General features: G+C 44.8%; 1 protein-coding gene across 1 annotated transcript; it reads right to left on the bottom strand.

The window, feature by feature from the left end:
• Positions 1-27,761: 27,761 nt before the first annotated feature.
• TBX15 (T-box transcription factor 15) lies at positions 27,762-133,250 on the bottom strand (the record flags this gene model as incomplete). The annotated part of the gene is made up of 8 exons (XM_082004838.1): positions 132,383-133,250; positions 71,605-71,818; positions 60,553-60,654; positions 58,609-58,780; positions 58,086-58,253; positions 54,836-54,900; positions 44,245-44,342; positions 27,762-28,546 (listed from the first exon to the last, which is right to left on the bottom strand). The coding sequence occupies exons 1-8, from the start codon at positions 132,582-132,584 to the stop codon at positions 27,762-27,764; spliced, it is 1,806 nt and encodes a 601-aa protein (XP_081860964.1). The 5' UTR covers positions 132,585-133,250.
• Positions 133,251-144,179: the final 10,929 nt, after the last annotated feature.

Below are 144,179 nucleotides of genomic sequence, written 5' to 3'. Positions count from 1 at the left end.
AGGAGGACTGTGCCTACTGAACCCAGCTGCTTGGAAATCAGGAGGAAAACATCTAGGCTATTAATAAAAAATGTATTATTCTATTTCATGTGGCAAATGCCTTTCCTGTTTCAGTACTGTCCCCAAACTGTATGCAGCATCCTGAAGTCTTTAGGGAGCATTTGCTATCTGATTAGGCAGTTGCATATTAGGATGACAACTGGAATATAAACCAAAGTAGTCATAAAGGAAGCAGAACAGTCCCTCGGGGAGAGGTTTCTATTGCCTTTCATATACCTCTCACACATGACTACTAGTGCCCCATCATGGCAAATGGAGAAAAAAAAGACTCTACATAAATGTAGTTGGAATCTGTAGCACCCATTCAGAAGAAGACTCTGATATTTTGAAATATTTTTCACTCTGATGGATAGATAATAAAACTATTATGGTTTTCCACAGCAACAGAAGTACTGAGACGTCCTGATTGACCTCTGCCTGACATTTCTTACTGAGATGAAGTTTTTCAACAAACTAAAACTATAGCTGGTTTATGAAAAAAATGAACTGGAATGTTTCCATAGCAAGGGCCAGTTCAGCTGTTTTTCCAAGTCCCCAGAAGGTATGATGGACCTCCTGGGACCTTCTGTGTCCCCTGTATCCTTTGTGGGCAAGGATCTAAGTTGAGCTTCCTCTTGCTGTTGCTGTACTGTGATTCTCCCATGCTTTTTCATTTTGGTGAAAAAATACTTGATTGATTTGAATAGCTTCTCTTACTTTTGGGAATATTTGCATTTTCCTCCCTGCCTGGGCAAAGAGAAACTTGCCAAACATCTCAAGCAAATTTTGTGGGAAAGCTGATGTAAAATCCCTTTAATCAGTTGTGTAGAAAGGAGTGCATGTATCCTGTAAAAACATGTGGTCAGATAACTTTCAGTGAGAAATATGAGCCGGACTCCTTTGATTCATGCTTGATAAAAAAAGATTGATATATTTTTGTCTTTTTTTTTCTTTAATTTTTACTCACTTCATTAGAAATTTACAGTAGAAAATTACATCTTTACACCTTTTGCCTGGAAAACCCAATGGACCACTGGATAACTAGTAAGTTTGTGCTTTTACAAACATGCAAAGAATCCAAGTAAGTGGGAATGGAAGGAACTTCTAATCAGACTGCTAAAAATGCCATGTGGCAGAATGTAAGGAAGAAAGAGGGAAGAAAATGCATGAGTCCCAAGGGTAAGAGGATGCAGGCAAGAATGGTGGTGCATCCAGGCAGGAAATACATGTATTTTTCTAGAAGAGTGTCAGGTGCCATGCTGAGAATTCCCACCACTCAGGCCCTCTTGATCCCACAGAGCACACACAACTCGGCCACAGGGTATCCAGTGATCTTGAATGTTTTGTTGTCATCTCCCCAAAAAGCGATCCCTGAAGTTTCCAGCCTCTGTCCCAGGCTTGTGCAGCCACATTTATAGCAGAGTTTGTGAGGAGTACTGGAGCAGACCCTCATCCCTTTGCATGGGGATGTACCCATGGCTTCTTGGACCCATTTTAACACCGTTTATTAATGTTGTGATCACAACTGCGTTAGTCTGAGGCCAATGTTTCTCACCATTGCAGGGAGGCTGCTTCAGAACCAGTCCCTTTTTCTTGTCTCAGATAATCGAATGGTCACCTTCAGCTTTCTCTGTTCACTTCCACAGAGAATATCCCATACCCTGGGATTTTCCAGATGCTATGAAGTCTGAACAGAACTGGACTTCCCAGCAGGAGACAGTTAACACCTCTGGCTGGTAATGGAGATGAACCTGTAAAGTAAGTAAAGGGTGAGAAAGTGATGTTTGGAAGAAACAACCTTGTCTTTCCCCTATTTTAAGCTGTGGTGGCAGCTTAAAGAGTCATCAGAATGGCCCTTCTTGTTCTATAACACCTTCTCTTAGGATGTGAATTAAATGCCAGTGTCGGTGGGAGTTGGGCACTCGGCTTGCAGAGCTGTTTGTGCTACTGTGTCTTAGCAGGCCTGCATAAAAAATGTTTCAGCGGTCAGAAAACCCAGTCGGGGAACAGGAGCTACCTGTGCCCTAAATGACTGTCTGCAAGTGCCGCATGGGTCCCCTGCTGGGTGCTAAGTGGCCACAGAAATGCACCCCATGGTCACACCAGACGGGAGCTGGGAAGCTGAGGAGTGCTGTGCTGACATGGCCCTTACCCTGTGTGGCTGGAGGCATTCGGCACCTACACTTAAAGCTTTTGTTCCGAGCAGATCACCTTTCTGGGAGGTTGCTTTGTCACTGCCAAATATGAGGGGACATGGTACCAAGGGGTAGGCCCCTGTTATCTTTTAATTTACTGCAACGTGCATAAGTCCGTCAGATTATGGACCATGGGTGTTAGTAGGAGAGTTCGTGTTCAGATGGCAGTGGAAGATCCGTCTGTTTTCAGGTGAAGTGCTCTTGGTGAGAGATCTTGGAGCTTGCCCTTCTCAGTGTTCCCTACCATCTCATGACCTACGGCTTTCCTTTTCCACCCGATAAGTTTAATTTGAACGTTAGTGTTTGCACCTTAACCTCCCAGACCACAGTGAGTGGGGAGAGGACATGCATCTGAGTAAAACGCCAGCAGTGGCTGATGCCATAAATCAGAGGGATTTTAGAATCTGATGACAAACCAAATTCCTGTCAGAAAAGAGCAGAACTGACCCCTCCCAAACTGTCATCGAAGCCGGGCCATAAAAATCACAGCTGTCACCAAAGCATGCTGGGCCTCTGGGGGACATGCCATCCTGGGGACTCATCTGCTGCCTCCACTGCCAAATTCCAAGCCCTCAGGCACATTCCACTTGACATTTTGTCACATCTCTTGCTGGTGCATCTGTTCAGGGGCATTAACTCTTCCTAAATCACTTTATCCTTTTTTTGCTCAGAAAAAACAAGACTATGGGAGATGCAGAGGTCTGAGCAGCGGTCTGTGGCACAAAACAGAGTCCAAATGTTTAAAAATGGGCAGTCTTCAAGGTAACTAATGCGGTAGGCCATGTTGTTACAGTAATACTATCAGAAATAAAAGCTGTGTTCACATAAACTTAAAAAAAAATTAACTCATATTCGTACATCCAAAATGATAGGAAATCTTCCCAGTTGTGTCTCCTTGAATTTTTGGCCACAGAGATCTGTTTCCAAAGGAGGTGGGTGAGTGTGAAGTCAGACCATGATGGCTATGGCTGACCTGAGATGACTGTGCACTCAGTAGTGGCATGTAAAAGTAAAGACATCGAGGCACCTTTCTCAAACCAGTTGACAGGGTCCAAGTTCTAAGACGCCTCTGTGTGCATGAATGAAAGGAATGTTTCTCTGTTCCACCCGTGCAGGAGATAATAACCAAACTGGGTGTCATCAATCCTAGAGCTAAAAAGCTATCAGTCCTCACAGCTAAACTGGGGTAGTTTTATGACACAGACATTAAAATTCACAGTTACAACTTTTCCAGCAGGGGTAGTAGCAGAGAGACTGTGTCTCCAGACGTCAGAGAGGCTGTAATGTACTGAAGAGTCACGGTTGTTTCAGAACTACAGAATTTGAATGCATGTGGGCTAAAGGTCTAACTGCTTTCACTGAGGATTGGGAACGACAGACATCTGGCTGAAAAGAACCTGGGCAGTATTTGCTGGACTTCTGATGTTGTTACTAGTGACAAAGAGTTTCTAAAAATAATGCGTGGTAATTTCTTTACACACAGTAACCTGCACCCTGTTTGAGGTAGCTCAGTACCAACTGTTGTGCTGGTCAAGCAGTTCATAACTAACCTCAGGGTCACTGGTAGCCTGAACACCAGTGATGGCAAAAGTGTGTTTGTCATGTGCAAACAGAATTGCACGAAACAGTAATTAATTTTTTAATTTAAATTCCAAAGGCCATTTTCCAATGCTTGTAAGTATTTCTGACTAGAAAACCTGGAAAAGCTCAGCTAAGCCTGGGAGTCCTTTGAGGATCCCCTACCAGATGAATGCTCACAAGCCATCACCGTGTGCATGAGTAAAACTCTATTTGTTGGGTATGGGTGGAAATATAGCTGAATGGAAATCATCTTCATTAAAAGGCTATCTGAAAACAGGGATCCAATAACAAGCTGCCAGATAAAAAAACAGAAAAAGAGAAAGTGGAAGATAATTTATACACTAAAAATACATGTGCGGTAAGTCAGGAAAAAGCAGTTTTTAAAATAAAAATGACCAGTGTGGCTTTAAAGAGAACATTTAAAAATATATTAGGAATAACAACAAAAAAAAAAAGCCTTGCTCAGATACAGGTAGCTTTAACAACAAAATTGTAAAGTCAGAGATGCTCAGTCTACGTTGTATTTCAGTTCTACAGGCAAAATAAAGCAAGGAGGGGGGTTATTACGTGTGATACTATGGATGAAGTGAAAAGATTGTGGTCTGTAGCAAACAAAGGTGCAAGAGAGAAGCTACATAAATTAAACAAAGAAGATTTTGAAGCAGTGAAGTGAGATTCCCGAATCTTTCCATAAATCTTGGGAATCACAGAAAATTTGGAAGTTTTTGAGGATTTTTACTTTTGCTCTGGGCGTTAATAAAGAATAGAGCCATGGGAAAATCTTGAGACTCAAAAATGCCCATTCAGCTTCCAAAATGAGAGCTGATGGTTTGGAAAGCAATGACTCAGACAAAGTCACATGCATCAAAATTCTCAGTAAAAAAATTATCTGCCTTTGCCCTCAGTATGCTGAAAACCCCTTTGGTTTGGTATAAGTCTCTAAATGAGTAACAACTGAAAGCAAATATGATTCATCAGGATTTAGGATTTCGTCTAGCTCCCTGCAGGTATCAGAAGGGAAGTTTTCTTCAGTGTTCAACTGACCAGACATGTTTTGGTGTGCTTTCTGGCTTTTGGAGAAAGAATTAACATTTATTTTCTTGCTTTGTTTTTGGGTTTTTTTTTTTCTGAGGGCTGAGAAACGACCTGAAGTCAAAGACAACTTTTTGAGTGGGAACTGAGCTGTGTTCCAAAGCACAGGGGCTGATATCCTGTGCTTTTTTGCTTAAGGTCACCGTCCCCGATTTACTTGAGGCACAGATGGGGCTTCCTCAAGGTCACACTGGCATAGACTTGGAGAGGGTTTCACCTTCTTCTGCAGTACAGAGTGCACTTTGTTTGCAGGGCTGTCAGTTGTGTTCATGGATTGCTTCTGCTCCTGCAGGGATATGGGCACAGGGCTTCACTGAGGCTTCTGCTGTGCCTTGCCCTTGGCTTTGGTCAGGCTTTGGTCTTGCAACTTAATGTAAAAGCAGCTGGGCAATGTGTATCAGAAGTCAGTGATATACAGGAGGTGTCAGCAGACAGCCTGGTGGGCTCTTCCTTCCCTGTGAATCTCTGAAAACACTTTCAAGAGTAACTTGAGAAGGTTCTGAATAATTACTGAAATTAAACATTTCTAAGGTCCACAGACCAGGTATATTTTACTGGAAAGTTTAAAAGATACTTGCTGAAGAGCATTCTGAGCTATTCCTGTTGATATTTCACATGTCCTGGAACACTAAGACAGTTCCAAATGACTGGAAAAAAAGGTAGTTGTTGTTCCTGTATACAAGAGAATAAATGAGATTGCTCAAGCAAACACAGGCACATTAGCCTGGCATCAATCCCAGGGAAAACTATAGAAAGTTTATAGTTCTCATAAGAGAAACGACTGGTAAAATATTAAAGGATACTGATGCAAAGACCACTGGTGCAATAAAATGGAGGGCAGATCCTGTTGGAAAAAATTAAGATCTCTTTTAGAGAGTGATTACAACATGACTGATAAGAGTATGTTTGCTGGCCAAAACACTTTATTTTGTGTGAAGACTTTCTGATGTAAGCTTCAGCTTGTACAAATGTCTAGGCTGTGCTTGTTGGTGAAGAATCTTCCACTGAACCATCCTTCCTTCCTTCCTTCCTTCCTTCCTTCCTTCCTTCCTTCCTTCCTTCCTTCCTTCCTTCCTTCCTTCCTCCCTCCCTCCCTCCCTCCCTCCCTCCCTTCCTTCCTTCCTTTTTCTTTTTTTTTTTTAATGAGAGCTTGTTTTATATAGGAATTTTCCCCTTTGGAGAATTGAAACCATATGTTTTAGTTTTGGTGTATATTGAAATATTTTGGTTTGCTGAACAGAAGCAAAGTTGTACTTGCCGATGATATTGCGAAGTCTAATCACAAATGTAGGTGTAATATGCTTATGTATTTGCTATTCCATCCTAGGGGTAGGCTTTTTCGTGGGGTTACATCTCCATGAACAGTTCTTGTGTCCATGCTGGACTGACCATAGCTCTGTCTGAAATCCCATTCTTTATGGGGAAACCATGAGGACTCTTAGCACTTAACTGGACAATTTCAAGGTTACTGATCTACAACCGAATCACACAGACCGTGGATTCACTCAGCAGGCTTCTGGAGTTAGAACAGCAAATCTAAAGAGGTAATCAATAGCTTTGAAAGCTCCAGACCTCTGAAGCTTGAGCCTGAACCTAACTCTACCAAATGGAAAGAAGAAAGACAGGGCTTACTAGGAATTTTCCCCAGTAGCACCTTATCTGCTAAGTCTTCTGCTGCAAAAGTCTCCTTTGAAAGCAGCTGGTTCAGGCGACCAAGGCAAAAATGAGACTAGTTGCACCACCGCTATGAGTTATGACAGCAGCGCGCAATACTTCTGGGGATTTTATAACTAGCACCACAGCTTTGTACTGGCTCAGGCAGCCTCTACCCTGCATGGCTCTGGAGACCTCACCTCTGGCAGCACACGCCGTATGGTGGATGGTTCAGAATGCTACAGTCCTACACAGTACAGTGGAAGGAGATCAGTGCAGGCACCCTTCCACATCAGCTTGAAGTTTTGTCTTTAATTCCCGTATGTTTTGTTGCTTTCAAAGGGAAAAAGAGAGCATAAGGGTCTTCTTCCTCCCCGTTCCTCTCCCTGTCACCTCTGTGGCTTTCTCAGTCTTCTCCCTGTGCTCAGCAACCCGCAGCAGTTCTTCCTTTCCTGTTCCCTAAGCTTCCTCCTTCCCAGACTGTCCTTCCCCTTTTTCTCTCTTCCTTTGGTGCTGTTCATTTTCTTTCCTAGCCACTACTTGTCTCCAGCCTTTCTACCTCACAAACTCCCAGCTGGCAGCTTTCCACATTCCTGGCTTGCTCCTGCTAGCCACTGAGTTTTAACCTCTTGGAAACAGTCTCTTCTCTCCCATATCCTTTAACCCGTTGCATCTGGAAGCTGGTGCTGACACAGCAGCAGTGGCAGAAGGGACCACTAGTGAACAGCCCACTCCCATGGCTACCACTGCACTCTCACAGCTGTTACTCTGCTTCCCAGCTTCCAAGTTAAAGAGTATTTTTTTCCTTTTTTACGGGTAGGATGGAGGTACTTTGAATTTTGCATCAATTGCCATTCATTGGTTATTCCTGAACTGCTCCAATCCAAAAAGAAAGGAAATCAAATGCAACTGTGTTGATCCTGGGTTTGCCACTTTTATCCTTCAAAAGAAATATAAGAAGTCGCGCGCATATGGTACTGAAGAACCATCACAGAAAGGGATAGCGTATTACATAGTAAATATTGACAGATATGCAGCAGATATCTGTCCCACTCCTTGCCTTTGCTCTCTCTCTTCCTCTCTTCATTCTTCTATCTCAACAGCCAGCCCTGTTTCTGCTTTCTTCCATCTGGCAGCTCTCAGAATAATCTCACCCACCTGTTAAATGAGAGAACGTCAAGTTAAATTTACAGCAGGGCCTGGAAACAGGATGCTACAGAAAAGTATTTTAATTAAAATCCTCTAATTGAATGCATGCTTCCTTGTGAAAAGGGAGCTGCCAAGAAGGGCCTGATGTCACCACCTCTACCCCCATTTGCCACGAAAGGAGGGCAATTGAAACCAGCTCTCAAGGTGGAAAGAGAAAAGGACATTTCCATGGAGTTTTCCAGGGTCACCCTTGCAATGCTGTTAGATGGCTCATGGGAGGTTTGCGCCTTTGCCAGAATCAGAGCAGAAGATGGTACAACAGCTTTGCTACTTCTGGGCAGGCGCTTTGCAGAGTATCAAGATGCCACGTGTGTGTAAGGAGGGGGCAATATCTATGTGAAACCTGAACTCTGGAGAGAAATCCAACAAATATAAAGCCTGCCTCTGACGTGGAGATCACCATTGCACCAATTCTCCTGGGAACACTTCACGCTCTGCTTTGCTAGGCAATCAAGTGGGATTTTAATACCTGGTTTACTGCAGTTGCTGGAATAGATGCATGAATGGAGAGCAACATTTTGAGTCAGAAAGCAAGATGGAAACAGACATCAAGAGAAGAATGCATGGGGTTCCCATTTGGAGAGTCTGGAGGACTGTGCTTGTGGACGGGACAGTGGACCCCCCCATCTGGATGCACTGTCAGCCTGAAATCTGCTGCAGAATATTAAATGCAGCATTAATATGTTAAACTGCAATTGTCCGGTAACTGCAGAGCGCTTGGAGAGAGGAATGACAGACTGGATACGTTCAAACAAACAGGAGCGGGAGCCAGGAGGAAGTATTTGGGGAGAAGAGGGAATTAGCAAGTGCTGTAGAACTGCGTCACTGCAATGTAACTCTAACTCTTCTAAATACTATGCAAATCCATCGACACTATATACTTCCTGTAACCGTGAAACCACTGACTTTTTTTTCCTTGTTAGACAGTAGTTAACTGTTATGAAAAGAGAATTACAGAGAATCAAATGCACAGTACATGCGTCTATCTAAAGACATAGTAATACTACTAACAATTCACGACATTCTGCAATATATACAGGTTTTTCCATTAACATGCCCCACAACATGCAGGGCGGATGTTTGGCACCACCACATTCCTGCACCTCCAGGTTGGTAAAGGTCACTTCCCAAGAGCCTCAGGTCACAGAGGAGAAAAGTTCCCGGCGCCCTCAGGTGTTTGCCAGCCCTCCTTCCTTGACAACAGAGAATCCTTTCATAAAACACATTCATTTTATGTTTCAATATTTTTATGCTTCATTGGCCTATTTAGAAATTGGAAAATCTTACATCCCCTCTTGAGAAATCTGGCAGGCATGTTTGGCTCATGCTGGGAAAGCAAATACACTGGCAAACCCTCCAGCCTTTGCTAAAATCTAAAATGGACAGTCCAAGTGCTAAAGGCATTTTGAACACCCTTTGGGAATGCTGGGGAATCAAGCATAAAAGAGTTAAGACCTAGGGAAGGTTAATTTTTTTTTTTTCCACAGCAAACTCTGAGGTGCAAGAGTGACTTCCAGACCAACGGTACAGTTCCCCAAAATAGTAGGTAGGTCAGGTTTTTAGGGTAATGCAGAATAGAGAAGCCAAAAAATTTGCCCTTTCAGATTTTTGAGTCCCACCTACATACTTGTCAAATGGAGAGTAAATGTAGCAGCAGCTCTGAAAAATTGTTGTTGAGTGCAGTAAGTGAATGCCACGAGCAGTATTTACCTATTCTTCAGCAATCCACGTCACCAAATGTGCTCTGGAAAATGTTCAATTCCTTTGGTGATGAGGAGCAGAGCTGCTGGAGCAGGAGCACATGGCCAGTGCTGTAGATGTGGGAAGGGTGAGAACAGGGATAGGGTTTGCAAAGAAGCTCTTAGGATGGCTTGGAAAAGAACTGCTGACAGTAGAGATTCCCCTGCCAGCCAGGGCTCAAAATGGATATTTGTATACACATAACATCTTATACAACCCAAGATAATGGAAATGTCCCATGAAATGTTTATCACATTTTTTAGAGAAACACCTGGTGAAGAAGCTCCACTGTATGAAGAACAATTCTAGTGTTGAACTAGTGGACAAAAATGGAGAAATGCCCTTGAAAGACTGAAAGTTTCCATAACCGCGTTGCTTTATAGCTGCATTAACCGTAGTGCACTACAAAAAGTATTAAATGAGTGTGGAAGAAGGGTTCGGATCTTGAGCTGATTAAACATTTCTGTAGTTTGTAAAATTTGCATTTTGCTTCCTGCTAAAAAATCTCAGGAGTTTGCAGGCATAAAATGAAATATTAAGATTCTGCCTAAAATCCTTTAAGCACCACGAGTGTTCATCCATAGACTTAATTTGGACCATATGAACCTCATGAGTCATTTTCAAGTGATCAGAAGGTAAATTGCAAGAGCAAGAGATAGCAAAATATAGCTAGTGCTGTACTACAAGCCTTGCACAGTATATGCAACAGAGTGCCAGGAATATCCAGTCCTGCCCAGTTGTTATCAGGCTGTTAAGCTGATATATAAAAGAGAGTGAGAAGTGTTGTCACTTGCAGCAGGGATCAACAGGGCTGACTGAGCTCCATAGCAGCGACCATAAGTAGGACAGTCAGTGTCATTTTAAAGGAAGTTTTAAAAACAGAATAGAAGATAGGAAAGAAGGAAAAAAGCAGAAAAGAACTTCCCTGCAAGCATTTAGTCCTTCCCCAAAGCTCATGGTGGGGAAAAGCTAAATGTGACCAGTCACAGAGGCCCTATAAGAACAGGCTGGTCTTTCGATGAAGCAAACACTCACCTGGTTCAAGGAGTGCCCACCTGAGGCAAACTGTTTGCAAGGGGAGGGGGATTAGGCCAATGGATGGTTGTTTTGGGTCTCCCGTTAAAGCTCAACCCCTGTGCTGCAGTTGACCTCGAAAAGCAGGGAGATGGCAATGAAAGAGCTTCCAGTCAGTAGATGCTTGTAAGAGACAAGCCTTGCCAGCATGCAGTGATGCTAACTGGCTGCCTTCTTGTGGCTTTTGGCAGCCCCAGTAATTGCAGACAGCATCTGAGAAAGTCATAGTGACTGAGCTTGCCACTCTTCTTGAAGCTGTCACTCCAAGTTGGGTGTGAGGCCAAGCTGTGTGGCCAGAGCCCTGTGTGGGTGTGAGAAGCTGGTCCTGTCTTTTGTCAGCCTAAATGTGCTCTCTGGGGATGCAGCTCCAATTTTTATTGCTTCCAGCCTGGTATTTCTCACTGCTCCAATGACTATTTTTAAGGAAAATGTTAATCACATGTATTAGTTACAAAGAAAAGACTGTAAAGTCCAAACCACTCAGGTTAGTAGCATTGTCACTGGCACACTCCAGAGCTTAAGGCACATCTGAGTCATTACCATCAGCTAAATGAGTCTAATATTCTTAATGAGGGAGTGTTGCATTTTGCAAATGTTAAGGCTTTTAATGGAAGAACCCATCTAGTGTGAGTGCATCTCTGGGGGTACCACAGCACCACACTTTCACATATGAACTGCAAATCAGAGATTTGGGTGCTGCAGGAGATCCTGGTGAGGCCCTGGCAGTGACCCACATTGTGAACAATCTGTATGACACCACTGAAGGGCTTGTTTGAAGACAAAAGTCTCCAGGCTACATACAGCTGCAACTGGATCTGTGCCCATTGCTAGAAGGTATCAAAGTGCCTGAACACTCTGGGGTGCCTGAGGTCTGGAGAGTGCACAAGCACTTTCCATTGCTTAGAAGTGGGTGGGAGCTCCTGAGGAGTGAACTGGACCCATCGTTCCTACCCTGTAGCTGTAGCCACCCTTCCTTCTGCCTGTCCAGGACCATGTCCCAGAGGGACTAGTTTTGGAAACCTGACAATGTAAGGGACCCCAGGTGTTGTTCAGAGGAAACGTTTGAATCTTTCCCTAGTAAAAGAGGCACAGAGCTGTCATGAAAGCCTGCCTATGCCGGAAATTCTATCACATATCTTCCCAGGTTACTTTGGTGACCAGCTGTCTGGACTGAGCTGTGTTCACTGGGTCCTGGGAACAGCTTCAGTTTTCTTTGTGACTTTGATAGATGATGAAGAGCTGGGTGCTCCCAATCCCATCAATGCCCTCAGCGATCCTTTTTCCCAGTTGTCTGTGTGCTCTGAATCCGGACTTGCTCCTAGACAATTGCGGGCAAGAGCAGGGAAGCAGCATGAGCCAGGGTGGGCTAAGCCTGCCACTGAGACAAAATGAATAATCCCAGCTCCTAGACCCACGCTGTTCTCAACCAGTTCATTCCACCTCTCTGTTTCTTTCTTAGCTGGGCCTTACACCAACAGCCCCAAAGAAAGTCAAGAATGGTGATTCATGGTTTCAGAAGTGCTGTATAACTCCAAGGAGCTACACTGCATCCTCCACCACCAGTGCTCCCATTGTTGCCATTTGTCACAATCAGCTGGTAAGTGTGCAAAACCTCATGCTGAGCAGTCAAGCAGGAAGGGGTAGCAAAAAAGTTCTCCCCACTTTTAGTAGACTGTTACTCCGTCAAGGTTTGGTGTGCTCCAGAAAATGGATTCAAACTGGGATTTCTGGGAACAGATCCTCTCCCTTCCTGGAAGTCCAGTATGCACAGTTTGTCCCAAAACTCTGCTAAAACTTATTTACCTTGAGCCATGCACTGAGTTATTTGAGACTATTTGCATCACTCCCAACCTCTCCAAGGTTCTCTTGCTTTTTTCACAGTTTTCCTTACTGCTGTGCTCCTCTCCTCTGCTCTGCAGCCCTTCGCTGTTCACATCTTCACTCCGGACCGCTCTGCCCTCTCTTCTTCCTGTGCCTCACATATCTCTGCTCCCTCAAGGTCACCCATACTGTCCATGTATGCTTTTGGGCTCCCCTTCCCCCTGCACCCTGGACTCGCTTGTGTATCCCCAAGATAACTACACCTCCCCATGCCACTCTACCTGTCCCTACTCCCCAGGCTCTCCCTAATTCCCTGCCTGGCTTTCTAAGAAGATGTCCCCTCCCTCTCCCTTTCTAGGCTCATTCTCCTCTAGCTATAAGCAGCCTGCCAGCTTCTTAGAGGCTTTCATTTCCAGAAACATCCAGCCAGTGGAAGACTATTGCCATCTTGGCTGAGGACTGGCTCAGTCCAAAGTTACTGGGAGTGACTGCTCTGTTGGTCAAGAGTCAAGAGTCTGATAGAGAATGTTAGAAGATGGAGCCATTTTGGATAGTGTTGATTTGTGTCAGCAGATCCTGAGGGAAAAATATCACTACAGGATAATTCAAGCCTCATTAGACATGGTTGTACATTGTGTGTCCTCTCTTGTTCTTTTCTTGGGCTACCTGCTTTTTCCTGAAGCTTGTTCAGCCTTTCCTCTGTCTTTGATGATCTTTGCTTTTCTTTTTTCTTATCACTTCTTTCTCCCTGGTGTTCAGGTTATAATGAGGGGTAAATTAATTAAATTGAAAACAAATGAAAAATAATGAGTCTCAAAACACATCCTCAAGACAATGTCCAATCACAAGTATAGAAAAAGCTGATCTTGAAGTGACTGTACAAATCAGAGAAAGAATCAAAAACAAACTGCATGTGAAACTGCAAACAAGGCAGAGGGGGGAGCAAAAGGAAAATGCATGACAAATCCACATGAAGTGTCCCAGACAGCTTTTGTCTGCACAGAAATGGTTTTATGGGATTCTCTGCAGAAAAAGGAACAAAAAAATTAAGGAGTTGAGTTCAAAAGATCAAGTTGCATTTTCATTGATCTTAGACTTGTAAGAGCTGCCCCATCAATCACAGTTGCTTAAAAATTCCTGTTAATGGCCTCAAGTGCTGAGTCTGCCCATATGGTTCATCTTTGTAACATTTGGGCATCTCCCTGGGAGCAGTGTAAGATCTGTCAGTGTCAGAGCCAGATACTCTGTGTTCATCTCTAGATTCCTGCAAGTGGTGTAAGGAAAATACTACCACTACAAGACTGAGTGGCTCCATTTGATCCAGGACAAAAGTAGCAGCAGAAGACAAGAAAAGAATAAAAACCAAACGATTTGGCTTTCAGAGATACCAGGGACAACTGCAAATCTGGGTAAAAATCACAGCATGTAGTCCAGGAGGTGTATGGGACAGCTTCAAGCCAAGGTGCTGTATGGCATTGCACAGAAATAAACATCTGTTTGTCCTTAAGGAGTTGAGAAGAACGTGGTTGGTGGAGACTTTCAGACTGGAAAGGAAAATTAAGAGGACAATCCCCTAAGATTGTACTGAATTATGTGATTAACACCATGGATGGAAGTCTTGTCAGGTACAGCCCGAGCTTGTCCTGTCCTGAGCAACAAAGTCAGCATGGTGGTAAATCACTGAATGGTGAATTTTAGACAGAGCTTTGCAGGTGTACAGACAGGAGCTGTGATTCTCACTGATAGCTGACTCATGCCCATGGGCGGCAGATGTGCTTTTAACTGAGCTGAAGACTTTGGCTGCAGACTTTGGCATATGGACATCCGTATTAGTACGGACAGAATATTAGGAATGTGCTTGATGCTGAGCACATGTTTAAGACTTTCCCCTATTTCAGAGGACTATCCCATCTAGCCAAACTGACTCCACACCCTTAATGCCATCAGTTCTACTTGGAGACAATTCAGATCCAGAGCCAAAATTCAACAAAAAAATCTGTCTCTCTAACAGGCACCATTTTTTCTTTGCAGTAAGTTCTCCTTCTTTCTTGCGTCAGAGAAATTGTCATGAAGACACAGTTTTGAACTGGACCTTCAACTCAAGTCCACATTGTACTCAAGTAGCAACAAAATAACTCAGAAATGTACACTGAAAATAATTGTGCTTCAGCCTGACTTTGGTAAGAGTTAGAGCATTCACTTTGCCACTGTTATCCCAGAAGTTGTGACAGGGCAAGTAGGAGGCATCGAAACAGCCAGGAGGTCTTTTGCATTTGCACTGTCTTTCTGCAGAGAAACCTGCAAGGAGAGAAGAACACTAACAATCCCTACTCCCCTCATGCTATCAATTTGCCCCTAAATGGGTCACAATTTATTAAAAAAGGGGAAATACCTGTAGCTAAACAAGGCCAATGCAGTGTCAGAGGGTGATCGCTTTCCCTCCAGGTGGGCTGAGAACTACATGGGGCGCAAAGCGTGGGTGCTGCTCACACTGGGCCAGGGCTGAACAAAGGTCCACCTCCCGAGGCCTGAGCAGAGGCGGTACGAGTAATGCTGTGAGAAAAGTCATTCGCCGCAGAAGCAGGAGCAGAGCTGAGATGTCAACGGTGTCAGCCCTCGCTCTTCAGAGAGCCAGCCTGCCGGAGCAAAGCGCTTGCAAGCAGGATGAAAGTTGAATTTGTTGAACTGAGGTCTGCCACATGCTGCACGTGCAGGGACCCTCTCCTGCTCCTCAGCCGTCCTACACACACGTGCACGCATGCATGCACAACTCCTTTACAAGCTCTTTACAAGCAACAATGCTGAATTTCAGTGCACATTCACTATTTCACACATTTTCATCTGGTCTCCTTTTCCTCAAGTGCTTATGCATGAAATTTTTGAGGGGACAAGAAAGGTTGCCTGCATTTTCCGGCTGTCTTTTTCTTGATGGTTCTACAAAGTTTCTCTCTTTGTAGCTTCGAGAAACCACTCTGATTATTTTCCCTTGGCCAGCTTGATCCTGCTTTGTGCTCGCAGGAGCAAGAACTGGTGGCTGCCTCAGAATCCCGGCAAGATGCCATAGTCTGGGAGATGAGAAATGGTGACCTCATGAATAGAGGGAAGGAAAAGAGGGGGCGAGACTGAATTTTTGGTTTTCTACATTTAAATCCCATCAGGCTTTGTGTTTTCGTTTCAAATTCTTTCCAAAATACTGTATCTATTTTCCTTCAAGATACTATGACTGAAATTACTTTACGCTTTACCTCCACAGATTATTTTTCTAAATAGAAAGAAATTACTTGTCTTCAAAAGGATTTAAAACTCACCCAACAAAAAGCACCCAGAAATAAAACAAAAATGGGAAGATGTGAGTGCTGTAGGAACAGGCAAGTCACAAAACAGTTAAAGAGTTAAAGTTCTTTAAACATGGCCAAGCTAAATAAGACCTGGAGAGACACATGGTTCTCCCCCCAGCACCCTCTGAACTCTGGGGTGTGGGCTTGTGAAATGCCTGGGAGGCGAAGCTGGCCCCTATTGTGTCTTGTTTAATTTGGCTGCTTGAAATACTCACTTTTTTTTGTAATTTGGCTCTTCCTACAGCTCTCACACCTTCCTTTAACGTAAATGTCCTTTACATTTTCAACATGCCTTTCCCCCAGCCCTCCATACCATACTGTTTGGACAACTGTCTCTTTTTCTCTGTGCACCTACACAAGGCTGCTGGCACAGGGCTGTGTTTGTCCGCACACAGGGGGGAGAGTAAAACCAAACTGAGGAGCACCGTGGGCACAAGTATTGTGTTTCCAGGGGTGCACTTTTCAGCTCTGCGTGCTGGTAAGGAGCCGTCAGTTGTGCCCTGGAGGTTTCTGCTGGCCAGCAGCAGGACTGCTCTGGAGCAGCTTGCAATAGTCAAGTGTTGCTGCCTGTGCAACCCACAGCCTTTGCAGCCTCAGCTAGAAACTCTTCCACTGCTGCCTTGCCATGGGTCGGTGATAAAATACTAAGCTTGGTCCCACTAAGCCTGAATGTCTGGGTGATTTGCAACAGCGACATTAGAAATACAGCTCAGACTACCTATGCTTGGTGGTGTCAGTCATCACACAGCACGCTTTTCCTCCCATCTGACTTAAATGCTGAAAGTATAAATGGAGCAACGCTGCCTTTAATGCAGAACCAAATTGGCAAAGATGGAGACTTTTGTCATCGCTTCTACCAGTGATTACAGTTTTGCAAAAAATGGAGCAGAGACTGGTGTAGGGTATGCATAGTCAAGCACAAGTCTTTTGTTCAGTTTACTGGTATGTAAAATTGGGCTATACTGCCTTGACCAGCAAGGGAGGTGTGGGGATTACTTCATTAAAATCTCTAGAGTGCCTTGGCCATGGAAAGCAGACAATAAATTTTCAAATACTATCGCAAAAAGGAGGTTGTAGGTATTTTTCTGGCTATATAAAGCAGTAAAAATTATCTTAAAAATTAATCAACATAAAATAGGAAAACCTAAAATTACATCTTATTGCTATATGAAAGTCTTTATTTAGACATAAATGCCCAACAACTTTCCTGAAAAGCAGTCAACTCCTTCTCACGCTGAAGGAGATTCAGTCTGTACTTGCAGCATTAGAAATGTGTTCACCCTAAAGTATATACCTGTCTGAAAGGGCAAGGCCCAAACTGGGTGAGAAAAATGCAGGAACAGAAGAAATGCCAGCTCTTGAGACGAGACCAGAAGGTTGTGGCAGCACATCCGTCCATGTCACTGCAGACTCTCTTTCAGGGGCTGCTGGGTCATGGGACACCATGTCCGTAGACAGCATCAAGCACAGAACTTAAATTCTTTCCTCTGTACACCACCAAAATAGTCCTAGAAAAGAGGCTCCTGTTGCAACGCCTCTTCAGGGATTGAACACCAGCATCCAACAATGTTTTTCTTTCTGTTATTGCAAAAAATAAAGAAAAAAAGATCCAGAAGGAAATCTGAAAAAGTGCAGTGAGAAGCCAGTGGTGTCAGGAAATGGAAATAGATGGTTGGACACTTTGGGATTGTTACAGGCAGCTCTGGTTCAGTGAGATTTGTTGGGCTGCCGCTTTACTGGCCTGGGAGATACATTAGAAAATGATATTTAGAAATCATAAATAATCTCATTATATTGCAGCTGTTAGCATTCTGGGAAACATGGATAAAAGTAGTGGAGAACTGAATTAAAGAACCCCCCAGTGGCACAATTGTGGCAACAGCTGAAGGGAGAAAAAAACATAGATATGGATGGATGAACCTAGAGAATTTTTTAGGTTTGGATTCAAGCTCAATTGAAATTGTGAATTCCCTGCTTGCCTTGTAGGGGCAACTCATAGATGCTGTATGTTGTTCCTTCTGTTGTAGAACTGTTGGACTTAGAAATGGAAAATAGCATTAGCACTGGGCATGTAGTCCACAGCCCACCCAGGACTGCTCCTGCAGGACTTTCCGAGCTTTAGTGCTGTGACTCTGTGCCACGGCTAAATTCAGCTTGTCAAGCTACTTTACTTGACATTCCCCTTGAATTTCCCTTTTCCTGATGTATCTTCTCTTCACAACATGTTGTATATGATGAAAAGTAAATCCTTGCTGAAACTCGGTGTCAAGGAGTGTCAAAGTGAACATAGATCACATTGATTTTTATATAGCTATGGCCCCGTTTCACAGAAACTGTTCATTGATGCCAATACAATGAACACTGAATAGTCCACCAGCTTAGACCTGAAAGAGATGGACATTGGCAGATCACTTCACATTAGGTATCACGGCACGCTCATATGCTCACAATGTGAATATGACCTGGATATTAGAAAGGAGGAGGCAAAGAACTAATGCTATATGACAGCTAAGCCTTGCTCCCCCTCTCTCCCCCTCTTGCTTTTTACTATTTATAAGCCTTAGCTGACAGCTTGAACTATGGTCACATTAGACAGATGTTTCCAGCCTTACATTTCTCCTGTGCCATTGCAGAACCTCCCCACCCTGTCCTGTGTGGTGGAAAACACAGACCCCAGAATTATTTAGTTCCCCAATTTGGATTTCTGCATGACCTAATACAGGAGCCGGGGCCTTCATTTTTCAACAGAAAGCACGTATGATAAATCACATACTACTATTAAACAGGTTTTTAACTCTAGAAGTTCTTTGAATGAGACTGTTTCCTTCCCCAGATCATGGCAATGATGGAAAATGCTTCCCAAGTCCCCTGTTATAGGGACAGACAGCTGAGATAATAACTCCTAACACTTCATGGTGTTTGAGTCACCCTGGAAATAAAGAACAATTAGGCGTAGTATAAAACCACTTATATTTGTATACAGACAACGTAACCAATTTTATGTGCTTTTAATTTCAAATGTTTACTGATTAGTTGCCTGATATGTTTAATATCTAGAAACAGTGTATACAATAGTGTATACAGTGTAAACAACAAATTTAATACAGCACATTTTATGTTTAAGAAGTGAATAAGTTTCCTTTCAAAGGCTGATTTTTTAGGTTGATCTGATTTTCATCTTTGTGGTCAGAGGCTAGAGCATCGCAAGCTCCTGTGGACAGGTTCAAGTTCTCCACCCAAGAAGGAGGGCAGTTTACTACTTATTATCCAAAAGTAACTGAGTTATTCACAAAACATCTTTACAGACTCTATGTTGTCCCTTGTTCATGGCCAGTTCTTTCTTATTTTGGATGTATGCACTTTATTTTTCATTTTTATGCAGTTTTTTTCAGGCTAACTTAACCTCCTTTTTTATTCTTTTTACTTTTTTCCCCCAGTTAACCAAGTTTTTTGTTGGTTTCCTCTGCTCTTCTGCAAAACTTGAGACTGCTCACCACTTTGTAATGTTCACAGAGTTAGGAGTTGGAGTATTTTATGGGTAATACTACAGCTGTAGGAACTGATGTAACAAAACTGAGTGCAATACCGTATAGAAGTGGAAGTGATTTTTATTTAGTTTTCTAAAAAACATGAGACTGCCAATGTACACATGGGACTTACAAGCTCCAAATATATGTCTCCAAGTATTCTGGAGAATACGCAATGGGAGATCACCATAAAACCTTCACTTCATCTTCTGGCTTTCTTTTCACTGATGGTAATGAATTGGTTTTTAGATGGGTCTTTTATGCATTTCAGGAGTCGCAGGTACTGAGATTTCACCTTGGGATCTTGGTTAATTGCCCATCGTAAACCTTGGGTGACATTACTGCACACCATCTTCTCCATCCTCGTTTCGTGTAGCTTGCTGTTAAATCTTGGCTTCTTGTTGGGATTGCAGGAAGAGAAACAGCACACACAGTGTGCTGTAGCCTTGTTGCCGTCCTCCCGTAACTGGATTGCAGGTTTTCTGCTGTTGAGTCATCTGTGCTGTGATTTTGGTGAAAGCAACACATTCCTCAGTGTTTACCAGTTTTGCTGCTGTTGACCATGCCCCTGGCTATCATGTTGACCATGCCCCTGGTACAGGCCATTCTTTGAATCTTTGCTCTTCTGTTCCTCTGGTGCTTTTACACACACACACATCTGCATTCATACTTCTAACTAATCTTAATATTTCTGTATACAGACCTCTGCACAGCAACATAATATAAACCATGGAGTACAATGCTGGCCCTGGTTTGGAAGGTTGGCAGTCTGTACTTAAGTTTATGCTGGGTTAATTGCACTGCAACTGGTTCCAGCTTTACTGGGAGAGGCAGATGCAGGTAATTACATCAAGTCCCCAATCACTAGACCACATTATTTATATAACGTATCAAACTGACTGCAGTTTTCCTTTGTGCCTGTTCCTGTGCCAGTTACACCAGCTTAAAATGCAACTGTATTAATGTGCGATTACCTGACTGCACAGTGAGGGAAATGTTATAAACCAGCCGAGGTAGGAGAGGAACTTGAGGCCATGTCACCCCTCCCAGCCCCCCAGGGCACCCCTGATTCTTACAAAGGAGACGCTGGGAAGGCGGTGAGCACTGCAGCATGTCCCAGGGCTGTCATCTGTGTAGTTTGGAGGGAAAAGCCCTTCCCAGGCACAGGCACCTTCACTGAGGATGACTACAGGCAGTCTGTCTTTGTGGCTGAGCCAGCACCACCCTCCCCGTCACCCTCAGAGAAGGTCTGATGCTCTCCGCTCGCAGCCCCGTGCAGGCCAGCCCCGCGTCTCTGCAGCGCTGCCGCATCCAGTCACCTGGAAAATAGTGCCCCGAGGTGTGTACGGTGCTGGGTGCTCGAGGGGAGACGTGGCCTAGCAGAGCCTAGGGATGCTTGTGAAAGCATCCAAGAAGAGCCTGCAAAAGTCCCCTTATCTCAGCAGAGAAGGGCATTATCCCGCTGAATGTCAGAGGTTCCAAAATGCTCAGTAAATTTAGAACATTACTGGGATAAGAACACCATCTGTAGGGACTTCAACCAGTGTAAAATTACACAGGCGCCTAATCCTTCTCCCCCATAGCATGCAATGACTTCCACATTGAGTCGGAAAAATAGACGAGCTCAGTGCTCCGGAGATAGATTATTGCACAGTTAACCCTACTGCGGAGGTCTATGGGTCCTCCCTCAACCAGCCGATGCCGATCACTGTCCAGAACAGAAGCCATACTCACCCCTGGGCAGTCGCAACACGACAGCGTGCAGCCATGTGAACTGCTCTTTTCCAGTCTAGTCCTCCATTCAGGCAGGCTAGAATTACTGGAGATTTTTATTGTAGAAAGCAGATAATATTTATAGAGATGTGCTCCGTACACTGCTCCTGCCATTTGTGGTCATGTTACTCTTCTGGGGTGATAAGCAACAGTTACTGACATGGAAAAACAACCCTTGAAAAGAGTTCCAGGGATTTTAGCTGTATTCTATACAGTTTCCTAGACAGCAATTACAGACAAATTAGAAGGAGCAGTCAGAAAACTGAGTGAGCCTCTTTTCCAGCATTTTTGTGGGTCAGCAGCAGGTTACACAAACCCCTCCCAGCAGACCAACAGACAAGCTCTCAGAAATGGTCCCACCAGCGGACTCAAAATGCTGGATTACAGACCTGGCCAAAATGCCTGGTTCTGCAGGCTGGTTCTCTAAGGAAGAAACGGTGCTGGAGGAGTCAGATGTTCCTTGGACGGGAACTGGCTTATTTATAGCAAATTACCCCTTGGCCACACCAGCACCCTCCTCACAAAGTTCTGTCACCGCTTTTATAGCTGCATTTCGAGTGTATCTGTAGCATGTAATTGGCATGCTCAGGCATTCCTCTGCCCAGTCCTTGGGTGCACTTTCATGTTGTTGATGTTTTGTGCAATGCCCAACAAGCAACATCCAGCAAAAGTCATCTGCTAGTGCTCGTCTAACATGGGATGTGCACTCTGCGTCAATGCGCGTAGCGGGGGGGGAGGGCCGAATTCTGAACGTTTCTTTTTTTTTTTTAATGGCAAATGACTATCTGTCAGCCCTCACTAGCATCATTAAAGCTTCACCCAGTATGCAGTCAATCAGCCACACTAGCAGATCACCTACTGTAACTTTTGCTGTAGTATATTTAACATAATGTCACAGCCTGTGAACCTAATTTGTACCTATGTTTGTGCCCCCAGCATTTTGCTTTAGCACATAGTACTTACATTCCCTCCAAGAACACGATGTTGCCCTGGAGTACTGAGCTGCAGTGACTGTGGTCACGGTAATATTTATGTCCTGTGCCTGTCAGTGCGTTAAGGAATGGAGCTAAATAAGCTTTGCAAAGCTGACAAACCTGCTCTGATTATTTTTGCCCCATCCTTTCCATTTGTGTAACAAGCTGCCAGGTTTGCGTTTGGAACAGCCTGTGCTGCAAGATGAGGGATCTCCTATCATCAAGACTTCCGCTATCCTTCCTGGCATTTGGATTGGGCTTTTTAAAAAGGGTGCTTCTTCAAAGAGGTACATGATGTTTCACCTTTTAAATTTGCAGCATCTAACTGGGAGATACAGAGACTTCTCTTCTCCTGGACGGGAAGCCAGAAGCCTGCATGGGCTAAGTCTGCTCTTGGGGTCAGCCCAGGAATGGTGGAGTGAAGACCCCCTGGTTTCTGCAGCTCTTGGTAGATCCTCTGGTGTCTAATAACCTGCATACGCCAGATGAAACTTGGGGGGGGGGGGAGGCATGCATGCAGCATACTTGTTCCTTCTGTGGCTTCTTTGAATGAGGGGATGTCACACAGTGGCCTTCCCTGCATTGGGAAAATGAGTAAGGGCCTTGTCCTCTTCCCCTGTCTCTTCTAAAGAAACACATGGACACTTAGATCTTTGTGACTGTGACCACACTATCAAAGTTGCTTAAAGTTGGCCAAAGGATTCAAATGTTCCTGGTTAAGCAGGGAAGGAAGGAAGGAGAGAGGAACCACACAGCTGCCTCCTCTCCCCCTCACACACATGTTCTTTGCAAATGATCAGTCAAAGGATCCACTGGATGAGAGCGTGACCATGCCAGGAGGGCTCCCAGGCCCTGTGGTTAGGGCAGACACCCAAGGAAAGAGAGTCTTCCAGGGGTGGCTGCTGTGTGTAGGCCCGGGCCGCCCACCAGGCGAGCTGGTCCCAACAGATCTCCCAGACTGGCACCGGTGCATCTCTCCCGGTGTCCATTGCCATTGCCTGTTCTCTGGGAAGCCTCAGTAAAAAGCAGCAAATGGCTCAGAGCCTTGTGTCCCTGCAGGGGTGGCAGGGGGAGAAGAGCCACTGCTGCACACAAGATAAGATACCTATGTCGTGTCTGGGTTCGCTTCAAATTCAATGCCCACATCATGTTTTTGCAGGGTGTCAAGGCCTTAAGCAGATTGTCTGCTCAGGGGAGTGTTATCCTTGGAGGATTTCGGCTGTGCACCTAACTGAACACTAAATAAATAATCTTAAACTGCTTTAGCCTGTTGTTTTTGATACCGCCCTCCAAACACTGCTCTGCTTTTGCTTTGCACAACGACAACCAAGTAAAAAGTTGGAGGTTTTTCCCATTTCACGGTTAGCTTTTTTTTAATGGTCATAGACTGTTAGTGTAACTTTCACACCAAATCATATTTGTGGACTTAGAACTTTACATCTTAGGACAGGGAAGCCTCTGCCAGTTTTTTTACTGTTCTTTTTCAGTCTTGACCCTGAATATTCTGATCCTGAATCAACAAAACAAACATATGCTAAGATGAAGGGATAACATTCTAGCTAACTAAGCTCTCTCATTTTATATATGTGCCACATAAGAGCTAAATAAATAATACTGTCAATTAATATGGTCAATAAATGCTCACCCTAAGGTCAGTAAGTTTCATATTGAAGGCAACTGGATGGAGTAACATCATCGCAATATGCTGAAGAGCTTGTTGGATCAGGGACGGGGTGCTCAATACCTTGAAGGGTCATATTGCTGAAGAGTCTGGTGGTGACAATTTCAAAGCTCTTCCCCACGGAATGGAGTGCATGGAAACTGGGATTCCAGTTCTTCACACTAATATTGAAGGTTGGGCCCTACATCTGTCTTTCTTCAGTGACTGTTTCCAATGATTATTTTTGATGAAATTAATTTTTCATTTTAATCAAGATTAGAAACATATGTTTTGATACTGAGAATTATTTTGATCTTATTGAATCACATTCTCAGCTGAAATACAGATTCACTCACAAAGAATTAAATGGAATAAGTAAGAAAGAGCAGTCTAATGTAAATAGCCAGCAGAAGGAAATATTGGATCACACAACATACTATTAACCTGTAGAAATTGTTGCTGTAGGATAGAGTCAAACCCAAAAGCTCAGCAAACCTCAAAGCACAGATTGAAGAGTATGTTGAAAGATTCTGAAAGGACTTTAGAAAGGCTATAAAACTTCATGCTTCAAGATTAAACCAATAATTAATTATTAGGGGTAAACAGAAGACAACAAATGGAGGAAGAGATTCCTTCCATCTGTGTCCCTCCAACCCTTTTTGTCAGCATCCACAGCTAAATACAATAAAAGAGTCAGACAGACTAGGCACAGAACTGGGTATGGTACCGGTATATTTATCTTCCCCTGTAAAAAAAAAGTAAGAAATGCTTGCAGAGTTTATCTTTCAAGGTCTTCCTACCTTCTTGGTGCTTTTTTAATTCAGAAAAAAAAAAAGTTTATTGGCACAAGGAAAGCTGTAAACTCTGCAGCCATAACTCACAGCCAGCTTTGTGGAGGTTTCAGCTTCCCGACTGCTTTCAGTGTTAATGTTTAAATCTTATATTAGAAATATAGTGCAAATGAAAAACTGACACCTACCCCAAAACAATATTTAAAAATGAGAAACAAATTATACTCTTATTTCAAAGTATTATTTTCTATATTGACTGTGAAATATTATTCTGAAAAGCTTTTTATAAGACTTTAACAATCAAAATAACAACTTTAGGTGTCCATAAGACACACTTCCTGTGAAGGCAGGCACCTTACAGATCCCAAGCACCGAATTTTTAAAATTTCTTGAGAAGATGGAATTTTTATTTTTATTGTAATATTGCCTGGACTTCACAATTTAACACTGTGTCTTCATTTCCTCTGTTGTGCAAACATGTGTGGCAGTATTTTGAAAATCACAGAATCACAGAATCACTAGGTTGGAAAGGACCTTCAAGATCATCAAGTCCAACCTTAATCCAGCACCACCATGTCCCCTAAACCATGTCTTGAAGTACCACATCCACACGTTTTCTGAACACTTCCAGAGATGGCGACTCCACCACCTCCCTGGGCAGCCTGTTCCAATGCCTGACCACCCTCTCGGTGAAGAAATTTTTCCTAATATCCAATCTAAACCTCCCCTGGAGCAACTTGAGGCCATTTCCTCTTGTCCTATCGCTAGTTACTTGGGAGAAGAGACCAACACCCTCGTCGCCACAACCCCCTTTCAGGTAGTTGTAGAGAGCGGTAAGGTCTCCTCTCAGCCTCCTCTTCTCCAGACTAAACAACCCCAGTTCCCTCAGCCGCTCCTCATAAGACTTGTGCTCCAGACCCCTCACCAGCTTCGTTGCCCTTCTCTGGACATGCTCCAGCACCTCAGCATCCTTCTTGTAGTGAAAGCCCAAAACTGAACACAGGATTCAAGGTGCGGCCTCACCAGTGCCGAGTACAGGGGCACGATCACTTCCCTACTCCTGCTGGCCACACTATTTCTGATACAGGCCAGGACGCTGTTGGCCTTCTTGGCCACCTGGACACACTGCCGGCTCATGTTCAGCCGGCTGTCAACCAGCACCCCCAGGTCATTTTCTGCCAGGCAGCTCTCCAGCCACTCATCCCCAAGCCTGTAGCGTTGCATGGGGTTGCTGTGGCCAAAGTGCAGGACCCTGCACTTGGCCTTATTAAACCTCAAACAGCTGACCTCTGCCCATCGATCCAGCCTGTCCAGATCCCTCTGCAGAGCCCTCCTACCCTCCAGCAGATCAACATTCCCACCCAACTTGGTGTCATCTGCAAACTTACTGACACTCAATCCCCTCATCCAGATCATCTATAAAGATATTGAACAAGACCGGCCCCAGAACCGAGCCCTGGGGAACACCGCTTGTGACCGGCCGCCAGCCGGATTTAACATCGTTCACCACAACTCTCTGGGCTCGGCCATCCAGCCAGTTCCTCACCTAGCGAAGAGTAAACCTAAGCCACGAGCCGCCAGTTTCTCCAGGAGAATGCTGTGGGAGACGCTGTCAAAGGCTTTACTAAAGTCCAGGTAGACAACGTCCACAGTCTTTCCCTCATCCACTAGGCGGGTCACCTGGTCATAGAAGGAGATCAGGTTGGTCAAGCAGGACCTGCCTTTCATGAACCCATGCTGGCTGGCTGGATGAATCCCTTGGTTGTCCTGCAGATGCCCTGTGAGCACTCTCAAGACCAACTGCTCCATAATCTTCCCCAGTACAGAGGTCAGGCTGACAAAAATGTCTGTCTCTAGAATACCACTGAGGAAGCCTCATAGACAAACACAAAGGGAACAATTGCAAAGATTTATTTAGCGCATTCTGTGCTTGGCACTTAGAAACAGAGTTCCGTGCATAGGGCAAATCTTTATACACCTTTTTCTTCATACATATTTTACATACCATTTTTATTGCCCTCTTTTATATTCATAATATTGAATCCCCCACTAGGCATATAAATACATTTATCTACAACACCTCACAACAAATCTCAATAATATCTGTATTCTGTTACTTGGTATTTGCATTTTCACACAACTTAAATGCATAGCTTGCACCAAGCTACAATTGTTGTCCTATTTTTAAAGGATTTGAAGAAAAAAAGAGAAAAAAAAAACAGAAAAGAAAGATGTCAAAAGGCAATGATCTATTTGATTAAACAGAGATCATGTGGCAGGCGGGAGGTTGGCGAATACTCGACCTCACTGTTACTGAAATGTTAATGGTTTTCTATGGCAACTCTTGCATGCAAGATGAGGGAGGCCATCTGCACTTCTGTAGAGTGGAGCTCTCTTTTCTCATTGCTCTTCCCCGTGAGCTCAGTCTGGACAGTTTCCTCCCATTGGGTTGAGTGCTACAGGACACGTGTTCCCCACAAAGGCTGCCATGCTTTCAGTTTGGGTGCATCACTTTGGGTCATATCAACAGGAGCTGAGCCCCCTCTCCCCCATGCATCTTTCTGAAGATCAGTCCCTGCTTATGTCTGAGGCTCACTTGTAGGTTAAAACTTTTCTCTCTCTTCTCTCTCTCTCTCCCATCTCCATCTGCAGGCTGCGTACTGGTAAGCTCGACCCTCGCAAAGAAACCGCTCATTGTGTGGAGCCGTGGTGAAAATGCAGAAACATCTTTGGGAGCAGAAGCTCCAGCCCAGCAGCACCATCCCTGTGCTACAGTGGGAGAAGGAGCCACGGGCTGCTGTTGGCTTCAGAAATGGGCTGAGCCACTCCAGCAGTAAGGAATGATCTGGGAAGGAAGAGGTCTTTAAAGCTATGGGCAGTGAAGGACGAAGCCTTGGGATACTGCCTTTCTTCAACACCCAGAGGGGACAGCACCGGGGCACAGCTCCCTCCACGCCGAGAGCTCACACAAGTTGAGAGTTAATGCATAAACGGTATACTCAGCTGCTTCTCACCAGCTTCTCATTAAAGTCATGCCCTTCTCTCTGCAAAGTCCAGAAAGAGTAGATGCTCCATGCCAGGTCTGGAGGCCCTGGGCTCCAACAAGTTGTGGTGGCTGTCAGTTGAAGCTTTCCACAAGGTTTTGTGGCGCATACCTAGATGGCTTGTGTTCTTATTTATCATTACAATACTAGTTCCACTATAAGTTTGAAGGCAAAAAGGTACTGGGATGGGTTTACCCTTGGAAATGATGAAGGTCCAGCTGCCTTCGATGCCAAGGAGAGGCATGGCTTGTTAGACCATGTGCACAGACATCTGTGAGGAGGAGCCCTGAACCGCCGTATACTGTCTGTTGTCACAGGCGTTGGCCGTCTGCTGGTTGCTGGAGGGAGGGCTGATCATGTGCATCCCGTGATCCATACCTGTGGAAAGGTATTGCCTCTCTCCGAAGGCCCCGCTGGACGGGGAAGAGCAGAGTAAAGTGCTTTGGGAGGTGGTGAGCTTCTCCGGGCTTGCCGCCAGCCTGGGGGAAGCAGGAAAATTGTATCCATAGAGGTTGTAGGGATTGTGCAGGGAGAAGGCATTGTAGGAGCTCTGCTGCATGTGGCCACCACCAAACATGTGTGAAGAGGAGGAGGTGGAGGCAGGGTTGCCTGCTTGCATGACATACTGAAACTGGGAGCTGGGGAAGGACCCCAGCTGGCCGCTGTACGCCTCCATCTTGCTGTTGCTGGGCAGGGAGGAAGGAGTCGGCATTCCTGAGATCAAGGATGGAGTCCTCTGAGGCATGAAGGTTTCGGAGGGCTGCGAGGCGGAAGCGGTGCCACTTTGCAGCCGGTTGTAGCCACCATCGCTCAGCCCTGGGTAGCTCTGCAAGGCGGCCATGTTGCTTCTGGCGCACGGGGGATAATCAGACAGGTTTAAGTTGCAAAGCTGACTCTCCCGGCAGCCAACGTTGAAAGTATTGGGGGCCAGATGAAAGGCTGGAGGGGAGCAGGATGGAGAGAGAAGGTGAGAGGAAGCGGAGGGCGACGGGGTCCCCGTGCTGGAGGTGGTCGGGGAGGTGCCTGTGCTGCCTCCTGCAAAACAAAATAGATGGGAGGATGTTCAGAGCCTGGGACCACATCTGCAAAACGAGATGATCTCATTAAAAACAGCTTAGTTTAATAAAGAAACAAGGGTGGTAAAATGGCCGCTGGAAAACTCAGTCTTTCTTGGCAAGAGCCCTCCCTTTATTAATAGCATCCCTTGGTCTTCCCTGCTGCTTTTTTGTTATGATTTTGTTTTTCAATGGAGATTTTCTTCCCTTTTAAAATAGGAGAGGGAAGCAAGCATGCCACAGAGCAATCATCTCCATCAGCCAAGAGATGTGACATCTCCAGGCATGTTTATCTAGTCCTTAAAAAAAAAAAGAAAGAAAAAAAAAAGGTCAAGAAGTCTTGTCTCCCTCTCCTGGTCTGCAGGAAGACCACCAGTCAGCGGGCCGCACGGTCCCACTACCAACATGCTTTGTCATCCACTCAGGGGGCTTGCAGCAGGAAGTGGCTAGAATCATGTTGGACTTCTGCACTGTTCAACAGTTTTTTCTGATGGCTCGTGGTGCAGTGGTACTGATTTAAGCCAGAAGTAACACTAAAATGAAGGGACACAGTTTCAAGCTATAGCCTGTTCCACCAAGCAGAGAAAGGGGATGTGTCAGGATTTTCAATCATGTGCTTTAACTTTAAAAGGGATTCCATATGTTGTATCATTGGTGTTAACAAAACATCAGTATACATGCATGTTGGTAGTATCAATGTACTATGCATTATTTAAGCTATGAATGATAGAATTTATTATTTTGCATGGCAGGGGTGCTCAAATGTTCTGACCTGGGAAAACAATACTGCGTAATACTACCAAGAACAGTAACAAACTGCAAGTGGTGTGGTAGGAAGAAGCTGATGGCACAATTTTGAGCTTAAGAAAAGATTATTTATAGGCAAGATTCTGAGTTAGAGGAAGCTTTCTTGATCAACTAGGAAAATCACTTCTGTGCTTAAGGGAATGCAGTTTTCTGGTGTGAAACATTTATTTTTCCATTGGAATGATTCCCTTTGCATGCGAATCCCATTTCTGCATTTGGGCAACTAACACTGCAGATTCTTGTAAAAGGGACAAAGAGATACTGGTGAAGAGATTTGACAAGGGTATAAGTAGAACCAGAGGAAATAGGAAGACAACTGGTGAGGCAGGCTGATTAGACAGGCTAGAAGATGACAAGTGAGAGGCAAAAGGACTGGAAAAAAGGGTGTTAGAGTGGGCAGCTGAAACTTAACCAAGGGAGAGATTGCACATTGAGGATCAAAAGTAAGAGACTTTCTTGAGTGTCACTTGTGGAAAAAAAAATCAGGATTTTGAGACCAGTCTAGGTCTGCTGCAAAATGGGGGACAAACTAAATGCAGTGATGCTTGACAAAAAGAGAATAGGTGATGCTAATGGTTAAGAGATGCACTAGAAAGACAAGTTCTGTGCCAGTACATGATGGTGAGAATGTAAATAAGTGAGATTATATCTCAGTACAGGAAAGACACAGATCTGTTGGAGCGGGTCTACAGGAGGGCCACAAAAGTGATCGGAGGGGTGGAACACCTCTCCTATGAAGAAAGGCTGAGAGTGTTGGGGTTGTTCAGCCGGGAGAAGAGAAGGCTCCAGGAAGACATTCTTGCAGACATTTTTCACAATGAAGGTGGTAAAACACTGGCACAGGTTGCCCAGAGAGGTGGTAGATGCCCCATCCCTGGAAACATTCAAGGTCAGGTTGGACGGGGCTCTGAGCAACCTGGTCTAGTTGAAGATGTCCCTGGTGATTGCAGGGGTGGGTTGGACGAGATGACCTTTAAAGGTCCCTTCCAACCCAAACTATTCCATGATTCTATGATTCTATGATATCTGACTCTCTAACACATATAGGATGAAACAGAATGGGGCATTAGAGTGAAAATATAACTCTGAGACATTAATAATATTTGGGATTTTTTAATTTTAAAAGATTTTGAAACAAGAGGCAGAAAAAAGAAGAAAAAAAACCTTGGGTAAGCACAGCCTGGAGTGCACACAGCTGACCCAGGCAGCATCCAGAAAATTAATGTTTCTGTGTTGCTAAGTCAAAGCAGTCATTCTCATTACCAACCATGGGGATGAATTCTTATTGCTAAGCCACTAACTCCTTTTAACATTCATTCAGAAGCATAAAAGAGAAGCTTTGAGCCAAATCTCCATTAGAATTAATGAGAAAATTTGAAGTTTCAAATGGCATCATGGGCTCTCTATATTCCCTTCTTGACAACACTAAAATGCTCAAACATGCTAGTGCATTTTTGCTCCAGAGTTCAAAGACTTTCTGTGTGGATTTCTAATTTAGTATTTATTTTAAAAGGTACACTTCCCTGGTTCATTTAACGTCTCTGACAGACAATCTCTGTCTAATTTTCTTGTGGTAAATTAAGGTGGTACCTCCTGCAGCCTTTCTCCCTGTCTGTCTGCTACAGGTTGTCAATACTGCATCAGGATCGGCAGAAGGGAACATCTGTCTCTACACAAGTAGTTTCATTGCAAAGTTCATTTTAGTTGAAATTGCTGATAAAGGTGAGTTTGAACCAAGGTACACAACTAGAGACACACATTTTCCTGTTAGCCCTGCACTAAAGAACATAACCTCAGACAGAGAGGGTAGGCAGGCAGCTGAGTTCATATATCATCACTTAGCTATCAAAGCTCAAAACACAGAGGTCACATAATCACAAAACAAATACAGCACAAAGTGAGATGTATTTAACCCACAGTAATTCCACACTTGATTCTTTACACCACATATTTCATGAACAAACTTCAGATGGTGACTTACTTGCTGACAGCGTCTGGAGAATAAGTAAAAATACATATGTATAGATATATGAGCATTTAATGAACTGTTTGAAATAAAATATGTAGAATAAATTATTAACTACAATGTCTTCATTTCAGTCTTCCTTTACCCCATAGTTAACCTTTAAAAACTATGCAGGAGAAGAGCACACACACCAGTTACCTCAAAGCATTAGGCTTTAAATATCTGCTAAGGAGTTACAATCAAGCTGTACCCATAGCTGAGGCTTTGTCTCCACAGAGAGTAAGTAGAGATCTCTGATTAGCAATTACAAGGTATTCTTAGTGATTCCAAAACTGAAACACTGAATTGCACATTTCAGTCCCAAAAGAGGGACTGAAGTGATGCTGCTCTGAATTATCCCTATTTGCAAGCCAACAGAAAAACCTTGAAGGGAAAACACAGTAAATTAAGAAACAAAGTAAAAAAGACTTTTTTCTTTTTCTCCATAACTTTAAAATTATGAGGAGGTGAGAAATCTATCAATGGCAACAAATGCCAGTCCTGACGGGTGTCTTTCAAGAATGTTTTGCTGCAAATGCCAACCATAAGCACAGGACATATCACAGTTCTGCTGCAACAGAGCACAACACAGAAGCCTGAAGTTCCTGATCACTTTCAGAATAATCTTTACACCTTTAAGGCCCATCTCAGTTCATCCTCTTCAGAACGCAAACAGCTCTACTCTGCTCTGAATGGTATTTCTGATCCATCTTTGCTGGCAGCACTACGTATGGGCCAAATACAACCTGGACTTTTGTGAAGTTATAACTTGGACTGTAGCTGTTACGAAGTCAGCCAAATACACCTAGAGATGGCAGCAAGCCCAGCAAGTATATCCATACCATACTACAGTCTCAGATACACAGATGTGTATGTCATTTTAATGGAAGGCATGGATACAAACCAATCTAGTTAAACCGATACACAAGGCTATGTTTAGGGCTGGTTTAAGTCAAGTGAAACCACATTTAAGGAAGAACAAAATGAATCCCTCAATAACTTTCCTCTGTTCCTTTTCTCTACTCACTATTGCCCCAGAAATAATTGCCAACACCAACAGCATTTACCGTGAATGTCACAGTATCTCTCACCTCCACACTTACCATGATTCCAGAGTGATTAATTATTATTGTTTCTGGTCTTCTGAAGATCATTCTGCATACATCAGCCCCAGGTATGTGCAGTTAGCAAGTCACATTTGTACAAAATGCAAGGTTCGTAACTTCAAAACTTCTCCCCATCTGAACCCTGCCCCGCATAGCAGATGAAAGTGTCCGTCCTCACAGTGTCCTGCCATTACATCCAGGGCTTAGCCAAGCCCTGGTACCATCCTGAAAAGAGGCTGCTCTCTGTCTGGGCATACAAGAGATAACCAAGTTGACTTTATCAGAGAGACAGGAGCATTTCTGAAGAAGGGAAGTAGAGAATGATCTAGTACATGAAAGGTCAAAAACTACAAATTGGGCCAAGAAGTAAGAAACCATTGGTAAAGAGGGGAGATGGGAAAAAGAAAAATGAAATTGTGGTGGAAGACAGGGAAACTCTGTGGAGAGGGTGGGATGTAAAGGCAAACCTTCTTCTTCACGCCAGCATTCCCTCTTGTGAACACTATATAGAAATGTTGGCTGCGCACCAGTGTCAAATACCTGCCCACAAGGATTAGGGAAGAAACTACAGCTTCTCATCTGGCTACAAATAAGAACTACTGTTAAAATTTCATCTGAGGTAGCTTTCCTTCCAGTCACCTGTGTCTTTCTAAGCCTTTGTAACGGTCCTGTCTCTCTACATGTTCCAGATACACCCTTACTTTTGCTTTTACCTAGACTGAGCTTGTGTTAAGGACAATTTCAGGGCAAACTGCAAGCCCAAGCATACCCAGTCCATGGGTATGATGCATCTTAAAATGAGAGACTGTAGTATTCTTGAAGCATTCAGCATGACAAGGTGTCTGAAAGGCAAAGGGGATCTCTTCCACACACGGCAGGTCACGTAGAGAATTTCTAACACTGCAGTGTAGATGGAAAACACATCTGCCAGCAGCTAGCGTTAGCCAAGGGAGCTTTCTGGCAACAGGGCGATAGGGGGAAGAGCATCAGTGCCAAGGGAGCCTGAAGCAATTGTGCATGGAAAAATTTCTGGGATCTCTCTTACGAATGACACCACACTAGTCAGTTGACCCACAACTTAACCCAACTTCCTTTATCTGAAAGGTGCACATAAATCACACTTTGGACTCAACTGCAGCATACTTGCCTTGCTAATGTTTCCAGGCATTGGTTGCTACCACCACCTGCAGTGCCTCCATACAAACCTCTCAGTCCTTGAAGTCCTTGCTTAATGCAGAGGAGGAGAGCAATCACAAGCTGAAGCTGCAGTCAACACAAGATACCTGAACATGAGGGTTATGCCATGTGCAACAGTAGAGTCTCACCAGTCAGCTACAGGCAAGAGCTTTAAAGTAGTCTGGGCAACTTGATGGCTGCCATTACCTGACCACATCAGCAGCCTCCAGCTCTTGGCATGGTTGGGCTCAGACAGTAATAACCTGGTATTCACCATCTCGTTAGAACAGATGTGGCTGAGGGTCCTCAGAGCTTGTGCCTTGACTTTCTAACAAGGATGGGAACCACAAGGTGATTTGCCTTTTTACATTTTGATGTGTCAGCACAACGTTAGTATTCTTTGAGTGTAAACGCATCTTAAACAGCTCAGCCCAGTTCCACCTACAAGCTAATTTAGCTTATCATGGCCACAGATATGGGCTGCAGGTTCAGCATGGCCAGCCCATGGCTCAGAGGCTGTACTCAGCCCAGCAGAACAGCACCTGGCCCACAGCCTCAGCCCAGCCATCTTCTCCCACCTTCAGATGTGAACAGGACCTAGCGTGAAGGTCAGATGCTTGGGAGTGATCAGTGCACAGCCTTGCTGACTGGTCTCATAGGGGAGACACAACCCCTCTTCTGACACGCCCAACATGTCAGCATCTCCACCGTGTTGACAGACATGTGTTCAAGCACCTGTGGGTGCGGGAAAGATGGGCTGTGGCAACTAGTCATTCACATTCACCTGGCTCATGGCTCTCCTCCTGGCTCTTTGCATGAGCTAATAAGCCCTCCTGAGAAGCAGTTTGTATTCACTTGGGCTCAGAGCCATGATAATGCAGCTCTCCAGCTTTCCAAATGGAGCTGGCCGGGAGCTGGCATGTGTCTGGCCAGCATGGAGCACAGACAGAGGAGCCTGTCCATGCAGACATACTCTAAGTCACTCCTGAAAGGTCTGGTGAAGGCTCCACAGACATGTACACATATGTAGAGGGATTTTCTAAAGCATGGGAGAGACTAACCCTTCCCAGCTTTTTGCAATGTCCTACCCTTGGACAAAACAGTAAATAAAACTGATGGCATGCATGCAGGAAACAGATTTGAACAAAAAGGTCCCCTCCCTGTTCTGTGCACTCACACATGCATGCACCCTAAGTACAGCTTATGAAACTTACTCCCTGTCTTCCAAGTTACTGTGCCTTTGGTTGCAGAACAAAAATTAAGTACTTGCCCAAAGGTGGAAATCTGAGATGGTTATGAGGCAGGGTTTGTGCAGATTGCCAGGTGATATGATTGATTATGAGGCCAGAGGGTGCCACTGTAATTATCTGATCTCATGTCCTTTAAGAGCTAGGTCTAGCACAAATCTGCATTCATTCCTGCTTCAAGCAGCTCATGCCCCAGTCCTGCCTGATGCTTGCTTGCATCTCCAGGCATCTAAATGACACAAAATCAGGTGTCACTCCTGCTTTCACATATCATGACAACTTCTGTCTTGCAAGTATAACTGACAGCCCAAGGTCTCTCGTCTGATGCCTAGTTTTCAAAAACTCAAACCTACAACCTTCAGAAGGACTGAGAGATTCATCATCATATCCTTCTTGCACCACCACTACCCCTCTGAGTTCCTCCTTCACCACTCTGGAAAGTGAAACAGCTTTGATGCCTCTCCCTCATCCTCTCACCAAGCAAGGGCAGGGACACGTGGTCTGTGATGTGCTGGACTCTTTCTTCATTCTTTCCCCATTTCTAGGAACGAAAACTTCCCTCTTTCATGGGAACGAGAGCCGTTTCTGTCTTCACAGAGTGTAGCTGCCTATTTTCTCTCTAGAGCCCTTGGCCAATTATCAAATTATGAGTCTGCTGGTAAAATCTTTAAAAGGCCCAAATGAGACCCAAAATCTACCACATGCCAAGTTTCTGGGTTGGTAGGGGAAACATTAAGAGTGCTTTGTAGTTCTTTGATATACATCTCACAGAGCACAAAGAAGATGGTTACAGCTATAGATTTAAGGAGGAAAGTATGTACTGTAGGGTACAAAAGTGAGGAATGAAAGGAAATTTAAGGTTAGTAAGGGTCTTTTTTATAAGATTCTCAAATTACAAGAATCACTGGAATTAATGGTAAATCTAGAACAACCCAGAATAACACTTTACTTTCCTTTAGCTCTTACAGATTTCTGCAACACAAACTGAGCAGTCAGAAAGTTAGAGATAAAACTTACCTCAACCATAGAATCATTTAGGTTGGAAAAGACCTTTAAGATCATCAAGTCCAACCCTTAACCTAGCACTGCCAAATCCACCATTAAACCATGTCCCTAAGTGCCACGTCTACATGTCTTTCAAATACCTACAGTGACAGTGACTCATCCACTTTCCTGGGCAGCCTGGTCCAATGCTTGACAACCCTTTTAGTGAAGAAATTTTTCCTAATGTCCAATCTAAACCTCCCCTGGTACAACTTGAGGTCGTTTCTTCTTGCCCTATCGCTTGTTACTTGGGAGAAGAGACTGACACCCATCTCACTCCAATCTCATTTCAGGTAGTTGTAGAGAGCACTAAGGTCTCCTCTGAGCTTCCTTTTCTTCAGGCTAAACAACCCCAGTTCCCTCAGCCACTCCTCATAAGATCTATGCCCTAGCACAAACCAGCTTCGTTGCTTTCTAGCACAAACACGCTCCAGCACCTCAATGTCTTTCTTATAGTGAGGGGCCCAAAACTCAGCACAGTATTCCAGGCACGGCCTCACTAGTGCTGAGTACAGGAAGACAATCACTTCCCTAGTCCTGCTGGCCACACTATTTCTGATACAAGCCAGGATGCTATTTGCCTTATTGGCCAGCTGGGCACACAGCAGTGTATGCTCATATTCAGCCGGCTGTTGACCAGCACCCCCCAGTCCTTTTCCACTGGGCAGCTCTCCAGCCACTCCTCCCCAAGCCTGTAGTGTTGCATGGGGTTGTTGTGACCCAATTACAGGACCTGACAGTCATTCTCCAAGATAAAATATTTTCAAGATCTAATGGTAAAAACCAACTCTTTTTTCTAATGTGGACAAGAAGTACAATTCAGAACATCTGATTTCCATTCCCATCTTTATCCAGAGAGCTTTCTCAAAAGTCAGAGACAACTTTTTCTTCCCAGTCCCCCCAGACTGTCTTTTGTACAAGGGTTTCTGTTCCTCATATAAACATACAGTATTCTTAGACCAACTCCATGCTCTCTCAGGAGAAGGCCCGTTGGACATGACTTTCTGTCTTGTGTGCAGACAGTTGTAACACAGCATACACAACACTTTCCTGAGCTGTACATCAGATCCTACAGAAATGTCTCACGTTTCCCTTCTTCACGTACAGACAGATCAAATCTCCTCCTAACGGGAGGATGATGAGCACCCCACTTTAGCAGAGAAAATTGCTCATTAATGATAATTATGCACTGTCCTTCACATTTACAACCGTCAGACATTGACAAGAGGGTCATGTAATGAAAGATACCCCTGAATGAAAACAGGATGCGGCACAAATCCTTCAGAAAGTCACAACAGAAACTGCTGCAACTTTGCAGCTGAGATTAACTGAAATCATGGCAATTTCTTTGGTGGTGACAGAAGTAAACTGAATTGCAAACCTCTCCTGCCATTCTTGATGAAGTCTGTTTTGGGCCAATACAGGTCCTGGAAGCTCCAGCATATTAAATTATTAAAAAATACAATAAACAACTATAAAACCTGAGAGGCACTGTGGTTCAGAATTTCTGAACTGAGGGAAAATGTCTCAGTATTGTGGCAAGCTCAAAGCACATGCCACTTTCTACTCCTGACAAAATAATGGGCCGCTCTGAGGAAATTGTGCAAATCTTCAAAGTATAATTGCCACCCTCCATTCATTCATGTGAAATCTGATCACCACCCAGAGATTTAGCCTTCAGTAAGTAGGCTTCAGGGTAAACAACTCCCTGGAGTAAGAGTGCTTCAGGCTCCTTTCAGGTCATCAGGGAGTGGCACAGACTTTGACTCTCAGCACCTTGTGTCACATCTGGAAGGGTATTTCAGCTTTTCACTGTGAAAGATAAGACCTTGAAGCACCAGAAACACCCCTTTCCTAAAGAAAAGCTGTCTGCAGCTCAACCAAGAAGAAGCTGGAACAGTTTGTTCCCTGTTGCTTCGTTTAGATGAGGCAATCTACTAGCCATTTGAAGTATGCAGCAGAAACCAGCTCTTGATCCCAATAACTCTGGCAACAACTGCTCTGTTTCCAATCTCCTCTTCAAGGTCAAAAGAATCAAGAAGATAATTGAGACCAAATCCAGATATCTGACCTCTGCCAATAGCCTAGACCGTCCACAATTGATTTCAAAAGGGAAGCAGCATCCAGATTATCCTGGTGGCATGGCCGAGAGAACCGATGGCTGCCGTCGGGCGGCAAGTGGCCAAGCAGATGTATTCATAGGTTGTTCAGCCTTCTTTGACATCAGCAGCTCCGCTCTTTTGGGAGACGTTATTTGGGGGATCTGGGATCTCAGATAAAGCCAAAAGGATATTAATAGTTATCTTTCTGCCTCAAGGCACCTCTGATGCCTTCAGATGAAGTTCTGGAGGGCTCAGTCTTCCCTCTGCTTACAAATGTGACACCGATACACATTTGTGCATTCATGATACTGTTTTCAGACGGGTGCAATCAGGGCAGCTGAGCACCACACCTGGCATGTAGAAGAGTATATCAAAGAAGAAATGAGTAACAAGAAGTACAGGCAAACTTTGGCAAGACAGAGGTGATACCTGCCCAAAAAGAGCGATGTTTACAGACAGAGAAGCTGGAAAAGCAGCAACACCTCAGCTCAGGGTATCTGTCTCCCATCTGCTGATATGTCATGCAGCCTTAGGGTCTGTCTGGGCTTATTGCTACTACAACAAAACATTGTTCCTCTCCAGCAGTAAATGAGCAGATTGAACCTCTTCCACACAGAGAAGAGGGAGCCTTTTGTCCATATCCTTGCAGACACAAGACTGCAGCGTTATGATGCTCCCTCTCAGAGGAAGACAGTAGAAGCCGTTCTCAATTGCTCTTTGCACACGCGTGCTGCTCTAGAGATAGCAGCATACCCGCTGCTACCAGAGATAGCAACAGCTGTCTTATCGGTGAGGAGCATGCCCTTCTTTTCCTCCAGTACTGATTTAGACTAACTTCAAGATTTTGATGCTAATCTCAACAACCATTAATGAAGATTTTACAGACTCCCTAATAGGTGGCCTCTCTACCTCAGGTCTCCAGTGCAAGATCAATGGAGATGCTCAAGTTGATGAAGAACAGGTGGAATCTACTGAAAGCAATTGGTACAGTCCTCAGCAAAGGCACCTATTAAAGTGAAGAAACCCGATTTGAAAGGAAAGCTACCATGAGAACTCACCAAGATGTTTGACTCTTGCAGACTTGGTGTGCATGTATCAAAACAGTAATGTAATGGTGAAGTAAAAGTTTGTGTGCTGCAAACTTGCCAATATACCACATCGTGTGACTGTCATATTCGTCCTGAAATTCTGCTTAGGAGGCAATTCTTTTTACGAGCTGCCATGGTACCTGCAGTTTTACTTCTTGCATAATTGTCAGCTTTTATAAGAAGGGTCAGACACTATTCTAGCACTGTCACAGTGCCTTTCCAGTCTCTATGTCCTGGCAAAACTTACAGTCACTGATAGCAATCTGCTCATCTCAATATACTGTGGGAAACTGTATATCACATAGGAGCCAGCAGTGGCTCTTTTTACTCTTGGAAAGTGACACAATCCAGAGTTACTGGAACTCTTATTTTCTTTTTCCCTCCTCTTTTTTTTTTTTTTTATGTTCCCTGTTAAAATCAAGAAACTGAGCCACATATTTTTAATAATGAGAATCTGGATGAGGTTCAATCTAAATTTTGAAAATATATTCCAATTAAAGACTTTAATAGATTCTTGGCTTTCCCCACATCTCATTGCCATGTGCATTCAATAATCCCAAGCCCCCTTTTTCCCTAGTAATAAGTAGACTGCAGAGCGGATGACATCATTCTCCAGAAGGTCAGCCTCTTCTGGACTGCCATTTTCTGAACATTTTTTGCAAAGTTTTTTTTTTAAGGGACTTTTCTTTTTTCAAACTGGCTGAAGATCTGCTGTGATTGTGTCAAACATGGTGCTTGCCCTTGTAAAGTGGCAATGATTTTCAGATTGCGTGCTCCAAAAGAGAGGTTTTGTATTTGGGTCAGAGGGTTTCACTGGCAGAAAGGGTATGTTCTTCTCCTTGGTAGGAGAATACGGTGACCACGCAGGTCACAGACCTGCAGAGACTTGATGATGTGCTTTACTTCAATGGCAACACGTGCAAATAAAGCTAATGGACCACTAGGGTCAGCCGCACCAGGCATCTGTCTGACTGGTCGTGATATCAGGCTCTCCAGTTTGTGTGGCAGCTGAAACCTATCATTGTGTAGATTAGAAAGTTATTTAATCCCCATATGAAACAGCTGCATCCAGCACACTGAGTATCGATTCGGTGTGTAACTGTGGCCGTTGCTCAACATACAGCTTGGGCCAAACAAATGAGCAAAGCACTAGGATGCATGTTGAATGGGAGAAAGGATAATGTGGAAAAAATTATAATACCTTTAGATAATTGTATCATGTGGATGCATCTGGAATACTCTGTGCAGACTTGTTTTTAAAGAAATGATTAAGGACCTGGAAAACTTCCCACTTGAAGAGAAATGACTGGCGCTATTCACTGTGAGAAGCACAGAAGAGGGACATAAAAACCTGTAAAAAAATTAATTGTATGAAGAAGGTGTATGAGGGGGAACTTCTGTTCTCCTTATCTCATAACATCCCATCTCATAACAAAAAGGGATGGACATTCAGTTATAGTAGAAGAATCAGAGCCACTGTAATGAAGGACGTTCCTCACAGCTGTGTCATAAAAACATGGAAATCACAGTCACAAGAGTCTATCAAGGATGGGTGACACAAAGCTACCATGTATTCTTCTCTCTGCAAGATAGTATAGGCCATAAAGATTAGTACTTGATCTCCTTTTTTATTAACTATGCAAACTGAGCTTTCATTCTCAGGCATCTCCTCCAGCCAGCAAATCATTCTACTTTTTTTTTTTCCCCTGAATCCTCTTCAATCTTTTTCCACCCTTTAAAAATACATACAGTAGGAGACTATACTGTAATGCCAGTTTGCAGCTAGGAAACTGTCTCCGCACTGCTTACCACTGTTTTTTTTTCTACGCCAGAGACGGCACGTCCCTTTTTACCACAGTACTACATACACTGCCCCTTGCATGTGCAGTGGCTTATCCACAGAGACCTCCAAGTTCTTCTCAGTGCCAGCACTTTCCAGCACACTTGGTGGGTATGTATGTTCTACGTTTTGTTCCTAGACACATGATATTGTAGCTGGCTGAACCAAAAGCCATGCCTTGTTTGAATGCATGCAGGCTACCAAGAAATCTCTGTTGCTCTTCATACCTTTGTCCCCGTCATTACTGACCACTTTGCAGTCTTTATGAGATTTGTACCTTTTAGCAACTGCACTGTTTCATTTAGTTCTGGACAAATTAGTACTGGAACCAATCTCTGCAGAGCAACACTGGGCCTGTCATTATGGGATGGTGTTTTCATGTTTATCACATCAGCTTTGAGATCAGTCAGATACTCCTTTCTTAATACACGCTAATGCTAATTTTTCCAAGCTGGCATATGTGGCAATAAATTAAAAATTTTGCTTTCCAAAACTGCATCACATCTATGCGGTTATTTCTATCAGTCAAATCTCTAACTTAACCAAATAATTCAGTTGGATTTGTTTGACAAAATTCTTTTGAAAAGTCAGATAACAATTTTATTTCATGAAAAAATTACCAAGTGGCAAAATAAAAGCTAAGAATCCATAGCAATCTGTAGCACAGAAAAATCTGGCTGGAAAGCAGTAAAGGCACCATATTTATACAACTGAAGTCCCAAGATCCTGCCCCAGAAAGCACCATTTTTTCTACCACCGTAAGGGAGACTCATCTCTAGAAAACCAAGGCCAAATTCCACAGTTCCTACAGGGGACCTGTTCAAGCAGATCACTAGACTTCATATAACTAGAGCCTATCGCTCTTTTCCCATCCACCACAGACAGCATCTCATTTCAGTACCATTATGTACTCTCTCCCTCCTCACCAGGCTGAACAACCATAACTCACTCCTCATCGGTGATGTTTACTCCTAGGCATGCGGTCACTTTTGCTGTTCTCATCTTGTCACTCTGCATTAAGTATGCACTCCTCTTAAGCTGCAGGGGACACATCTAGTCCCGAAAGCCTCCTGTAGCCCCAGTGCAGTTTCCCAACTAACAATTCAAGGGATAAAATGGAGGCTTGCAATTCCTCAAGTGTTTTTTTAGAAATGACACAAATTCAATGAGCTTTGGAGACAACAGCATGATCTAGAATTGAAGTGTCTGTTTATTAAAATAATAGCCTGAAAACTTCTAATTCATATATATGCAGGGGTATGAGATAACAGCATGCAGCCCAGAGCACTGAAGCTTCAGGTGGGAGAGAGGAGAAGAGCCCCAGGCAAGTCGCTTACATGAAAAGACTGGCCAAGGCTCAGAGGATCTGAGGTGCAATAGCTTATGCTAAAGTCAGCTGTTAAACACCAGTGATTTACTCACCTGTCATGCAGTTTATGTGCTTGAAAGCAAGGAGATGAAGAGGTATGGGCACGGTACATCCTAGTCATCTTAGGTTTGGAGGGAAGAATCACATGTGGCTTAAAGCCACCCCAGCATTTCTTGCTCTTTCTGCCAGCAACTCCAAGGCCTCCAGACCAGCATATTTGTGCTGGACCTTAGGGGCTGTCCTGGCAGCCAGAAATTAAAATAGAAAGTGTTTGTACCTGGGCTTTGCACCTATCACTGAGACCAAGGGTCAGCTTGTTACAGCAGCCGCTGGAGAGGTAAGCACTATGATGGAGAGAATATTTCTGATTTGTTATTTTGATGTTGTTTTGCATAGATAAATGAAGAGCTCAAGAGCACTGTTGTGCAGGAAGTTTTAAGTTTTGAGACCGACCTGTGGACACAAGGGCTGCCCTAAACCCAGTGGTCTGTGGTGCAGTGGTGGTGGTCCTGCACAGAGCCGGTTGGTCACAGGGTACTGGCTTGCTTCCTAGCTTTTCAGCTGCCAAACTATATCAAAACAAGCTAAAAATACATTAAATATTTTCCTTTCCTAATATTACCTTACCACGTAAGCAATAGCTGGACTTGCCACTAGGATGTTATCCGATAACCGATGGGAGGGGAGGTGTGCAAGCCCGAATAGGGGGTGAGACAGAGGAGGGAGGCTGCTCCAGCGACCGTGACCAGGAGGAGAGGCTGTTATGTTTCTATTTAGGTGGGTGATGAAAACGTTTCTGAATCCCTGTTTTAACCCACCTCTGACCACACGCCTCACTGCAAGTGCTCCTCGACACATGTCCCTGAGCTTGTGCAAAACCTCTCCTTGCCCTGTAATGGGCAGCCACTGCTGTGGCCCTCCCTCTGCAGGAGACCATGGCACCCCCAGATGGTTTTGAGATCTAGAGGAAAGTTTTGGGGTGATGTCAAGCTCAAATATGAGAGAGGCTGGAGAACGTGCTACACAGGGCATGCATTTGGTTTCAATTGCTTGACCTCACAGGTGTCACGTTTGAACACAGCTTTGGATTGTTTCTTTTCTTACATTTATATTGGAATAAAAAAGTACCAGGCTGCCCTGATACCTCTCTTCCCAGTGATCACTGTGTTTTTAACTAGAAATAGCTGCAATGAAGCGAATGGGGAAGTCCTATCAGTGGGGGGGGAAAAAAAAAAAAGTAACACAGCCTGAAACTGGAGATGAAAGCCCTACTTAACAAATGAGAGATGTAAAGGGCAGAAGCTATGAAAAGACACAGCATGAACAAGCGGAAAACACTTGGCCTACGCAATAATTCTTCCCAGCCTTGTACTAACAGAAAATCTCTCCAGCAAGGCCACCAGGTTTTGAAAGCGAGGCAGCATGATCCTGGGGGGAGGCACATTTCTGGTGTCCTAAAGCTTCCAGAGGACACAGGCCTCTTCCCCGTATGTTACCACACAAATGGCAAACTCTAACTGTAAATGGAGAGCAATGTGTCTGACATGCTGGAACTTTTCCTCAGTCTCCCTATGCTCTCTTCACATGTAACTCATGCCATGTACTTGATCCAGTTCTCCTAACTCTGAACTCCTTCCTGCTCCTCCTTCTAGTTCTTATGTGCACTGGGGACACCAGGGCGATGAAGCAGCTGTGCTGCACCTCATAAGGCACAGCCTCTCCACCATTTCCATCTATCCTCTCTGCTTGGTGTCCTTCCACAGCAGTCAAGAGCTCAACGAGGTGCATGAACTCGCCCTCTCAGCTGCCGGACTCAGAGCAGAATGCATCGCTGCTCTTACGCCCTCTCCTCCTGCTCTTTGTATAGCTCTTTGCATGCCCTTTGTACGCTCACCTTGCTGCTTCTGCATGGTAGTGAAGTCTTCAAAGGTGAGAGTGCGCACTGGGGGCCTCCAGAAGGCATAGGTCTCCATAATGGCCTCCAGCCCTGTCCTGTGCAATGAAAATAAAACAAGGAGAGAAGAAGAATGTCAGTCAGTTGGCAAAGGTATCGGTGCTGGGGGAAGAGGGTTCTGACCTCGTTTGACAGGCTGCCAGTGGCCACCGAAAGGTCACCTTGGCATTTGTGAATTCCTTATGCGAGCAAGCTTTCCTGCACAGGTGCTAGCCACTAAAGTAAAAGGAAATTGCTCCAGCCCAGGATTTTAAAAGCTCCTAACAGTCTTCCAGTGTTTTTTTGTTTTTTTAGCAAGGATACCAAACTTTTTGTCTGCTTTGCAGGGAGCACATGACCGTCAGCTCCTCAAGGTATGCTTTATCATAGAGTGGGTTTCCACACTTTGTGGATGCAAGCTGTGATGCAAACAAGGGACATCTGGGATTCAGCCTTCAGAATCAGAGAAATTTTGTGAATTGCCTCTCCCTGCCACCTCCTAGTTCTGGACATTGCTTTGAAGTGCTATGGGAAGCTGTTCAAAAGGGAATCTCCTTGGTTTCAGACTTCAACTAGAAATGCATAAGACGTTTTTTTATAAAAGATCAGTGGCATCCGTGCTTTGGGTCCCTTACTCACTGCAGAGACAATACCAAAGAGAAAAAGCCAAAAATCACGTGAGAACTTGTCCTCTTGAAGGGCTGGGGTCTCAGATTTGTTCTTGTTTTCACCACAGAATGCTAGCTCTACTGAAAGTCTCTAACTCCACAGGCTCAATGAGGGCATAGGTGTATTATCAGGGAAAGACCCCCATGTTCTTTACAAGACAACCCCCTGGAGTTTCTTCCCAGGAAAGGTTCTCCTGTGTGGAGGCTACACATTGCTCTGTTCCCCATTCCTTGCTTTCCCCTGCCTCTCTTCCAGCAGTAGGTTATAGCCCTCGCACTGCCTGAACACGACAAGATGCTTCGTCAAATGTGAGAACGTATCCCCTTTCAATGCAAAAGGCTCTAACATCCCCAGAGCCTCTCGTGAGTGTTGAGCTGATACTGGAGCTGCCTTTTGCTTCTGAAAATGTCTTTCTGCACGTGCCTCCACTCACTCGGTTAACTTTCCAAAGTCTCCCCGGAAGCTCAGATGCTTTAAATACATTGGAGTTGGCAAACCAAACTCTGTATTTTAAGAGGAGGTTTAGAAGAGAGGTTGTTGCATGGTGTTTATTAGCTGCTAAGCTGTTAGAAGTAGAAACAGAAGACATCTCTGCATAGCAGTCTCACACAAGCGCTGAGCACATTACAACAAAACTATTTGGTTAATACAGTGGCCTCTGCCAGCTCGTGGAGCTCGGAGACAACAAGGCAGCACAGAACGTGAACCTGTCTGCTAAGCTGGGCTCTGTGTGCAAAAGCAGCTCTTCGACTGCCGGTACCACCCCCAGGATTTCCTCTGCTCCCTGTGTGAGAAAGCCACACATGTTCAGACTCCATCTGCTTCTTGACACACGCAGACAGGAAGAGAATGGTACCTTTTTACAGCCTCATAAGCGATCCCCAGCCCAAAGACAGAGGGAGGACCTTCCGCTACCATGTATCCAGGGGGCATAGAAAGCCCTGCGCAAGTCACAGAATCACAGAATCACTAAGGTTGGAAAGGACCTTCAAGATCATCAAGTCCAACCGTTAATCCAGCGCCACCATGATCCCTAAACCATGTCCTGAAGCTCCACATCCACGCGTTTTTTGAACACTTCCACAGATGGTGACTCCACCACCTCCCTGGGCAGCCTGTTCCAATGCTTGACCACCCTCTCGGTGAAGAAATTTTTCCTAATATCCAATCTAAACCTCCTCTGGAGCAACTTGAGGCCATTTCGTTTTGTCCTATCGCTGGTTACTTGGGAGAAGAGACCAACACCCTCGTCGCCACAATCCCCTTTCAGGTAGCTGTAGAGAGCGATACGGTCTCCCCTTAACCTCCTCTTCTCCAGACTGAACAACCCCAGTTCCCTCAGCCGCTCTTCATAAGACTTGTGCTCCAGACCCCTCACCAGCTTTGTTGCCCTTCTTTGGACACGCTCCAGCACCTCAATGACCTTCTCGTAGTGACGGGCCCAAAACTGAACACAGGATTCAAGGTGCGGCCTCACCAGTGCCGAGTACAGGGGCACGATCACTTCCCTACTCCTGCTGGCCACACTATTTCTGATACAGGCCAGGACGCTGTTGGCCTTCTTGGCCACCTGGACACACTACCGGCTCATGTTCAGCCGGCTGTCAACCAGCACCCCCAGGTCATTTTCTGCCAGGCAGCTCTCCAGCCACTCATCCCCAAGCCTGTAGCGTTGCACGGGGTTGCTGTGGCCAAAGTGCAGGACCCTGCACTTGGCCTTATTAAACCTCATACAGCTGACCTCTGCCCATCGATCCAGCCTGTCCAGATCCCTCTGCAGAGCCCTCCTACCCTCCAGCAGATCAACACTCCCACCCAACTTGGTGTCATCTGCAAACTTACTGAGAGAGCACTCGATTCCCCCATCCAGATCATCTACAAAGATATTGAACAAGACCGGCCCCAGAACCGAGCCCTGGGGAACACCGCTTGTGACCAGCTGCCAGCCGGATTTAACACCGTTCACCACAACTCTCTGGGATCAGCCATCCAGCCAGATCCTCATCCAGCAAAGTGTAAACCCGTCCAAGCCACGAGCCGCCAGTTTCTCCAGGAGAATGCTGTGGGAGATGCTGTCAAAGGCTTTACTAAAGTCCAGGTAGACAATGTCCACAGTCTTTCCCTCATCCACTAGGCGGGTCACCTGGTCATAGAAGGAGATCAGGTTGGTCAAGCAGGACCTGCCTTTCATGAGCCCGTGCTGGCTGGGCCTGATCCCTTGGTTGTCCTGCACATGCCCTGTGAGCACTCTCAAGACGAACTGCTCCATGACCTTCCCCAGTATGGAGGTCAGGCTGACAGGTCTGTAGTTCCTAGGATCCTCCTTCTGGCCTTTCTTGTAGATGGGCATCACATTGGCAAGCCTCCAGTCATCTGGGATGTCCCCTGTTAACCAGGACTGCTGATAAATGATGGAGAGTGCCTTGGCAAGCTCCTCTGCCAGCTCTCTCAGTACTCTTGGGTGGATCTCATCAGGCCCCATAGACTTGTGAGTGTCCAGGTGGTTTAACATGTCCTTAACTGCTTCTTCCTGGATTATGGGCGGGTTATTGTGCTCTCCATCCCCATCTTCCAGCTCAGGGGCCTGAATACCCTGCGGATACCTGGACTGGCTATTAAAGACTGAGGCAAAGAAGGCATTAAGTACCTCAACCTTGTCCTCGTCCTTGGAGACAATGTTTCCCGCCATATCCAGTAAGGGATGGAGATTCTCCTTGCCTCTCTTTTTGTTGTTAATATATTTGTAGAAGTATTTTTTATTATCCTTTGCAACTGTGGCCAGACTGAGCTCTAGCTGGGCTTTTGCCTTTCTAATTTTGTCCCTGCTTGACCTAAACAAGATCCTTGTACTCCTCATGAGTTGCCTGCCCCTTCTTCCAGAGGTGATAAATTCTCCTCTTTTCCCTGAGTCCCAGCAAAATCTCCCTGTTCAGCCAGGCCAGTCGCCTTCCCCGCCAGCTCTTCTTACGGCACATGGGGACCGTTTGCTCCTGCGCCTTTAAGATTTCCTTCTTGAAGACTGTCCAGCCTTCCTGGACTCCTTTGTCCTTCAGGACTGTCTCCCAAGGGACTCTCTCAACCACTGACCTGAACAGGCCAAAGTCTGCCCTCCGGAAGTCCATGGTAGCAGTTCAGCTGACCCCTCTCCTTACTTCGCTCACAATTAATTGAGAATTCTATCATGTCGTGGTCACTAAGCCCAAGACGGCCTCCGACCACCACATCTCCCACCAGTCCTTCTCTGTTTGTAAACAGCAGGTCCAGCAAGGCACCTCCCCTGGTGGGCTCACTCACCAGCTGTGTCAGGAAGTTATCCTCCACACACTCCAGGAACCTCCCAGACTGTTTCCTCTCTGCCGTGTTGTACTTCCAGCAGATGTCCGGTAGATTGAAGTCCCCCACAAGAACAAGGGCCAGCGAATGCGAGACTTCTGCCGCTTATAGAATGTCTCATCTGCCTCTTAGTCCAGGTTGGGTGGTCTGTAACAGACTCCCAGCAAGATATCTGCCTCATTGGCCTTCCCCTTCATCCTTACCCATGAGTACTCGACTTGGTCTTCACAATCATTGATTTCTATACAATCAAAACACTCCCTAACATACAGAGCCACCCCACCACCTCTCCTTTCTTGCCTATCCCTTCGGAAGAGCTTATAGCCATCCACTGCAGCACTCCAGTCATGAGAAGCATCCCACCATGTTTCTGTGATGGCAACTACATCAGAGCTGTCCCGCTGCACAATGGCTTCCAGCTCCTCCTGTTTGGTGCCCATGCTGCGTGCATTGGTATAGATGCACTTGAGCTGGGCTATCGATTTCAACTCTGGCACGCCACCCCTAGGCTCATCTCTAGTGAGCCTGGTTTTATCCCTTCCCCCTTCAAATCTAGTTTAAAGCCCTCTCGATGAGGCCTGCCAGCTCATAAGCTAGAATCCTTTTGCCCCATGGAGTCAGTTGCACTCCATCTGCTGCGAGGAGGCCCGGTGCCATGTAAACTGTCCCGTGGTCAAAAAACCCAAAATTCTGACGACGGCACCAGCCCCTGAGCCATGTGTTAATCGGCTGTGCTTTCCTGTTCCTTTCAGCATTCTTCCCTGTCACTGAAGGGATTGATGAAAACACTACCTGTGCTAGTATCACGATGCAACAAGACCTACTGTTGAAAGGACCTGCCTTGATGGTTAAAACCAACTAATACATCCATAAATGCAGACTGAAAGTTCCAGCTGTGCTAATCCAGCTGCTCTCTGTCTGCCACAAGGACCGTGCAGAGGAGTAGGAAGGCCAGCTCACTAAAAGCAGTGTTCACACAGTCTGGCTCAGTCATTAGATCCCCGTGCACATAACCCCACTGCACCGCCATCTGACTTCTAGCTCTGCTCTCGTGACTCCCTTCCAGTAAAATCCAGCTCCTAACAGGAGGTGGCTCAGGGAAACAGGAAAGGCAGGTTGAAGCTATTACCCCTGCCTCTGCCTGGAGCCTGCATCGTTCTCAGCTCAGCTTGACTCACAGTTCAAAGTTTCCACCTCTCTGTCTACTGCTTTCTCCTGTATCAATACATTTCTTGCGAGTACCATATAATTTGTACTTCTAAAACAAAAGGGAAAAAGAGAATAGTCAGGAGATAATAAAAAGAAGGAATAAAAGAGTAAATCAGGAATAATGCATTGCTTTCGGTGGTTGGACTCCACTGTGCCTGTGAGGACACAGAGGGTAAATGGCAGCACTGACTGTACCAGAAGCAGCTTCCAAAGCTGCTCTGTTCCTGCCCTGTATGCCAGGGAAAGGAGCAATGCCACCAGGGAGCCAGTCTAGAACAGCCCCTTGGCTGTGGACACGGCCTCTGTCACCCTCCCCTTCCCACACTGCAACTGCTGGCAGCAGCACCGGCTTCGCAGATTGCCATGTAATGCTCCGGGCAACACTGCAGCCACAGCTACCCGAAGAACGGATGCCAAACTCCACAGTTGGCTTAAAGCCACCTCTTTCCTCGTCCTGCCCCAAATGAGCATCCTTTACTCCCCCAGAGGTGTGCACATGTTGAACAGGTATTGTAAAGCACCCTGCCTAAGTTATGTGGGTGGCAGAGTTCAAAGTTTTATCCAGTTCTCCTATAGAGAAATTTAGGTTCCTGTATACTAGATCATCCTTTTTTTCCTGGTTTGGTTTTTGTTTTATCTCTGCGCAGAACAAACGCTGTGGGTGTTTCTGAATTTGTATGTAAGCAGAACACATCCTTACTGAACTTTCAGATTCTTCCATGCATCAGACAAGATCCATAAGACAGCAGCCTCTTGTGCTAACCTGCCAGGCACCTACCAGCCCACCTATGCACTATTGCAGAAAAACAATGTGCAGCCATGCAAAAACAGCTTGGCTCAGAGGGCACAGGATGCTCTGTGTGGCTGATTTTACACCTCTATCCCTAACCTTTCTACATACTTCTTTTTTTCTTCCTGTGGTGTATTCTCATTTTTGTAAAAATAAATAAATAAATAAATAAATAAATAAATGGTGGGATGAGAGGGTGGGAATCAAGAAACTCCACTGCTGTCAACTCTAACAACCCTCTCTCCCATAGCAGTTTATTACATTAGTGTGGTACCAAGAGATCCAGACCACATCACAGACCTCTGCCACAGGACAGAAAGGCAATGCTTTCCTAGCCAGCAGAAATACTAGACACACTGTGTGTGTTCCAACCCCTAACAGGGCAAACAAACTCCACCTGGCCAATGCAGAGACATTTTGGGACAGCAATAAATGCTGACAAAAAAAGAATTGTTTTCAGCATTTCTGAAATCTCAGCAACTTCTTTGGGGCTTTGGTGAGGGCTGCTGGTACCAAGTGTGCTGAACATTATCCATGCAGCATCCACTTTTGCTTCCCAAGAACTGCACTGAAAAATGGACTTCTAGCTGTCTATCAGGCCATAAACCCTCCCCTCTCACACCATCTTTATGAAGGAAGTAAAAAAAAGTATCAGAAGAGGACTCACTGCCAAGCTTTATTTTAATAAGGTCAGTCCTTTAAAAGGTATCCAAAATTCGCTCTCTCTTTTTCATTCATTTTTTTATTTTTAGTGCTATAAAGTTTTAATAATAGGCAATAAATGAAACAGTTCCATTGTCTGAAAAATGAAAAAAGATGTACGAGATATCTGCGCACCTCCATAATCCATCCCATATGGCCGACCTTGCCATTCCCGCTGCACGCAGGATTCAGGTCATCGTTTCATTGTTCACTGGGGAAGCCAAACTACTGGCTCCGAGCGCCCTCCTGGCTCTCTTACCCTCGACAAAAGCTCAAAGAGGATTTCCAGCACAACCAACTTTTATCCATCTCAGCTGCCCACATCTGAAAGGAAAATGCTATTGCTTGCCTTCAGCTTAGGTTTTTTTTCTTCCCTCACCCTGCTGGGTTTCCTGACTGTTGCCCCTTCTGGCTTCCTCCTGGATAAGGAGCTCCCGCAAGCATCCCACTGTCAAATGAACTTTACTCAGTCTCCAAAAATAGGCTCTGTGGCATTAAACCTGCACCCTCACTTCTCAAACATTTGGCTAGCTGAGCTCCACACGCCAAAAACTCTGGTTCTCAATCTCTTGAGGTTCAGGAAAGCAACCAGCTAATACCTGCCTCGTACGTACATTACGTAGGTATCCTTTCATCACCAGGACCGCTTCTCTTGTTTCACTTTTACAGAGGCTTTACATGCTTTTGCAGATGAAACAAAGAGGGACCAAAAAAAACATGCAGAGGGAATCTCTAATAAGTGGGAACTAAGCCTCGGCCATCTAACACAGGCTAACCTATCTCCCTAGTTCATCAAGACTAAGGGCCAGACTGCTGAACACCGTTAGTTAACACGGTTTGAGAGCTCAAAGACTGCAAAACAACGTCCAGCTGCCCAGCTGTTTGCATCCTTCCCTCTGAAATACCTCGCTGCTCCTTCTCCCAGCGCGAGGACCGAGGCAGTCAGCCGTGAAGGGAGGCAGCCATGCAAACAACTGAAGGAGATCCAAGGAGGGATCTGTGAAAAGATCCCCCCCCGCCAGATGGATACAGGATCATGATGGGGTGCCCCAGAGCGGCAGGTTTTTAGCAGTCTCTTGTACTAATGAAGGGATACCACAGTCATAAGGAACCATACGGGAAGGGTGTGAGCTGACAGAAGTGAAAGATTTAGAAGGGAAACTAGTTTTACAAACCACAGTCAATCCCGAAATTTCTGCAGCAGGCAGCAACAGTGAAACACTACCAGAATAAAAAATAAGTGAAGGAAAAACATCCCTCTCCATTTCATGGAAAAGCCTCAACAAAAAGCAGAAAGGAAATATCCTAGGAAAGAAGTGGTCTAAGAGTTCCTCTTCTCCCACCATACTGTTTTTGCTAGTGCTTTCTTTTTTTTTCTCTGTCATTTGCTGGCAAACTCTAACCGTGGCTCTGATTCAGTATCCCGATGTCACTGGGATATGATGCCCTGGAGCAGCCTCAGATATTGTGTGGACCCTGCTGCTGTCGCACTTTTTTTTTTTTTTTTTTTATTTTAAGACCTTATACAGAAAACCTCTTGGACATATTGCCTGCTTCACAAATGTCTCCTTTTTCAAATTACCCTGTTTCTTTTGCAGAGGAGGCCTACATTTTCAGTGGGACATTCTCCAGCTACAGCCTGATGCACCAGGGCTGACCGAAGCTGTTGTGAGGATGTGGGAAGCTACAGAGCATCATGATCATCGCCCAGGTAGCCCACTGACGAGATTAGGAAGTCACAAGGGGAAGAGGAGACAGCCAGCACAGTTAAGAAAAGTCCCATTTGGAGAGTCCTTTCCACAAACAGCTTGGACCTTAATGCTTTTCTATCTCCTGTGTGTACATCTATGCACGTGTCCACTTTAAAGGGAGCAGCTGAGCCTTAGAGTGTCCTCTGCTAGCTGACAACAGCGGTGCAACCCTAGCCAGACCACTGCTTGTGAGGCAGGCGCCTGACTGCTATATATGCTTGCAAATACCTTTGCCTGTTTTTTCTTCCTAAAGCCTCAGGCTGCTCTCTTTGATGTGTAATACCTTAAAGATTTTAATTCCTCTTTACATCAGCAGAGAGCCTTACCGAGCCCTCCCCACAGCTGCAGCCATGTAGCAATTTCCTGCCCTTTCTTAAATCAATGAGCTACAAAGATCAGTAATTCCCAACCTTTTCAGGAAACTGTTCAAATTCGCTGGGCTAGGACCTTATTAATGCCTTCCACGTTAATCTAGCCCACCATGTACCTGGAACTGCACCAGTGCCTCCAGTGCAGTATCTCGCACACAGGGCAGACCTTGTACCCAGGGCACTACGTCCCCCACACAGGAGAGGAGAGCAGGGTAAAAGTCACATATGCCTCAGGTATCAGAACTAACGCTCATGGCGGGAATTAAATAAGGGCGGCAACATCCTTTTGCAGAGCTACAGTAAGATGAGAAGAGAGGAGCTAAGCTAGGAAGTCGCTGGGTCAGCGAGATGTCGTCTTTGTGCTTAAAGACTTTGTCACACCGATTTAAAGGATACCCTCGTCATTTAGATCTGAAATATTTAGATCTGCTGCACATTCTGTTGGGTTCCTGAACGGCAGAAAACGTTGAAACTTTTTGTTTGGACTTTCTTACTCTTTTTTGATAACTCTCTAATGTCTTTTACTAATACTTTTTTTTTTTTAATTGAAGTTCCTGTTTTACTATTGTGTTGTTAAAATATAACGTATTCTAAATCATGTTTAAGGTGTTTCACTTAATCTTTTCATAAAAATCCTGACAAAATTAAGCGACAGGGTCAAAGTGAAACAATTTGACATCACTGGAGAAGAACTGAAATTGTTTGAAACTAGAACGTTTTTGCACTTTTATCCTGCAAACCTGTCAGAAACTCAATTTTTCTTCTAATGTAAAGCAAGCATTTGTGCTCCAAGATTTGGAATTTCCTGTGAAAATTAAAATTTAAAAATGCCTTTTGGCCAGCTCTACATATAACAAAGAACAAACAAAAGTGTCTAGGTCCCCCCTCATACAATTTTCATTATTTTGCAGAGTGTTAGCCTATCACCTATTTGTCTGATTTACAATCTGCAATCCTCCATTTTTCTATCTCTGTTCTTCATTTTAGTAAGAAAAAATATATTTTTTTAAGAAACTCTACAGTCTCTGTACAAGTTCATTTATTTTCCCTAATTCTTTGGTTATCATGGCACCATATCAGTAATACATGAGCAGTTTACTAATAACTGATCAGAGATACTAAAGAACGTTTTAATTGTGCTTCTCAACAACAAATGGGAAAGCTCAGAGGAACATGAAAATAATAGAAATGAGCATAAATAAATTAATTATCCAGCAGGAAAAAAAATAACATGAAAACATATATACAGAAGAAAACAACCTTGAAAGTAGTTGTAACAGAAGGGGTATTGAGGTAGCAGTGAACAGGAAATTAAACACAGGACAGCAACAAAATTAAAAAATGCTCTCAAGCAGGAAAGTGATAAGCTGCCCTTACAGATATGTTGTCTAAGAATTTCTAAACCCCTCTGTCAGTGTTTGGGACTGCAGGATCCAGGCAGAGGTAGGAGCAGCACTGGAGGAGACTTCTGTAAAGAAACAGGGTCAGTCTAGCTGGCTAGCCTGGAAAATATCTTTCTAAGGAAGCCATCATTATACATTGGATCTGTTTAGGCAAAGTAAAACAGTCCTTCTAATTCCTCTGAGAACTAGTCTACAGCAAACTTCTCCTGTAAAAATTAATGAGGATCACAAAACACCTTCCTTGGCCTTAGACACATGCCCTGTGCACTCTTCAGGGGAAGGAGAGGGGAGATCAGTGAGGAAACACAAACAAGCTCTTCTTACCTGTTTCTTCCAGAATCTCTGAAACCTTTAGCAAAGGGGTTTCTGTCAATTTTTAATCTGGTGATCTATAAAGGGCAAAAAAGACAATTAATTGAGCTCTCCAATTTTTTTTCTTTCAACAAATGAAGATGACTGATGATTATCACTCTCACCCAAAGCACCTGCACGATGATCTTTCAGACTTATTTCCCCAGACGCATTAAAGTTGCCTCTCCGTTACCCACGAACAGATTATCTGCTTAGCAAATGAACGGTGCCAGAGGCAGAAACCTGGCAGCGCTGGGAAACATGGCACAGCGCTGGGGCTGAGAAGCTGCTCCCCAAGGAGAAGCACACCTTGGAGCCGGCCCCAAAACCCCAGGAGCTGTCACCCGTCAACAGGCCGGCGGTTCGGGAAGCAGGCATACTGCTCAGGTGTGGCTGGTGTCGGGGTTACCCCAGCCTCGACCCTCTTAGCTACCCAGCAGCTGGATGCACTCATGGATCATCAAAGAACGCTAAGGAGAAAAGGCCAAGCAGAGCACAGGCTACAGCCTCCAAAGGCGGCAGCTGGCCACCCCGTCACGTGCACAAGGCGCTGCTCTTCTGGGCAGCATCTGGGTGGCCCTTCAAGGGTTTTCTTGTCTGGAAAACTTTTTTTTTTTTCTTTTTTCCCCGCCTCTAAAAAATGACACCCAGACTGAGTGCTTTTTGGGGAATCTTCCTTCCTGCTTTATCTTTAGACACGAATTCCGTGTTGGTAAATATGGAAAATGATATTGGGATTTTGACCCTGCAGCCCATGGTATCTTACTCCCTCTCAGCTGTTCCCCAACCTGGTGCAGCATGAGAGCTTCCCTCTGCCAGCCTTACCTTGTCCTGGAGACCCTGGAGTGGTCTGGAGTGGAAAGAGAGCAAGATCTCCATATCCTATCAAATTTGGGGTGTTTTTGCTGGATCTGCTCAAAGGGGACTAGTTTAATACGGACTGATCTGAAGCGGATTTGCAGGTGTTTTGCTTCTGTCAGAACCAAGGCCTTACTCTGGATATTAACCTCAGATCTGGAATGCAGCTCCTATTTTTGCAGAAGCTTAATTTGTGAACTTAATTTCCGCTAGCCTGACTTTGCAGCTGTCCTGGGACTTTTGTGTACAGAGACAGATATGTTCTGTGGAGGATGGAATTACAGCAGAGGGAATCCCTGTGGTGGATTTGCTAACATTTTACAATTGTTTCCAGAGATGCTTCTCCCGGTAAGGCAAAGTTTTACAGCCACTGGAGGGCATGCAGGCAGATTCAGGGTATTCAAATTTATTTTTAATGAAAAGGTTTCTCCAACCCACCAGAATCTTCTTTAATGGTATTATAAAAATGCAACTCCCAATTTTTTTTTTTTTTTTTTTTTTTTTTTTTTTACAAAACCCCCAAATGTTTGGAATTCAGAGAGACAGGAAGATGTTTCAGTGTTTCTTTACAGTGAGGTGGCTTACAGTGCCAGTGCCTGACAGACATCCCTCCCTTAGCACCTCCCTTACCTGTGCAATTATGTCTTACAGGTCTGGTCATTAGGGAAGAACAACAGGCTTATTTCCTGTCATTTCTTCTCCTTGCTCTATCCTCTTTCCATGTCTGGTGTACAGCTAAAAGTTTGTGTTGTGTTGCGATATTTTTTTTCTGCTGGAGTAGTTGATCCATTTTGGATCCTGATTTAAGACAATTCAAGGGAACCAGACTGAGAAAAAGTTAGGAGTGGGTATCCAAAGGCAGCCATGGGAGCACTGTCAGCACACGTGCTCTCTCTTACATGTTGCAAAATAAAAACTCTATAACAATTCACTCAGTTGTTACAATTCATAACTGTAATAAATTGGCTAAATATTACAATCTGCCCTAAGATGATCTGACATGGGCCTGTCCCTCAGTGCAAGAATACTAAATATAATGATGTCCACTGAGTTCATGAAGTCATTCTCCAGAAGCACAGAGGCTGTAATGGAGAAATATTTACTTCACCATTTCTGATTCAAGACTCCTCTGCACTTTATATAAGGCAGAAAATTGTATAACCTATTTTCCTAACAGGCTTGACAGTAGATTGTTTTTCTTTCAAGCTGGCTTGTATCTTCTTTCTAGCTTATAACAGTACCTCTCTAAGTGGACACATTATTAACACTTTAACAAAAAGCCTCACCAACTGAGATCCTGTTTCACATGGCTGGGAAAAAATTATGTTACACGGCCCTTTTAATGCCCTCAGAACCCCCACCCCAGTAAGGAGGGGAATCGCAGGAAAGGGAAAGGGGATGAGCATGCCTGCAGACGTGATGAAGCAGGCCACCTCCTCCTCAAGGACTAGGACACCAGCTTTCACTGGCCACTGAAGAAGGGGGAGCAAACGTGTGTAATCCACAGCGAGCCCTTTCCAAAACTCCTTTCTTTGCTCGTGTCTCAAATGCTCACGTTCTCAAATGCTCACATTTTCCTAGCAATTAATTTCCGCTAAAAGGTATCATGTCCTTGGGGAAAATATAGATAGACAGGGAATTTTGTAATCAAACACTTGTGTGGACTGAGATTACATTTCTTAGTGCCATGGAGTTTAGTTTAAGAAAAAGGGCAGAGCTCAGTAGCCAAGGCCTCTGCAAATGGGATCCCACTGTGGCAACATCTTTCTCTTACGATATCAGGAGTCAATAGTAACACTCTCCACTGGGGAACTGTGCAAGATCCGAATCAAGCATGAGTTATGCATGAGAATTTTAGTTCATATGCAATACATGGACTGCTGCTGCTTACGTTCAAAGGCTTCTTTTGTCAGCAAACTGATGAGGTTCCTCTTCTTTAAAACTTCTTCCTTCATTTTAGCAGTGAAAAAACCTCTACGTGTTTCCTCTGTGACAAACAGATCTCGACTAGTTGTACTGCCTTAAAATTACAGTGGGGACGGGACACTGTAGTTTGTACCATGAGGCAGCAAGGAAAAGTGAACACAGTACATCTCTTTATGGCTGATCTCACCTACTCACCTTACAGTAAAAGTTGCAGGCACCTTATGCATAAGACAGTTTCATGGCTAGATACCTCATGTCTACACACTACCCCATAGCAAACATTTTCTTTTTGTACAGAAAAAACAAACAGTGAGCCTTTAAAGTGTACACTCTTCTTGAGCTATGTTTCTTAGAGAGGTTAATGTCTCAAACACAAAGAGCGCACTGATATTTTTGTGAACACCCAACATAAAAGGAGCCTGAAGGCACACAGTTTTACCTGTTGATTTTGGTAGGCTGTCACTGTGGTGAAAACAGTCTCAGGGAAGTTGAAGGTTTTCACCCCATCTCCTGAAGGAACTGGCTTTGTAGGAGAAAGATCACTGCTGAAATCCTTGCGGATGACATGAACACGAGGCTGGTACTTATGCATTGAATGTAAGATTATCTGAAGAGAAAGCAAAAGGAGAAGGAAAAGAGTTTTCCCACATATTCAACACTACATCCAGATGTATAAGGAAGCAGGAGTGGAATAAGTGCTAACAAGAAAGTTACTCTTTTCTTACAAGTATGAGATGAAGTTTGTGCTATTGTGCTACAGGAATAAAGCGGCTTTATTGCTTTATAGGGTCCGACAACATTTTGAAGAACAGCACTGAAGTAGGGGAAAAAAAGCTCCGTAACTCTGGAGAGTGGCTGCAGGCATGCATGCCCAGCAGGATACAGGAGCGTCAGAGCAGCAGCATCACCCTTTCTGGCTGCGAGGCTGGGGCAGCAGGCACCACGATTAGCTTCTAACTTACATGGCCTTGATCATCAAGCTCGTTGTTGGTCAGCTTGAGCTTGTCAAAACTGACCACCTGCCTCATCCAGGTGTCTCCAGAAGCCAGCGAGTCGGGGTGGATGTAAACCCTCGGGGGCACGGGGGAGTCAGCATTGCCAGCCACCATCCACTTGGAGCTGTGATACACATACCTGAAAGAGGAAGGGGGGGTGACTAAGGGAAGTTGTCACTCACTCGAGGAACATTTCCAGGGCTCCCCCTCCCCTGCCACCCTACCGCATGCACCCCAAGCTCTCATTTGCCGTCAGGGGAGAATATGCTTTATTGCAACCTCCTACCTTCTAAATGAAAGCCAGATTACCCCTGAGCCACTTGTTCAGACTTGATTCCTTATTAAAACCACCTTTGCAGTTATTTTCCCTGTAAAATTCGGCCACATGTGCCTTCACAACCCCTTAACCCTCTCTGAGCCGGAGTAAGAGGCTAGAAAATACGGGTAAACAAAGCCCTCTCTGAAAATATTAGTAAATGACCATTAATTTCTGGAAATCTGCACTGGCTGCCATGCCGGACTGTGCAAAACACATGTGTCTTCATCCACGAAAGGCAAAAAAAAAGTGCAATGGATAGCAACAGAACAATTGATAAAACAGAATTCTGGTTTGAAACTTTCCAAAATAGGAAATTCCATATAGTATTACAAATATTGGGATTAGAGGAAAAAAAAAATTTTTTGTTCCTGGTCTTTTATGATCTTTTGTGTTCCTGATGTAACCATCCTATATATGCCATAAATTTCTCTACCAAATCTTTGCCTAGACACCTTTTTTTCCTTTCTGTCCTGCAGCTCCTTCAGCCTAAGGCATTTCACAAACAGTCCTGCTAACACCTCTGAGTTCTGCCCTGTGCTGCCCTACGTTGGGTCTCTACGCAGCTCTGCTAAAGCTATTTCAATCCTTACCTACAAACAGTGACTCATTTCATGTATTTTCAAAAGAAATAAATAAAAAAAATTAATACATCCCTTTCACTGCTAGTTTGCTTTATGTGGCTGCACAAGCTAACAAGGACAGAAACAAAGTATAAAGCAATATATTTATTTTTGATGTTAATGCTGTCAGAACCACACTCAAAGAAAGGGGCAAAACAACTAGCTGAGTATCACAAACTACCTGGATGCTTTTCAGGAAAAATATTTTCCTGACAAACAATCTGAGAACAAAAATGTAATATTTAGCATTTGAAGCAGAGGACCAATTCTTGAATCCTTGAAATGTGGTGTGATCAAGATTATTTGGGGAAAAGACTTGCTCTCAGAGGTCTTTTAATAAGTATAGATAAACCATTTCTGTCTGGATAGTTTTCTGGGATGCAGAGGACCATAAGTTTTCCAGAGTACTTTTTAGGACTGGCAGCTCATTAATACCAGAGAAATTTCTTCTTCCTCTCTTTCAGCTCAGTGGTGGAGATTCACCAAGGGTTTCTCAATGTCTCCATACATTAGGTGAGGGACCATATCCCCTGTGGCTGCTGTGCTGGACAGTGAACGTTTTTAAAACAAAAATCACCCAACCAGTTCAGGCCAGACCTGAGCTGCCGCTTGCCCATTCCTGTCTTGCTGAAGCAATTTTAGAGGCTCCAGACTCCCCACTGATAACTCCAGTTATCACTTCCCTCAGACAGCCATTGCTAATTATGTCGGTTGTGAAATACACGCTAGGGATCTCCCCAGTTAAAAACTGCTATTTAGAAAGCGCAAGATTTCAATCCAAAAGTGCAAGAGAGTATATTAAACCTCTGGTTTTGTGTCTCACGATTCTGGTCAAATCAGCTATGTTGGCGTAAATCAACACGGTCTCCTCCAGCATACCTTTGCAATGCTGTATAACGGTGTGTGTCTTTCCTAGGCTTTCACTGACGTTGAGTTATCACAATGTTCCTACCTCTGCACCTAAAAGCTTACCTGTATCTCTTGTTATCCACAGGCACAATGTCCATGGCAATATAATACTGCTGGTGGGGATCCAAGCCTGTAATTTTCACTCTCATGGCTGGAAACATTCTCCTAGGAAAAGAAGAGTAGAAATAGGGAAGAAAATGGTGAATAAGGAAGCTGAAGAGACTCCTTAGGCCACTCTCTGACACCAGAGGCACACTACTTCACACAGCCCAGTTCTTGGTATGACTCCCCTGGTCTTGGTGTAGGTAGCAGACTGTGGTTTGAATCTCAAAATTTTTTTCCACTTAAGAAAAGGGGTAGCAGGATAACCTGCTACCTTGTGGGTAACAATAAATCACTCCCAGCCGAGCACTCTGTCTGTTCCCAGCTCCTAGGAGACAGTTCTGTTATGCTCCACACAAATTGTCCTCTCTAGGCATTTCAGTACACAGATGTATCTCCTTCCTGCTGTTCTTCCCATTGGCTGTCCATTTAGAATTATTCTCTCATATCTCATTAAATGCAGGCTAACTTTAGTTCTCTTTTTTGAGAAAAGCACATTTCAGTATGGAGTTTGACACTGTATCACGGAGTGATATTTATTGCAAATCCATTATCCTGAAAGATCCTCTTGCTCTTATGTTTATAGTTACCTAAGAAAGAATGTCCCTCAAATTAATCTGCTTATTAGACATATATTTCACATTTAACAGAAACACTGGCATTATCAACATGGTTTCCTTGAAGTCTAGGTAGTATTTTGTGCAATCTTTTTCATAAGTGTTGTCTTTTCTAGGACGTATGTTCCAGATCTCTCTTAAGCATTTTCTCCTGATAAGCAAGTTACGAAATTCTACACCAGCAATAATAAATTCCCACGCTTTCTTCTCCTGTCTGAGCACAAGCTTTAGCTCTGTTGTGCACTAGTAACTGTTCTGGAGGTGTTTGTACCTAGACAACTATTTCAGAAGGTAACAGCTCAGAACAATTTTAACCTCAAAACGTGTCAGTGTTAGTGTGGCTATGATGTAATTTCTCCTTCTTAAAAAATTTCTGGTTGCCAGCAGTCTGGTTGCCGTTCTACAGTTCCCTCAAACAGCATGCTGAGTGAATAGTTTATGCCGTATTGCATTTGCAACTATTGCGGTTTTTTAATGTCTTCGTAAAATCTGAGAACTGGGTGAAGTGCAAAAGGAAACAAGCAGCAGAGCAGAGCGCAGAAAGAAATCCTGCGTTGTTTCACTGACTGTTAACTCAGCCCCAAGCTCTGCTTGAGTGGCTTCTCAGCCTTTACCTGAGAAAACCCTGTGCATCCTACAGGATGGTGTTACTCAATTGCATGTTTTCTGCCCAGAAGATACAGAGCTTTGGTAAGAGAAAATATGAAAGTACTGGCTGCTCCTATGAAATTACATTCTTCTCCTCTGATAAGTAGATATATCTTTATGGAATGAGGGCTGTTTGGATGGAAGGAGGATGTTAAAGGGGAATTTAAAATCCCAATGACAAAACTGTGGAAAAGTACAAGAAAAAATACAAGAAAAATACAAGAAAAGTATACAAGAAATATTTGTCCACTGTTTCTAGGGGCCTTCCCATCGTGACACTTTCCCTTCTACCTAGTGGGGATTAGTGAAACGTCAGGAAAGAAGATTTAGATCTTCTCCCAACATTTCTGTTTCTCCAAGTATTACCAGCAGACACAGCCTGGGGGAGGAAGAAAACAGGAAAGTTTATGTCAACATCTCCAAACATGTTTTTAAACTGAAGCGATGTGACCATGAGAAGCTATTTTATTCTTTCCCATCCAGGCCACATATACCCACTTGCAGAAAAGGGTGGGAAGGAGGAGGCTGGTGCTCAGCCCTTTCAGGCCGCTGGGAAGGAAAGTTCTGACCTGTTAGTAACTGCATCTGCCTTGGGAAAGGGCATTTATTGTGGGGTGTGGGGGAGCACCACCCCACAGCTGCCAGAGCACAGCTAACCAGAGTTATGAGAGACATAAAACTGTCAGAAAAAATTCTCTGCGGAAACCCTTCAAGGAGAGAGCAGATTTGTGCAACGGGTGGTGCTAGTTGAATGATTTGGGGGGGTGGGGAGGGAGGAATAATGGATTAATCTTCGGTGGCTTGCGGGGGTTACCTTGTTTCTACCACAATGGCTCATTAAATCTGCCAAGCCAAATGGGTACAGGATGTGGCATTTTACATCGCAGCTCTCCTTAATTGGAGAGAAGTAGCTTGGGAGCAGCTTCAGAGGTAGGTCATGTTTCAGAGGGTTGATGAGAAACCCAGGATTAAATCTGAGTCTCTTTGGGTCTAGGTCTGCACGCTGTGTTGGGAAAACTGAACGCTGTGTGTTCCAAGAAGCTCTCTCCAAATCGCAGCCCCGTGTAAAGTTGCAGTATAGCCTATGGGGTTGTTTGCTTATGAAATACCTTGTAAAAGATTACCGCAGACCATTCAACAGGCTTAGAGGCTAATCTCTAAAATGATCAGAGAGAGCTCGGCTGATCCCACTGCTTTCTCTAAGGTTTAAGTGTACTTTTAAAGTTTTGTAAATTATTACTCGTTTTCTTTTTCTGTGGGTGTAAAAGTAACTCAGGTTTCTTTGCCATAAGGATGTGGCCTGGAACTGCCACAGCAGGTCTCCAGCAGCACTGCTGTGTGGAAAGGGGAAAATGGAAAAGACAGAGGCAAACAGTAGCCACTTAGGGAGGTACCCAGGTGTAATCCTGGTTAAGTCCCTGTGTTCTGTGTTTCTTCTTGGCTGGCTCTTGGCCCCCCCGAGGCACCAACCCTATAGAAAACTGGAGGCTCCAAGATTTGTAAGGAACTCAGACCATTTGAATATGGCTGATTTAATATTCAATCCAGAGCCTTTCATCTAGAAAGGTATCAGCTAGCTTTATAGCCAGCAGCTACACACACGAAGGCCATCTGTTTTCACTGGGAGCACATGATGACATCTGATATAGTTTCGGAGGAGGTCTTATATCAACAAGAGTTTGGAATGATTGAGTTATTTATATGTTAACTTTACCACTCAGCAGGAAAACAGTCTTCCTAAACTTAGACTGTGAACTTACACATGGTACCCTTTTTGGAGAAATATGATGTGATATGAAATAAGTTATTACAATTTCCCCACTGACTGGAAAAAGGGAAACATAACCCACATTTTTAAAAAGGGAAAAAAGGAAGACCCAGGGAACTACAGGCCAGTCAGTCTCACCTCTGTGCCCGGCAAGATCATGGAGCAGATCCTCCTGGAAACTATGCTAAGGCACATGGAAAATGAGGTGATTGGTCATAGCCAACATGGCTTAACTAAGGGCAAATTGTGTGTGACAAATTTGGTGGCCTTCTATGACAGGGTTACAGTGTTGGTGGATAAGGAAAGAACAACATGATGTCATCAAAACATTTGACACGATCCTGCATGACATCCTTGTCTCTAAATTGGAGAGACATAGATTTGAAGGATGGACCACCCAGTGGATATGGAATTTGCTGGATGGTGGCACTCAAAGAGTTGCGGTCAACAGCTTGATGTCCAAGTGGAGAGGAATGGCACTCCTCAGGGGTCAGTATCGGGACTGGCGCTGTTTAACACATTTGTCAGCAACACGGACAGTGGGATTGAGTGCACTCTCAGTAGATTTGCTGATGACACCAACCTGTGTAGTGCAGTCGACACACTGGGGAGAAGAGATGCCATCCAGAGGGACCTTGACAGGCTTGAGAGGTGGGCCAGTGCAAACCTCATGAAGTTCAACAAGGCCAAGTACAAGGTCCTGCACATGGGTCAGGGCAATCCCAAGTACAAATACAGGCTGGGCAGAGAATGGATTGAGAGCAGCCCTAAGGAAAAGGACTTGCAGGTGCTGGTGGATGAGAAGCTCAATGTGACCCAGCAATGTGTGCCTGCAGCCCAGAAGGCCAACCATATCCTGGGCTACATCAAAAGAAGTATGGCCAGCAGGTCAAGGGAGGTGATTCTGCCCCTCTACTCTGCTCTGGTGATACCCCACCTGGAGTCCTGCATCCAGCTCTGGGGCCCCTAACATAAGAAGGACGTATACCTGTTGGAGCAAGTCCAGGAGAGGGCCACAAAGATGATCAAAGGGCTGGAGCACCTCTCCTATGAAGAAAGGCTGAGAGAGTTGGGGTTGTTCAGCCTGGAGAAGAGAAGGCTGCAGGGAGACTTTATAGGAGCCTTCCAGTACCTGAAGGGGACCTACAAGAAAGCTGGAGAGGGACTTTTTACAAGGGCATGTAGTGACATGATAGGACAAGGAGTAACGGCTTTAAACTGAAAGAGGGTAAATTTAGATGAGATGTAAGGAAGAAATTCTTCACTATGAGGATGGTGAAACAGTGGAACAGATTGCTCAAAGAAGTTGTGGATGCTTCATCCCTGGAAGTGTTCAAGGCCAGGTTGGATAGAGCTTTAAGCAACCTGGTCTAGTGGAAGGTGTCCCTGCCCAGGGCAAAGGTGGTTGGAACTACATGATCTGTAAGGTCCCTTCCAACCCAAATGATTCTATGATTCTATGATTCTATGAATTATTTTAGGACCACTTAAAAGTGTTTTAAAAAGCATTTTTGTAACAACCATGTCTCAGTCTACTCAGTTCCTGTCACCTTCCATAATGAGAATTAGGTTTATGAAAATCTGAATATGAAGAAAATTAATGATATGTAAAGGTCTCTAAAATTTGATTAAAATAGTATTTGCCAGCCCAGTAGTGTACTGATATTAAAAACCATGTTTGGGAACTTCCAGCAATAGAAAGAAGTAGTTGGATTGTGGCATCCAGCATTATTTTTTGTTGTTTAAAATTTTCGTTTAACACAAAAATTTATCTCTCTTTTCTTCTGTGAAAAATGTTCAAAAAAGGAGGTTCACAGGTATATCCCCAAACTAGAATTTATTTTTTTCCACTAGCATAAATCTTCCATTTCAAACTGTTAGGAGTCTCAATGTGCCAACTCTTACCCTGCCCCTTGAACCAGCACATGTGAAGCTTGTGTCAAGTTGGATCTGTCTTCATGCCTCCTCTGAGTGGAGGCATGGGCCAGATGATCTCCAAAGTTCCCTTTCAACATTCATTCTCTGTTTCACAGTTTAGTTTTAGAGAGGGCAATTCCCCATTAGGGGATAAGAAATTAAAAGGTACCTGGCAGGTTGTCTCAAAACACAAATGCAATTCCTTGAAGCTCTTCAGACATTGGAAATATTCCTGTACAGACAGCTTAATGAGCAGAAGTCATATGAGAGTTTAAAAGGACTGACACAATTTCCTGTACAGTTTTCATGACTGTTTAGTGTGATGATTTATACACTGCATAAACAACTTAACTTAAATAAGACTACATTTGCTTAAGGGTGACATCTGCTAAATGCAAACCCTAAAATGAAGGGATATGATCTTCAACTGTAGCAAAAAACAACTTGTCTATTGACAGTAACAGACAGAGTAGTCATTTCCCAGTCAAAAAAATATCTGATTAAGAAACTGTGCAAAATAATCTGATTTAGGTTTGCAAATTAAGTGTGCACTGTGTTTACAATGTGCATGAGTCTACAAGGGCAGCCTGAAGTTATCATTGCTATTTTATACCTCATGTTTCCTTGCATTTAAGACTGGTGCCAAATGTATACTTCTTATGAAAACAAACCTGTGAAGAGGGAAGGGAAGGGAAGGGAAGGGAAGGGAAGGGAAGGGAAGGGAAGGGAAGGGAAGGGAAGGGAAGGGAAGGGAAGGGAAGGGAAGGGAAGGGAAGGGAAGGGAAGGGAAGGGAAGGGAAGGGAAGGGAAGGGAAGGGAAGGGAAGGGAAGGGAAGGGAAGGGAAGGGAAGGGAAGGGAAGGGAAGGGAAGGGAAGGGAAGGGAAGGGAAGGGAAGGGAAGGGAAGGGAAGGGAAGGGAAGGGAAGGGAAGGGAAGGGAAGGGAAGGGAAGGGAAGGGTCTTTCTGTTTCCTTCTGCAGTATGAGAGCATGTAGAGGAGATGTTTGTGTTGAGAGGAAAGGCCAATGGCAGGGTTTGGGAGCAAAAGGATTTATTGTTTATGAGGGAGAGGGAACCCAGCAGATCTTCTCAGTAGTTCCCAGAGGGGATGTTTTTCTGGAAGCTGGAGAAAGCTCATCTGGCCCACTGGGCCAGGACCTCTGGGTGGCAGTTTGGTAGCTGTAACCTTCTAGCCCTCACTCTGAGAAATCCTCTCCATGGGCCCCTTCCGCATCAACAGAGCTTCACAACAAAATCCCTGCTGCTGTCTCTAACTGAAGAGCGCTGTGGGGCCCTCCCTTCCTACCACTGGAAATAAAAAAAAATTTGGTAACACAAACAGCGCCAAGTACACATTTCAAACAACTCAGACTCATGGTTTCAGGGAGGCAAAGAAACTCTAGACAAAAATACCATTTAACCTATCAGGAGTCACAGAGGAGTCAGGAGAGGACAAGGTCACCTGTTCCACTCACTGCTGTTTTCTCCACTCTTATTACTGAGCCCGACTTCAGCACTTGGGTTTAAGCCATCCCGCACTACAGATATGATAACTATGATATGACAGATGAGATCGTTTCCCTCACTGTTGAGATGAGATCCTGGCTCTGTGACAGGTAGAACGTGGATCCCCAGAAGAATACCTCCTGGCTGTGCTTGTGTGTGTGGTCCCACTCATATAAACCACCTCCATAAACAGCAGGCAGCACTTCCCTTCCAGAGGACTCCACACACTTTTTATAGTGTAGCCCCCCAGTAATAAGCGCACATTGCTTGCCCCTTTGGGTAGGACTTCTACACAGCAGTTAACTGACAGTTACCCCTGCAGCTCAGGTGACCATGGACTTCAGCTGGGGGCTGTAGGGATGTCAGGAGGCATTCAAATAAATTCCTCTGCTCATGTTTCTGGGAACTTGCATGATCACCATTGGTGAAGGAGAGTAGAGAAAAAGAGTTAAAGATGTTTTCAGTTCTAGTTGCTTAAACCAGTATGGCCTGGGGCTTAAGTTGAATTTATTTTATTTTGCACCAAGTTTAAGGTTGCCTTTCAAACAAAAAGGAGATAAAGGTGATAGCAGATTTGAAAGCACTGCAGCTGACAGAAAGCCATTTTCATCTTTCACGCAAAGAATGAAGGAGTCTTGTTATAAATATCTTATTAAATTCTGAATAACAATGCTCTGATGGAAAGGAAGAAAGGAAAAGTTCTAAGAGGACTGAAGTAGGTTTATGGAAACAGACAAAAAAAGACATCTATAAATACAGCATCAAGAAAAGAAAAAACAAAGCAGAATTAAATGTGAGTGGGAGTCTGAAAATTAAAAAGTGTAGTAGGCCTGACATAGGCAGGATATAGCTCCAGAAATATGTTTGAAATGAGAATGTAGGTTAGAAACTAGCATTACACAGTAAGAGCAGAAAGACATTGTGGGGTCAGGCAGGAAACAAACAGTGCCTTACGAGTCATAGAAAATTAAGGAGCAGCAGTAGTTATAGGCAACTGAGTCTGTAATTATAAGGCCTTTCAAAACAAGAAGGCCTTACAGGACTCAAACAGGGTTTCCAAAGAGAAAGCAACAAGAAAAGCAAAATCTCCCCTTGGGGAGGAACAAGTTGCAAATTACACTGTATATCTCTCAAAGTTTCAATAAGTAGTAGGAAATCTTCAGAAAATAACACCAGTTCTGCTATTTTTGCCAGAAATCATACTGTCTAATCTATGAGATGCATCATATACCATGCATCCCATATGGAGAAACAGGACTACTAGACTCAGCTCTCACCAATCACAGACACATCCCCTCAGAAATAAAAATGTTTAACCTGAGAGGTTAAATATTTAATTTGTGAATTTTATCGTATGTATAAGAACCATCCCCAATAAACAGAAATACTACCTAAAGTAACTGCCCAACTCTTCATTATACATTGCAATGAAGAGCAATGGTTTGCAATGGTTAACATATAAATGTAGTCAAGAGGGAAAAAAAAAAAATCCCTCCAATATTGTTAACATCACTTCCGGAGAACATTATCAAGCAGAAAAAATACATATGTTTAGTAGCTATATAGATTTTCTGTGGGCAGCCAGTGATGAGCCAGTTGGCCATCAGGACTCAAGTAGTGATAAGCATCTCCTTACAGGGAGAAAGAATTGTAAAGAATATATGATTTGCACAGTAAGTTATGACTCTGTATTGTGATACACAGTCTTTCATAAGTGGAAAAATTATCAAGACTGGAGCTTGCAAAGGCACTTGAGAATGCTATTAATGGTGTTACAGAAAAAAAGTCTTGGAAAGAGAAATATTCTTTAAAGTCCTTACAGGTTTCCCTACATCTATAACCTACTAGAAATTATCAAAATACATATTGTTTTGGACTCCTTAAAATAAAGTTAGGATGTCTATCTTTCTTAACATGTGCTGTTAAACACCTCTGACACCTGCATAAATAGGGAAAAAGATACTTCATCAGAAAATGCAGACCAAGGTTTTCCCCAGAGCATAGAGCCCTCTCCTCTAAAACATGAAAAACAAAATCTTTCAACCAAAATCTAAGAAAATCAAAACTTTTTAACCATTTTTTTTTTGTTTGTTTGGGGACAGGTTGAAGCAAAGAAAAAAAATCAGGCAAGGGAAGTGAATCCAAACATTTTGGTTTGGGATGCTTCTGTACTAAATGGGGATCATTTTTCTCTGCATGGTACTTCACTGAAATTATATAGTTCAGCTGCATCATGTACTCACATGGAAGTAACTATGTACATCTCACAATAATCCTTAATCAGCTTCCTCTTATTACTGTGTAATTAGGAAATAGTAGATATATTAATAGATTATAATAGATACTGTGTATCTATTGTTTGTTATGATGATATGCAATGTGGGGAGCCATATTTGTCAGAAAGGCAACATGAATGGCAAGTTCCATAAACCATTGCTGACATGAAACATTTCAATTCATAAATGTCAGAATAATAGTTTTATATCAAAAATGTCAAAATACATAGTTCCAATCAACAAATAAGAGTTTACAGCTCAAATTCAGCAGATGACAAATTTCAACAAAATGTTGTTTCTTAAAAAAAAAACAGCAGTGTATTCAATATTGCAATTTCCTAAAAACCTTTATGGAATTACAGAATCTTTTTTGTATATGTGTATCAGTTTGACCAAATAGATATTTTTCATTTTTTTAAGTGATACAAATTATTTAATTTCATTATGTTATATCTGCCCACAACATTTCACTGTGTTTTTTCCCATGAACCCTTCCCTCTCCAGGACCCCTGCCAATGCTGTCAAGTGTTTTGTGAGAAGTTGCACTGAACTATTTGCAAAATTGCAGCAGCATTGATGTTGCAACTTTTTGGGTGACTTTTTTTTTTAAAAACTGTAATGATGGTATAGTTTTTTAAGATCCCATAAAGGTCAGCTGCTTCATTCAGAAATGTGTGAGCTGCTGAGATCATCTTCATACCATTAAGCTCTGGGCATTTTAGTGTGCACTGGTGTTGGTCAGCTTTGAGATATTTATGCTGCTGTTAAGTCTATCTACTCCATCTAGCATAAGAGAATTAATTATAGTTAATCCAACAAGTAACAATATATTATTTTAATTTTCTGAGACAGCATGGCCCAGGCACCAGGACAACAAAGTCAGAAGCAAGCAACTTGGTTATGACAGTGTCATATTTAATAATGCTGGACAGACCACTTAATCTGTTTAGGTCTCAATTTCAACCCCTATGAAAAAAGGATACTAATAATTTTCTCTGCATCTGCTTTGACATCTCCAGAGGAAAGGTGTTGCATAGTAGCAAGTGTTATAATTCCCACTAGTTAGCCTCTTCCATTTGAGGCAGAGGGGCAACACCAGCAGACCACTCTGTGCTGATGCAAGATGCCTCCTATGCCAATGAAATCGTATATCTAAAACCGAGAGCTAATCTGGTCCTGATAATCTTCATCAAGGATTATCTGGGTTGTTTGTCCAACATAACTTTCCTCAAGTTATCTGGACTTCCTGGGGTTACAGAGCAATAGTGCTCACTTCATAAGAACATAAAAACAACCAGTACAGATCTTCTGGCAAATTCTGAGAGCACAGACATGAAAAAAATTATAAACAATGGAGCACTGTGTTTTTTCCCCAAAACTTGAGAAAAATTCCCTTCTGCATGCCCGGGGAAGGGGCAGAACAGCGCCTGGGACGGTCACGTGGTTTGCCTGCTTTAGCCGGCTCTGTCCATGGTGCTGACTCCCGCCTTCATCGCGTTAATCGGAATTAAAACATCATTAGGTGGAAGGGACGAACATGATGTTAACGCAAGCATGGCTAAAAATCCTAATTTGAGGGATCTAGAAACTTATAACTAGCTTCAAGTTGTGTTTTGGCAAGCAGACTTCTAGCCATTTTTTAAGAGTAGACAGCAATCTCACCCTTGGCTAACAGCATGGCAGGGTGAGGTTTGGTTTTTTCTTAACTCTGGCTTATTAGTGGGTCTTCCTGACCTGAGCTGATGTGGTATCAGTTGCAATAGCAAAGGGAAACATTAAGCCTGCATATAAGTGTTTTATACAGGAAGTCATTAACATTTTATCTATTTAGAATTGCAGGAAGACATTAATTTGGTGCAAAGGTGAGTTTGAATTTCACTATATTTGAGATTAAATCAACTGGCGCATGAAATGCTATGAGAACTTGAAAGGAAACTCAAATGGCTCACCCCCAAATTCATAACTCATCTTAAATTCAGTACAGCCAACAGTACAATGATCATTTCCTGATTTACTTGCTCAAAGGGAAGACTATTCTCAACAGTTTCCTGCAGCTGCCAGTTCTCCTTTGGAGCCATTGATGCACACTCTAATATGAAACATATTTACCTGTCTTAAGAAAGCTAGTAGGAGATACAGCTGTGAAACTCTGACAGCCATTTAGTTTTTCCTGCATATTTATTATTGGCTTATCAAGAAGAAAAAAAGGCTTATTTCTTTAAAAAAAATATGTTTTGTTATGATCTTTTTTTTAACCAGACAGAAAACCAGAGATATCTTACCTGCCTGCTTTTGTGATGATCATCTCTGTCCCAATGTCATGAAATCTTTTCCAGAGGTCAGCACACTGCAGCTCTACCTGGATCTCTTCCATGGATGATGGTGGAGGAGGCTGAGGGCCTGAGCCACCAGATGTAAGGTCAGAATGGGAGCCAAATGAGCAGGATGTCCTTTCTGCCAGCACCTCTGTGTCTGACCCAGTGCTCTGTTCTGAGTCTGCAAAGAAAACACGCCAGGTAAGACACTTCAGTTCTACCTGTGGTGAGTGGTAAAGGGAAGGAAGATAACAGTAACCAAGGGAAGTGCCAAAGAACAGTACAATGGACCTTTATACATATAGAAACATACATATATTTATGGTTTGTTGTGATTTGTGGCCTGATTTGGGGCTTTGGGTTTACAACATGACGTCTGGCATTTTTGTGAAGTTTTAGAAACAACTGAAAAAAGGACCCTCAACATAAAATATAAATAGTCACAATGCTGGGAATGGAGTTCAAAATATAGATTAAAAAAAATAGAAATGAGAAAAAAATTAATTCAACCCATAGTTTCAATCCAAGATTAGATGGGCTCACTGGAAAATTACATTCCATTTAATTGAATATCCTCCAGCACTACTACTGAAGATTTGGTTATTTTTAAACAACACTTTTTTTTTCCTTTTAATATCCTTGTCATCAAAAATAATGAGCATTTTTTTATTTTGCTATTTGGCAGCACCGCTTTGGAAATGTGTTTTATTAGCTCCCATAATATCTTTTTTGGAACAATGATATTTCCTTGGAAAATAATCATGCAACTTTTGGTGAGGAAAATGCTCTAGGTTACTGAAGGACAAAAAAGGGAGATAGTAAACATATGGAATATGTTACCAAGGAAAGCATTTGAAGTAAATGCCGAAAAGAGCACGAGTAAACCACCTCTCTTTATGAAGGAGAAAAAGAAGAAGAAGGCTTGCTCAAAAAATAAGCAAACAAAATAAAAAGTGATGTTGGACTAGTTTAAAAGTCCAGGTTGGCATGTTAAATCAGATGACCACTTCTTTGCAAAAATATCTCATGCATGTATTAGGTAGGTATAGTGTGTATATATACGGTCCTAGTTCTCATACGGTAGGGCTAACATGGAATTTTGCAAATCAATCACAATGTTATTTTGCAACAGATGCGCACTTACATTACATCAAAATAATTCACAATACATTCTGCAAAGAAATGTGTTTATGTTTTTAACCTGATTTTTAACAAATTGACACTATTATTATACTAGTGCCAGATGACTGACAGAGGAATAAAATGTTGTGAAGCACTTGGTCAAATGGCTCAAGAAGAGCTTTGTGGATTTCAAAGCAGCTAAAGAAACAATACTTTAGAGTGTCCTCATAGATCACATAAATACAGGCATCCCAATGAAGGAATAAAACAGCTATTTATATGTATTCTCTGCACTTTAAGAAGAAAGAGATATCTCTGTCTGCAGGGGAAACTTAAGGAGACAAAAAGTAACAATCTGTGTTAAAAATGTGATGAAATCACCCCAGCTAAAATTCCTTCCATACCAAGCAAATGCCAGAAACTCTTTAACAACCCTGAGGTCATGCAGGCTGAGTCTCAGATTTACAGTGTTTCTGAGAGACAGTGTCTCCTCGAGCAGCTTGCACCTCAGTGCGGAGGGCTATGGTTAAGAAAAGGCTGGGGGTGAAGACGTCACCTGCAGAATCACCAGGCCCATCTCCTTCCACAAGGAAACATTGCTGGAAAATTCATACTGCTGCACTAGCATGGACATAAACTGCTTGGCTGATAGTATGTAAGAAACTTCCAGCCCCCGGTGCCATAAGGAAGCATTTACCTTCTGTGAGAACCCTAGGTGATATGCCATTGGATACTGGACATTTTGCCTGAAGGATGTTTTCAGTAAACTTTGCCAATTATTTAGACAATCTGACAGTACAATGTAAAAACTCTGTAAGACATTAGAAAGGTTTGGTATGTTTTGCTCCAAATCCATTTTGAGTATGGAGTCCTTTGTGTCTCCCACTGACTTCCAAGCTGGGCTGAAGCAGTAACAGGTCCATCCCTCTAAAGGAGTAGCACAAACCCACCACAAAGGATTGTTACATGGAGACCAGTACTACACCCAAAACTGATATCCTAGTTACAAGCTGATTCAAGATAATATAAGATAACCTGCTGGGCTTCTGTGACCACAAGACAGCAAATCAATCTGAGTACAGAAGGGCTGAGACATTTGCTCCCTCCTTCAGGAACACAGTGATGCAGAAGCAGTGATACTTATCTGCTTCCTCTAGCTCAAATTATTCCACCTCAAAGTGTTGGAGCAGGTAAGCCTGAGTAGGGGTCACTATACTTAGGACATTTGTTTTCCTGGTGATGGGTAATCACTTTATCCTTCAACAAAAAGCAAGAGTATGCTTCACAAATCACAAACTTTTTTGTATATCTACTCAGGTGCTGAACCATTAACCAAAAGTCTTATATCTTCTCTGAGGTCCTAAGAAAGTAAAGGTAAAGTACACTGGGAGTCTGAAGAGACTGGACCTAGGGAAAAGCTTCTGTTATGGAGTCCTCCTCCCGAAATGAGGTACTAAACTGCAGGTTTGTATCTAAAGAGACTGGTTTAGGCCACATTATCTGTGCTTAGTTCAGGCACTCAAACTCTGTGCATCCTCTGAAGCATTATGGTAAATGGCCAACAGATGGCACTTGGCTAGATGCTGTCCACTCCAGCTTTTCTTGGACAGCATTTCAAACTGGGCATGTGGTTGGAGCCTTGGGGATCCCTGGGAATTGACTTGAATTGCATGCTGCAGGAAGCTAAATATCAGAGGCTTAAGCCTCCTGTCACTGATTTTATGCTGATATCACTCCCGTGACTTTACAGATTTTTGGAGTGGGTTTTTTTGACAATGATGAAAGTGGAAGGAGAGAGGCCTTGGATATAATTTGCCATGCTGGCACAAATCAAAAATTGCAAAAGGAATTCATTAATTACTGATAAGCCAGTATCTACCCAACCATTCAATACCACACGATGGAGAAAAGAACTTTTTTCTTCAAAGGACTATTATTTTGTGCCCTGAAATACGATCTATAATTACCCACAAATTAGTGCACAGAACAGCAAGTACTTCTCCTTCCTCCCATTTTGGAAATGGGAGAGGAAGAGTCACTAGTGTTGCTGCTCTTAGTTCAGTCTCAATAGGCTCTGAGATGGGTTTTGTGTTTTCTTCAGGGTTTCTTGAGCTAAGCCCTCCTGAATGGTGTCATCCAGTTGGAGACATTGTGTTCATTCCAGACCCAGGGAATTCAGGGGAAGTTAAGTGTATTTGACATATGAAAATCATCCCTAATGACATCCAGCTCTATAAGACTCTATGATTCTTAACTAGAGTTCTCTACATGTGTAAGGATTCTGAATTAATCAAGAGACAGGTGTCAACATCTGTAAGTGAGCAACATACAGAGGAGTGCAGAGTGAACCAGTCTCAATATGTAGTAATTAATTGTGACGGCTGGCAGCTAGCACAGTTCAAGCCACTCTGCTGCATATACTTGCTCACATTGAAACAAGACAAGATGATGGCCTGAGATTTCTTCTGGTGTTCAAACTGGAAGCTTGGTTTTCTTCATGCGCCAGTTTCAGTGGGGTACAACTTTGCTAAACTCAAAGACATTACTTCTACTTTACATTGGTGTAAGCAGGGGGAATTAGGGAATAGCTCCTGAAGCTCCAATAAAATAGAACATGCCTGTGAACACCCAGAGGTGCAGAATGGGGCTGGTACCACATATTGTGTCTGACTGAAGGACAAACAGAAAGATTTCTGAGGAAGATAAGCTTTCTATAAATTCTTCTAGCTCCAAAGTGACAAGATAAGATTATTTGCCTTTCCTTAAAGTGGTACCTTGTACAAAAGCCTACATGCTGAATTCAAGGCCCAGCCACAGTGAAATGCAGACCCCCATGCAGTGGCTTCCTTTCAGAGTTAGGAGACCTTCTCAGGCTACTACCATAGGAATGACAGTTCTCTGATGTCATGTTAGGTTGCAATACATGCGACTTTTGGCATATGTTAGGTAAGTGGCAATTAAAACAGTTTTATGGTTTTCTCTTGCTAGGGTAGAGTACAGTCCTTGAGAAAGGATACTTCAAAAACAAGCTCATCCATTGCTGGCAACTTGCAAAAGTGGGAGTAGATGCAACTGAGGTTTCTAAACCTACAGTATTCCACTGGAATTTCAGTTGAGACAATGTCAGGTCAAAATGTTCCTCATTGCTTTTACAGGCACCTATGAAGTTGAACTTTCTGATCTTACGTACTTTCCTCTACAAGGTCCTTCCCTTCACCTGTCTGCTTGAAGAAGGACCCTTCCTGCTGCACCATATCTATTGAGGTGAACATCTCCAAAGCTCCTGCTGACTGCACAGTTTATATCACTGCCTCTTTCATTTCCCCCATCCTGCAAATCTCTTCTAAATCCATCCATTTCCACTCTTGCTTATGTTCTTTTTTTCTGATGTCTCCACTGATTGTTTCTGCTGTTCTGTGGAGAGATGTGTAGCCAGAAAAAAACAGCCATTTTGGTTTGTGTGGAGAAGGACCCGGTGACCACAGGGGTGCCAATGCTTTACTCCTCTAGACTAATATGTTCCCCCTAGAGACAATACAGAGAAAAGTTCCTAAAATATTGTCCCTTGTTACAGGCAGCTTGCTGGACAAACAGGACAACAAAGTGGTTTTGACCATGGGACTTCTGGTCTGATCTGTCAAAAACAGACAGGCCCTTGCTTGAAACTATCTAATGTGACACTACTGAAAAGTTCATGGAGAAAACCCATGGGTTCAATGTGCAAAAAAACTCTCTCAGGCCTGAAGCATAGCTCTTTCACTGCCACGGTGCAAAAAGGCTGTTCCCAGTCTACCGCCCTGTTGGATGGCTTCCTATCATCCCTTGTTACCACACTGGCCACATATCCAGCTACTGCAGTTTAACAGTGTTGGACCTGGAGGAGAGGAAGTTTCTCAGCACTTTCAGCAACCTTTGAGCCTACCAACAAGACCACAGGGTCACTTTCAGAGCTCCCAGGGATACTGTGGCCATTGCTGAGATTACAGAGGAATATTAAACTTATACAGATTTTTTTCTTTCTTAATTCCTTTCCCATTTCTACTATCTCCAGATCACCCTGGAAATCCTCAGCTCATAATTTCTTTTGATCCACAAATTCCCAGGCTTCTTGTCGGCAGATAGGAAGGAAAACACCATTCTCACAAGCATGGTGACTCTGAGGTCAGCATCCCCACTGAGTGTCCCAAGATGATGGACAATAACCCCAACCAGCTTCCTGCACCAACACTGTGTGTCCTGGGATCAGAGCTCTCTTACACAAAACAGTGGCCTGCTACTGCCTGACTTCTTTCTACAGCTCAGCTGCCTAGTATTCCTCATGTGCATTCCCTGCTTTTTCATTAGTTAGGTACAAGAGGCAAACTGGTATGTAAGACATTAAAAGACATTAATTTTCTAAGCAACTTCACACATCGATCTTCAGCAGAAATTTCTCTGCAGCTGGAGCACAGCAGGGATACTGCTCCTCTTATTTACCCAATAAAACAAAAAGAGCTCAGTTTTAGTCCTTGGCCAGATCGTGCAGCTCATGCATTCAACAAATGTTTTACTCCAAGGTATCAAAGAATGTAAACTACAGGAGTGAGAACAATTACAAAAACCTTATATACATAAAAAACCACCTACCCAAGGGAGCCCAAAAGATTTTTATCTTTCTTTGTTTCTTCTTTTTCTTTTTTCTTTTTACCTTTTTTTTTCTTTTTTTTTTACTTGCATATGTGTAGATATCTAATGTAGATCCTGTTGGATTCCATTAGCATAAAGATTTCTCTTGGGTGGAATGTGGCAGCTGTTACAAGCTGTTAGGGTTTTTTTTAAATGTTTATTTTTGTTTGCAAGGTTTGTGAACATTTAGTGCAACAGGTGGTCCTTCCCTCTCCCCTGCAGTCGATTTGCTGACAATCAAGTGTCTGCAAACTACAAAGAAGGTACAAAATCCTGGACATGCACAGGCAGAGAAAATTTGGGTAACGTCACTTCTATTCTTTTTCTATGTACACAGCTGAAATTAACAGAGCAGACACCTCACTTTTGCTGCTGGCTGCAGACAGATCTCATGGTTCTTTTTAGATTTCTAATTTTCAAACTGGCTATTGCCACTCCACAAAATCAGCAGCAGAGGAACCATGCATATAGCAGTGTGATGTTACTGGAATCCGGATACAAAATGTCACAACCCTATGAAAGTGAAAGAACAGAAACTCACGAAGTCTGAACAGTTTGGAAGAGTGGAAGTTCGTCTGGCCATGGTGTGGTGGCTGATGGTGCAACTGCTTCAGGCATACAACTGTTTTCCCCCGATAACTAATACTTGGGCAGAAGCTAAAACAAAGCCCTTAGTAACTTCAAAATTAGACAAGAAACCAGACTGTGGCAAAGACAGCAGAAGCAGCAGAGGTGAAGCAGGCTGGAGTTCGACGGAGCCTTTCGGATTAGCGTGGTTGCATTTTATGCAGCTGCTCCAGCAATTGCTCTTGCTGTAGGCAAAGGCTTCTAAACACTTCCCAGGTGATTGTAACCATATGCACATGCTGCAAACAACAAATAACACAAAGATAGTTCTGCAGGTGTTCTTATATATTGTCTTATCCTCCTGAACTGTTTTCCATTCATTCATATACCCTACAACATTAACCGTGCCTTCTTCCAGCATTAGGCCCATTATCAACTACATACAGCTAGTATTTGTATGCTGTTTATTACAGATTATAGAGTCATAGAATGGTTTGGGTTGGAGGGGACCTTTTAAAGATCATCTGGACTATCCCCTGACAATATTTATTATTATTGCATTAGTGACTACAAGTTGCAACCAGTATCAGGATTTACTGATCTGGAGGAAGTACAAGCTTGTGCAAATCGAGAACTTTATCTATACTCATGCTGCATTGCAATCTCAGACACCCAAAAGAAGCATTCAAGTAATTAATTTCCAGCCTAAGACCCTTTTATGAAACCACAACAGGACAAAATGGCATTAACATCAGCCAGACTCAAAAAGGCTAAACTGGAAGATGTTTTATAGATGGGAAAAGGTGGCATAGAAAAATAAAGAGACTTGGTATAGTCACAAGTGAAATCAATTAGAGACAAGCTGATTTTGAAGTGAAGAATTCCTCTGGCACTTTAACCTCAAAGACTTCTTCATCCTCCTGAATTATAGTTTTATAAGGTGTTTTCATAGGATGACTTGAGTCAGTGAAAGTTGTAAAATACACTCAAGCTGATGGCTGTCCTTATCAAAACAAAGACTGGCATGGAATTATTACAAACCTATATCCCTATGGCAAACACAACTGGTAAGAGAATATAAAAGCAAGCACAAAGACAAAAAATCACAGTGGCTTTGGCTCTAAATGCAAGTCTTGCATCAACTTGACTGTGCACTGCCAAGAACTGACTGCCTCTGCTTTGGCTTATTCCATGTAAGACTCAACAAAGGGACACAAGACCCAGCAAAGAAAAAATCACCCTGATTCACTGGTATGCTCCAGCTGCTCTGCTTCACTCCAGCAATGCAAAACAGCTGTAAACCTGGTTTAACCAGCAAGTTAAATTGGGTTTATGGCTTCTCAGTATTGGCAAAGAAGTACACAGCAGCTGGAGTTTACTAGTATACTTAGCCTTGAGGATTTGCCCTCGAAAGTTAACTCTTGCTCCAGCCATGAGAAAGGCTATCAGCCACAGTTAAACTTTAAAGTGATTTTTTTATCTAACAATCTATTGTATTTTTTAAGAACGCTGAGAAAAAGAAAATTTACACATTTTGCCAACATGCAGCTTAGGACCAGACATTCAAGAGACCAGCTCCAGTTTCAAGCTGCATCAGCTAAAAATAGAGTTGCTGGCTGCTGGGCTCTGCAGTCATCCTTGGCAAATACAAATTCTCATTACAGAAGTGTAAGCTGGGTGACCAATAGTGTTCCGAGTAGTGTCACAGCATAGGATTTCTTTGTAGACTTCATACCCAACCCCACCATATTATCTCAGGAAAACTGCCTGCAACTCATCAGACTGTGATTTAGACTATCCATCACAACTAAAAATATCCCATCAAATAGATGTCAACCAAAAACCTCTTCTATAAACTCTCCTATCTCTGGACTGAGGTAACTTTTTTGCTTAAAAGTGTTTTATAAGCATAATCTTTCCCCAACAGAGGCTTCTGGCAATCATATTTCAGGAGAAAAAAACCCACTGAAGTAGCAAAACTTGGGCTCAGTGTTTAATGTTGTATTGCAGAAAGCAAAAAATAGCTTGGGTCTTCAGTATCTCAGACTAGATTTGAGGAAAATGCAGTTTGAAATTTCAGTATAGAAGAAACCAAGAGATTCCTACAATTCCCTGAGGAGATTCTCTGTAACTGTCAGTCAGCATTGCCTTAGGACAAGGATAAAAAAGCTGGGCATGAGCTGGCCAAGTGTATCCTGAAGTGCATTAAAAGAAGCGTGGCCAGCAGGTCAAGTGAGGCGATTCTGCTCCTCTACTCCGCTCTGGTGAGACACCACTTGGGGTCCTGCGTCCAGCTCTGGAGCCCTCAGCACAGGAAAGACATGGGCTTGTTGGAGTGGGTCTACAGGAGGGCCCAAAAATGATCAGAGGGATGGAACACCTCTCCTGTGAGGAGAGACTGAGAGACTTGGGGTTGTTCAGCCTGGAGCAGAGAGAGCTCTGGGGAGACCTTCTTGCAGCCTTTCAGTACTTACAAGAAAGATGGGACAGAATTTTTAGCAGGGCCTGTTGCAATAGGACAAGGGGTAATGGTTTTAAACTAAAAGAGGGTAGACTAACTACAAGGAAGAAATTTTTCACAATGAGGGTGGTAAAACACAGGCACAGGTTGCCCAGAGAGGTGGTATCTGCCCCATCCCGGGAAACAGTCCAGGTCAGGTTGGACGGGGCTCTGAGCAACCTGATCTAGTTGAAGATGTCCCTGCTCATTGCGGGGCAGTTGCACTAGATGGCCTTTAAAGGTCCTTTCCAACCCAAACTGCTTTATAATTCTATGATTCTAAGGAATCATGAGCACAGCTTCACAACAAAACTGCTCAGTAGAAAATATTCAGAAAACCCATACTTAAAATGGTAAAGGGCTTAAAAAGAGCATGCAGAAAAATAAGATTCAGTTAAACCAGGAGATAAAATAAAAGACCATAATATTCAAGAAAATGCAGAAGAACACAGAGAACAGCAACCTTTAAAAACATGAGAAGAACTAGGGAGAAAGTGGGATGTTATTAAAAGAAGAGGGAGGTGAAATTGATGACAACTTTAATCTGGCCAAGATCCTGAACTGTACAGACTACAAAGAATTTGTCTGGCCAATGTCCAAGAGTTTGTGTAAAATTAAAGAGTGGAAATGCACTTGAAAGTTAGCGAAAGCTAAAAAAAAAAAGAGACCAAGCATTAGATGCATTATATGCTGTAGCCCGTAAACATAGGGTCATTATTCTTATAAATAAAACCATACAACAAATATTTAGAGACCAGCCTAAACCAAAATGTTGGCTCTAAATAACCACAAATTGTGCAGGAGTTTGAAACTAGATCCCAGCTCTGTGGCAGGCCCTTCCCTGATGGGAGCGGGCACAAGCTCTGGGACAGTCTGTTTCTGGATTCTGTGGCTTGGACTGCTCTCTGCCAGCTAGGAAAAAAAATCATCCGTAAGAAAGGAAAACATGACACAAGATTAATGCTGCAGAGGTATCTATTCTCTCTGAGACCAATGTGAAATTGCCAAAAATTTAAAAATGACTGCAAAGTCCAGAAAATATTGCCGTCTTTTTATAGGTATGAACACAGATCAAACAAATTAAAATTAACATTTTAAATATTTGCAAGCTGATATTTGGTGGCCTGCAAACCACAGGGAAAGAGACATTACATATGTTTCCCTATACCATGGTGGTTATCATGACAGCAGTATCAGGGAGCCAGCTGGCATCTTAATAAGAAGAAATGTCCAACCCTTTCCTGAGTCCTACTGAGCTCTTGGCACTGCTGTCACATGGCAGTGAGTTCCACCACGTAAATGTGTGAAAGAGTCCATTTTCACTTTAAAATGCATTGCCTTTTTAGTATGAGTGTTCATTTGCTGCAGTGTTATAACAAGATAAATACCACTCTATGTATTGCTCGTATTTCCTGTCTAAACAGAACCATTTCAAAAGGAAATCATTAGGAAATTTCCATAGGAATGGTTTGGGTAATAGTTCAACAAATCATTAAGCTACATTTTTTTCATCCACATGCTACATTAGCCAAGCTGTCCTTCAGACCCCCCACACCCCTTTCTGAAACAGACTTTGGAAGACTATCTGCCCTAGTACAATTTTGATTGCCCTCTATCTAAACTTGTTGACTGTAATCCAAATCCTTTCAGATTTTATTCATAACAAAACTTCTCCTTGACTCTAAACATTTTAATCACTCACTCACAGAATCTGTTCTATTTTTATTACATACATGCACGCGCACACCCACACACAAGACACATAATGTATGGGATTGAATTCTTAAAAATGTATTTGGTTTTTAAATTGGTGATCTGCCACTGGCTCACATAGCAGAAATTAACAGTATTTTCAATGGTACTTTCCGTCAGGAAGTTTCTTGCAACCTAATGTTCTGTTTGCTGTTTTGATCACCTCTGCAGAGTGACCAGATGTTTTTACTAAACAATGAGCCTGGGGCATTTTTCACAAGTGATAAACATATTCTTCCTTTTATTTGCTTCACATACAACTGACTTGCACCCAAACCAGCCAATTTTCCTGCCTCTGACTACGTAGCCATGCAGGTAGGGTTGAGAGAGAATATTCTCCAGAAGCACCTGAGCACAGTGCTGATTTTTTTAACTTCTAGTGTTTCAACACTGAGCTAGGAGCATAAAAGATTACTTTTAAAAGTGACAAAACAGGGAATGGAGTTGGCATGAGTTCATGGGGGACAGAACCACAACAGACTGAATAGGTTGCAGCACTGCATTACGACAGTATGGTGCATGGACTTGGAAAGGATACATTAGAAGCTCCGATCCAGCCTGTGCTACAAAAGGCAAACGTGTCATATAATAACAATTTAATTTGAAATCTGAAATATCAGACACATGTGCCAAGCCATAAATGGAATCACTTTTTCAACTTTGTGTCCCTCACTACAAGAAGGACATGGAGTTGCTGGAGCACGTCCAGAGAAGGGCAATGAAGCTGGTGAGGGGTCTAGAGCACAAGTCTTATGAGGAGCAGCTGAGGGAACTGGTGTTGTTTAGTCTGGAGAAGAGGAGGCTGAGGGGAGACCTTATCGCTCTCTACAACTGCCTGAAAGGAGGTCGTGGTGATGTGGTGTTGGTCACTTCTCCCAAGTAACTAGATATAGGACAAGAGGAAATGGCCTCAAGCTGTGCCAGGAGACGTTTAGATTGGATATTAGGAAAAATTTCTTTACTGGAAGAGTCATCAGGCATTGGAACAGGCTGCCCAGGGAAGTGGTGGTGTCACCATCACTGGTGGTGTTCAAAAAACGTGTGGATGTGGCACTTCAGGACATGGTTTCGTGGGCATGGTGGTGTTGGGTTGACTGTTGGATATGATGATCTTAAAGGTCTTTTCCAACTTTAATGATTCTATGATTCTATGAACTACAACCAAGAATGTACCTCATCAGTTTGAAACAATTATCTCAACAACTTTAAAATAGTCAGGCAACTTGCAAAAGTGAACGATGCTTGGGATCAGGTTATTCACAGTAACTGTTATTGAAAACAGTATTTCGATACATATTTCAATACCACCAAAAGTGGTATTGAAAACTAACTGCAAGTTTTCAAAGGTGCAAAAGCTGATGCTTCGCTCCACATCCAGGGAGTGGTACCAGGCACTGATGTTTAAGAGCATCTTAACAATTAAACCACTGCCCAGATGAGCTGAAAGATTGATGTAAGCGGCACATCCACAGCAAGCTGTAGCTGCCAGAAGACGGGGAAGGGGATGCTGAAAAAGACCTAAGGGTGATAAAGGACAGATGAATGGGCTTCCATACTATGTCATTTGACCAGACAAAATAACCCCCTGCAATTCTGTGCAGTGCTTACAAAGACAATGCTTCAGTGAGAGCCAGGCTGTGGCTGCATTTAGCAACCAGGGCACGAGGAAGCCCTGTAGCTAGAGACTCCCATTTCACGTACAGCAGAGGAAGGAGACGCCGGCTTACATTCCTCCTCAATTCAGCAGACAGGCAGGATGAGGAAGGGAGGGGGGAAAGAGGAGCACAAGCTTCATGCCCTTGCTCTGAGGAAGCACAACAGCAGGTATAAGCTGTTCCCTACGGAGCAGCAGCGCAACAAGGAATGAGGTCAGGGCTGAGAGAGACTCCAGGCCCTCCCCAGCTCCACTGCAGCAATGAAATTAAATTAACGCTACTCAAAAGTCAGACAGTCTGGACAGTCTGAACATCTTGAAGTCTGAAGATCTTGAACACCAACCATTTCACCCTGCAGGTCTGCTCCTGTCAGGCTGCATAACTTGTTAATGCAGATGTTGCCAGCAACTGAATTATGTAAAAGATCGGTATTCTAAAATCTCACAGCTTCCGTGTGCTTCCATAGAGAAACAGCAGCACAAAACTAGTGGCTTAGCCTGGAGGATCAGTCTCGGTGCCTGTATTCTTTCCTTTTCCCTTAACATCCGTGTGCCTTGGATGTGTATTTGTGGCTTGGCCTTTTCTCTTTTCTTTTACTGTCTTCAGCTCAAGCTCCCAAAGTCACATCCTGACACACTCTGCCAACTGCAATCCCACACGTCAAAATCCCTGCATGCAGTCACACGTACTGATTCCAGGAAGCTCACACTGCTGGACTTTGTTGCCTTCCACTGAGCCACCCTGATTTACGCCTGCTCAAGTGATGGTCCCAAGTGTAATAACACCTACACTGCACAGTTGTCCCACATGTGTATATCCTATTATCCAAACAACAGATGTGCCAGCATGCATGCGCACACATATTCCAACATCTGGCAATCACAAGCTAACTGTAATAACTCCATGAACTTCATTCATCCGTACAAAACTCACAAACACTTCATCTATACATCCACTGAAGAGGTGCATAACTTTTTCTGCTTCACTGAAAGAAGTATGTGCTCTTAACTTGGCATTCACAGTCACACACACAGAAATTCAACCAAGCACTTGCACTTACTCTTAAAGCACACATCTAGTCCCTTCTGAATAACAGGGCATGAATGGCTCTTGACGTAAACACTTCACAGGTGTTGCACACAACGTGCATACAGATACATGCCTTTCTATTTCTCAGTCATACCTGTACTTGTGCCTACATGCCCTTACCTGCTACGAGGCTCACTCTTCCACTTTCTGGATAGAAGTCATGCCAAAATAGAACTGATAAAAGGAAATGAAGATTCACATCCAAATATCTGTTAATTTAAAAACATCCCACTGCTTAACACTAAAACTGATACTTGCATAATTCAACATTTCTGGATGTTGGAAATTTCTGGTCTGTTTTCCTTTGTTTCTCTCATCCACATCTAATCTAAAAGATATATTCAAGGAGAATGTGGGCAAAAACTTCTGATAGTTTGTGTTTGGTATTTTATGAAAAATACTTTAATTCAGAATGCTTATGCCTGCCTGCCTTTCAGTTCAGCACACTGGAAACAATAGGATGCCACACTGTGATGTTCCCAGCAAACGCTACCTTACAGCAAAATTTGCTGGAAAATGCATAGTCTGGAAGCATTGAAGTTGCAAAGGCCTCAGGTCTGCCTGATTCCCCCACCAGCAATGTCAATGCATCATTGGTGACCTCAGAAACCTGTTGCCTTCTGTGACCTCAGATAGCCTTCTTTATGGATGTCAAAAACAGGGCTAGTAATTTTCTGTGCATATGAATACCCACACATTTTCAATCATGCAGAACTAAACTATTTCATAACCCATTCTTTTAAAACCTTTAAAAGCATGTACTGCACTTGGAAAATGATATGCATATTTTGAGTTTATTGAGGTTTTTTCCCAACCATCTTGTCTCTAAAAAAGTTAGGTTTTTGACAGTAGGAAGAATGGCTTGCTGTATCTTACTGCAGATGAGAAGAAGAAATATGATGTATGCTACTGAATTACTTTATAACTTCTGGTTAAAAAATGAGGATGAAAATTTTCACATGGAAAAGAGATCTGCAAAATTCTCAAAATTTTCAATCATCTCAGCTACAGGTAAGAATGCAAATATTCCATATACTTTTGAAGTAGAAAATAACAAGAATTTACATCACCATTCACTTCTATTTTAGCCTTCAGGATATGAGTTTAAAATAATCAAGTTTACAGATCTCAAGTGTGCAAAAATCCCTGACAGCTAAATGAATATACTTTAATACAACAGCAACTCCCCAGGGTTCTGAGCATCTTGGAATTTCAGCTCTGAATGTTGTGGTTTGTTCCACATAGCTCACTGCACTGTTAGCTATGAAATTGAAGGGTAAACGTAGCGGTAATATCATTAACCATTTCATTAATAAACAGATATACAGATAACGCATTGAATTTGCTGTCTCCTTGTGCCTCCCAAAAAGCCCTGTTCAACCTCACTTTTCCACCCAGCATCAGAGCTTGCACACTGAGACCATCCTCCCGCACTGAGGGGTTTCCATCACAAACAGCTGTGGCACGGAGAAAACTGGTAGTGTGCTACTGCAGAAAATACACAGAACGGAAAGTCAAATCCTTCACACTAGAGCCCAGAGATGGAAGGACACCTGTGGACGCCAACACAAGAAGAATCCAGTATCTGCCAGTCCTACCAGCACTTGCTACCGTTTAGCACATCCCTCATGAAAGGTCTCAAACGGAAGAGCACGTGACTTCCCTGACACACAGATGACACCTCACATCCTTCGCAGACCCCACTGCAGATTTATCTTACTGGTCAGCTCAAGAAGAGCAGAGAGGCAAAGAGGAGTTTTAACTGTCACTGGGGTTTCATTATGAGTGGAGTGTTAGTGCACAAGCAGCCAATTAGCACATCCTTTAGCGGGCCTCTAAACACATTATTTCATCACTGAATTCATTATCTCTGGCGCTTTTGTGCAAACCCCCATGCCCTCCTTATTGCTGAAATGGTGCCATCTGCGGCTCAAAAGTTCCTTGCAGCCCTTCCCATCCTACAGCATGAGGTGGTTGGAGAGAAGCACTAAGCTAATAAGAGATCCACAAGTTCTCAGGGGGGAAAAGAGAAGAAAAGTTTAGTTTCAAAACCACATACTTCCCTCTCCCTCTCTCCACCTTCCCTTCAATCATACTTCTGTCACCTTCTTCTTGTGTGGTAAAATTCAATGTGAAAAGCAGCCCAAGCTCGTCTCTAATGCTGCTGAACTTGACCATGTGGCTACAGGAGGAGGCGGCAATTTCCTCTCCTCGTACAGTTGCAAAGCCCCACAGTGATGCTTCAAAGCGAAGCTGTGGCCCACCCCCTCCAGCCCAGAGCCCAGCAGGGTCTGAGAAGCAGCTGGGCTGCTCTTCAGTGAGATGCGTTATGCAAGGCCGGGAAGGAGAGGGAGGGAAAGGGAGAAAACAAGGATAAAACAGAAGTTAAACAAATGTACGGAGTACAAAAGGAGAAGGAAGAGGCTGGGGATTAGGAGAGCTTGTTGGAATTGGTTTCTTGACACCAAATGCTGTGAAGAGAGGACAGTCCAGGAAGCACTACAACCCCGTATCTTACACCTTCTCACAAAACACCCCAGCAGAAAGAATGACAGTGAGCCAGGCTCATGTCCTGAGCCACATACAGTTCTTTCCCTCCCTTTCCACAGCCGTTGTCAGACAGTCTTGCTTTCTCCTGCTGGCTGCGGGTCTGATCTGCCCGAGCAGATCAGCTCATTTCCTCCTGTGTGCACCAGGTAAGTAGGGACCTCTTAGCCCAGCTCAGCAGCTTGCTTGCCCAATTCCATTCAATGACAGGGGAAAATATGAACATAATAGAGAAATGTGGGGTTGCTTCGATAGGAGACCCTTTGTTGCAAGAAGCACCCAGAATCCTGACTGAAGAGTCTGTTCTTTATTTAAATCTTATGGCACTTTGGTGTAAAGAAACCGGTACTAAAAAGCCTTTCACTCATCTGCAGACAACTCCTCCCAGCTCTGAGCAGACAGCACGTCTCACAACACCCCTCACTAAAAACATGCTACAGTTGCAGGCAAGTTTCAGTGAGGCACAGAGGAAGAAAAAAAAAGGGAAGGGAAGGGAAGGGAAGGGAAGGGAAGGGAAGGGAAGGGAAGGGAAGGGAAGGGAAGGGAAGGGAAGGGAAGGGAAGGGAAGGGAAGGGAAGGGAAGGGAAGGGAAGGGAAGGGAAGGGAAGGGAAGGGAAGGGAAGGGAAGGGAAGGGAAGGGAAGGGAAGGGAAGGGAAGGGAAGGGAAGGGAAGGGAAGGGAAGGGAAGGGAAGGGAAGGGAAGGGAAGGGAAGGGAAGGGAAGGGAAGGGAAGGGAAGGGAAGGGAAGGGAAGGGAAGAGAAGAGAAGAGAAGAGAAGAGAAGAGAAGAGAAGAGAAGAGAAGAGAAGAGAAGAGAAGAGAAGAGAAGAGAAGAGAAGAGAAGAGAAGAGAAGAGAAGAGAAGAGAAGAGAAGAGAAGAGAAGAGAAGAGAAGAGAAGAGAAGAGAAGAGAAGAGAAGAGAAGAGAAGAGAAGAGAAGAGAAGAAAAGAAAAGAAAAGAAAAGAAAAGAAAAGAAAAGAAAAGAAAAGAAAAGAAAAGAAAAGAAAAGAAAAGAAAAGAAAAGAAAAGAAAAGAAAAGAAAAGAAAAGAAAAGAAAAGAAAAGAAAAGAAAAGAAAAGAAAAGAGAAAAGAAAAGAGAAAAGAAAAGAGAAAAGAAAAGAGAAAAGAAAAGAAAAAGGAAAAGAAAAAAGAAAAGAAAAAAGAAAAGAAAAAAGAAAAGAAAAAAGAAAAGAAAAAAGAAAAGAAAAGAAAATGTGGCTGGCTGAAGTTAAACGGCTATTTCCATGGCTGAATCTCAAGGTGTCTTTTCAAAATGCCAGTTTTGCAGCCACAGGTATATTTCTGCTGCTAAAAGAAGTCAGGATGTTTATAGAAAGGTAAACTAATGCACTTTGGTGGCCTCACTGGAACAAGTTTCCCCCAGAAGGCAGCAAAGCAAATCCAACATTACATCCATTACATCCCCTGCCTCTCCATTTCTCTGCAACCAGGGCAAACCCCTCACAAGCTCATTGTATCAAGTATTTTACAGAAAGACAGCTACCTTCCTTTTACGTATCTTATTCTAAAAAATTTGCCTTTCTTGCAAGGAAGACACAGTTAGAGAACAACTAATTTCACTGTTTACTGAGTGGGAGGAATGGAGAAGGTCACATCCATGAGACGTGCTTTGTGTAATAACTCTGGTGTTTCTAAATCCAGCAAGGCATCTCCACATCGGCTTAGAGGCCAGAGATACTTTTGGGTTACTTAGATAGCAAGCTTGATGCTGGCTTTGTGTTTTTTCTTGAGTAAAGCATACCTTACACTGGTTGGCAATCACAAAAATTCAGTGAGAACCTCCCATGCAGAGAAGCCCCTGGAGCACAAAGAAAGTTGTCTTGTGCAGAATATTGCTAGGGCAACATATGGTGTCCCACTCATCCCCACTCCACCCACCAACCCCTCCATCCCACCCTCCTCCACCACACTCATCCACACACAAACTCCAAAACTTGTACTTTTCAGGTCCCTTGTGTTTCAAGCAGCAAGTGGCCATGCAGCACTCCCCGGAGGGACAGGATGGCAGAGCACTCCATGGCACAACCAGGAGGCACACACTATCCCCCCACGTTGAAATCTGAGCCGCAGCAATCCCCTCCTTTGGGAAAGGCTGTGACAAAGAGCATTCCCTCACCCCAGAAAAGACCATGGTTCTCTCCTGCACATAGCACAGGGCACACACACCAGCGCACACGTCTTGCAACCAGCCGGTTGTGCTCCACCTCTGGACGTGGCTACCCTGCACCTAACCCATTATACAGCAGTAAGTGTTGTCGGCTCGGCAACAGCGTTCGGCACACCTCCACCCTGACAACCAGTGAGTGTCCCAATCCTACCCATGAGGTACCACAGGAAAACATCTTCTGACTGGGAGAAAAACATGTTAAGAATTCACCCTCCAAAGCTTTTCCCTGACATAGTTTGCCTAACCTGCCCCACATTCATCATTTATCAGGCCAGAGATTCAAATGCTGTAAAATGGCGGGTGTGAATAGCTTTCTGTAAGGATCTGCCATAGAGCAATTTTGGCTCTGGTTGGAGCTCTTATATAAGAGTCTACCTGGACTCAGGCAATCATTATGCGAAACCCCTGAGAAGCACACGGAAAGAGAGCATCCCTGCTGCAGAGGACAAGACTGAGCAGCCAGCGTGTGCAGTAGGAGGAGGAACTGAGACTCATCAAACTCACCTTAAAGAGAGACCACTGTGCACCCATGAAGCTGGCGATAACTGTCATACACCCTGGCCTGCGCTTGATCCAGATTCTGGTCTGGTGCTGATCTGCAACACACTAGCTACATCCTAAAGACCTGCTGGTGCTAGCGCTACATTTTAAAAAATGAGATCAGCTTTTTGGAAAGAATTCAACTGAAGCAAAGCTGAGATTTTACAAGCCTACCCAACATGGTCTTCCATTCTCTCTGCATAACAGAGAGCATCATCTTCAGGTCCAAATACTCTGTTTGCCACCCCCTTTACCTTAAATGCACACTTGCATACATGCAAATAAAACATGTTAACACAGCATTCATGTGATTATGACAAAAAAAACATGTTAATAATTACTGCAGGAACATTATACTTTTTTTCACATAAATGTGCATTTTCAACAAACTCAGGAGGACAGAAAGAGTAGCCGGGCTGAAAGCCAAAATCTTCATACTTACACCTACTTTTATCTAACTCTTAGGGCAAAGCAAACAGGAGAGCAAGTAATAAGTAAGAAGTATATTGCTACTCTTTTATATGAACAGGCCAATATTATGCTTTGCGATCTACTAGTAGAAAATAGTGGCATCACATTTTTAGTTTCAACCCCTGGTCTAGCATTTAATATCAAAATGAGCAAACATAATGAAGTCCTATTACAACTGCCAGTCATGAGTTCAAGGGAAGTCTCTAGAAATAAAAAGAAATCTCAGGTCTATATCTGAGAGAAAGAATCAGCTGCTTTTCATGTAACAGTGATAGAAACATGAAGAAAAGCCATGTATAGGTCAACTTGCAGAGAGTGATACACAGTACTAGTGGCTATTAAACAAGAAGATAATTAAACAAAAATAAATGTCTTCTCTGAAATGCTCGTTCTGGAAGACTGCATGAAAAAAAGAATGAGACTGAGCTTTGCTAGGACAGACATCCCATTTCTTTTCCAGTTCTGCCAGGCGCCCATCCTGTCCATGACATATGTGATGAGCCATTACCAGAGATTACCTATACCTAGAGGTGTGAGACCCGGGCTCGTAAGGAGAGCCAGAGCTTCCTCTGGGTTTTCTGTATAACACGTTTTTCTACAAGGCTCTGAGAAGTCCTTTTTCTTTGACTTCGTCCTTAAAGAGGACTTGAGAAGTCCTTTTTCTTTTCTTGGTTTCTACTTAGTACAGCCAGTAGCCTGTCTCTGCGTTCTGAAACTGATGCAGCACGAGCAAAACCTGTGCCTTCTTGTGAAAAATCCGTAAGATTTGTCAAAACCAGTATTGATAAGATTTGTCATTAGTGACATGTTGTTCACTGCAAAATAATTTTTTTCTGGGACTTAACACAGTCTTACCACAGTTACATTTCTGTAAAACACCATTGTGAGGACAAACTTCCCACCTTGTCACCTGACCCCTCCACTGTACCACATCCCTCCACTCTCTTCCCTTTTTCTAGTACATCATACAAAAATTAAAAATCTTCTCCTTCCAAGGACCTGCTCAACCTTTTATGCCCCATCCCCACCATACCCACAGAAGATATTGAAAGGCTCTCAGTGCCAGCAGCTATTCTCAGCGTGCTACAGACCTCAGCAAGCATCTCTGTGACTTCTCCTATGGTACCTTTCACACACAGGAGGAAACACACAGCCAGGTCATTCTTCTCCCTCCAACCCTTCCTTCAGACTTGCCCCCACCAGACCTACATGAAAGCCCTGGGAATAGCTACAGTATAGCTGAGCTCCACCACCATCACCCACAATGTCATCTCATGGGGAAAAAGCTCTGGCATAACGATGCCCCTGTAATTAAACTCCTACATTTTGGTTTAAGCGTAATTTCCCTAAACACACATGCACACCAGCAATTGTGAGTGAAGGACAGCTGCAAAAAATACTTCACCTTGTCTCATTAATTAACAAATTAAGCACAGTGGTGCCGGGGCCCCCCCGCTGTAACGCACAGGCACCAGGGTGCAGAGCTGAGACAGACCTTATAAACTTTCCCCCTGCATTTTTTTGCCTTTAATGCCTAATTTCCTATGACATTCCACTAACGTGTGAAAACCAATATTTGCTTGCAGGAGCTGATGTATCTGAAAGATAAGAATAACTGCCTAGTTGCCTCAGGGAAGTCAGGAGATGCTCCACAGACTTCAGCATCCCTTTGTGGTTCCCCCACTCCTACTGTATACAGGACTGGGCAGAGGAGCTTGGGCCCTGGCAGGCAACTAAGCAGGGACTCCAAAAACGAAAACCTACACGCAGTGAATACTGCTTCTGTCCTGTCCCCACACACTGACCCACTGAATGAGTCCTGCAGACTGCCACTGCAAGGACTGTGCGCTACTATTTCAGCCTTACAGCAAGAGTGGCACAGCACTCAGCTTCAGAGCAACTAGAGTATGTGTACCTCCAGCTATAAAAAGTTGGTTTAATTGCTATATTGAGGTGCTGGAATGGAGCAAAGCAGCCTTCAGGCTGCTTAGCACCTGACACACTGTTTTTTCTGATTTTATTATATGTCTTTTACAGTATCATTGCTATTTCACACTTTATTTCTTTCACAATCCTTAGACTGTGTATGCACTCCTGGTGATTTACTGTATGTTATTTCCTCCCATTTATTCATGCACTCAAATACTCCACAGCTTTCTATTTCAAAAGCAAAGCAAAGCTTTTGAAATCAAGCATTTGAAAAGCAAAAAGCAAATTACACATCATATGAATCAGACATACAGGCCAGCACAGTCTGCCTAAGAACGAACAGAGCTTTCAAACCTCATAAGGCAGCACGGTTGCCTGAATAGTACAAACCACAAGAAAGGAAAAACCTCTGTAGTGGCACAGACGGTTTTAGTGTGGATCACAATAAATGCTTTAATTCCTGCATACAGTTTAAAGCAATTCTATGCAGAATTTATCAGGGAAAACGATTATATGCCAGTTCCTTCAATGACCTCGAGCAATTTCTTACTTATTTTAGACCAAGGGTGGTTCGAGGGGGCTTACACAAGGGTTACACACGTGCAAGAGCAAAGACAGACAGATCTGCTGACACGCAACGCCCTCAGAGCCCTGCCAGGAGCGTGCCTGCGAAGCAGCACCCGGGGGAAGCCCAAGCTGAATCACACTTACCAGAATTGCTCAGATCTGAGCCGTTCCCTCACAGGGGCTACGATTAATTCACCGTTGCTACCTCACAGTAGCAGTAAATCCGTTACCATTCACCGTCGGCCAGGCAGCCTGCCCGGGCCTGCACGAAACGCGCGCACGGCAGGCAGCGCGGGGCTCCCCCGGCGGCGCCTCAGCACGTGCGCGAGCCGCCTCGAGCTACTGCCCGCAGCGCCGCTGCCGGCTTTGGGGCGGACAGACCCACCTCGGTCCCACCTCGTCAGCGCTAGCGCCCGCGCAATAGCCGTCACACCCACACGTCGCCCCGAGAAAGGGCATCGCACCCTGCGCGGGGCTCTCCCGGTGCGGGAGGAAGAAGCCAGGCTCCAAGGGAGAAGAGATCTGAAAGCCGCCGTCCGGAGGAGGGGCCCGGGCAGCAGATCCCTTCTCCCAGCCTGTGTCCCTTCTCGCTCTTCCCCTTTTCCTGGCCCTGGGCAATGGCACGCGGCAGCCGCTGATGCTAAGGCCGCGCGCTACCTGAGTGCTTAGCAAATAGTCACGTCAGCCGGTTCCCTTGCTCCGCTCCTGAGGTCAGAGCATCCAGCAGGGACCATTACAGGAGAAACGCGGGTGAATTTGAGGTGCAATCCAGTTTCTGTCTCGGGAAAGGTAACCTTCAGACCTCCTAAGCTGAACACTCCAAATTTTAATTTTTGGTGTCATAAAAAACCTGTTCCTTAGAGCGCTGTGCTTAGGCTCTGTACTCTCGGTAGTTTTTAAATGGAGCAAACAACGTATGATAGGCACAATAAGAGCAGGACAAATACAAGGAGAAAAAGGGTAGAAGCAGCAAAATGAAAAGGACCTGAAAGGACAAAGTGGTTGGAAATAGATGATGTGTTGGTGTTATGGGGCGAAAAAAAATTTCAGGGAGGAGAAAAGAAAAATAAAAACAAAAAGCCAAACACTTATAAAGTAATAGGGAAAAAATAAAGCAAAAAGAGAAAATCTGCCCACACGTACACAAAATAATTCAGTGACTAACTAACCAACAAATTGAATCACTGAAAACATTCTCAAGAGCTTCCTATGTGGCTTGGAAGCCGATGCAAACACTCAGGAGCCACCTCTCCTACCACAGGGAAGGCAACAATACTTTTTATTTACTAAAATTAAGGCTTTGATTGTAGAATTCCCTAAAAGACCTGTTGCCTCACATTCGCCCCCAAAACTGTTAAGACCATCCTGAGTCCAGATATTTTCGGAGGAAACAGGTAGAAACGCTGCAGGTTGCACAGCAGTAAGGAAAGGGAGAAAACACAGGAAAAGGAGAGTGGCAGAAAGCTAAAGAGATCAGTGGAGGAAGAGATTAGGAGAAGACAAGACAGTAAAGAGCTATAACAGCACAGCATTAAAAAAGCATAGAGCAAATAATAAAGCAAAATAAATTTAAAGACATTAAAAGGTTGTTAAAAAGCCGTAAAAACATGAAAGAAAAACATAAAGAGAAAAGAGACTCTGGAAAATGCAAGTCAAGCTGAAATTCAGGAATTACTCTGACACACTAAATGGTTTGAACAGCTTCCCAGTGCTCCCTAGGTATAATTTCTAGACTTCTGTGAGATGCCCACATTGCATGAAACAGACAACCACATTCAGGTGGGCACAAAGGCACATATGCTGGACCGTGGAGGAAATCCATGAAACCCCTCTGACGTTGAATCCTAACCCACCACTGTATTTCTTTGTGTGCATTTAACTCAGTGCAAAGTAATTCCAGGCCTCTTCTCAATCACAACAGTTACATCTATCAACTTTGATGGCATTTTTCCTCATTTACAGTGATACTAGAAATTTCTAATTATTCTCCATTGTGCTCTCTTTCTGCACAGGTATAGCTCAGGCAGCAAACTAAAGGAGAATCAGTTCTCCAGTGCAATATACTGGAGAAAATACTTCTACATCTCCATCTCAATTTAGCAAGCTCTTGCAGAGGACCTTGGAATGGACCTACTCAGGCAGCCAAAGCCAGGACTTCCCCTACCATCCTGTAGAAGCTCAGGTAGAAGCCGTTATGCATTTATTTGGAAAACATGCAAAGACAACGTACAAGAGAAGAGATGACAGCATGAAACCACTGTCATATCGTTTGGACCCTCTCTCTTCTCCCCCAGCAGAAGCCTCCAATATCAGAAAGCACTCCCAGGAACACAGGGATGAAAACTGCTCAGCTGCCCTAGCTTTTGCAGCTGTTAACCCAGAAAAAGAACAGGATAAGACATTTTGCACAGCCTTCAAAATTCTCCTGATAGTCGGGAGAGGGCAGGTTGTGGTGCCTTACACAAAATTAACAGTAACAGCAGAATTTATTGTGGTCCACGTCGTTTCTCCCCTCTTTCCTCATCCACCAATACCTCTCGATCAAAGGAGGCTGAGGGACTGCCAGCAGAAGTCTTGGCTGGGTCCCATGCTTCTCTAACATCAGACTTTTGAGGAGAAGACTATAACCACGGTGCATGATCAGGATACAGGGCAGCTGTGACCCCACACATGTCTGCCTTTTGCGCCATACGGGGACTCTCAGTAGCAGAAATATTTAGGAGCATTTGTAAAACGGGGATTGTGACCGAAACATCCAGGGTGCCTACAATGATCTTTATATCTATGCGCCTTCAGCACAGTGCTGAAGCATGGAACTCTGAACCCCAATGACCTTGCTCATCCTGCATAGCCACCATAACCCACAGTACCAAACTAACTGTGGAAGCCCTGCCCTGGCCTTGAGGGGAATATGTGGGATGAATACCTGACATGATTTCTATTTTGGCTTTTTGTTCAACCTGGGGAAGAATTCTGCAGGGTTCAAGCAGCATTTCTCCTGCAGTGCTCCTCCTCCTGTCTGGGAGTGCATGGAGAGGGAGGGTGGAGATGGACCATGACACAAAACTCATGTCATCAAGCAAGACCAAAAGCTGTCTGGCTGCCTGCTGCCCAGCCATGGGGACGGGTGTGTGGGTATGTGTGCATTTGTACCTCCAGCAAAGGATCCTCTGAGGCAAAGAAGGCACAAAGGAGGCTGGAAATTTGTGAACATTAATATAATAATACAAGAAACCAGCATTTTTCTTGACTCCCACTTGCTCTAGTCCACCTGAGAAAGTGATGATAAGATGAAACTATGAGTGAAATGGTCAAAAAATGCTGATGAAATAGTTTTTCTTCAGAAAATGTAATTTTGTAAAAGTAGAAGCATACCAGATATTACTATTGTTTCATAATAGAAACTGTGTCTAATTCCCTGTTTCATTTCTTTGATTACAACCCTTTTTGTACTGACATTTGTAAAAATGTCAATGTTGTCATGTCCATGTATTTTTCTGAAACGTTTTGCATATTCCCACTTACTAAAATATTTTACTCTGTACTATACATAGTGATACAGGAAATGGAAAACTGAAGTGGATACTGGGCAGAGCTGTGGAGTAAGAACAGATGCTGGAATGATCCAGCCAATGGAAGGATGGGTAAGCTGCTCTTATTCCATTTCCACTGTAACACTTGATTTTGCAGGTGTCCTGCTCTGTTGCAAGCTCCATTTGGTGCGGGGGTTGTACGGCCACATGCCTGTTAACAGTGTAAAATGTCCTTGAAAGAGCACGACTGCTCTGAAAAACTGAAGTGTCAGCAAGGACACCTGTGTTCCCCACTCTTCAGTCGTTCCTAAGTTAAATCCATTAAATTTCTCAGTTTACAAGCAAAGCGAGTTTGGGGAGGTTTTCTTGATTGTTGTTGTTTCTCTTGGTTTTGGGGGGCTCTAACCTTGCAAGCTGGCCCGGAATATGAGACCCAAGATGAGCTCCTTCCAAGAGGCTGCCCTCCACTGAAACAGATTTTATTCTTGCAATTGCAGTAATACCTTTCCTGATGGAAAACAATCTCACTTCTCTTGCTACTCTGGCTCTACTGCAGCAGAAGAAATAGGAAGTTGTAAAAATACGTTTCTTTTTGTTTGAAGCAGAAATTACTGTAAGAGCAGCCCTCCACAAAATAGAGGTATTTGCACACAGTTCTCCTAAGATTACAATTGATTTTTAATTTTAGCACAAGTGTTTGTTTGTTTGTTTGCTTATTTGTGGAGGTACAATTTATAAGCAGCAGCTCTGCCCTCTGACTAAGAATCGCTCTTAAATGCCCTTCAGGACATAACCACAGAAGTAAACAACATTTTAGAAAGTACTAACTCATTACTCCCCTATTCCTCTAAAAACCTGTGCTGAAGCATAATCCTAAGACAAACAGACAGTACCCTCTGTAAGTGTACCTCGATGTAATGCAAAGTCTAAAGAAAAGAACTTTCTTTGCCATTAACAGAGAAAAACCAACGTTCGGTGGCATTCACTGTCGTTTCTTCAGGATTCCCTGCATGCTGAATGCAGGTCCTTAAAACTCCTCCTATAGAGCAGGCAGGCAGAAGCCAGCTGAAAGTCGTTTGCAGCCATCTCCTGCCCGGCTGCCTTATTTTTGTTTGAGTTTAGTGAGGGGGGTTTTTTTTAGCATGAGATTTCAACGGAACTGAAAGTATCTCGTAGCACAAACTCTGCAGCATGCTGTGAGTAATTTACAGCTGCCAAAACCATCTAAATCAAATCCCACGAGGGATTCTTCTTTCTTCAACCCATGCATGTTAGAAAACAAAAATGGCCAGCAGCCATCCTCCTTCTCCTCCTCTTTCGCCAAGCAGATTCCTGCAGCTGGAGCAATGTCATTAGAAGCTGCACTTAAGGACTCCACGGCAGAACCAAGGAGCAGTTTAGATATGCAAGACAAGCAGTTCAATTCATAACAGCAGCTTCACCTCTTTTTCCTTCCCTTCCCTTCCCTTCCCTTCCCTTCCCTTCCCTTCCTTTTCCCCTTCCCTTCCCCTTCCCTTTCCCCTTCCCCTTCCTCTTCCTCTTCCCCTTTCCCTTCCCCTTTCCCTCTCCTCTCCTCTCCTCTCCTTTTTTCTTTTCCCAAAAAATGGGAAGTGGGATAATTTCAGATGTGAACCCCGTGGTCTGGATTCTCAGCACTGCACAGTGTGCTGGCTGTACCATTGTTTGTAATGGCCATTCATCCAACTGCACACAAAGGCAGTTCAGACATAAATTTGGATTTAACCGGTGTTCTGCCTGTACGTGTTTTGTTATTGTGTTCAATTAAAACAGGGTTTTAAAGCAAATATTGAAAAATCTATAAAACGCCGTGCAAACCAAATAAGCACACACAGCGATTCTGGTTTTTCCTCCAAAAAAACCCACAGGCAGTTTTGAAAAATGTGTGCCTTGATTTATTGATTGAGGAAGTTGTTTCTAAGGAGGATTTTTTCCCTCATTTTTCAATTTTCAACCTCCAAAGAGAAGCCTCAGGACTATGTATGAAGGCTAGTGTGTGCAAGGTGGGGAGCTCACCTTCCATAAAATGCTGGAGAACACCTGGATGGAAACAAGCAAAAGACACAAAGTATTGGATGAAGTCCTGGACCGTGCAGAAGACAGAGACATCAACTACTAACCAGGCTGACAAAACGCTGCTTGAGATACGTTACCAAATTAAAAGAGCGAACCGAAGCAGAAAAGCAGCAAAAAGAAACAATGCCGTGAGAGGTGTTCAGGGAAAACAATCTAATTTCAAAAGCACTTGGTGAATCATAAATGTCACATTCCATGGCTCGTGGGCAAAAACCCCCACCCAGTATCATCGCTGCCCTTGCTCAGTGCAAAGGAGCCCGAAGAGAAACATGCACGACCCAGGTCTGCGTGGGGCCCCACAGAAAAGTGGACGAAGGTGGCGAGGAGGAGGCACCAGCTCAGCTGCTGTTTGGTACAAAAGAGGCTGTGGGGACTCTGCAGAGAAGGTTCAAAGCAGTTCCCAGGGTGTCCTTCCCTCCGCTCCTCCTGCCCCACTTCCCAGCCCACCCCCCAGCCCGACCGCTCGGGCCAGGTGCTGGAGTCTGGATTTAAGCCTCTGCACATTTTAGTTTCCGTACGGTAGTTATTCCAAAAAGCTTTTGCTCCTTATTAAAGGCAAATAATAGTTATTCTGTGAACACTGACAAAAAAATGTTGTGTTCTGAAAAACTGCATGGGCGATATACTGTGCAGCCTGGCGATAAACTGCTCGTTTCCTGTTTTTTCCAGCATCACACTGTTGTCCCTAGCTCTAGCGTGGTGGGCAGGCTTCCTCTTGAATTTTTCCTCTTCTAGAGGACAGGAGGATTCCAACCTTTTACTTCGCCTTGGAAAGCTGAAGCAGTGAAGCTGTTCTTTTCTTGCAGAGCAGTATGTGATAGTTTGTTCGCTTACACTTTTTGTTCCCCACCAACACCGCAGAAAATATGGGTTCATCTTCCACTGCACAATGCAAACCAATAGTGAGAGATGTTGACCGGGTTTCTGTGTGGGATGATTCCCATAATCAGGTCCTGTGGTCCGCTCCACAACAAAATTCAAACTAGGTTTGGGTTTTTTTAAGAAGCTTCTCATTGTCTTCTGAGTCCCTCAAGCCAAAAGCAATTTTCTCCAGCATTCTTCGTACCACCGCCTGCATGGGTTGTGGTAAAAGTTCATATATTTGTAATGTCCTATTCAGAGATATTTTCAGTGCACCAGAAAATGAAAAACATTTTAACAGAGGTGGAAAAAATTAGCAACATATTAGCTAAAACTGACTTTCCAATTTAGAGCCATCAGCCACCGCTGGTATAGTTAGTACAGAAAACCTTTCCAGTTCAGGTTTGCTTTTGCTCTGTAATTCACTCTTACATAGTCAATGTGACTTGAATTATGCCTTCCTGATGCTTCCCTTATGCAAGAGTAGTTTTGCTCTTCAGTCTTCCCAACCCCCTGTTTTCCATTATTTTTATTATGATGTTTTTCATACCACTTTCTTTTCCATGATCACTTTTATTTTTCATCATGAAAACCTCTGCACATGTTAATTACAGTGACTTCCATGCCTCTCCTCCTTTATCAGAAAACTGTCCTTCCAAAAGAAGGGCTTCCTACAGAACATCCCATTTAACCTCATCCCACCAGCCCCATGCAGTCTGAGTAGGTTTCCTTCTTGCTTATATTAGCCCCTCTTTTGTCACCAGAAGCTTGCCTGGATGTAATCTGTATTTAAAGAATTCCTTCTTTAGCTTCAGAAAAGTTATATTAGAAAAAATTATTTAAGCGATGTTACTGAGAAAGCCAACACTAAACCTTACAGGGAACTCTACAAGCTAGGTAAAGAGTAGATTATCTTACTTTTCGTTAAGTCAGCTCCTTATTTTTTAAACCAATCTCATGAAAACTGGAAAAGAATATTCATGACGCTTTAAAACTTACCACCTTTACAGGATTTCTTCTTGAAGGGACTATCTACATGCAGACATTCAGGAAAACTATACTAAACGAAATGAAGCTGGTAATTTAAAGTGGATTTGTTAAACTACGTGAAGCCACTTATATGGAAATCCCTATTGAGAATTAAGATGACCTTGATCTTACTTACTTCATCTCTAAAGAATAGATACCCAGGATTTCCATGTAAATTAGCTAATACTTTAAAAAAAATTCATATTAACTCTCCAGCATATTCCTCTGTAGCAAACTCCTTAGTTAACATACTTCCAGTATTACCATTAAAGTTCAAAAGGTTTCAGGATCTCCTGAGTAATTATTTGAGTACCCAGCAACTGTGTCAATAAAGAGAAACTGTAATAGACTAAATATGCTGCATTAACCATGACTATTTAAAAGAGTCCTTAAACCCTGCCATCTGTGGTGGTGGTTATATGTACTTCCAACTTATTTCAGCAGGTCAGAAGCCCATTCATCACATGAGCTAAATGCATAGGACGGAGGCGGTCATAAGACAGGCCCAAGAAGACTGCAAGTGGTAAGCTGCCAAAACAGCTCACTTCATCCACAACCCACTCACTGCCCAAGTCATGAGGATCATTGGAAAAGCAACAGCAGACTGGGATTTTCATACAGAATCATTAATTGTTCTGATGGTCTAGATGCGGTGGGCAAACTCTATAAACTAGGCTACCACTTCTGCACCCCCTCCCACATACCCGTTGGCCCTCCTGGGCACGCCCTTGTGCCTGCATGTTTTCTGCGGGGAAGGCACCAGCCCGGTCCAGCCGCGCATCACTCTAATCCACATCTATCCTTTGTTCCCGCTGTCCCACACTCCTGACATTTGGATGTCTCATTTTTGCCCTGATTTTTTCTCCGTCTCTTACCACCATGTTGTGAATATAGTCGCTGCGTACTAAGTTGTCTATATACCGACAGCATGTACAGAAAGAATTGGGGTAATGTTCAAGTTGCAAGTACTGGATACTTTGGAGGTGGGAGGTCTCTGTCTGGCTGTGCAAAATTCCAGTCTTTTTCTTGCTGTCCTCTGCCTCATTCATTGCCCACTGTTACTCACTCTGGCAGACTCAAGAACCCTTAAATTTTTCTTGGTAACATAATGATTTTCAGCCTCTTACACTGTAAGTACCTCTAACGGCTAAGGAAAATGCAAAAAAGATCTTGGTTGTGCTGCCCTTCATGAATAATGAGATAATGCTGGTGTGTGTTGTGAAAAACTTTCATTTTGGATCAGTTTTAGAGTATGATGTTTTCTTAAGTGAAATGGGTGAATTTGAGCAGAACATATGCCCCTTTCTAAGGACAATGCGGGGCTTGAGGATGTGTTTTTCATGGAATAGGATTGGGAAGCATCCGCTTTTTAAAGAAGCAAAAGAAACAATCTCAGAAAATCCACTTGTTCCCTATATTTCGGTGTTCTGTGCAAATGGAAATGTATGTGTATTCATATCCACTGACACGCATCCAGCTCAAACCAGAGAACGCAAGCTCTGGTACTACCCTTGTTTTCCCCTTCTCTAGTTCTTGCCTTCTCCTCAGAAAAAGGATAAACAGCAGTAGTCGTTTTCCCTGCTGCTGCTGCATCTTCCCAGGCTCCTTCCCATGGCAGGGTAAAGGAGTTGTGTGGCTGGAGTCTGCCCACCAAAGCAACGTGCTCATGGGGCAAACCTAGAGAAACCATAAAGGAACATGAGCTGGCAGTAATTTGTAGCGAATCTAAGTGGAATGGAAATACCCTTCTGCAAAATGTCCAGTTCTTGTTCCAGCCTGCGGGCTTGCAGGAAAGGAGGCAGATTTCTGGTTTAGGATGTGTAAACTGCTCACTGGACCCTTACCTTGTCCCTATGAACAGCTGAATCATTTTTAGTTCAGTTTTAAAAAGTAAAGAAAATCACCCCTGGGTAAAGAGCAAGCACAGTAAATTTCAGGATGGGTCTCCAGGATTACAAGGGAAGCCATGGTGCTACCTATTTAAGCATTCATATAATATGATATTTCACACAGTCACATGCCCTCATTTTGAACCATTTCATATGGAAAAAGACTATATTCTGTGTTTTATGCATGGGGTTTTGTTTTTTTTTTTACTGCAGACATACCTGGAGCCCTCAGCTCAATTGTGATCTCTGCTACATGGCACCAGGAATTTTGTTCTTAAACCAGTCTCCCTGTTTTCGTATCACTAGAACAAAGAATTTACCTTCAGCCTGTGTTCATTTTTTGGTAATTATTTTTCCTCTCTATACTGAGCAGTTGCAGTGTTTCAGTCTCTCAGCCTCCAAAGGCTTAAACGTCAGAAATAAATAATTTCTGTTCAGTGTTTTTTTGGGGGGGAGGGGGGCTGAGCAGCAATGAACATGCATCCCCCAGGTGGTTGTCAGTTGTAAGTGAATGTTCCCCCTATTTCTTCCTTGCCCCTGTCATTTCCTTCTAAAGTTGACCTGAAGAACAATGGTTCCTTCCCATAAGTGTTTAAATACATGCAATTATAACGGTACTCTGATTCCCAGTTGCAAATGGGAAGAGCAGGCTCAGGAAGAATTCAAACCTATGGAAATTATGTTTTATTCTGCAAACTGAGCAAACATCAGGATCCTCTCCAGAGCCCGAAGATGGAAGCAGCACCCTGGCATACAATGAGGATGACTTGGTAGCCACCCACCCCATGTCACAGGACCAAAGAATGAAAGCCCTGTGTCTGCATGAATGACAGAAGGACCAAGAGTCCCCAGTCCAGAAGCAGCTGCAATTCTAATATTACAGCAAAATATTAGCACGCACCAAGGCTTCCTGATAGCAGATGTGAGAGCTTCCACTGAGATAATCACTTTCATAAAAATAGTTTAGTTGAGGGAGGGGGCAGAAGATTAACAGTTTTTGTGGTTAACAGTTTAAGGGTCCAATTGTGTTCTCAAGCCTGACCCAAAAGTTGGTTAAAAGTGCATGGGTACTTGTATTTCAGAGTGACACATTTCAATGTCCCAGTGCAATTTGGACTTGCGGAGGAAAAAAGCAGGGGTTCGTAGGAACCCATAGCATTAGGGAAGCGACGGGCAAAGGAGGCAATTCTGACTAGAGTTTTTAATGATTTGAATGAGTCAAGGGTAAATTAGCCAAAAACAGCACAGAAGTCTGCTTTAGTAAGTGTTAAATGTATCAGGGAATTTACAGGCATAAAATTCTTCACTGGAAGACAGCAATAAATATTAGCTGATAGCCTGTAAAACTGAGAATGCTGCATTAATAAGATCAATGCAGTCAGATACATTAATATAAATACAAAATAACAATTACTCATGCCTGGGACTCAGAAGTAAGACAGCACCATGTAAGAATGATGAAGAACATTTATATTTATTAGTAACAGAGGAGGATGCTAGATAAATTCAGATCAGTCCCCTAGGAGTAAGCATATTCAACTTGGCAGGCCGAGACCGCTTGTGCACAACAATTCTAAGAGACTTGGCTGAAGAGATCTCTGGCCTGCTGTGATGGTCTTGAATATATCTTCGAAATGCAGGGGAACGCTGAAAGACTAGAGCAGTGTCAGTATGAAGTGAACGGGATGAGCGGAGGAGCGAGCTCAGCTGATGAGCTTGGTATCCCTTCTGGGCAAGAAGAATGTGAAAGCCAGGAAGGGATCCCATTCATAAAATAACTGAAGAATAAAGACCTAAAAAAAGCCATATCACATAATTTTATGGAACATAAATCTTGTTAAACAGGGCATGCTAAAGCAGGCAAATGCAAAGTTGTGTATTTAGGAACAAAGAATGGGAGCCAAACCTACAAACCAAGAGTTGTGTTTTGAATGGCGGTGTGTCTGAAAGGGGGGGGACGGGATGGCGTGTCACAGTGACAAGCAACACCATACGAACTCCTGGCCTAATGCTCTGGAAAAAACAAGTAAATGTGTTTAACCTGGGGAGTACTAAGCAGGATTTGAGGTAGTTTTAACCCTAGATTTTTGAAGTTTTTTAAAGTAGCAGTACTACTACTGGAATAGTATAAAAATACTGTATACAGTCCTGTGCACACATTTTTCTAAAGGGTGTTTAAAAGTTCAATGGCATAGAGAAAAGAAACAGCAAAATTTCTTCTGGTCTGGAGAAAAATGTGTTACAGAGAAAGATGTAAGGAGCTCCTGCCTGCTTCATATACCAAAGGAAGACAGGGTGAGTTTATTACAATGCAGGAATATGCTTACAGTACAAAACATAAAGTATAAGAGAATTCTTTAATTTCCTGGAGGAAGGAATGACAAGAACCAATGCAGGAAGGTGAAGCACTTTTCTGAGGGGAAGAAGAAACGTGTTCTTAGGAGTGGGGTGATAACTCCTGCTGCAGGCGGTCCTGAATTCTCCCACTTCTGAACCTTTCAGATGAAGCCCACGTGCTTTTCTAGAAGCTGCTCTTTAGCCAAATAAAAAGGTGATTGAGTAAGACGGCGCAATCTGTGATACACAGAAAGCTAACGAGACAATCTCATGGTCTCTTCGGTCCTTAGACTCTGTATCTAAACTGCTGTTACTTACCATGATTAGAAGGTAGGCAGGTCTCTCTGGATTTTCATCAAAGTAACCAAGAATGCTGTTAGGGCCAAAGACCATTCCTTACTCCACACAAGGATACCATAAAGCTACAGGCATCTTGAATTATTTCATTAGGAAAAAATAACTCTTTTAGTCCTTCTGCTCATTAAACTTGGAAGCTTTTGTATTAAAGCACTGAACAACAAAGAAGCTGTTGGGTTTGGATAGTGACAATGACTTCAAGGGGGCTTCACAACCCATTTTCTGTGGGAGGCTTTGACCCTCTTAATATTAAAAGAAAAAAAAACCAGAAGTTTAACATGTGCGTTTTCCCTAATACCATATGATAACAAATATAGAAACGGTGAATATACGTCTTTTGTTGGTAGAAAACAGTAAAATACTATAGCAAATCAGCATAATACCAAGAAAATCCTACAAAAGTCACTAGGAGCCACCAGTAGGTTATCCAGTCTACACTATTTGTGGTCTGCAGCATATCCCTGCTGCTAGTGGAAAAGGTTTGAGCTACAAAGTACATAATGTTCTTGTGTTTACTTTTATTAAAAATAAAAAGCCACTATTGTGAAAGAATGTTATTAAAGGTAGAAAGCCAAAAGTTCTCTTTGAGTTTCACTGCAGAAAGGATGCGGACGTCACAGGAGTGATCGGTTATCTACCCTATTCATCTCCTCTGAGCTTCAAAACCAGCAGAAGTTTGAATCAGAAATAAAGCTGAAAAAAACCTGAGAGGTAAAGCAAGTTTCTTTTCCTCCAATGCAGATGGACCAAATTTGATAATGCCCTTCACCTTCCCCCAACAACGACATGAATCCAGAGGATGTCAGTTGACAGGAGAGGTATTATCGGGAGCGCACGCCTGCACCAGCTTCTCTGCTAAAGAGAGCTCTCGAACACATCGGTATGGCGGTAGATTTGCAGCAAAGCCTGCAAGAGGAAGTTAATGTTTCCATTAGCTCCTGAATTAGGTTGCTTTGCTATTTCCCTTTGCATCCTTGACGATTTACTGTTCTAGCTTATCCTGTACTCTCCTCTGTAGGCTCAGATGGAAAGAACAGGGAGAGGTATTTTTCTGCTTGCACATTCGTCTGGCTTTACATCTTGCAATGTTTATGGCTTTGATGTGACTTTTTGAGGAAAAGCTTACACTGGGCTTTGCGTGGGCAAATTTGCCACATTCTCCTACTTCATTATTTCATCCAAACCATACTCCAGAAGCTCTGGTTTTAATATCCTAATGCATTTTTTTAGTTCAGAATCACAGAAAAATCAATACGCAGGAAAGCAACACCGTCAAACTATTATAGAGTTCCCCTGTTAAATTACCGTCTTCAAGCTCTCTTGATCAGGTCTGATTTCCTCTTTAAACTCCTTTAAAATCTCTTATGAGCCCTGGATATCACTGTAGAGCATATCCTGCTTTCAAACATGCTTTCACAACTGCTCACAGTTTCAAGAGACTTAATAACAAGCAGCACTTCCCCCGTCTGGGCAGCAGAAATCTCTGTAGCGAGGCAGGGTGCCTTCCTTGCCTTGACTTTCAAAGAGAGCAAAAGCTTCGGGGACACCCAAAGTCTTCTGCACTGCCAAGTTACCCCGGACGCTGAGGCCCCCTCCATATGTACAAAATAAGAGTCCTAGCGGACCCCCTCCTCTTGGCAGCGGGTGCGCAACGTGCAGAGGCACCATCCCAAACGGGGCACACAGCCGCTCGGGTTCAGGCAGCCTTTTAAGCCCCGTCCTCCGTTCGATTCGAACGATCTGCCGCAGATCGGCAGGCGAACGGCTGCTTTTTGTGCAGACCGTTGGGCTGGCGAGCAACCGACCCCGCTGGCCAGGCCGGCGGAGCTTGTAAAATAACGACACCCTCCCTTCCCCGCTCTCTCAGCATCTCTCCACATTTTGCAAGAACCTTCCACTTGAGTGGAAGTACCTTCTGTTAACGAGCAATTTCTGGTCACTCGAATTCGCAGCTTTGCTCCAAAGGGCACAGGACACGGCAATGCTTGGAGATCCAGAAGGGTAGAAATAAGGTATTTAAGACAGAGGTGATGGACAGAAGAAATTCAGAATGGCTGAAGTTGACTCAATTAATGTTAGGGCAGCAGTATAGAGTATGAAACACAGGAAGCAAGAAAATAAAACAAGTGTAGCAAGAAGCCTGAAAAGTTATCTGAAGATTTGTCATCTCATCAATTAAAGGGGATACTTGCCATTGCAACAGGCAGCATTGAATTGTTTATAAAAGTATCAGCTAAAAGGAGTAGAATAACAGCCTTTAGGTTTGAATGTTAGAAAATCAACAGCTGGAAAGCCAGCAGAAGAGACGAACCAATTCAAATGACATCTTTAAATGTGAAATCGCTGACCAGCTTAGGGAAAAAAGTTTTACAAGCAGTAAAAAAAACAAAAGATAACACAACTGTACTATTACAAGAAGCTCCTTTGCAGACGAAAAATGAAAGCTGCTTGAGATGCAATATGAGAACAGACACCATACTGCTCTTCAGGCCATCAAAAGGAAAATGGGTGGCAGTTTTATTAGTCAAATACCTCCTTTTCATCCTAAAAGACTGGTGTTTGAAGAGGGCAGATATGTTCTGATCAAAGACCTCTAAAAGGGTAACTTAAAGGAGTGTATACTCCATACTGTTCCATCCAGGGACAAGACTCATTTCTTTATCTTTTTTTTTGAGATTTTTTAATAAAATTTAGGAGAGGAGAGAGAATTTTAGTCAGTTCATGTATCCAGCCCTTGACAGACCAAGTTGATCAGGATTTTCAGGTAAGAAGGTAACTTAAAGCTGTTCACTTTGTTTGGTGCTGGTAATTTTCAAAGGCAGTAAGCTCTTAACTCAGGGGATGCTCTTACTATTGTCAATCACATGATGCGTATTCAGGCACTGATGTCTTCCCTGTCACTAGTAGCTTGTTAAATCCTGTTACTTTGATCTCCCTGGATATAATCAGTCAGTATTCTCACTCCCCATGCCTAGTTTTAAAAGTCTGAAATTTAAAACAAATTATGTTAATGGCAACTGGATGAAACTCTGCTTATAACTTAGGGCAAAAGAAATATCTATAGCTTTTCAGGATTATCTAAAAGAAAACAGTAAGCTCATTGAGATAACAAAACTCTGTGAGATGCTTGTAAAGCAAGGATAAATGGTAAAGTTACCAGTAAAGCTTTCCATCTTAAGAAATCAAGCACCAGTGAAGACAAAGGTCTGGTAGATCACTTTCAGTCCAAGATAAGCAGAAAGCTACTAAAAGGGTTTATTAAAAAATGCGTAAATCCACAGGGATTGGAGGGACTGGATTTCCTGCAAATCTGTTAAACAGAGCCGGCCTAAAAATGCATAAAACAAAACATTATATAAGGGAAGGATGGTGGACAGGCTTTTAAAAAAGTGGATAATATGGCAGTTGCTTCAAAAGGGACAACAAGGGACATCTGGTAACATGTTGAGAAGAGATGCTGGGTGATTTGAGACCAAAAGGTTTTATTGATCACAAGTCAACTCTCCAAAAACCAACAACATTTAAATTGCTTTAAGAACTTCTTTCCCACAGAACCACAAGAAAAATGCAGAATCCTTGGATAACTCGCTTAAAAAGAGGAAGTGAGTACTATCATTGACAGTCTGAATGCAAATAAGGCAGCGGGAACAAATGGGTTTATGACCAAATACACTGTTGTCAGACCTATTTATCAAGATCATGCAAAGAAGAGGTGGTTTCTCTTGTAGAAGAAACAAATAAACTGAAATTTTAAAACACAGATAGTTATAAAGCTTGAAAATTATACAGGTTGGACTTCCTGTCTCTGGATGTAGAAACATATTTGATTAAATAGAGCAGGAATTAATAGTCTTGGCACTAAAAGTATGATTTTGAAGGTAGGTTGAGGACTTGCACTTAAGCCCTATAAAGATCCTACAGCTCCCCTGTGGATGGATTTAATGTCTTCAAGGGGAAGACATTTGACAAGGTCCTGCAGACAGCTGATGGCTGTTCGATCTGTCCATGAAGAATTAAGCAGAATTCTCAAAATAAAGCAACTGGGGGACAGATCTGAGACAGGACCTGCCATAACTCTCTGAAACTTGCAGCACAGGATCCCTTATAAGCAGTGGTGTTCCAAAAATGCAGGTACAGCTCAACTCCTATGGTTTCTACATATAAAACGGTTAGTCAAGATAAAAGGAAAGTGTTAATTTTCTGCATTTCCCAAAAAAACCTCAGATACAAAACTATTGCAGATTAAAGATTCAGTGAGATACCTGGATATCTCAGGTCTTTTAATATGTCATGGTGTATTAATCTGGACTAAAATATAAAATCTATTTAAAAAAAGAAAAAGAGCTTTAAGAAATGGGGTAAGAACAGAGATTTCTGAGACGGGCTAAAAAAACTTGTGAAAATGAGTATACTCCATCACATTCTTTTCCTGTTTCACTGCTTACTTGTATGTGTACCAGACAGCACTTTAAAGACTTGAAAAGCCGTTGTCATGAATTTCATCTGGCAATAGACAGAGCCAAAACCAAACAGCTCCATTCTATTGAGGCCTCCCACAATGTGAAATCTTATGGGCCTGGAAGAGTGGCACGTTATTACAAAGCTCGGCTGAAATAAGGAACTCAGCTGAAGGATGTTTTATACTTGTGGGCAAAGCCGTATTTGTAGATTGATACAGAATGAGAATGGTGTGAGGAGATTTCTGAGATGACTGCTGCATAAAAAAAAGAAACTAAGGACCAAAACAAATTAAAGCCATCTCTTTACTCAGCCTTCCTTGATAGACAAAGATAAATAGGAAAAACTGATTTCCTTTCATCTTTCCCCATTTACCATCTTGGTTAAAAAGAAACAATTCTCCACTCAATCTAATGTAAAGCTCTGCTTGCATTATGACAGCTGTCACCCATTTAGATTAACTCTTTCTGAGGAGGTTATCAAATCTTATTAAAAGATTTGTGATAACGAAGTAAGAATTCCTCCCTTCTATCAGCAGTAGCAATCAGCAATAATCACAGAAGAGCTCTCACCTGACCTTTTTGCCCTTTTGAGTAACTGACATTGATGAACTCAAGGAAAGAGTTTCTAAAATATATGTCATTTTAATGGAGAAATAGATAGGTCAGCACAGGGAATGAGAGAGAGAACACGTAAGCTACTTATCTTCCAGGCATGATTTGCTCAAAGAACGTCTTAATAAAAGATAGTTGTATCTATGTATCTGTCTTGGTAGCAATTCAATGGATATTCTGTGGTGGTGACTTTTCCCACTGGAGAACTTCTTGAGATGCAAGCTCCTTTTCTGTCATCCTGCGTCATGCCAGGGTCCCAAACATTCCCAGCAAACGTGACCAGAGCCCTTGTAGCAGACAGCAATACCCCCTCGGACCTGGTGGGCTGCCTACTGCCTGCTCCTCGCTTGGAGTTCACTTGGTGCAGAAGGAAGAGAGAATATCGTTCTCGCTGTGAGACCCTAAATGTGAAGTGATCAAATGTGGAAGATACCAAGTCTTCTCCTTGAACCAGCCCTCTCCTTTCCCCCTTAAAGATACAGCCTGATAATTCTGGAATGCCTTGGTAACAGATGGAGAACCCCATCAGGTCGCATTTCTAGAAACGAAGTCAGAATAGGAAAAGGTGTTTGTTAATACAGATTCCATTCTTTACTTACACAAAAGACAGAAATTCACCAACTTATAAGGCCAAGTCCCTAGCCATGATATTTTTAATGAATAATATTGATTAGTTATGTATTGCATGTATTCACACATTACTTTTCTTTACATTTATTAACAGGCATAATTCTTCCATTATGTGAATTGTACCATGTTAATGTTTTGTGAGTCTTGAATATCTTGTTTTGCAATTTCTGCATGTTCTAGATGTGTTTTGGTCTGGGTTTTTTAGTTGTCTAAGCAGAAAATTGTCTTTGTTTTTATTTTTTCTTTAATGGAAGGTAAATAGCTTAGGAAGTGCCTGGCCTGATGATCGTGTGCCAGACAGCATCTGGAGAGAATTATCAGCAGTAATGTTGCTGCAGGCAAGATGGTCTGAGTGTGAGCATGGTGAGTTTTCTAGGGAAAAGCAAAGAAAGAGGATTCTGAAACAAAAGGGGGAAGCTGGACAGTTGGAGAAGAGACAGTAAGAAATGAGCTGAAGAGAAAGTAGCTTAAAGTAGCCAGGAATAAGCAAGAAGGGGCAGGGCTGATGTACCCAAATAAACCGTAAGTTTCAACGATGGATACTTCTTCCCAGCCAGGCAGGTACATCCTTGACAGAAAAGGTGAGTCTGGCCAGGAACTTTCTGCTGGGCATTTCATCCCAATTTGCTTCTTTGCAAAACCCCGGGGTGAGTAGGAGAGATCCTACCGTGTCTTAGCAGACCGAGGAAGTAAAAGGCACTAGGTGTCCAAGATCAAATTAAAGCCTTGAACCCATGTCTCAAGCTTTTGTAGATTACTGACAGGCAGTCACAGGCATAAGCAGAAGAGATGCAGCCCAGTCTGACCCAATCTGTATGGCTTGCACAGTGCAGTTCTTACTTTTATTGAACAAAAATAAAAGGAATTTATCTTCGATTACACAGATAATGCCTCTCTCACTGCTGTTCTGCCCAGTTGGCTACTGTGTTCGTACTTCTGTCTTTCTGGGTCAGTCTCACATAGTATCAACACGGGAAAACTCACTCAGGTCATTGGAACTGATTTATAGCCCCAAGAATGTGAATTTTTGTCTTTGTTTTCCTTTATGCTACTTCCCTTTTTCTCTAAGGTAATTTTTTAAAGATTTTTTTTCCCCTAACCTTCTTGAGCTTCATGTGCCTGATGCTGCAAAGGCAGATACAACTTCAAAGACCACTGCAACTGCAGTCGTGGCTTGCATGGTATGGATCTGGCCTGCTGAGCTCATGAAAGCAAAGTTTCATCTGTTTTGTGGATCGGGCTCTTGACCTGCCATAAAAATAAATGCTATCTTCTACAGTTATTAAATGGTAGACTGTTTCTTGTTACTACTGTGGTATACGTGTCTCTTCCATATGCCTGTCATTAAAAATAATAAATTGGGTTCTCTTATCTTAGGGAGATCTCTTATTTTCCCCTCCTGTTTTGGTCTCCTGTTAATTTCCACATAGTCTTGCTGACAGACTCTCACAGTTTAGATGAAAACAAAATGCAGCAGCCTTTTTCCCTCTGACGGCACAGACGCTGGCAGTTCACACCTTCGCCTGATGTTCCACTTGACCAGCAGTACCCTCTGAATGCGTAAGGGAAGCAAGGTAAAAAATCCTGCACAGCGCAAGAGGAGATAAAGTTGCCTACAAGGATGGTATTCCCACTACTCTTCATCATTGTTAAAACATTCATTGACTGTTTAATACGCTGCCACGCTGCCATTCTGTGTGGCTCTTTGTTAATTAATTTCGTATATATTCTTCCCATGCCATGAAACTGCAAGTGTCTATTTGTATCATGCGATAGCTGAGCAGGATCTTGAGTATTTTAGAGATTGAACACTTTATCAATAACAATGTTGCAATTCTGAAATGACCAGTTATCAATTATCACTAATATTTTCCACCCAGTCACTTCATTGACACACAACTGATACTTCATAATAGTCTTGGTCCTCCAGACTTTATTCCTTATGCTTCCTCCAGTGTGTGTTATGCTTCACAGTGATTGCATCACAAGACACAGAATTGTTTTTCTGCCCAGTTATTCACCAAATAGTTGCATCAAAATTGGCAAACCTCCTTCTACTTCTACATGTAAATTAATTACAGGAAGTTTCTTTTTTGAAGGATGGGAATTGACATGTTTTGTTGCACCAGAGGTGTCCTTTGCCCTATCCCATGCCAGGCACCTAAAACACCCCGTTAATATTACACCATTAACATCCATTGCAAATGGCCACTCACACAATTTTCAGGATAAGAAATCATGCAAAGGCACTTGCTGCCTTGAGGATTTTTCTTTTTTACCCTTTCATTATGGTTAGCTTAGTTCCTCAGTCCTAAATTCTTCTTCTGTGGAAAAGGTAATTTTTAAAGCCCTTAGTTTCTTTCTGTTTGAAAAAGCACTTTATGCTACAATTCAGATTGTCTCCTTAAAGTCTTTCACTATTTTTTTATCAAAGCAGCATCAAAACATGAAAAGTCAGGCCTCTCAAGATATGTTACTGATCACTGTGATCATCTTTTTCTTTCATACTAGCCACCACAATCTTATTTTCATGTCAGGAATTACACTGTCTCTGAAGTTCTGCTAGTCAAATGCATGAAAATGTGCTAGAGTTGTGCTGCTGAATATGATGTGAATTCATTAGACGTGTGCATGAGCTGAGAGGTTATTCAGGAACATTTCTCAACTTTTTCTATACCATTGGCCACCTAGACCCTTTGAAAAAAGAACAACTCATGGACCAAACCAGATGATGTTGCCACAGTGGTTTTCCCTTGCAATCAAATAAAAATTTGCCAATGTTTATTTATTACTTTCATTTTCACATCTTGTTTTCTTGCTCACAACTGTACTTGTGTTTTTAGGGTGTTTCACACTTGACCCGTAAGTTCAGTCTATCAGATGTAAGGACTGCTCCCATTAACTGTAATCCTGCTACCGTTAACTGTAATATATGTAGAAGCTGGCTCAGGCACAATTACATGGAGAGTCATTTGAAAAATGTATAAATTAACATTATCAGTGGTTTTAACTCTGTTTATATTGAATTCATCTGCTGAGCATCTCTTTACATTCCCTCCATGGCATTTCCATGCATTGTTCCACTCTCTCCCCAGTGTTCAGCTAGAAGGACAATGGGAGAAAGTAGTTCCACATTTCCATCTATGTATGCACAAACGGAGTCAGCCCGTGCATTCTTTTTTTCTTACTTTTTTCCCCCCAAAAAAGCTCCCAAGGCAGGAAAGGAATGCTGGATCAGGCCTGTCCATAGTCGTGTGTTCCCTAGCATCCCACAGAGGGATGTTGTTGCTATTATTTTAACAGCAGATCTCTGCTGTTGTTGCTATTTTAATGGCAGATTTTAAAGCTTCCGCTGACATTGGTACAGACCCTGAAGCTCAGCTAGAGAAACAGAGGTGGCGAGCAGATGGTGATACAAAGGAGGAATGTTGTATCTATAAATATTCTGGTGAAATTCATATCCAGTGTTCCACATAAGAGCCAGCAAACTATACCAAACCCTTAATATGGGGTTTAAATTAGTCTTACGTGGTAAATGGGTTCTTAATCTGGGTTTCCCTGCCAGGGGATTTTCACTCAAGAGGATGTAACTATTTATATCAAACCACGGAAAAAAATATGAAGGTTAATTCTGCATTAATTATCATTAGAAAAACGTTAACATTGACCAAATAAGGGGAAACGTTTCCTTCTGCGTTGTCAGAGCTTCTAAAAGAGCCCAAGGGAAGGGGCAGCGGCGAAGGCACAACGACCACTGGGAAAATGCTCCTGAACGGTTTGTCAGAGTCGGCATTAAGGTAAAGTTGCAGTACATCAGTTGAATGTGTAACAACTCCAATCTCTTTCTGGAAAAATCAAGTGAGTACAAAGACGTTCATAAAACCCTAAAGTGTTTCAACAATGCGGTTAAACCCACTGAAGTTCTCAAACTAAGAGTTAAGACTGAAGCTTTGCATTCAAATGGTAATCTTTATTTCACCATATCTGAGTGTATTTTAGATATCAGATAATGGGTCTCACACACACACAAGTTGGTTTATCATTGACTGAACACTCAAATGTTGGCCGAAACAAAATGAACATCATCAAAACCGATACGGCCTAAGTCTGGTTTAAGGTCCAGCAGCAGGTAAGTAGCAGGACTTGGCACCAAGCTTGGCTCCCCACCGTCCACACGCCCCTGCCCTCGCCATCAGGAAGCACAATATCCTTTAAACCAAGGTGCCAAGCAAGTCTGAAAACCACCTTATGGATGCCTGTGTGAATCTGCAGAGACTCTAAACCAATAGTTTTGAGTTTTGACGTTCTGTTTCTAGCTTCAGGTGCTAATTTGTTCGCTAATCGCGATACACTGCGTTTTGTTAGCTAGCTGTCTCGTTATCAAATACATACATGTGCATAAGCATTACACAGTCAGTTTTGTTTCCTAAAGTGGCACTCAGATCTGGAAGTTGAAGAATGAAGCTATACAAACAACAAAAACTGTGTGAAAGTGTGGAACATTATTTTTTTCATCATCCTTTCATAAGCACAGAAAATAACTCTAGCCTAAAGCATCTCTTTTGAACACTGGGATATAAAATGTAAGGGGATAGGAGTGTCTGTCTATGTATCAAACTTTTTAGCTGTATGCCTTAGGAAATTAGGCTCACAGGAGGACGGTCAATTTTCCCTTTCCCCTTAATATTCTGGTCTGATCCAAATTGACTCACTGGTCAGCTTCAATCAACTTTGACAGAGGAATAGAGGTCTCAAAGGAATTAAATTTCTACAGATTCTCTGAAAATCAATGGCTAAACAAATTAGCACCCTCAAGTAAGAGGCTCTCTTGGCTACTTGCTCTATGTGCTCATCCAGGCAGAACATCCCGAGACAGGAGCCAGACGGAGAAAACACTACCCTGTGCCTGGCTGTAATAGAAGAGTTGGAACTGAAATTGGAATGCTATGGGATATTCAAGGAAAAGTAAAGTATGTGGCGCTGAAAATGTTGGTAAACAACAGGATACAACCATTGGAGAAGGGGCAGGAGGAACTAACGCTTCTGTGATGGGGACATCAGGACGTAACACAAGTCATTTATCCAGCTGCTTGCAAGAAGCTTGCTTCTTTCACCAAAATACCCTTTAAAAGTCATCAAGTTCAGGGCCCAGAAGAAGAGAAAAAGTAGGCCTTTGGCATGGAAAATGCTTATAAAATCTTCCTGAAGTGCTGCTATGTGCTCGTTAGTATTTTATTTAACAAGATCTAAATACTAACATCTCGCCTGTGTTCTGCAAACGGCGCTCAGTAAAACAGCTGCACCCCTGTGTGAGAAGAGGGGACTAGAAACAGAGGTTGCCTCTCTTCTTCTTAACTTTCCTGCAACTGAAGTCCAGAAACTGAGTAACAGCAAAAGACTTTTCCCCAGCTTTTCTCTCGGGTTGATACCCGAAAGAAAGACAATTTCTCAGCTAACAGCTCAGCCCGCTATCATTCCCGTTCTTCATGTCGGGTCTGATGGAGGCTCATGCAGTACCTTTACCTAGCTCTGTAAGGTGACGGCAGGTTTGCAGCCTTTATCTCAACCAGCTCTAGCACAAGTTAAAGGTAGCATCCCATGGCTAGGCTAGATTTTTCACTTACGGACACACACGCCAGTATCATACTTTAAATCCTGATAGCATCTTTGAAAGCATGTAAATGATTTAAACACACCTTCCCCCCCACCCCCACCCCAATTTTGAATGCACTTTAAGCTTTTAGGTTCAAGTAAGTGTCTAAATTGCATCTGATGTACTTTCCAGCTCCTAGTGACTTCAGTGAAACTATTCTTCTGAATAAGGACATACAAGGGGCCACAATTTCATTTTGTTTAACATTCTGTCTTGTGTTGCCACCATGAAAGGTGACTTAATAAATACTGCAATTTCTGAATGGACTTATCTTAAGTTCCATCATCAGAACTGCTAAATATGCAAAACAAGATCACGCACCAGGGAAATAAAATCAAAGGCCCACTGGAGTTCAATGGCAAGCAACAAAAGGGCTTGACAGTTTTACATCGAAAGGAAAATATAGAATGAAAATAAAGAACATAATTCCTCACCTTACAACTACAATAATTTCAATACATGTTATTTTAATAGCTATTTCTGCTTAAAACTATATACTTGTAACATTAAAAATTACATTCCTCTCTGAAGGGCCTGTCCCTTACTAGGGTTACACATCAGAGCTAGTGTTTCTATAACTGAAGTATTAAAGACACATATTTTCCTCCATATTCTCTATTGTTTACTTTGTGCCACGGACAGAACTCTGTGCAGTTTCCATTTCCTCTACAATTAGGCGCTGATCCTACAAACACATAAATGCGAGCTCACCTTTCCTGCTGGGAGGGATTTCGATGGGAGACTCGCCGCAATAAAGGACATGGATACGTTTTGGCAGGATCAGAGCCTCAGATAGCAAGGAGGAAACTGGCTAAAAGAAACCACCTTTGCAAACAGAGAGGGAAAGATCCCAGGAACAAAACCTAAAGTTTTATGCACTTTTAAATGACAACCAGAGTATTTAAAGAAAGCAGAAACTGGAGGACTTCAGAACTGATAATTTTTTCTTTAAATCCAAGTTGAGAATGTTCCTTTAAGGATTTATGGCATGGCACAGCCCAGCGTTTGCTTAGTTTGGTTTTTACTAAACTATTGTTTTCTTTTGCTAAGAGATTCAGCAACTAAAAGCGCAGCTTTTTCTTGCTCACAGCTGTTTGCTCCCGTGCTATCGAATATTTTCGCTCCAGCTTTTGCCCTTGCCTGGCTCACGGGATGTAAATGATGCAGGAATTCCAGCTGCTCTGCTTCGGTTTAGCGGAGTGATAATCTTAGGCAAACGCTTGCAATCTGTCTTTCATTAAAAGAGTTTTTTGCACTTCTGTTTAACACAGGGAATTTTTGGAATTGCCCTTCTAAAAGAGTATTTCACCTCTACTTTTGCCTGGAGGGAAACCCTTGCTGCCATGAATATATCTGCTGGATACATGGGAATGATCTTGTTGTCGAGTGGTTCTCACCAAAGACAGTTCTACCTTCAACTCCCGAACATTAGGTACCTGCTGCAAACTTAATTGGATAGATCAATGCATAAAACAATGCTTCTGCCATTAAAAAGCAAGGCATGTTTTTGCTGCCTTATACAAAAACAGTGTTTAAATTCCATCGTAAAATGAAAGTAGCTTTCATTACCAAATGCCTGAAACCTCTTGCAGAGCACGATTCTCCTATTTCTAGCCATCAAATGTAACACTAGTATCTAAAACTTGTTGCCATAACAAACTGTAAGTACAAGATAGGAATGGAAAAGATTGGTATTTCTAAAACATTTAAATGTTAAATGTTTAAATTCATTAAACGTTAAACATGTTAAATGTTTAAATTCAGGCTTTAGTGGTCCCAGAAAAAGATTAGACTAGAGTCTTACAAAAAATATATATGTCTCCAAAATATTATTAGTATGATATACACATGTACATATTATAAACCTATCTATATGGAGAGTCTTATGCACACAATGTGGAGAAAGCGTATAGCAAGCAAAATGGGATTTGAACCCAAATTCTTTGCTGTTCAATATTAGTCACTTTTTCTGAACTGGTAAGAGCAGCGGGAATTTCTTCCTTGCAAAAAATCACCCAGTCTTAAATAAAGGAAAACCTAGAACAAAAACAAAAAAGAGAGAGAGAACTACGTTCACCAAAAATGGTGACTATTAGGTATTTGGCATAAATTATTGTCACTGTTAAGCTTTTGTTTAAATACAGTGACAGTATGGGCAAGAGTTCTCAGCTGCTTGCTGAATCTGGCCCCAAATTGGTATCTACAGACTCTTCTGAAGAGAAATGAAGAAACAGATATTTTAAAATAACTTTTGAAAGCATGTCCTCATAAAAAATAACCTTTATATCTGTGCGAGGGTAGCCAAAATTCAATCAAAGAAAATGAAACTGTTAGATCTCCAATTTTGCAAATCCCTTCTTGTAAGGGACTCAATCACTGACTGATTCCTGTGCTCTCCTTACTAAATCAGGATGCATTTCAAGCCAAGAATTTGAATTGGGAATCTTGTTATTTTTAGTTGCTCTGCAAATTAAGCCTTCAGCCTCAGATTGCTCTCTGCACCCACAAACAAGAAATTACTGCTTTCTAGTCCCTTGTTTATTTTTAAGATACACAAGAAGAAAGGGTTTTTCTCCCAACATCTTAGACGGAGGAAGAGGAAACATATCTCAAGAATTTCTGGTTTGTTGATTCGTAGCGGTTTTTTTCACAAAATATTCCTTTATAAAATGGAGATTTCACCTGTAATTCATTGTGCACTAAAACAACACAAAACCTCTGTTCTATGTCACAAAACTCTGCTTTCGTTACCTCTCCATTCTTCATTTAGGGTTTCCACTGTATTGAGATTTGAGTTCCTACTCAAATATCGTCAAGATTCCCTTTGAATTTATTACTAAATTATGTCAAACTCAGACCACAAGTAAAATAATGACAAATCCTGACTGAAGTCCCTGTTCCCCTAATAATGAAGATAGCAGCAAAGAGTTAAGAGCATTTGACCTGCTGTGCTCAAAGCAGCAAAGTCTGGCATACAAAATGAAGATCACATCTTAGTATGTACACGGGAAAAAATTTAGCCAACCGCAGTGTAAACGGTTGGTGTGAATGTTGTCTTATGAAAGGAAGGTGACTAACCAGCAACACCTTCAGAATATTATTCTTTGTACAACTGTAATATCCCAAAGCCCTGGATGTGGATTGACGCTCCGCTCTACTGTTAAATGTAAGCAGAGGAGATCATCAGGCTCTCCCAAAGAGTCAACAGTCTAAGTATGTGCAACAGCCCAAGTGCTAACAATGAATCACCTCTTGCTTCAGAAATAAAGCTAGATAAGCATCCTGATTTACAGGAGAAAAGTCATGACTCGGATGAGTCAAAAATACTACAACTGTGAATCTGGAGTAAAGAAAAAAGGAAGCGGAAATAGGGAAAAAAGACTAAAAAAACCCACACTTTCAGGAAAGAAACACAAAATAACGAGTATACACTTATCATTAGATGACAAGAAGAAGAAGAAGAAGAAGAAGAAGAAGAAGAAGAAGAAGAAGAAGAAGAAGAAGAAGAAGAAGAAGCAGCTTTTTCTTCCCAATTATCCGCACAGCAAAAATCACTGAGTAAATGTTACAGTGAAGAGCAACTATCTGAGATGTAATTATTTATATTTTAATTCAGGACTGTCAAACATTTCCATGAATACTCAGCAATTTCTGAATATTCATAAATAAAATTATTAAGGGTCAGTTCACAAAGAAATAGTCTCATTCAGCTAAAAATAATTGCAATAAGAAACTATTACTACTATTCATAATTCTTCATTTAAATACATGGCCCTAGCTAGAGTGACATTTCCAAAAAAATTTTGCTGTGTGCAGAAAAGCTGCCTCCCTCTTCCCTCCACCCCCATCCCTAGGAAAAACACACAAATAAACAAAATAGAAAGTAGAAAATTGGAGTAAAGGGAAAAAGACGGAATTATCTGTAGTAGCTGATTATCACAAGTCAAGTTTAATTACTTCCTTAAGAGTAAGAAACGTGCTATGCATAATTTAATTAGCAATTAGAAATTGCCTCTAGGTATACCTATATAATAAATAACTACACTCATTGCAATAATGACTAACATGCTCTCTCAGGCACATAAAATTTTTCTGTATACTGACAATTTAAATGTTAATAATATAAAGCGCAGAAATATCTGATTTTTATATATAACAGAAATCAATAATGTACAGCCAACGCAACTGCATAATAAAATAGACTAAAAACAACTCCATGTGTAAAATTTATTGATTATAAAAAGGCTGAAGGCCTGAATAAAAGTCACAAATAGAATTTTAAATATTATTCTAAAAAATCCTATGGAGTTTACCGTAAGACAAAATATTTCACCTAGAAGAGTCTTTATAATTTTTCCTGAGATTCCTGATTTTTTCACGTGAAACAAAGATCATGGGAAGAAACCTTGTTCTTTTTCCTGAAAGCTTCTGCTTATTTGAGACGTTTTCCCTTTTTGCCCCCAGGCCTCTTACATGTCTAAGCTACAGTAAATAATTACATTTGTCTGGTATAATGCACTAAGTTACCTTCATAAATTGTTTTGAACAGTATATTTCATGCCATTCATTATTGGAGGGGGGGGACAACAAATAAATAAAAAAAACCAAAACAAACAAACAAAAAACCAACCCAGGCGTGTACACAGATGCAGGGAGAAAGTCTGAAAATAGTTTCTCGTTCCTCCTCGTGCCGCGAGCAGCCGGTGGGTGGGAAACGAAGCCCTGCGCCGCTCCCTCCCTGCCTCATTCCCCTCTTCCCTTCCCAGCCGCGATCCCCCCTTCCTGCCTGCTGCCCTACCCCTTTGCCCCTTGGCTCCTCTCCTCCTGGCTGCACCACCCTTCCATCCCCCGGACAGCGTCCGCAGGCGCACGCCCAGCATCGAAACGAAGCGCGGCGAACGCTGTCGCGGTCCCTTCAGCGGTGGCTTCTGCCCCTCCTCCCGGCCAAGCGAGCCCCTCAGCGCAACACGGGGCGCCCGGTCCCCATCCCGGCTGGGCTGCAGCACTCCCCTCCTTGCCTTGGTATTCCTCCACCGCTCCTCAGCCCAAGGACAAGGCAGAAACCTAGAGAAGCCCGGGGAGGTCCCAGCCCAGCGGGTGTCAGGGCACAACCAGGGCCAGGGCATCAGACACGGCAAAAGGACAGAGGCAACAAATGCCCCAGAGATTTTCCATCCCCTTTTGAGGCTGAGCTGCTCTTCTGTTAGAGGCTGTAACCGTACTGGGTTACGCGCTCCTGTGCCCTGTATGTGCTCAGTCGAGCCTCTCTCCATTTTTTCTAAATCAATTATTCCCCAGTTACCCCGGGTAAATGATGCTCAGCACCTTAGCGTAACTCGAGCAATCAGTCTTGAAACACTCCTAACGAACAGCCGCTTCACAATCGAATCTTTCATTCCAAGAAGCAGAACGGGGGTTTTTCCCCTGCAGCTGCATTATACGACTATATTTTCACAAAAGCTATTAATTATTGTCCATTTCTGTAACGGCACACCGCTAGGCACTTCCACAGCCGCCCTCCCCTTCCCCAGCCCAGGCGCAATTTCCTGAGTTATGGAGTAAACAGGATCACTATGTACAGAATAAGCCGAGCAGTCTCTAACGGGGCAGTGTGGGCTTTCTGCCGCCCCGTCAGCGTTGCAGGGACCTGCGTAACAGAACTGTGATGTTACAGTCTTATGTGGGTAACACTCCCAAGCATTGAAGTGAATAACGTGACTGGCTTGCTGCTAGGCAGATGGAGACTTTGCTGGGGCTGTTTGATGGTAAATGAAGACTTTTCTTTATTTGCTCCGAGAAGCCTGGCACAGGAAACCCCCAAGTCCTACCATAATAAATCTCCTATTTATCTTTTAAATTCTGGAGCAAAATAAAAAACATGAAACACCCAGGGCCATGCGCTGTGTTCTATCTTTTCCCAGCTTCCTACAACCTTCTAGCATAAAAAGATTAAGTTTTACGAAGTAAAGAACAACTTCTGAGTTTAAAAATAACAGCCTCATTGCCTTGTATGGAGCACTGCTTTATTGTATTACACAATAAAAAGGCAAGAGCACTTAGAAATTGCGAAGACGGGCATAATCCAGAAACCCGTATCGGATCCAACCTGATAGTTTTCACACTATCGGGTACTGGCAGGAAAACTGAAGAGCGGAGGAAAACGTGATCCTTCCATAGCATAAAAGTGATCACCGAGGCTTTAAACTCACTGTCATGATTATTTTACTTACACAGACTGACACAGCATTCCACCAGGCAAAAAAGAAATCCCCGTACATAAGTCCAAGTTATCCCCATCCTGACCGTTGTGCTGAGGCGGGGATGCTACTCTCTGGCGATCAATGGCCGTTTAGGGCATCTCAGAACAGAAATCAAAGCGAGAGGTCGAGATCTCCGTGGCGATTGCATGTTCTTAACGCCACGGAAAATAAGGTCACGAAAGCTGCGCCCTTGAAAATCGGCACCAAGAAAGTCCTTTGGAATGCCGATGCTCAGCATCGCGCAGAATCAGGCCCTCCTTTAACAGCTGCCCCGTAAGCGTGCTTCCACACAGCCTTCGCGTCACTGTATTCTGCAATGTCATGGGACGCTTCCAGTGTCTCTTTTTTTTTTCTAATTTTGCAGATACCTGATAAATTAAAGAACAAATTCAGGGGCAATACACATCTTTGCAAGAGGATATGTCAACTAAGAATTTAGGATTGCCAGTCGCAATTATTATATGGTCTTTCATTACAAGTTAAGGCAGCAGCAGAGTCCAGTACAACCTCAAGGCTGAAGCCGGCTTTTAAAAAAGCCCGTGGGAGCGTTTCCATTAAGGTCTGAGGGAGTACAAGGGAATGCTCAACAGGTCGTCTTCTACTATTTTTTCACCCTGATAAAGAAGACTGCTTAAAGCACAATAAAAATACATTTGCATTTTTCCTGTGCAAGTGCATCTACGTGCAAAGCTGAAAGAGGGATGACTGGGCAGCCCTGCGACAATTTCTTCGTCAAACTAAGTGATGCTTGTAGAAGCGATGAGACAGTAACACCTATGAACAATTAATAACTGACCTTTTAAGAGGATCCTCTGAGCAGGATTGAGGACAATGCCGCACAGCAAGTAGGTGAAAAAAAAGTCTATCTGTAAATCTCTCCATCTATTCCCAAGGTCCCTTCGTCCTCAGCAAACTCAAACTTACTGAACTCATCTGCAGGCATTTCAGGGATAAAACAACAAGAACCTATTTTTGAAGACTCCTTCACTTATTCATTGTACGCGCCATGCATTTCTAAACGTTATGATGTGTTCTTCCTAGAATTGAGAGTCCGCACTTTTGGTATCTTGTTTAGGGATACTGCTATTAACTGGTGCAGCTTCTTACGAAGTCTAGGATGCACAGTTCTTCACTCTCATTAAAAGCAAAGACACTCTTGTGTCTTCTATTTTCCCACTAGTTTTGGGGTAGACTTCTGATCGGGGACTTCTCTATTTCCTGAAGCTCCTAAAAGTAGAGGCTTGGTTTTGTTAATTCATTGGTCATGGGAAAAATGTTAATGTTAGCCAAGAGAGCATCCAGTCCCTGAGTGAAGTCAAAGAACTGTAAGTCATTCATAATAATTCTGTGTGCCCTGGCCCGCTGATTTTCAAACAATTTTTGCTGTGGCTGCATTCATATAAATGTGCTGATTATTAATATGATTTGTGTCGCTTCTTAACCAGTTGGTTAAGTACTCTTCAGAAACTGTAAATCAGTCCTTTTAAAGGTGGTTGGCAATAATTTCTTCCCAAGCTCCTTTCCAAGAGCTACACGTGTGGCTATTGCTGAAATGGCCATTTAACAATACCAGAAGATTTCCTTCCCAAGAAGCAAAAGCCGTAAGAAGAATGAGCAGGTGCAGATGCAGTGCAATGAAACTGTCCAGTGTGACAGGGACTGAATTCTACCGTGCAATAGTTTAGCTGAATTATTTATAGATATAGATATAGATACAGATATAGATATAGATATGGATATAAATTGACCAAGAAAATACAGCTTTGGAGAAATGAAAACTTATCCGTGAAATCATGCAGAATTTGGCAAATAATTTTGATTGTTAAAAGAAGAAAAATTGGGAAGCCATTTTGAATGTCTAAATGCTTGATTTCGTTATTATCTAAATCAAAATGCCGTATATTTTAAATTGCATATTAATTTTAAAACTTATTCTTGAAATCTTTTTTAATTAATTTAGACATCTTTTAAACAGTTGTGTAACTTAAAAATGTGAGGTAGTTTGGTAATACATAAATATTTAAAGGTTGGCCAAAAACCTATGTTTTCCTGTTTCTCAATGAAGTAAGGGGAAAAAAAGCTTTTATTCAACCAAACCTAAATGCCTGCTCATCACCTTCACTGTTTTTTCTGCTCAATCTCCAGATGAAAAATCCTCCTCTGAATTCCTCTGTTGCTGCAAATCAGTATGTGCTGGCCTAAGACGTTGGCTAGGTGCAGCCTTGCCTCTAAGCAGCTGTAAGTTTGCATTTGCAAATATACAGCAAACGTTGGACAACCCACTGTCACAGGGGTTTGACTCAGACCATCCTTTCACCATCTTCACAATACTGTCAGATCAATAGCTCAACTGAGCCAAAGGCATATGGAAATATTATTGTAAATATTATTGTAACAAGTGCTTTTGTCACTTCTTGGATTGATTTACTGATTCATTGTTTTCTGATCTTGCAGAATGCGCAATTAAAAGATGCCGCCGGCATGAATACTGTTTCTAGGACTTGAATTGGCACTACAATTCCTGACAGGGTTTTAAAATTTCTTGATCTGTTTTCAAAGATATTTCACTTCAATTTTAGCATAATACCATGTTATCTTTCCCTAGCCCTTCTCACCAAAGTACAAGAAATGCAATGGCATTGCACTTTCAGACAGCAGATGCTTCGCAGGCAGAAAGCTTGGAATCGTAACCTATTTTAGTCAGTGTTGGAAATAAGCAGCAAAAAGCTACACCATTTTTTTCTCCGAAAATAAAAACGTCCCAGCGTTGCTGCACAGTGCTCTCTACTTGTGGAAACTCTTGAATAATAATCCAGAAAAGCCAAACCTTTCAGTGTCCTGCTATGCAGAGCTGCTCCGGGCAGGATTAGGCACCGGAGCGCTGGGAAGCCCCCGCTGCCTGCCGTTCCCTCTACACCCGGGTGCCTGCTGCTGCTCTTCCTCGCGGAGCCCCGCAGCTGACGGATACTAACCATTCGCCTATACACCCACCCCGCTTTTGCTGCCGGGATGTAAACGTGACTTCCCAGCCCATTCCTGCAAAGTAACCGTATTGTTCAGGAGGATGTCAGAGAGCTAAGAGCTAGCACAAAATCCTCTAATTCTGTCAACAGGCACCAGCAAGCTCAGCCTCTCTGGGAAGCTCTGTTGATCTCTGAAACGTTGTCAGTTTTAGAAAACTTAAGCTTCTTTCATTGAACTTGATTTTACATCACCAGTGTAAACTACAGATCTCAATATGGACGCCTGGGGTGATTTAAATCGCACTTGAATGGATTTTACTTGCAACAGGAACTGATGTAAATGCCATATGAGCCAGTCTCAATATATCCAGGAATTTTCCAAGTGCTCGCGGACTGATTTTAGTGCATTTTTGAAACTAGTGTAAGCTTATTAATCTAGATCAGAAGGCAGGAAAAAAGAAAAGTTAAAAAAAAACCCAAACACACTTTGACCTTTGAACACATAAGACTGCAAGCAAAGATTCATACAGGAATCCAACTGATTAAAATAGGAACCGTGATCTGTGTAAATAGAGGTGACTTAAGTGGCACCGACTGTGTTGTAAAACAATGCAAATGCTCTTTCCTGAATGTAGCGCTCTTGGAAGACTTCTTTCAACTTTTCCATCTGAAAAAAGCATCAGTTTTCCTTAAAGACAGATACAGATAAAGCAGGACACTTCTGCCCGAGGAGAGGCTAGCTTGGGCTGATATTTGATATAAGTGCTCAGTCCCAAGTGGGAGGAGGGAGAAGTGATTGATGGTTTGTAAGGAATTACTTGACTTTTGCTTGTAACAGAAGCTTTTTGGATTCTCCCAAAGTTCTTGTCAAAGACAAGAAACGTCTTTTGAAATAGCAGCTTGCCCCTTCCCAGCAGATGGAATAAACCTGCGCAAAAACCACTGCAGATTTAAAACACATATAAAAGAAAGTGAGACATTGTTTGACACGCTCCCTTTTTTCCAACACTCTGCTGTTCTGTAAGATTTGTTGCTATTATTCTATATACCTGCCCTCTTAATACAGCATGGGCAGTTCACCTCTCTGCGGGAAGAGTTTCACAAACCCAGCAGCTGGAGTTTGCCAATTCAGTAAGACGCATATTGCCGCAGAGGCAAATCCTTCTCGCTCTCTGTCTCCTCCGGCTCCAAGGTCACACTTGTATGAACTTGACCAAGGCTACCCTTTGCCCAAGCCCCCCCAGGGCTCTCCTGGCTCTCATCTGGACAGCTCCATCTGCCTCCTGCAAGCCTCTCCTCTGGGAAGGGCAAGAGCATTAGCTCTGCGGCCAGAGCGCAAGGAGCGCAGCGAGGCATTACCAGGGCCAGATTTTCACGTTTCCTTCCATCATGTACACAAGGGAGCAATGGATCTGAGCTCGGTAACCCCTCTTTAGGAGGCAAACTGATGATCCAACAGGTGGAATGAATTCATACAACCCCAGTCACACACACATTTGTTAGAAAGGTATCGCATCAATAAATCCCAGTCCCAAGCACTTCGACCAAAAGCAAAGCTGGTGCTCTCTGCCTTACACCTCATCGTTACGGAGCATTGCTCATCGGCAAGCCTGAAGTACCACGCAAAGGCCAGTGTGTACACCAATTCACCCTACCTCAGGAACGAGACGAGAAAAAGCTCTCTGCCAGCTCTTGAAATCCTAGTCCCATCCACCAAGCACTCAAACAAAAAGCTGGAGTGAGAAACTACGTCTGGAACCAAATTAAGTCACTCCCCACTCGCGGGTTTAACAACCACTGCTCAAAAAAATGGGACTTCATCAATACAAGCATTCAGAAGCAGCAGTATAAAAAAAAATCATTTTCAATCCCATCTCTCCTGCTCTTAAAATGTGCTTGCCCCTGCGGAGGGTGGGCGGGCTGCCACAGCTCCCGCACCCCCGCCGGCGGAAGTGGGGTTTGCTCGGGGGCAAGGAGGAGCAGGTACCCTGCCGCCGAGCGGCTTCGGGATGGATATTCGGGCAACCTCACAGGTCAAGCAGGAGAACAACACGCCATGGTAAAAGAGAAGTGAGGTTTTACTCTTGCCAGCCACGGAGGGCTTTGTCAAACTATCGGATCTTAATCTTATGGATAAGCGGCTGTAATAAACACGTTGTAGGTCTCAAAATGTGTGCCGTGTTTTTCCCTCTCGTTGCAAAGCTTCGCAGTTAGTTCGTTAATGTAGCTTTAGAAAAACATACGGAATGAAAAACAATTTGCAATGCAACATATTCGCAGATTAAAAAAAAAAACAAACCTCTCGAAAATGGGTTATGGGGTTTTTTTTAGCTGATGTGTGCATTTTTAATATATGCGATCAAAATTACCGATGGGGTGTGTGATATGAAGACTGCACTGGACAAATTCGTTTACAGACTCTTTGGTGTTTCTTTGCGAGGAACAGGACCGTCCCAAAGCCGAGAAACTATGAATTTTCAGCCGCACCGTTTTGCTCTACCTCTGAAGTGCCTGTGCAGCATCTCTCCGCGTACCGACCCCACCGCCGAAGGGAGCAGCCGTGTGTGTCCCCCCAAAAAAAACCCAAAACACGTCTTAAACTTTCAACGAGCGAAGGGGCGCGCTCGGCTCTGCCTCGCTCTGTCCCTGCGCAGAGGGGAGGGCTGATGAAGGCCACCGTTGCAAACGATGGTAAATAATATATACATCAAGGGAGGCAACGCCTGGGCCCCCCGTGACCTTTCCGCTCCCTAGGTTTAATCTATAAATACCCAGAAGACATCCGAGCCCATTGTTTTGCTGCCTTCTGAAACCAAACCTGCCAAGGGGACGGAGGGGCGCCCGCCGCCGCCCGCTCCCCACCACCCCCTCCTCCTCTTCCTCCTCCTCCCCTCCACAGCGGCGGCGGAGGATGCGGGGCGGCCCGGGCCGGCGTCGGGGCAGGAGCGGGAGAGGCTCCGCCGAGCCCCACGGCGAGCCCTGCCTCCCGCCGGCCCGGCCGCGGCCCCACGCGCGGCGCGGCCCCGCGTGGGCGGGCGGAAGAGAGGGGGGAGAGCCGCTGTAATCCCGAATTCCTTTTCGCAGCTTCGTGATTAAAACCCGCACGTGATTAAAATCCAGCTTTATTCCCCCTTTTAAACGAGTCTCGTAAAACAGCACATTAACTCTGGCGACAAGATTCATTGCTGAGACATAAATAACCCGGATGCTACGGGAGATAGTTTGGGGTTTTTTTACAAACCTGGGAGATTTTTTTCACCGTTCCCCACGCCGCCCCCCCGACCCGGCACCTCCCAGCCTGCCGCCTCGCCTCTCCCGGGACGATGGGACGGCGGGGAGGGTGTCCCCGGCACTCGAGGCCACTCGGGACCTCCAGTACGGTCACCGAGGGGTTTGGGCACAGCTGGAAAATCGCACGTAAGGTGTGAGAGATTTCGCCAAACCGGGCGAGACGCGGAGCGCTGCCTCCCACGCACCCCCCGAAGTCTGCATTTTGTACGTGTCCCGGGCAGAGCCGCAGCGGGAGCGGAGTGGGGCCGCCCCGCTGATACCCACCCACCGCTCGCGGTGGGGACGGAGCGGAAAATCCCCGCGAGACGTAGCCAACGCGTGGGAGAGAAATCCCGATACCAGTCTACACGGAAAAGAGCTGCAAAAGGGGGAGCGAAGCCGTCCTCTTCCCCGGGCGGCTGCTGGCTCCCCGCGGCGAAGGGTTCTCAGCCTTTCGGACCCTCCTGAGCTGAAATTGAGGGGTTTCATGACAAGAGATGGATAAACGGGGCTATCCCGATTTACATTATCACACGCAAAATCAACACGTAATTTCCCAGCTGTGAATACACCGTGATATTTGAGGCCTCTTTGTAAGCACGTCCGCACCTCTAATATCTCCAGCAGAAGAAACAGCCTCGTGTGATTTCCTGCGCTACTCGGAGGCAGCGACTTTGAGTTTTGAACCTTTGGGACGCTATAAAAACTCCCTTTACTTCCCCCCCCCCCCCATATCGCCGGAGATTTGGCAGATTTAAAATACTTTAGGTGTGAAGTTTGTTCTTAATTGGGTCTTGTAAAGATGGAATTTGGTGGCCATTATAAAGCCGCTAATCAATTTTCACCCAGCAGCAAAGGTGCACCGCGGAGGATTTAGGTTTAATGAAGTGACTGTGCAAATTACCGTCGCGGACTTTATTTAAAGTCTATCAAACTCCTAAAAATGATTTCTCAAACTGTTCTTGATTTCCTTTGCTTTATGAAAAACATCACGTTTCCTTTCTAAGGTTTCAAGCATTAGCAGCCATCCTCTCCCGCTCTCCAGGCTGGCGCAGGAAGACTTTTCCAGTTTTTTTACTTCGAATTCACAGAGAAATGGGCAAATTAAACTTCTAGACCGTCCAAAATATATCCTGTTGTGGCTAAAAATGAATGTGAAATTGCTCTAAAAAAGAAGACTGATGCACACATATGCTCTGTTATCGGAAAGCGAATTTTTTGTCCTTTCGTTCGCGTATTTACTATTTTGAACGGGGAAGACTCGGAAACCGTGAGATATTTTTTTAGTGGTTGATACTTTGATCGCTTCTATCCCCTCTCCTTTATGCCCGTCGCTCCACTCAGAGAGAGGACCCAGCAGCAGATTTTACCTACGTCTCCTCAGGATCCGCACCGGGCAGGGCTGCTGCTGCTACTACCAAATCGAAATGCGCTTCCTTGAGAGCGGAGCGGGGCGAGGTCTCCGGAGTTCCCGGTGTTTCGCTCCCTTCAAAAACACTTAACAGATTTTTTTTTTTTTTACAGCAGATTACTTTTTGCACCTCGACCTCTAATTCTTTCTCCTTTTCTTTGTTAGTTTTCTCATTTGGTTGGTTATGGGTTTTTTTTATGCTGGGTTTTAGGCAGCTGATACTTATTAATAGTGGGGGGAACGTCACGAAAAAAATATAAATAAATTAAAAAGGTGTTTTCTTCTCCAAGTGCAGCGGATTGGACTTGGCGCGAGTAGAGGAAATTTCTGCCCTTTCTCTTACGGGGTCGTGCACGGAAATCGCTCGACCTTTTTCCCCTCCACCCGAATATATAAAAAGAAAAAGTTAAGAGAAATTAACCTAAAACTCGCTTTCTCCGCACACTGTAATTGCGGGAGCGGTGCCGCCCTCCCCGTCCCATATTAAGGCTCTGGGGAGCGGGGCGGGGGGTGGCGTGAAGGCCGCGGAGGCAGCGCGGGCACGGAGGGCAGCGCGAGCGCGGGGGACAGTGCGCTTGCACCCCAGGGGGCCGCCGCGGGTCCGTGGCTGCTTTTTTTCAGGATCGCCGTTCCGGGCCGGGGCGAAGCGTCCGGGGGGACAAGAGCAGACCGAGGGCTGAGTTTGAGCCAAAGAATCCCTCAAGCTACCGGCTCCCTTTTAAATAAAAATAAATAATCAAATAAAAGTTTAAAACTGAAAATAAAAATACCGCCAGGGAATTCCCGTTCTGTCTCCCTCCACATACCGAGCAGCAGACCGAGGGGCCGAGGCCACGGCGCGGCTCCAAATGCCCCGGTGCCCGGGAGGCGCCCGGCTCAGTACCGGGGCCGGGCCCCGGGAGCCCCCCTCGATCTGGGCCCTGGCTGAGGCGCCTTTCCCTGCCGGCACCGGTGTCCCTGAGAAGCGGGGAGGCTGCCCTCCACCGCACCGGAGCTTGAGCTCTTCGTCCCGGTGGCAGAGCGAGGCTAAGCCCCACTGGGCCCGATCCCGGGGGTGAAGGATCAGGGCCCCAAGCCCCTCGCTGCCGGGCTGAGCCCACCCCCGGCCCTTGGAGGTCTCGGGTGGGAGCTCGCCGCGGGGAGGGGGGTCCGTATGCAGCTCCACGGAGCCGGCGCCCCCCGCCTCGGCGCGACGCTGATCTGAGGCGCCCGCCTCCTTCTCCTCTTCCTCCTCCTCCTCCACCGAAACCTCCGGCTCGGCCGCAGGGTCTCCGCGGGGCAGACTCGGGGCAGTGGCCGGTGCCTCAGAAAGGCTCACGGAAGGGGAGAGGGGTGATCCCTCCCGCGGGAATGCGAGTGTCGTGCCCCACTCCTTTGCCCCCGACTCTCACGGCGCACCCGCGGTAGCCGGGAAGCTCCGGGGCAAAGAGAAACGCCTGTCCCGAGGCAGCCGGGAAGGACTATCGCGACCAGCAGTCACGGAGAGGGAGGAGAAAGGGAGAAGGAGGAAGCGGGGGGAGACACACACACACGCCATTCCCTCCCGGGAGATCCTGGGGGGGGAGGAGGGAGAAAGCTGCAGCGAGTAGGAGAAAAGTCCCCGTAAACCGAAAAATAAAAAATTATAATTAAAATCCAAGGAATCTCCGCAAAATCCCCCGCCCTTTCCCTCTGCCCCCGATCCCGGACGCTTTCTGGGACGCCCTGCCCGGCGCCGCTCCCCGGCGGGGCGGGCAGCTCACGGACGGGAGGGAACAGGGCTGGGGGTCCCCGACGAGCAAGGGGTTGCACTAACCAGGGTTGAGGTCCAGGCACTGAGTCGGGTCTTCATTGTCCCCTAGCTGGCCGTTGGGGCTGAGGCTTTCCATGGACAAATCCAGCCCCTTGTCCTCCCAGTCGCGCAGTTTCCTCTTTTTATTTGTCCCAATCAAGGCTTCCACCGAGAAAGCGTGCGCTCGGGAGCTGAGGGCCACCGCCGATCTTCGCCTCTCGCTCATCTTATCCCCCAGCCCAGACCCTTGGGCAGATGGGCGGCCAGTGGCTGGGAGCGCAGAGCTCGGGGACCAGAGGCAGAGCCTCTCGCCTCTTTCTCCCCCCACCCCTCCCCAGCTGCACCCCCAGAAGAACCAGCACTCAGTCTCTCCTGAAGGCACTACATGAGGCTGCAGATACTCCGTAGGCAGAGCCGGGAGGGTGTGCTCAGCCCAGGTCCCCAGCACTTGCTCAGAGGGGCTGCAGGCTGGATTTCATCTTTTTTTTTTTTTTTCCTTCTCCCCTTTCCTTCTGTCTCTCTCTGATTGATCCAAACTTCTGGGATTTTTTTTTTTTTCCTCTCCAAGAGTTAGGCAGGCTGCGTGCGCCTGTCAAGAAAAAAAAAAAAAAAAAAAAAAGAACGAAAAAAAAAAAACCCCAAACCTGTCCCTGGCCAATAGGAGGGAGAGATCGGGAGAGACCCAAAAGCTGCGACCCAATGGGGAGGGGAGGGACACTCGGGCTTCAGGGCGAGGAATTTTGGCCATCTGAGTCCTGGAGCACCGGCCGGGAGAATTAACTGTTTGAAGAACGGGGAGCCAGTAGGAAACCCATAGCTCTAAATGCAGAGAGGTAACAACTCCCCCACTTCTCTTCGCCGCACCCCGGTTTTCCAGGCGCTGCTGCTAGCTAACCCCCACGCAAAGCACCCGAGAGGAGCTTTATCACCCAGGGGTGCCGGATGAGGGGGTGTTTTTAAAACGTCATTCATGCCATGTATTACTTGCGGTTGACGGCAGAATCGGTGTTTGGCCCGGCAACAGCAACGTCTCGGGGCGGGTGGTGAAGTTTCACTTCAAAACTGCGTCCGTGGAGCGGCGGGGTTGAGCGGGTGGCGTGGGCTGGCGTGGGCTGGCGTTGGCAGTGGGGCAGAGAGACCCTGACACTCCCGGGCTGGGGGAGCGCCTTCTCTTTGGAAAAAGGATTTTTTATATATATATACACACAAATATATGTATTTTTTATATATATACTTTTTTTTCCTCCTTTCCTGCTTCTTTTTGCCACTTTAGCTACAGCGAGAACAAACCCGCTAGGTAGAGATCCCGGCCGGTTGCAGGGATGATATTCAGCATTTTACTTCTGCTCGCCTGTTCACTCTGCCCTGAAACCCCTCGGGCTGAGGCGGGTCCCGCAGCTGCTCCCACGCCCCTCGGTCGTGCGTGGCGCGGCGGGGGTCGCAGTGAAAAGGAACAAGGGCTGCATTTGAGAAGGTGAAGGAAGCACCGTGTGTTTTCATTAGCTGATGGGGCCACGGAAAAATAGGTGAAGTCAAGCCAAACACCCTCTAGGGAAAAATACAGCGGGAAAAGCCGCCGGGGATTAATTCGATCCCCAGGATCGAATACAGGTTCAAAATAAAAAATAAATAATTGTAAAGTAAGGGAGGGAATTAATATGGATCGAGCCAGGGTGGAAAAGCGGGCGAGGATACACACCAAATTCCAGGAAGGGATTATTTTTAGCTGGTGTTTCTCCGATGCTCCCCGAAGGCGCAGAGCTGCTTCGAGCCGCGCCGGGGGGGAGCGAGATTTTTCTTCTTAGGCGAGGTTTTTTGATGGGGCTGGACACAAGTGAAGGGGGCAGGCGTGTGTTGGGGGGTCACTTAGTTTAGCTTCCAGAGTGACCCCACGGTGCCCATGTCTGCGTGGTACGGCGGAGACCTTCAGACCCCTCTCCCCGGCTCAGAGCGCTGCCTCTCGCCGGCGTGACAACCGCCTGCCGGGGTCCACACTCACGGAAGGAGATTTCGGATGACAAGCGAGAAAGAAGCCGTTTCTTCGGGATGTCACAGAAAAGCCAAGCCCTGCTAGGGGTCCTCTAGGCCGAGGAGTCGGTTTTGTGCACCCCCACCACCCGCCCTACACACCCCTCACCCCCCACCCCCTCCCCGCCGCTCCTTTCCCCTCCCCTCTTGTACATCGCCTTTGACAGGTCGCTCGACGAGGGCCCGGCGGCACTGGCACACGGGGTGCCGTGTCCGTGTGTCCCCCCGGCACTGCCCTGCCACACGGGGTTCCGTGTCCGTGTCCCGTCCCGCGGGGAGCAGTGCCGGGCGGCAGCGGCGGGAAGCAGGGAGCAACAGCGGCAGGGGCTTGGGAGGGGACCCGGAGGGGACACACGCCTTTCCAGAGGGTCTCCCGGCTGTGTGTCTTTCCCCCGGCGAAGGAATGACTCCCAAATTAAAAAAAAAAAAAAAAAAATCCGTTTCCCTGTTTCCGAAAGCCTCGGAAATGCTCGCCTGCGAGACAGGCACCGAGGAAGCCCTTTAAAGAAGCTGGAGGGAGATTTTAGAAAGAGAGCACAAGGAAACAGAGGATTATTTATAGCGTTTTAGAGAGAGGAAATGGTGTTGGAAAGGCAGGGCTATTTAAACGAAATTGGGGGGCTGATGTAAGAGTTCAGAAATACGTTTTCCACGGCGTTAAGTAGGGTTTTACGGGCCGACAGTTTAAAGCAGTCCCGACCCCTTTTGGGTCTCTTACCTCGGGGCTCTCCCGGCTGCCGGTCGGGGTCTGTGCGCCGTGTCAGAGCACCCCCGGCCCGCAGCTGGGGGCAGAAACACAGCGGAGCTTCCACGCCAGTACGGCCCCTAATAATGGACAGACCCCAGGGGAACAGACCCTTTTGCCAGGGACGGGAGAACAGCTCCCCGCGGCCCCGGGAGCGGTGTCCGGGGGCGTGGGGGGGGGGTAACCGCCGCCGGTCGCTCCTCTCCCTCCTCCCTGCCGCTACGCCGGTGCCCGGGAGATTTAGCACAGCTCTCCCGCCATTCTGCACCTCTGCGCCGGGCGGTGCGACGGCGATAAACACAAAGGCATTGCTGCTTCTCCCTGCCAGCGGAGGGGAAGTGCAGCCCCTGCAGCGACCTTGCCGCCCTGCTCACACGGGGATGTGCCGGGGGGAAAGGGGAGGGATGGGGCTGGGGGGGGGGAACCAACGCTGCCCCCTCGCAGGGAGGGCTCGCCCGGAGAAACCCGCGCTCCTCAGGCCAGGGACTGTGGGATTTCGATTCAGCCTTTGCACCAAAATCTGGCTGAGCACAACGCGCCGGCGCTGCGCCGGCGGCACCCGGTCCCCCCGGGGCTCCTCTCAGCCCCGGGACGGTGCTGGGGACAGGTCCCCGCTCCCCACGGCAAGCGGCGTAAATCTGGAGTCGGCTTGGGCTTAGTCTGGATTCAGCCGCTGAGATCCGACTCTGACCCCCGGCCGCCGGAGGTGAATGCGTCCCGTTGCCTGGCCTTTATTCCAGATCCTGACTGGCAGGGGTAGCTCCCATTAAATCCAGGAAACTGCTCCCTGGAATAAAGTGGCAGGAGCAAGGGTCGCAGGGCCAGGCCCCGGGGTTTATAAAGAAATCATTCACTCCTCCTTTCCAGTTGTCGCAGAGCGAGACTGAAAATATTTGTTTATATATGGCAATATTTGGAATAGAGAGAAATAAGGGGAGCCGGCTGCGGGGCGGGAGTGCTGTCCAGATGTGCTGCTCGCAGGGGCTAAGCCCAGACAGTTCCAAATCCTGCTCCACAGCAAGGAAAACCCTACCCAAGGTCCTTTAGGCAGACCTAGTCCGGGGATTTTTTTTTTTTTTAAAGTTAGTAATTGAAAACAATGTTAAAACTAGTCAGCGGGTGCGGGCTGAAGGCTGTCTGGTAATGTGAGCGAGTGATTTACTGGACTTTAATGCAACGTCGATTATCTTTTAAAGCGGACCGGAGGATTTGGAGGCTGGCGCCCTCGTAAGAGGCGAGTTTAAAGCGAACACAAGTCGCCGCTTGGAAACGCGAGCGAGGTGATGTTCCCGGGCTGCGCGGGGTCAGTTATTGTGACTGCGGAAAAAATAGGCCTGCAATTTATTTTTATGGTCTGCACAAACGGTATTGTTGCGTATTATTAACTAATTCATAATTATACCCCTATTATGACATCGATTCGTTCTCCCCCCCTTCCCCTTCTCCCGGTTTTCGCAGGCTTTGAGAATTGAACCACCGCAAAATATTTACAGTCTCAAGTGTTTTTAAATGGGCTTTGTTTGTGTTTTACAGAATAGAAATCTCTATTAGTGTTTAAACAAACACCATGCCAGTCTCTTAAGCCTTCCAGATGTTTGCAATAAAATGTCAGGTTTTGCCTTTGGGACTCGAAATAAAATTTAACTACCTTCACCCTGTAATTATTCTCTTAGCTCTCCCTTCATAAATTTATCTGCTTTCTATCAGGAGAGAAAAAAAAATCCGATTATACACTTGGATTATAAAAAAACAGCCACTACTTTCCCTCCATTTTACCAGGACTTCTCCCCCGCTTCTTTCGGCACCGTAGACCGAGGCGCGTACATTATGTCTCCCCTGTTTTCGAGGCGGCAGAAGGAGACCAGGACAGAACAGAAACGTATCGGCAGATTTCCTGGGCTTAAGGCAACAAAATGCCCTCTGTCCCCGGGCCTGTCCCTCTCCTCAGCCCCATCCCGGCTCCAGTGTCCCCGGAGGGGAGGCGAATCGGGAACTTAAATTGTCCCTGAACTTCCTCCAGCTCCGGGCGTCGCTTCTTCGCCAGGCACTAATCAGACCTCACTGCATTTCGGAGCCTCCCCGTGGAGCTGTTTGGAAATGGGCAATTATGGCGAATAATCCAAACAAAGCAGGTTCCCCTCGCAAACAAAGACGAACGTCCCGGTTAGAGACCCTTCTGCCTTCTCAGCTACCAACGTGGAACAACACAGGCAGGGGTAAAAGCCATGCATTTTCTATTTACCACGCCAAACTTCAGAACAACCCGGAACGATAAGCGGCGGTTTAGAGGATCTCTTTCTTCACTCGCCGCCTCCAAGCGCGCTTCGTTGGCTGTCAGCGGGGCTGCGGAGTTTCCGCAGCTTTCAGCTCTCGCTGCCGGCCTAAAACCCCAGGACACAGACCGGGGCCCTGGGTCTGCCCCCCGCTCCCTGCGGGCTGCGGTCCCCAGGCACCGCCTGGGGCCGCGCCCGCCCGGGACACTCCGCTTCACACCCACGGGCGCCCCGGGACCCACGCCCAGGCTGCTCCTGCCGCCCGCTCTTTTATGATGTATTTATTTTCCGCTCCCACACCACCCCCCGGGGAGAAACCTTCATCTGCAGAATTTCTCCCTGCCTTGTCTCTGCGGACAGGTGAACCTGCAGCTCTCGGGTGGCGAGAGGCAGCTCCACGGAAGGCAGAGGCTGGTAAGCCCGTTGGAGAGCAGAGGTCTCCCCAAAAAGGCTGCGCTCCTCTCGGCTCCTCTGAGCAGGAGAGGGACGCGGAGGAAAATAGTTGCCCAGACGGCCGTGGCAGCATGCCCACAGCTCGCCACCCGCCACCTTACCTTCCGGACAGCCATGTCTGCCCCCCAGTCTCCCGAAAGAGGTTGCAAAGGGAGACGAGGTCTCTCACACGAGAAGGTGGGTGCCGAGGGGCTCCGCCGCCCCCCTGCGAGCTCCCCCGGCCCCATCTGTAGTGGGTCCTCCGGGCCTCCTTTTTCCTGCCCCTGCCCCCGTTTGCAGGTGGGCTCGGGGGTGGTGTTGGCCGGCGGGAAGGGGTTGAGAGAGATCTCAAAGCTGTTCTTGGCTCTGGTTTCTGGTTTGGGTTTTTTTTGTTGTTTGGTTTTTTGTTTTGTTTTGTTTTGTTTTGTTTTGTTTTGTTTCCCAAGAAATAAAGCTCCCTTGCAGAACTTCGGAGGAGATCTAGAGGGTTAGGGGACCTGGGAAGGAGCGAGGCAGAGCCGGCAGCGGGGCTGTACCCAGACCAGCTGAGCTTGAACCAGATTCACTGTCAGAGCCAGGGCACATGACCCCCGCCCGGGGAGGTTGCCCGCCAGGCGACAAGCATCGCCCGGGGGTTGAGGGGCTCAGCCCTGCCGTGCTTGGGCTCAGCACTCCTTTTGCTCCGACCCTATGGCTCCACGCCGCGCGGCGCCGCGGCCGGAGGGATGCGAGGAAGCACCGAAAAAGTCGGGCCGGGACCAGGCGTGGAGCCGCCCACGCGCGTCCTGGCGGGGGAGATTTTAGTCTTGAAAGGTGGCTGTTCCCGGCCGGGCGCCCGGGTCTGCTTTTCCCCCGATAAAGGAAAATAAACCAGTTTCACGCCGGTAGCAAACAGCCTTTACACGGCGGCGCGTTGAAGAGACACTTCTTCGCAGATTATTGCCGCTATTGTAATTCGGGGTAGGTTGCGGGTTTTGAAGTTTTTTTGAGGGGGTTGGGTTGATTTCTTTTTTTTTTTTCCCAGCCCCAATGCAACCCTCGTCTCCCAAATCCGCAAGATGAAGCGCGATGAGTGGGGAGATCTGGGACTTCACCCGCACACGGGCCCCGCGGTACCTTGCAGCCGCCCCAGCTGGAGCTGCCGGGCTTGGGGGGAGAGGCGGGAGCGGCCAGGCATGCTTTCACCTCCCCCCGGGTCCAGGCCGGACTGCCCTGGCAGCCACGCTTCCCCCTTGTCCCCCCTGTTCCCACACCTCGCACACGCCGAAAAAGCGGCGTCCCCCAGAAAACGCTGCGAGTCTTGCGCACAATGGTTCTCGTGTGGGGCGCTGCAGGCGGACAACCGGCCCCTTGTTACCGAGCCGGGATCCAAAGTCCGCTTTTCCAGGGAAGAAAGCCGAGCTGCGCATAGCATTTCAATGTGTGTTCAGTCAAAAAAATAAATACAAGGGGAATTATTTTTTTTCCGCTCTTCAAGGCGCAGCTCTTTGAACCAAGCGAGGTCTGTGCGCTCCCCTACCTCATACATGATGTGTTATACTGTAAACAATTCCGTTTAGGGCCGATCCTAAAACGCAGCAGACTTTAATGGGACTATTCAAAAGAGCGGTGGCTGTGGGATGGGATCATCCTGCTATGGAAAACAGGCGTTTATCCCGCCGTGCTTATCAGTGCTCGGCACCGCCACCAAAGCGGGAGAGCGGTCCCCGGCCCCCGCGACGGGCAGCGGCGTGTGCGGCGCAACCCCGGCAGCTTCCAGCGCCGCTTCTTTCGCCCCACGCGAAAGGCGAGTGCTGTGTAAAACGGGCACGCCAGAAACGCGGCTCCCGTCCCCACAGAACGGCCATGGTCCGTCGGGCCCGGCCCGGGCTCCCCTTCTGGGTCGCGAACTTCGCCCGCTCCTTGCTCCGCGCCCGGAATTTACCCAGATTTTTTATTAAGCGTGCTTTTATTAGTTTCTAATACTGTTTCTATTAGTTTCTAGTAACCAAAACGCTGCCGGGGACCGGGGTATCTCAGCGCGAAATTTTGGGCTGTCGCGGGAGGATTTGCTCCGAGTGCCTGCGCCCGCCGCGCGCGCTGCCCTCCTCTCAGGGCTTTTTCCCGCCTGGAAGAGAGAAACCGTGGAAGCGAACGGAGGCCGACGCGGGGTGCCGCCGTGGAGCACCCCCTGATCCAGCTTGACCTTTATCCCTTCCTCGGCGCAGCCTTCTCGGCTCCCCACAGCCCATCCCAGTAATTCCCAACAAAGGCGCGGAAACCCGCAAAGATTCCTCCTCCCCGCGCCGCCCTGCTCCCGCCTCAGTGCTGGCTGCTGTCCTGTCGAGGTCACTTTCTATCACGATATTGCTACTACGGGTGAATTTATCTTCTCTCTCCGGAGGCCAGGCAGCAGCGATCCCGCAGCATGTGGGGCGCTACCCTCGCCGCAAGGCCTCTCCCTGCCCCCCCGTGCTCGCCCCCGGTCGGAGGGGGCACGGAGTCGCCCGGGATCAAGCGAGCGGCGTGCGGCATCCCCGGAGGAGGAGTCCGGGCGCCGAGCCTGCAGCCCACCCCCTGCAGCGCCCGCTGCCCAGCGCTTTCGGGGCTGGGGCTGTCAGGCCGGGCAGGGGAGCCAGACCGGGGGCGGGGGAGGGAAGGCGGGGAGCGGGACGCCAGAGCTGCGGGGTGCCGGCCAGCCCAGCCCGCCGCGGCAGCCCCCCGCCCCTCTCCCCCTCCCGCTAGGCCGCCTTTCAGGCTCTGGGAGAGCGACGTTTTGAGGGCGGGGGGCGTGGGGGGCAGCAGCTGGCTCCTGAGCGCAGGGGCCGAATTGCAGTGGCCATCTCCGCAGCAGGGGGTGAGCGGAGCCCCCCGGCCGGCCGGGTTGAGGGCCAGCAGTGCGGCCCGAGGTGGACGCAGCAGCCACAGGGAGGTCTCGTGTGAAAGCAGGGCCGGGGGCTCAGCACCAACGGACTCCAGCTTTGGGGAAGGCGCTGCTCAGCTCTTGGCCGGCACGGCCGTCCGGCTGCGGTGGAGCTGGGGTGGGTGAGGTGGGAGACCCGGCTGCGGAGGGGACAAGCAACTCGCCCACGGGAGAAGGGGCAGCAAAGCAAATTTCGAGCGGGATCTGGCCAGCTCGGCACAGATCAGAGTACAGAGAAGCTTCCTCTCCTCGGGGGTGAGCAGCCAGCGAGGGAGGGAGACCCACTGCAGGGCTCGGGCCCAGTGCTCCAGGGGGACAGTGTTCAGTCGCCTGTACCCCGTGGTTCTTTCGTGCCTGGGTGGCAGACGGCTAAATAGGTACTCCTGACTTTGGACTTCGGTCAGGCGGGACCAACACGACGAGAGCGGCCGCACAGCAACCAGACAAAGCCAGCCTGTGCCACACTGCAGCCGCGCGCGGGGAGTAAGGGCTCTGCCTTTGGAAAATAAAAACACAATAGCAATTAAGCGCTCATCTGAGTGTGACTGCTTGTTTGGCACAGACTGACCGGAACCTGGAGGCTTTCCCCCCGCCAGCATACACATTTTCTCCTGTTTCCCTCCTTCCCCATCAGTGCCAGAAGGGTCCCGCACCGGGACGTCCCGTCGCGGGAAAGCTCTCCAGCGACCGGGACTAGCTTCAGGCTGTGGGTGCCCCCAAATCCACATACCCCCTTCGAGGGGGGGGGGGAGCATGCGCAAGGGGGACAAGTGTGGCCTCTTTCAAAATAGGAGGGCCGAGCAATAGCCTCAGAGTCAAAAACGCCTCCGTAGCAATCCTGATTGGAAGTTTTCTTCTTTACAGATGGCTTCTTGCAGATGGGTCCGTTTGTTAAGGTCTCTCCTGTGCCTTGATAATCCTGCCCTGCCGCATTTGCTCGCTGTGCGTTGATGTGGTTTCTCCTTTTGCCTTTCAGGATTATAAAAATCTCTCCCTTCCTCTCTTTTCCCTCTAAAGCCGGGTTTCAGAGGAATGTTGGCTAAACCTCCTCATCTGCTGCTTTCTTTCCCCTGTGATGGCAAACTCGGCGTCATTTGTGGACTTGCCCAATGCAAACATTGCATTAAGAAGTATTTCAAGGCATTTTATTGTTGCTCTGCAGTCCTTTGATGTGGTCTATAGGCACCAATTGTTGATGTCTCCCTGCGACTCCTCAGTGTCAGCATCTCGTTTCTGTCGCTTCTCTCCCCTCTCGCCTCCGACATTTCTCCCCTTTTAAAAATACGGGGTTTGAACGGTCGCGACAGATCCCGCCACCTCACCCGCGGGTCAGGGCGGCCCCATTTCCCAGGGGAGGGCCAATTCTAGAGGTACCGGACTGCCCCCTCCCCTGGAGACTGCAGATTTCCCCGCCCGCAGCTCCCGCCCCGAGGCTACGGTGGGAGGCGGCGGCCGTGTGCCTGGCCGCCAGCCGGCAGGTCTCCTCCTGTCCTCTGCGGGCACCTCGCCTTCTCGCTGGCCTGCGCTGTTCTCCCCGCACTCCTGTCCCGCCGCGCCCGGCCCTCGGGGCTCCCTGCGGAGGAGGCAGCGCCTGGGAGGTGACACGCCGGCCCACGCGGGGACCCAGCCTGCGGGGAGGTGTCTGCCCTGCACTGCCTGGTAGCTTTCGCCAGCGACGGGCGGACAGAGCAGCCTCGCTCCTCGGCAGCAGCAGGGTCAGAGCCAGGTCTCCGTGGGTGTCGGTGGCTCGCGTGGGTCCAGGCGGCCTTACACCGAAACCCTGCTGGCAGGCGCCTGCTGTGGATCCGTCTCCACCCGCGCCGAGGGAGAAGGGCGCATCCTTCGCGCATCCCGAGCCGGACGCCCCCAGGCACGGCAGAAGCAGAGCCCGGGCCGAGCTCCCCCCAGCGCGGGCATCCGGCGGGCAGGCTCTGCAAACGTCCCCACGGGGGCACGACGGGGCCCCGAGAGAGCCACTTCACGCTCTGCGTGGGCTGCAGGGCCAGAGGGCTGAGCCGACTCGGTACCTTCGGGATGGAAAAGCCCGGCAGTGGCAGCGACTGCTCGGCAAGAAAATCACCGGCGTTCAACGCCGGGTTCAACACAGCCCACGCCAGGGACACGGCGCTGTTTGTTTTTCAGTGGGAAAGTCATGGAGTCGGTGTCTCTCGGGTTCGTGACCCCCCTCGTCCTCGCATTTGATTTTCCTTAACAAAATAAACTCCCGGCCTCTGCACGGATGGTTCGTCCCCGGGAGTCAAGCCCTTAGGCAGGTGGCTGTGCCTCGGCCAGGGAGGGGGCGGCCCAGGACCCACCCGGGCCCTCCCGGGGCTGCAGCTGGCAGCAGCCTGCTGCTGCCGTGGGGACCGGGATGCTGGTCCAGACGCCTCCGGGCAGGACAGGACAGAGGAGGAGGGAGCTGCCCCCACCCTGGCGGGCGCAGGCAGCGGGTCGGGCTGGGTTTGGTAACGTCACCCCACGCGTCCCCCAGCTGCGAGCGCTGCAAGAGACGCGAGGGTCGTGGTTTTGTCTGGGGCGACTCATTTGGAGGGAGCGCTGAAACAGGTCATGCACCAGCGAAAGCAGGGGGCTGCCCCACATCTCCCGTCTGCTCCGCCGAAGAGGGGTCGGGACCCCCTACCATGCCGGGTCCTGGAGCTCGCCATGTCCCCAGCCGCGCTTTTAACAGCTCCCGGGTTCCTTGCAACCCCGGCGTGTGCGCGCCTCTCGCTGTGGCATCGCGCCCCTCCGCCAGCCCCGGGCAGGCGCAGGGAAGGGAAGGTCCCTCGCACGCTCCAGCCAGTCCCATGTGCTCTGGCAGAGACTTTTCCCTTGTGAACGAGGGGGGATGTAAAACTAGCCCTGAGCAGATGTCCCGGCAGCCAGGCTCGCTTGGAGAGAAAGCCCTCTCCGCCGCCGCCGCCTCCTGCCTGCGATCTCGGCGTTCGCTCCCCGCCTCCCTGGGCCCTCCCCGCGCTGCCCGATGACCTCATTCCCGGCATGGTTGCCATTACGCTCCGAGTTACCCAACCATTTAAAAAAAAAAATTAAAAAATATAAATTGCTGCTTTGTGAGATCAAAGTAACGATTTCTGGTGCATCTGGAGACTGGAGAAAAAAATTGGAGCAGCAACAGTTGCACAACTTCAAAGTGGTTTTGAACAATGATTTTTCTCCTTCCTCTCCTCCCCGATCTTTCAAGCATCAGATAAAGACAATGGGCTCCGTGGCCGTTTTCCAAAGAAATAACCTGCCTGGAGAGCCGTACAAAATCTCAAGTAGACAGGAAACACCTTACACTGCTTTCTTCTTGTGATCAAATAGAAATAATACGACACTCGTCTTTCTGCTTGCCCCAACCTCGTCGCTACTAAACGGCGTCTGCGGACTGTGTTATAACGTGTAGGGAAACGAGTTTCAGGCTCGGGCTGCCACTAAGAC

The sequence above is a fragment of the Phaethon aethereus genome, assembly GCF_964289735.1.
Source record: "Phaethon aethereus genome assembly, chromosome: 1".
NCBI classification, from domain to species: Eukaryota; Metazoa; Chordata; class Aves; order Phaethontiformes; family Phaethontidae; genus Phaethon; species Phaethon aethereus.
The sequence above is the reverse complement of the archived record's forward strand: the minus strand, read 5'-3'. Positions and strand labels throughout refer to the sequence as shown.